The following is a 144,179-nucleotide window of genomic DNA, read 5'->3' on the forward strand; positions in this document are numbered from 1 at the left end:
ATATTATTCTCAGCAGTTGTTAAGTTTGCACTATATACATGAATATTGTATGGAAATGTGCCATGTGGCTCTAACTTTGAGCTGTTTTTTTTTTTAGATCACTTGAAAAAGTAGAAATTAAACATCAGTCAAGGAAAAAAAAAGCACTGAGATTTTGAGTGCTTGGTATGTCATATCTTATTTCTTTGTAACACAGTATAGCATAGACTATTTAATTTTCATATTAGCAAGAGATACAGCACAGAGTATGCTGTCTGATACAGTATATCATCAGTTTAAATGTAGTGAACTGTAGAAAATAAACATCAGTGAAGACAGAAAAATATATTTAAAGTGCTTTGAAACTCGATACACAGTACATTGACCGCTGTATAAAACATTAACACAAAGTTTTGTTGTCTGATGACTAGAGATCACACAACAAAAGAAAGAAACCTGCTTACATTTTAATATGTACACATTGACATTATTTTTTGCACTTTACATAGTGTCTTTGGAATATATTATAGTTGAAAGAGACATTCCTATCATAAAGAAGTACTTAATCTATTTGATGTATGTGAAGAGAATTTATTTTAATACTAATTGGAATGAAGTAAGCAGGGTATACATGTACATGTAAGTGTCATGACATTACAGAATATTTAAGGGCACTTACAAGTTACATGAAAAAGAATTCTGCATAGTTTTTAATACATGTACACATTAAACCTGTTTGCAGATTACATATTTATACAGTATCTTTGGAATTTGTTTTTGTTGAAAGGACATACAGGTCATACAGAATTACTTGATTCTTTATATATATATGTGAAGAGAATCTATATTAATACTTTTGAACGAAGTAAGCAGGGTATAAGTGTCATGACATTACAGAATAAATAAGGACACTTTAATAAAAAGAATCGTGCATACATTTCAATACATGTTGGTTAGTAAAGATTTAATTTAAGTATTGTTCTTGTGAATTGAAGAGAGTCTGAGATGAGTTTTGGTACGATGTTTGTGGTGATGATTGTTGTGCTGTAGCAGCTTGTGGAGTACGGTAGCTGTTGCAGTAGCAGATGGAACTGTGTCTTTGGGCATTGATGATTGTGGAGTAGCTGTTGTAGTAGCTGATGGACCTGTGTCTTTGGGCATTGATGATTGTGGAGTAGCTGTTGTAGTAGCTGATGGAACTGTGTCTTCGGGCATTGATGATTGTGGAGTAGCTATTGCAGTAGCTGATGGAACTGTGTCTTCGGGCATTGATGATTGTGGAGGAGCTGTTGTAGTAGCTGATGGACCTGTGTCTTTGGGCATTGATGATTGTGGAGTAGCTGTTGTAGTAGCTGATGGAACTGTGTCTTCGGGCATTGATGATTGTGGAGTAGCTGTTGCAGTAGCTGATGGACCTGTGTCTTCGGGCATTGATGATTGTGGAGGAGCTGTTGTAGTAGCTGATGGACCTGTGTCTTTGGGCATTGATGATTCTTCAGAAAATAATTCCTGGCTTCCGCACACAGAGCATAGTGATGAGGACTTCTTTGTAGCTTTAACTTTTTAAAGTTCTTTATAATAGTTAGCTTTGGTGCGATTGGATTTTTGCAGAGAAGTGTTGAGTCTTGCAATTGTTCCTTCCATTCTGTCTATGATATAAGCCATTTCTTCTATTATTCGGTTGATGTCTGCTGCTGTTTGTGGTGATACTTTGCACTCCTTTATTCACTCCATAGGTGGAGGGTGTATGATCTCTGTGTCCATTCTTATACGAAAACATGAAGTGATAGAACTCACACTACGTGGTTTCAGATTCCTTGAAAGTTTGTCAGTTCAAAGTATTTTCTAATCCTTTCTCTTTACATTCTTGGTTACTTTCTCTGTTAGTCTGTATTCTGGATCCTTTCTTTTTTTCTTTCACTTTTTTTAACTATATGTAACTGTCTCTCCTGAACTTTGAAGTCAGGATTGGACTTTTTGAGTGATTTCCTTGTTAAGTCTGACTGCCTTTCTTGATGTCTCATGTTAGGACATTACCTTTTTAGTGCTTTTCTTTGTTGGTCCCTATCCTGTTCTCAGCCTTATTACAGGATTAATTAATTGAACACTATTTTTGTCACCTTGTCTGACATCAGTGCTGAAATGTTTTGTACCTGAGTATTTTGTGCTGTAGGGATACAAACTGAAGACAAAAGTTCTTCAGGAAACTGCAATACCTGTTTTTGTGCCAGTCAAAATTCAGAATTATTTATCAACATCTGATAAGTACTGGTATTTAAGTGGCAAACTGTGGATTAACGCCTTGCCAAATGACGCAGGCAGTGGTGGGATTGGAACACACGACCCTCTGTTTACAAGGCGAGAGTCAGAACCACTACACCACGGCTCCTCCATCATTCATGGGCATCTACATCAGTAAAGTTACATCACCACATATACATATACGATCTTCCTTTCTTTAAAATGAACTGAATTGCATTTTACACTTTGTACAAAATGTACAATGATGATTTTTCAATCTCATTTCAGAGCTATATGATATCTTGCAGTACTGACATGAAAAGGAATCTAAGAATGTGACTGCAAAGTTTCTTTAAAAAAAACTCCTTCCCACAGTTGCAGCAAATATTATTATAATATGACTCGTTTGCATCTACATCAGTAAAGTTACATCACCACATACATGACCTTCCTTTCTTTGAAATGAACTGAATTGCATTTTACGCTTTGTACAAAATGTACAATGATGAGTTTTCAATCTCATTTCAGAGCTATACGTTGCAGTACTGACATGAAAAGGAATCTATACAAGAATGTTACTGCAAAGTTTCTTTTCGAAAAACTCCTTCCCACATTTGCAGCAAATATATGACTCGTTTGCATCTACATCAGTAAAGTTACGTCACCACATACATGACCTTCCTTTGTTTGAAATGAACTGCATTGCTTTTTACACTTTGTACAAAATGTACAGTGATGAGTTTTCATCTCATTTCAGCGATATATGATATCTTGCAGTACTGACATGAAAGGAATCTATACAAGAATGTGACTGCAATTTTTTGTTTTCGAGAACACACCTCCCGACATTTGCAGCAAATATAGCATGAATGTTTCTGGTTATTTGCTCTCAACTTAAATGATTTTCCACATCTGTTACATGTATATGCCATGTTGACTTAAAATAAATTGGCTCCTTTGTTGCCTAGAAGGATTTTTTTCTATTTATCCTCAATTGAGGTACTTTATTGACCATAATAATATCAAAATATACAATTTTTACATCAACAAATTCATATTGCATCACACAACAATATTTTACCTAAAAATACAGCAAATACAATAAAATATGCTACTTACACTACCAGTCTCAATTCCTCAGCCCGCTACCACTTGCCGAAAACCAGAGAAAAATAGATTCAGTAGACTAAATCCATTGTTTCTCCGACAGGCCAGCCAACAGGGAACCAAAGAAATGTGACTTGTAGTGTATTCACTCGAAGTAGTAATACATCTTCTGCAATTCTTAAACCTTTTCTTATTATACTTCAGACTTATGTAAAATCTTATTTCTGCTTTCAAATCCTTTGAACAATAGATAGTTTCCATGTAACACATGTTTCTTTTTATCATTGCATACTTTGACATAATTCTTATATACAGTAAATTGGGCATAAATAAGGATGAAATTGACAATTTTTGTTTTTTCGGTTACCTATGTCATATACCAAACAGCATAAAAGATAAGAGTCTTGCATGAAAACTTTAACGTTGACCTCAAGATGAACTTTGACCTTAGCATGTGACCTCTGACTGCACAATAACATGCAGGTAAATCTGCTATCCAAATTGGGTGAAAAGTGACTTACGGTTGCAGAGTTATGTGTCATAAGAGAGTCTTGCACGTAAACTTTAACGTTGACCTCAAAATGACCTTTGACCTTACCATGTGACCTCTGACTGCAGCATAACATGCAGTACCTTAAGTACATGGACAATCCAAGTTTGGGTGAAAAGTGACTTGTTGCAAAGTTGTCTGTTGTAATATTTGTGACGGACGTACGACATTTTGATCCCTTAGTCTCGTCTTCACCTCTAGTGGGCGAGACAAAAAGTAAATTCTAAAATGTTTAAAAACTCCAAACAGATGGATTCTAGCTGTCTATAATGTTAGGCCTAGCATAGGGGTTGATTCGGGATTTTCCGAAAGAGGGGGCACACATTTTCCTGAGGAAAATTTAACAAGAACAAGAAAAAGGTCCTCACTTGTGTATGAATGAAATATTCCCATAGAGCATGGGCAAAGCTTATCCTGAACTTTGTTTTTGTATTGTCCTTAACTTATTTGGTAAAATCAAAGTAGTTCAGCTGAATAATTCTTCCCATTTCCTTTCTCTTCAGGGTTTTATAATGCAGCAGACCATGTACAGAATTCGAAATCCTCGCAGGTCACTTAAATTCTATACAGAAGTTCTTGGAATGAGGTACACATTCACTTGAATATTTATCATTGAATAATTAGTTTTGAATTAAATAATGGCTTATATAGCAATGAATAAATATATACTCCTGTCCTATGGGCATCTCATAAAGATTTTTTGTTTGTTCAGATGTGTGTTTTCAATGACCTTTCCTTTTTATGCCCCGCAGACAAAGTCTGGAGGGGGCATTAAGCGTTGTCCCTGTCAGTCAGTCCGTCCGTCCGTCCCCCCCACTTGGTTTCCGCACAATAACTGAAAAAATATTTAATGGATTTTAAAACTTTTTGGTGTGTAGGTAGATGACACCAAAATACAGGCTAAGTTCGAATTCAGAGTCCGCAGGTCAAAGGTCACAGCTCATTAAATATGCGAGTTGGTTTCTGCACAATAACTCCAAAAATATTTAATGGATTTTAAAACGTTTTGGTGTGTAGGTAGATGACACCAAAATACAAGCTAAGTTTGAATTTGAAGTCGGTAGGTCAAAGGTCACAGCTCATTAAATATGCGACTTGGTTTCCGTACAATAACTCAAAAAATATATTATGGATTTTAAAACTTTTTGATGTGTTGGTAGATGACATCAAAATACAGGCTTAGGTCGAATTTGGAGTCCGCAGGTCAAAGGTGAAAGGTCACAGCTCATTAAATATGCAAATTGGTTTTTGCGCAATAACTCAAAAAAATATTTGATGGATTTTAAAAATTCTTGGAGTGTAGGTAGATGACACCAAAATACAGGCTAAGTTCAAATTCGGAGTCCGCAGGTCAGGTCAAAGGTAACAGCTCATTAAATATGCGAATGTGTTTACGTGCAATAACTCAAAAACTATTTAATGGATTTTAAGAAATTTTTGTGTGTAGGTAGATGACACCAAAATACAGGCGTAGTTTAATTTCGGAGTCCGCAGGTCAGAGGTCAAAGGTCACAGCACATTAAATATGCGAGTCGGTTTCCGCATGATAACTTATGAAATAATCAACAGATTTTAAAAAATCTGTGTGTGTAGGTAAATGACACCAAAATACAGGCTAAGTTCGAATTTCGGAGTCCGCAGGTCAGAGGTCAAAGGTCACTGCTCATTTTATATGCGAGTTGGTTCAAAGGTCTAAATTTGTTCATTATATATATATATGCATATTGGTTTCTGCACAATATTAAGTTCAATCATATTGAATGAATTTCTGATTGCGTTAAACATCTGTGTCCTTATTTGGACACGTCAAATTCCTAGTTTCTCTATTCATCTTAATTTTGAATGATCAAAATCAATTTTTTTTTTGTTAATTTCAAGGTGCAACCTTAAGAGGGGTTTGCAAGGACAATGCTAATTCAGCTCATAATAGCCTTTGATTGTTTTGTAAAGAAAAGCTTTGTGTGTACACAGTACAATGTGATGTACCATCACTATTGTGTATGTGTGTATGAACAATAGACTTAATAGCACTCTGTGTGTATTGTGAATAGAATGTGACTTGATTTGAACTTGGCAGCAGTGTTTCCACTCTTCCCAAAATTCAGGAAATTTTGACTTTTTCCAGGAAAGATTCAGGAAATTAAAAAAATTCCAGGAAATCCGAAAAAAATTACAATTAAATGTAGCAACTTTTAATATTCATGTTATATTTAAAGAATTATTCACCTCGATTTGTAGCTCAAAATTTTCTGCTTGTGCACGAATATTATAATTTTGTCCCTATTTTAAAAGAGGGCGTGAACAAAAATGTGCTAAATTCCTTGATTTGGGACACATGGACTAAATTTAGATCGCTGCATTATTGCCCGATTTTTTAAAAATCATACTTGAAAATTCCAGAAAATGTCTATAAATTTTGGGAAATTTGGGATTCAGTTTTTAGGAAATTTATTTTGGATCTGTGGAAACTCTGCTTGGCAGTCTGCTTTATGTGACTCTAGTCGAACAAAGCAGGCAAATAGTTCAATCTTTTGAAACACTTTTCATGAAATCAGTTGCTTCTTTTAATGTTTCTTTGTTTATTTTCTCAGGTTGTTGAAAAGGCTTGACTTCCCTTCAATGTCGTTTACCCTATTTTTTATGGGTTTTGCTGATGAAGCTGATATCCCTAAAGATGAGAAAGAAAGGATTAAATGGACATTCATGCAACCAGGAACCATAGAACTTACTTAGTAAGAACTTGCATTGTCATCTGTATTGGTGATGTAAATCCCTTTGAATAGATGATTCATTTGACAGTGGGAAAGTTATTTCATTGATGTTGGCTATCTAAATTTGAATGTTAATCCCTGCAGTAAATAAGACATTCTGATTATATGCAAATGGTCATTTTCAAACGTGAGTGACACGTCAATCGGAGAGGGTTAAGGGCTTATATCTTCAAACTTAAAGGTTATGAATCAATCATGACTTCTATATTATATACAATGTAGGACTGGCATGGGTCACTAGCAGTTTGATTTGAATTCTACCGCACGGTAGTTTGCTGTTCAGACCCTACATGTAGTTTATCACGAGTGGTATGAATGGTGGCCGTACAAAGAATGATTTTGAACTTGGCATGTCGCCGCTTCAAGCAATATCCAAAATGTTCTATCAAATCTCAGTACATTCTCACCAGGGGCCCGTTGCATAAAACTTTTTACCTGAGAAAACTCAGGTTGTTTTTACCGGAGTTTTTTCCCTGTGTTAAAGTCAATGGCAGAAATCAGACTAACCTTAGTTTTCAGTTTTTACCAGAGTTTTCTCAGGTAAAAAGTTTTATGCAACAGGCCCCTGAAATGTTCTTGCAAATTTTTTTATTTTATGTCTCGAATACAAGCTTTGTGGCAAAAAAGGTTGATTTTAATCAATCAGAACAAAAAGGAAAATATTTTCGTTTCTGATTTTGAAAAAATGTTTGGTGTTCACAGAGATCTATCTCATACACTACTCTACCTCTAAAATTTCTGCAAATCTTAGAATAAGATCCCTGACTTTTAAAAAAAAAAGTGAATTTTCTGCTCATTTCTGTAAATGGAGACAGAGAATGTTCAAGTCATACCTGTATGACTTGAACCATCACCAACTCTTTATGCACTGTAAATATGTCCATTACTTAGTATAGTGGTTTTTCTCTTGATACATTAATAATTTTGTGTTGATTGATATTAAATGTTGTTATATTCTTCATCTCAGTACATTCACCAAAATATGAATTAGGATCTGAGTCTTCACACCAATGGAAAGTTGTCAGGATTTTTGAAACCGTGGCGACCATGGGGAGGAGGGAAAATAGATGAACTCAATGTCAAATTCAATATTTCCATTAAAAGGAGTGAAGTTAGGAAAATGGAGAAAATTATTAGCCTAAAATAGGCCTAAACGATGTCAGGAATAACATTTTGACTGTATTCCTGAATTTATCAAGTAAAATGCTTCAAAAATTATTGGATGTCCTTTTTCATACACAATATGATACCGTGAGTGACACAACATTTCGTGAGTGACACGACATTGTGAGTGACATGACACAACTTTAACAGTTAATTTTAGCTCTACCTTAACACATTGGACCAAGTTACTTTATATACAATAAGGTACGGGAAAACTGTATTTGCTCCTGTACTGGGATAAATTAATTTTCAAAATACACAGCTCTAGTAAACTTTTTGTATTTAAAACGTGAGTGACACGACAACCAGTTTTGAAAACTTTGAAGCCCTATTTTTTCAGAGAAACACTTCAGATAATTTGTTTTTGCTATATAGGAGTTAAGATACAATACACAGCTTGTTTTTTGCAAACAAATGCACTTCTAATACAAATTTTATATAGTAATAGGCAATATGTGAATTTTAATGTAAAAATCAACATTTTGTAACATTAAATTTCCCTTGAACTAAATTCACTGTATCTCAAGACAATAAGACATAATGAATAATTTTATGTAACTGAAATGGAAAAAAATATACTTGAAGATGTCTAGTTTAAAAAAACTTTAAAGCCTAATGATATCTAGCAAGTTTTAATTTTCACCCCCATGTCCACTTTTGTTTGAAAATGAACAAATGAAAAAACTTATTTTAATGCAAAGAAATTGAGTATTTGGTGCATTGCACTTCAAATATAATACAACCAACTCAGCTCATATTCTGCAATTATTTTATTCATTTTAAATGCTTACTTCCGGTGTAACTTCAACTACCCAGAGCCTAGCACACAGTCTAAATCTGACATAACAGTAGCTTGCAAATTAAAATTATTAGTTTAGATGTCCCAAAAGTGGCAGGTAGCAAGGTTTCGTTGTGACTACGTGCAGTTGAGATTTGATCTAGTTTGTTTGTAATTTGATAAAACTTAAAATGACTGATCATTTACGATGTGTTATTTTGGTGTATCTACTTATCTTATATGTTTGAAGTTTTTTTTTACTTGTTTCAGTAACTATGGAACAGATTCTGATGATAGTTTTGAAGGGTACCATAATGGTAACAAGGAACCTAGAGGATTTGGTGAGTATTCTGTTTCATTTTTAAGTGATATAGAATGAAAATTATTATTATGGTGTTTATAAACTGAACTAAACTGAAACTCATTTATTAAAGAAAGCTTGGAAAACACAGGTTTGTAGGTAGCAACCACAGGATCTTAATATGCCACGTTAATTTGCATTGAAAAAATGGTAGATTTTCTTTTTAAGATTTGAGAATATGAAAAATTATTGCTCAATGTGAATGAGTAGAAATTAATCCACAGACACAATTGCATAATGTTGTTTTCCAAAGCCTGTATTGCTAATAAGAGAAAATGTATTATTATGACTGTATATATAATAAAGTTCATAAGTTCATTTTATTTGTCTTCCAACTTTGAGTTTGAATACATGACAAACATACAAGTGTGTATGAAACAATGAGCAGAGTACATGATAAAACATACAGGTATACAGAAAACATTGTTTTTAAATACATTATACAGCATTATACAGACAGAAAAGAATTAATTTTAAAGGAAGACGAGGAGACCTAAGTGAAGCAATGCTTGTAAATTAAGGTTCCTCATTATGAATTCAAAGAACATTGGATAAACAACACAGAAATGGCAATATGATATAATATGATAACTAAAGAGAGAGGCAGGGAGAGAAGAGGGACACACTTATGTACAAAAGGGACAAAAAAGGGGACATGAGGACAGAGACCAGCCAGGCCCGGGAAAGGGAGGGGGATGAAACGTATTGATAATTTAGCATTAAATGATAAATAACACACAAAAAATAGGCTTTACGATTCACTTCCATAGTTACTCAGTAAATAAGATTTCAATTTTCGTTTAAACACTGTAGAACTGACAGCATGTGTAATGTCAGGGTCAAGTGCATTCCAAAACCTGGGTCCAGTGCAAACTAGAGTGCCCAAAGTGAACATTGTTCTTGCACGAGATATATGGAGAGTGGAAGATTGTCTAGTATTGTAATTGTGTACTTGACTTTTTTTCTTAAATATCAGTGCCAGGGCTGAAGGGAGACTTCCTGTATCAAAATCATACATAAGAGATCCTAGCTGCATAAAGTAAATATCTTCCACTTTCAATAAGAAATTGTCATGAAATAAAACATTTGTATGGGCACGATAACTGACATTACATATACTTCTAATAGCTCTCTTCTGAACAATTAATAATTTTTGCAATTGCGTTTTAAGTGAGTTGCCCCAGGCAAGCACACGGTAGTTTAAGTAAGGAACAATTAATGAATATAATATAAATAAGATTTCTTTAGGGGAAAACTGATCTCAACTTGTATATAACACCAGTATTTTTTTACAACAGTTTGCAGAGATGATTTACATAAAGTTTCCAGTTCAATTTCTCATCAATAAATAACCCAAGAAATTTAGTTGAGGTTACTCTTTCAAGACAGACATTATTAAACATTACATTGCCAGGCAGCATTTTTAAGGAATTGCTAAAAAGCATATAATTTGTCTTTTGAAAATTAAGTGATAATTTATTGGCTTGAACCCACAAGATAACATTCTTCAATTCACAATTCACTGTTTCTATCAGGGTTAGAGGATTCCTATGTGAAAAAAATACACTAGAATCATCAGCAAAGAAAATAAAGGATAATTTGTTTGATGAATTTTGAAAATCATTTATATACAGTATGAATAAGAGAGGTCGTAGAAGAGACCCCTGAGGGACACCACATGTAACACTTTGCAAGCTGGAATTAATTTTATTCAAAGATACAAATTGTCTCCTGTCAGTGAGATAACTCCTAAACCACTCAAGGGCAACACCTCTCACTCCATAATGGGATAACTTATGTAGCAAAATTTTATGTTCAACTGTATCAAAAGTCTTGGAAAAATCCAAGAATATACCAATTGTGCTCAAGTAATTATCCAAGGCAGTGGCAACCTTATCAACAAAGTGCAAAATGGCATGTGTAGTTGTTTGCTTCTCGCGAAACCTAAATACAATAAATACAATTGCAAGAAACATGTCCGTTGCACAATAACGTTTTGAAATTTTTTCCAGTCTATAAGCATTTCACTCATTGAATAGTCCTACATTTTGTCATGTAGTCGAAACATGCAAGTATGAACAAAGCTGGAGAGTTCCCCTAACATGTTTCATTTGCTCTCTTGCAAAGAATATTTCTATCTTACATAGAGTAAATAGTCAATAACTAGACTGGCTCTTTGTCTACTATCTAAACCATTTCATTGGGCTGCCAGTTTCATACCTTTAAGTAATAACTTCAAGCAGTTGCTTATTGATAACAGTAATCTGAAGGGATTACTCAAACACATTCTTATTTAGAAATTGATGTGCTTTTTATGAGACTTAAATTTGATGTTGCAGATGTTCAACCTCTATTCATTAAGATTCAATGCTCAAGTATGTTGTTGACACGAAGGAAATCTTTTGTTGAGGGCTCTAAGATGAAATAAGGGAAAGTATGACTGGCGAAAATTTATACTGTCTGTAGCCCATAGTTTCTGAGAGTAAAGACATAAATTCATTTCATGTTGCTTTATGACAGGTCATATTGGATTGTCTGTACCTGATGTATATGCTGCCTGTGAAAGATTTGAGAAGCTAGGTGTGAAGTTTATCAAGAAGCCTGATGGTGGTGAGTGTGGTTTTGAAATCGGTAGTATAAAGTATTCCACAGTTTGTCATTTGTTATAAGCTACAAAAATCCTTGATCTGACAAGTTGAGAGTGATTTTTAAAAGGAAATTATTCAAAAAGAACCCATTTAGTATCTTGGTCTACAAGCAGATGGTCCAATTTGTCTCACACCATATTGGCTAAACCTAATAGTCTTTTATCATTTTGCCCTTTGGTCCAACTGTCACTTGGTTTGATACTCATGTGGTCTACAGTGTAAATATCATTTTGACTAATGCACAGAATGATGGTCACTTCTACTGATTATTTTGCGATCTTTCATTGACAATTTGGTTTATAAACAGTTCATGTTATTAGAGCTTTGAAGGTTTGCATGGTGGTAAGACTGCATGGAGAGTTTTGTGGTAACATCATGTACGTTAGTCCTGAAAAGGACTGTTGGTTAATCTTTTTGATAGTAGCTCTGAAAAGAACTGTTATTTTTCGATGTTTGCTCTTTGACAGAAAGATAAACCAACAGTCTTCTTCAGGACTAACCTACATGGTGTTACAGCAAAACTCTACATTCAGTTCATATTGTCATATACTAAGTGGATATGAGACAGAATGGGTATAGCCTAACTTGAAATTAGACAAGGTAGTAAATGGTCTAAGTGGCAATTAGATGAAAATAAATGGGCAACAGACAATAGATAGACCAGGATTAATGAGAAATATGTTGGATGAGACCAAACAGAAAGGAGTGGGTGTATAAGATGCTCCATGAAACGTTGACTTTACCCTATTAATTAGTTTGATTATTTATTGGGTAAAATGGAAAAAGCTCACAAGAGGAATACAGTGAGGAAGAAAACATTCAGAATTTGTTTATTGTAGACTATTTGTTTGTTGGTATGGACATTTCACCAGAATAGATAGGTTACATGTAAATCAATTTTGATTGTTACTCAAGACAAATATATATTTTTCCCTCTTTCTTCTTTCTCTCCCCTTTCCTCTTCTCTGTTATCTTTCACAGGTTCAATGAAAGGACTAGCTTTTATTCAAGATCCTGACGGATACTGGATTGAGATACTTAGTGCTAACAAGATAGACACAGCTCTCTCCATTTTCTAATATTTGTCAAATGATCGCTGAAATACCCTTCACTCAATCATAAAGGGCCCACTGGTAGAGCAGTTTTTGTCTCGCCCACCGGAGGTGAAGGCGAGACTTAGGGATCCAAATGTCGTCCGTCCGTCGTCCGTCCGTCGTTCGTCGTCCGTCCGTCACAAACTTAATGTCACATAACTCCACAACCGTAAGTCGATTTTCAACCAAACTTGGATGGTAGATGGACTTGGGGGACCTGCATGTTATGCTGCAGTCGGAGGTCACATGGTAAGGTCAAAGGTCATTTTCAGGTCAACGTTAAAGTTTACATGCAAGACTCTCTTATGACACCTAACTCTGCAACCGTAAGTCGCATTTTAACCAAACTTGGATGGTAGATGGACTTGGGGGACCTGCATGTTATGCTGCAGTCATAGGTCACATGGTAAGGTCAAAGGTCATTTTCAGGTCAACGTTAAAGTTTACATGCAAGACTCTCTTATGATACCTAACTCCGCAACCGTAAGTCGCATTTTAACCAAACTTGGATGGTAGATGGACTTGGGGGACCTGCATGTTATGCTGCAGTCAGAGGTCACATGGTAAGGTCAAAAGTCATTTTCAGGTCAACGTTAAAGTTTACATGCAAGACTCTCTTATGTCACCTAACTCCGCAACTGAAAGTCACCTTTCAACCAAACTTGGATGGTAGATGGACTTGGGGGACCTGCATGTTATGCTGCAGTCGGAGGTCACATGATAATGTCAAAGGTCATTTTCAGGTCAACGTTAAAGTTTACATGCAAGACTCTCTTATGACACCTAACTCTGCAACCGTAAGTCGCATTTTAACCAAACTTGGATGGTAGATGGACTTGGGGGACCTACATGTTATGCTGCAGTCGGAGGTCACATGGTAAGGTCAAAGGTCATTTTCAGGTCAACGTTAAAGTTTACATGCAAGACTCTCTTATGACACCTAACTACCCAACCATAAGTCACTTTTCAACCAAACTTGGATGGTAGATGGACTTGGGGGACCTGCATGTTATGCTGCAGTCAGAGGTCACATGGTAAGGTCAAAGGTCATTTTCAGGTCAACGTTATAGTTTACATGCAAGACTCTCTTATGACACCTAACTCCGCATCCGTAAGTCGCTTTTCAACCAAACTTGGATGGTAGATGGACTTGGGGGACCTACATGTTATGCTGCAGTCGGAGGTCACATGGTAAGGTCAAAGGTCATTTTCAGGTCAACGTTAAAGTTTACATGCAAGACTCTCTTATGACACCTAACTCCGCAACCGTAAGTCGCTTTTCAACGAAACTTGGATGGTAGATGGACTTGGGGGACCTGCATGTTATGCTGCAGTCATAGGTCACATGGTAAGGTCAAAGGTCATTTTCAGGTCAACGTTAAAGTTTACATGCAAGACTCTCTTATGATACCTAACTCCGCAACCGTAAGTCGCATTTTAACCAAACTTGGATGGTAGATGGACTTGGGGAACCTGCATGTTATGCTGCAGTCAGAGGTCACATGGTAAGGTCAAAGGTACTTTTTCAGGTCAACGTTAAAGTTTACATGCAAGACTCTCTTATGACACCTAACTCCGCAACCGAAAGTCACCTTTCAACCAAACTTGGATGGTAGATGGACTTGGGGGACCTGCATGTTATGCTGCAGTCAGAGGTCACATGGTAAGGTCAAAGGTAATTTTCAGGTCAACGTTATAGTTTACTTGCAAGACTCTCTTATGACACCTAACTCCGCATCCGTAAGTCGCTTTTCAACCAAACTTGGATGGTAGATGGACTTGGGGGACCTACATGTTATGCTGCAGTCGGAGGTCACATGGTAAGGTCAAAGGTCATTTTCAGGTCAACGTTAAAGTTTACATGCAAGACTGTCTTATGACACCTAACTACCCAACCATAAGTCACTTTTCAACCAAACTTGGATGGTAGATGGACTTGGGGGACCTGCACGTTATGCTGCAGTCAGAGGTCACATGGTAAGGTCAAAGGTCATTTTCAGGTCAACGTTATAGTTTACATGCAAGACTCTCTTATGACACCTAACTCCGCATCCGTAAGTCGCTTTTCAACCAAACTTGGATGGTAGATGGACTTGGGGGACCTGCATGTTATGCTGCAGTCGGAGGTCACATGGTAAGGTCATTTTCAGGTCAACATTAAAGTTTACGTGTAAGGCTCTTATGACAAGTGTTATTCCATCCCAGTCATTTCACAATGCAGTTTCGATATAATTCTCTTGCGTGCCCTCGCAAATCACGATATTTCTGGTCATTTTCATAAGTGGGCGAGACACAAAATTGCTTTTGCCTTGTTTAACTGAAGTGGCTACCCTGGGTAAATAAAACACTATTGTTTATTAAAGATATAATTTTGATTATATTTATCTAATTTTACAGGTGGTATATCATGGTAGATATGCATTGAGCTATTTAATCCAGGAATTAAACAGCTCTTATATCCCACCAGGGTTAAAATGAAAGGCTTGATATTTCTTGTGATAAACAAAAATCAAGGGATAAACAGCTGATTGACTGATTTTTGTTCCCTACCTTTTGGTTTGTGTATTACCTTTTGAAAATCACTACAAAACAACAAGGAAAATGCAAGGTTGTTCCCACATTTGTAATAGCACAGTGCATGGATACAATATAGCTAAAACAGCTTGTGTGTAAATTTTCAAGCGAATTTAGTTCCCTGAGATAGGAATTACAGATCTCATTCAACGATGAATTATGAATATTTTGATTAAGAATTTAAAATTATGCTTGTTGAAAAAAAAATTGTATGTGTATTTTCTTTCAAAGTCAGCACTGCTGATATATTTAATCGCGTAATGCTGATGAGACTGCCAGAGCTGTTCCACTTGCTTTTTTTTACATACTTTCTTATCAAGATTACAATGACACACAAGAGTGTAAAAATATGTTTCCTCACAATCCAAGTTGTGCATTTACTTGTCAAACAATCAAGAGATCTCCACACCTAAAATTGAGCAAAACAAATTATGTACTGTAGCTAAAAAGTTATAGTTATGCAATCAATTCTCCACAAGGCATGAATTGAATATTAGCATTGCTGTATCCAGGATTTTTTCAAAATTTGCAAGCATATGTTCAATGTGAAGTGCATGGATGAGGGGACACAAAGCAATCGAGTTGAAAATGAGGGATTTATCATTTTTGGAATTAGATATTAAAATCAAATGATCTGTTACATACTTTTCGTTGATTTAATGAAAATTTTTTGATAAAAAAAATAGTTACAGCTATGATGATCTCGTCCAAATTTCTAAACAATAAAACAGGTAATTTGACACTTTATTTTTGTATGTTTCAGATTAACGTATAATTGCTTCCAATGCCTTATAAGTACCGGTACACATAATTTGGTTTTCTTTCTTTTTGTTGAATCCTTCAGTATTAAATGGACACAGATTGGTATATTCATCTTCATATAATTAATTTCTATTATATGGATGAACTATTAAAAGAAATTAATATGTTTTAATGATAATGCATGCAAGGGATTAATACTGCAGGGTACCCATTTACCTCACCTGGGTCAAGTGCGGCATTGTGTGGATAAATTTCTTGCTGAAGGAAAACATGCCATGGCAAGGATTCGAACCCATGACCCTCTGTTTGAAAGGTGAAAGTCAGAACCACTAGACCATGACACACCCTCAAAGACATACTTCAGTAAATGAAATCTACATACTTAGGTTAACCAGAATAACTTTTCTGGTTGTATATGCCGTAAATATCTTTTCCACATATTTTATCACTTTTTTATGTAAGTATGATCTGATGTATACATGTATTTGTACTAATAAATCATCTACTATGATAAAAAAATCATTTGTTTCTTTTCATGGCTATTTGCAATTAATAGTATTTTGAAATAAAAGAAAAATATTGGATTAAAATATAACTGATTTATACCAAGAAATGGATATGATATGGGGTGAACTCATAATTAAATTCTTGTAAATAGAGATAGGGAGAGAGTGAAGAAAGAAGATGGAGAGAGACAGGAATGCATGGATGCATGAAAAGGTATACAGTATGTAGCAATTTTTGTGTGTGTTTATTTTTGTCTCACCTGCAAAGCGGAGTGAGACTATTGTAGGCGCCGCTTTTCCGACAACGGCAGCATCAACACCAAATCTTAACCGAAGCTTAAGTTTTTGAAATGAGAGCATAACTTAAAAAGCATATAGACCTAGTTCATGAAACTTGGCCATAAGGTCAATCAAGTATTTCTAAACATCCTGCCCGAGTTTCAGGTCACATGACCAGGGTCAAAAGTCATTTAGGGTCAATGAACTTAGACCATGTTGGGGGAATTAACATCAACATTTTAACCTAAGGTTAAGTTTTTGAAATGTCATAACTTAAAAGACATATTGACCTATTTCACAGAACTTGGATATAAGAGTTACTAGTATCAAGTATCACTGAACATCCTGTGCGAATTTCAGGTCACATGATGAAGGTCAAAGTTCATTTATGGTCAATGAACTTTGACCAAGTTGGGGGTATTTGTTGAATTACCATCATAACTTTGAACGTTTATTGGTCTAGTTCATACAACTTGGACATAAGAGGGATCAAGTATCACTGAACATCCTGTGTGAGTTTCAGGTCACATGACCTAAGGTCAATGGACTTTGGCCATTCTGGGGGTATATGTTGAATAACCATCATAACTCTGAAAGTGTATGGATCTAGTTCATAAAACTAGATCATAAGAGTAATCAAGTAATCACTGAACACATGACCGAAGTCAAAAGTCATTTAAGGGCATTGAACTTTGGCCATTTTGGTGGTAATTATTAGATTGTTGTCATAACTTTTAAGTTTATAGATATAGTTTATAAAATGTGGATATAGGGGTAATCAAGTTTCACTGACAATTCTTGGGTCACATGATCAAGGTCAAATGTCATTTATTGTCAATGAATGTAGTAATGTATCATTATATGAATGGTGTCTTTAGTGAATAATTATTTTATAGAAGTTTTCAAAGTCAGCACTGCTGCTATCGCGCGATGCAGGTGAGACTGCCAGAGGCGCTCCACTTGTTAAATACCAACCGACAATAATCTGACTTGAATATATAAGTGGTAATGTTACAGCATGTACATTACCACTTTACCAGTCCAGTTTAGAAACCAATTTAAGATTTTGTTACTAGTATATCAACGTTTCTATGGATTAGCTCCTTCATACTTCAATGAATTAGTCAGCCAAACACCATCTGCATTCACACAATAAGAATGTATTAATTGTTCCAGTAATATCAACAGAACATAATTCATTTACTCATGCTGCCCCAGTTTTATCTAGGAGGTTTCAAATGAGATGGAGTAACAGCAAATAAAATCTCTTTGAACAAGGTTGAAAACCGCCAGCAGAAAGTATGTCAGGCATGCACTTTGCTCAACATCTCTTGCAATAAGCCAGTTCGTAGTTCCACTCTGCGCATGATCAGAGGAAGGTCATTTGTACTAAAGTGACATGGTGGTTTAAAATTTAATGAGATAAGCACCAACTTCGATGTCTTGATTATTCATATATTCTTTTGAATTGTGTTTTTCATTCACATCCACAAAAAACAGCGTCCACGAACGACTGGTATTTTACAGTTTGCCAAGTATATTATGCATTCAAAGTAGAAATGCAACAAATACCTTCATAGAGCGTTCAATGGTGTGCTATTCTAGTCACCTGGTCTATTCAATTTCTTCACCCTGCTATGTAAGGCATGCTTACATAACATTGCATAATATCTTGCTTTGAAATCTGCTTATCTCAATGAAAGAAATGAAGGGTCATTTGACCAAATTCCCATTCTTTTTAAGTGAGATTTTAAGAAGCTGCTGAGTAGTAATTGTACTACTGATTAGCTTTGGTATTGTCCAGTAATCCTACATTAAGTAATATCTCTCCTTAATTTGATTTTACCTGCTTTACATTGACTCTGAACCCCCCCCCCCTCTCTCTCTCTCAGTCACCCCTCACAAACGATTAATTATCCCTCTTTATATCTGTCTAAAATTCAATCTCTCTTTGAAGTAGACCATTCACATTGATAAGATTCTGATCAAATTAAATGTCAGAATCTTAAACGGTAACTTATTGTTCCCTTGAAGTCTTGTATGGGAATTATATAAGGATATAAAATATTTTCTCCTCGTTCTTTGGGTCTCTGGCCGGGCTCTGCTCTATACCCTATACATACCCACTGCTGGTACTCCTGGCCCATCCCATGGCCGTAAACCAAGGAGTACTACAGCTTTCATTATAGTTATTCATACAACTCCAGTTGGTTATCTTCATCGATATTTTGTATTTGTACATCTGCAGTTCGTTAAATCTATCTAATAATGATCCGCGCGTCAATCTGGGCGTTTGCATAATGGTAAAGTGCAGAGCCTATAGACCCTGATATTAACATGACAATGGAACGCTATTCTTAAAACAAATATCACCATTATCATGATTTTTGCTCTAGATATCTGATTTGGATGATGATAAAAATATTGACTGGTTCTTCTTTCGGGGAACATCAAATATATTGCCCTCGTCTTAAGACTCTGGTCAATATGATTCTTTTGCTGGCAATATATTTGATGTTCCCCTCAAGGCCAGTCAATGTTATATAATTATACACTACCGTTGTTTATACATGAGTCTATTGTGTTTAGTTTACAGCATACCGAAATTCCATCTAAAAGTGCCAAAAATGAATCGAAAACGTTTCAAAACCGTCATTAGACTACCACAAAAAATAATTTGCTTTTCTTTGATTTATTCCAAACGAGCCCGTCATATGCTTAAAAGTATAGCGTACAACCATAATACAGACTTAAGGGGCATTTCAGGCTGAATGATGATGTAGACTCATCAATGACACAGCGAGCAAAGAAAAAGAGGATCACCTAAACGTTGCATTAGTCTTAGACATGTTAGATCACAATGTGCTTATAAGCACAAACCTACTAGCATATCGCAATTCGAAGATTATACGTATAAAACAACATGTTACCATAAAATATAAATTATGTCAAACGTACGTTAAAATGAAGCGATTTGAAGAGTAAAATCAGACAAAACACTGAAAATTTCATCAAAATCGGATTAGTATAAAGTTATAACATTAAAAATGTATTATTTTACATCATTCCACATTTACGAAATAACATTTACCTGATTTTTTGTCTCCAAATAATGTGAAAAATAGGTCTGATTGTTGATTTACTGTGTAAGATAATCATTGCTGGAGCTGGATGAAAAGTCGACGGTTTAATATAACAAAAATGATTGTGAGACCTGGCATCGTGCATGTAACTAATTTCACAAAATATTCCTAAACTTTGAATTTCAGTAACTTCCTTATTCGTTGTGATGAATTTTCAGCATTTTGTTCGTTGAATTTAATTATATCTACTAAGCTGTTATACTACCCCTTTACAGGGGGAAACACTAATTGTAGTTTTAAATGCACTTCACCATAAAACATCAAACATGTCGAAATAAACACATACGTCACTAAGTTACTTTGACATAATTATAATATGGTACATTATGAGACATTACCACCCATATCAGACATCTGAGCTAGTAATTTACAAACCGTATTACCAGTGGCGTACCTAGGATTTTCCACAGGGGGGGCAAAACCCTCCGCCAAAAAAATTTGACAAGCAAAAAAAAAAAAAAAAAAAAAAAAAAAAAAAAAAAAAAAAAAAAAGGTCTTCAAGCTCGTCAGGGGGCATTGAAGGTCTTAAAGCTCGTCAGGGGGGGGGGGCAAAAAAGGTTTTTCAAGCCTGTCAGGGGGGCAAAGATACGTTTTTGCATGGGTTGTGACTCGTCAGGGGGGCAGAGTGCCCCCCCCTGCCGCCCCCCCCTCCCCCCGCCCCCCCGTAGGTACGCTAGTGCGTATTACCCTAGATTTTCTGAATACCTGGAAGAGGTATAGGTATATATTGTTTGTATTTTGCTCGGTCTCTGTGCGCGTATTGACTTTGCATGCAGAAACGACCCAAAATATATTTTCCCTGGGGCCCGTTTCATAAAGGACTTTAACTGTTGTAACTTTGCCATAATGGTAACTACCATGGCAACAGGGCTTAGCAGCCAATCATAATCAAGGTTTTCAATGGTAGTTGCCATATAATGGCAAAGATACAACAGTTGCAAGTCCTTTATGAAACGGGCCCCAGTCTCACATCCAAGCTTTTGAGGATGCGTAGAAAGAGATACGTTTCATATACCGTGTTTACACTTAATCGGCATTTGAATCGGCTCGCGGTTCAGAACCGCGAGCCGATTCAGCATCGGCTTTTTCATAGCGTGTAAACGCGAGCAACTTGAATCGGCTCGCAGTTCAGAACCGGCAATTTGCACCATCAAAGTAGTAGGTTCTGAACCGCGAGCCGATGCAGAATCGGCTTTTTTACTACGTGTAAACAGAAAGCCGATTCTGCACCGGCAATTTGTGCGCATTTCAATTACTTTACCATTGTGACGTTATTGTAAGCGCACTGATCCAGCGTTGTCTTTATTGTGACGTATATTGTAGGTATGCGTATCATTTCAGGTTTTTGCATCGGCTCGCGGTTCTGAACCGCGAGCTGTAACAACGTGTAAACGCAATCCAAATGCCGATTCTGCATCGGCATTTGGTTCAGAACCAATTGCCGATTAAATGTAAACACGGTAATAATGATCTAATCCGCGAACACTGGAACAGGGCGCTAGATATGCGTCCCTAGCCCTAGGGATAGTCTGCAGGCACAGACCCTGATTGGAACTTTGATCAACAACTGTGCCTCCACGCAAAGACTAGCACATACAAAACTAGCGAGAGAGCCTTCAGTACACAAGGCATGAGTAGGCTGCACATTCAGACCCTTAACTCGAATGAAGGGTTTGCCCAGCTAACTACCCTAGGGACGCGGCCTTATAATTACAAGTGCGTCATCATGATGAAATACAGTAAACAAATATATCGGGCTTTGAGAAAGTATAGTGGAATTATTTATCCGAGGTTGGTCTGGCAATTACTATTTTTTCCCGAGGGGCGAAGCCCCGAGGGAAATATAGTAGTTTTGCCAGTCCAACCGAGGATTAATAATTCCCACTATGCTTTCGAATGAAACGCCTGATATATTTGCTTTATATCCTACTTTTAATAATTTATAACCAAAATCTATGCGCTGAGCATGCAAAGTCCTGTTGAATTACCTACTTTTCTCCGAGCCACCGCGCCCAGCGGAACGCAGATTAGTGTCTGCGCTGACGCATCGCGCTGGACTTGCGCGCCCGGGAGAGAGAGAGCGCGCAAGCCGGTGCGCCGAGATATCCAGTTTTGTGAAATAATGACGTCAGAATATTGGTATATCCAAAAATATATCGAGGTCTGACGTCACGCAACATCATAGTTGAAATATATTCGGTCACATGATGCTACTTGAACCAATTAATCACTATACAGGATTTACTCTATGTAGGATATAAAGCTTGATATAAACCAACGAACGTTGAGGCAGCAACCCACAATACTGCTAGCTGTCCTCTACATATACTTTCGTTGATATAAACATTACAAAGTACAACCATATCCTTGAAAGAAATATTTCCATTTTCATGATGTTTACTCTACATGTCTGATTTGTATCATATTAAAAATATTGGCTCTTCTTTCGGGGAACATCAAATATATTGCCCTCGTCTAAATGTGAAATTATCAAAATTAGAATGAGAATTTTAGCAAAATGAAATGTACAGTTAAGATAATATTCAATTCGAAATAAAAATCAGTACTAATTGAATATGTACTGAACTATAGATTACAGTCGTTTTATGATTTATTCAACGGTAAAATCAGTAAGATGGTAAATTTATACTTTAATATCTCGGGACTAATGTTAACATTATATTTGGAAAAAAAGCAGTAATTAATTCTCATATCAAACCTATGTACAATGGTAGTAAAATAATATATGTTAAAACATTATCAAGAACATGAATATGTTTCAAAATTAGTGCAGATTTAATTACCATATACCGTTGTCTAAACCAAGCACTATGTTTTATTTGATTACTGTACAAACCAGTAGAATGTTGTGTGAACAGCACGAGATTTAAAAATGATTTTTACTGAATCCAAACTGACATCTCATTTTTCCCCAATGAAATAATTCAGAAATCCAAATACATTTCTTAAATGATAAGTAACTCAAGTAACATGGAGCTAATTGAGAGTCGACCTAAGCAGCCTGTTGCATAAAACTTTTTACCTGAGAAAACTCCGGTAAAAACTGAAAACTAAGCTTAGTCTGATTTCTGCCATTGACTTTAACACAGGGCAAAAACTCAGGTAAAAAATACCTGAGTTTTCTCAGGAAAAAAGTTTTATGCAACAGGCCCCAGAAGTAACATGTTTCGATATAATTATATATATTTTTTTACTTTTGGGCGGGGTGGGGGTACATATAATATTCTTGCCGATTTATATATTTTTTATCAGTCCGTGAGTTGCGCGACTCGTCTATTAGTAGAAAATACTATTCAGTCACGGCGCGACAGGATCTACCAATGCCTCTTCCATTAGTTGGTTGGTTGGTGTTGGAGCTGTTGGCGCTCTTCAATCTATGTAAATTGTCTCCGCTAGGTCGTTTCCAACTTCCAAATTTATAAACGTTAATGGATTTGTATTGACTAGTCTGCCGTGTCAAATACCGAAGTGCAATAATTATGATTAGTTACCTCCTCCATTGCTGTGCATCTTTGAAATCATGAAATAAGCTTATTTTATACACCTCGATCCAGTAGACGTTTCTCACTCATGTGTAAAACTAGAGGGCGCTCTCCTCTTCATCAGGGGATGATGATTCTTTCAAAGGCTTCCTGTACATAAAGCTAAGTTCGTCATTCGTCGGGGAATAAACTACACCCGTTACGTGTCCTCCTTTTATCAACACTTTGATGACAGTGATCAGCAGTTTCACGACAGTTTTCAGCAGTTTCAGACCAGAATGTATGAGTTTAATCAAAATGATCAAATTATCTGACTGCACCAGGGTTTTAAGATCCTTGACATATGTGTATGTGACATACGTTGTAATGATCGTTTGTGGGGCACCTTCCAGAAGGGATTCCCATGTGCTTATGAATTTGGCCATGTCAGTTATCGACATTCTCCTGTATTCATGTAATGAGGTACGATGCTCAATAGTCACCATCTCTTTCGGGTTATCACCGCGACAGAATAAATACTTCATCCAAAGCACCCAGCTGTGACACGACAACACGAACACCAATATGGGCCCGATGAAGAAAAAAATAGAACAAACACAATCAATGAGGACCATGGCCAAGACTGCCATGGGATTGACGCCATCTGAGGGAGACGTGGGTTGATTCATGATGCGGGCTGCAAGAGTGCATCCTATCAGTGGAATGTACGACACAAGAGACTGGAGAACGGTGATTTTACCGAATAATCCTTCTTCTGAAGTTGTCCGGTCAAAATATAACGCCGCTATCCACATTGCCTGGAATCGGAACGATAGATACAGAACAGCTATCAGTATCCACGCAAAGTAATTCGGAATTGTGTCATCTCTGAAATATCGAACGATCAGTAGAATGTCAGTAACGATATCAATGACGGTTGACCATTGCGTATAAATCCTCATGAAATCAGTTATTGCCGTTATTATTGGTGAGATGCAATTGTAACAAGACTTGCAACACGATATAAAAGGCGAGCAACATTTTTTGCACGGGTTGCAACATTTCTGGCAACATTCGCAACATTTGCAACATCCTGCATCTTTCCCATCTTCACCTTTCGGAACCTTGGTAGATTTACCCTGGGCCATGGCGGTCATACAATCATGTACAACGGATTCCCTTCAAAACTTGACAAAGTTTTTAGGTATGGAAGTCGCTGAAGTGCACAAGATGATATAATGAATTCACCCTCTCCGCGGCTCTATTTTTGAATCTCTTCATGCAAATTTATAAGCGAAATGATACACAGATCAGATCTGCAGGAGCATGTATCACTAGTCTGGACAGCGTTATCTTTTCACTCAGCTTTTGGTTGGACCGGCTTTTACTGTGCCTTGGTTTTTATACCACGTGGAAGGAACTGAATACCATTCCGCATGCGCGAATTTACCAACCAATCGCGAAGAGCGTGTTAACTTTCTTAAATGCAAACTATCCAGTCAGTGATGCAGATCTGTGACTATTAAAACACGAAGGGAGTTGTCCTCACACATGGGCGATACAATCCGACGCAAGAATAATGAGCTCGCACTTTTGTCAAACTTACAATAGACATTTAGTGATTACATTTCCCGCCAAATTGGCCTGTGGTTTTTATGACAGCCATAGGCGGCGGAGCAGAGGATTATCTTTTGTTTTTGGGGGGACGCAACAATAGCCGTCCCCCCAAACACAAAAGATAATCCTCTGCTCCGCCGCCAATGGTGACAGCCCGAAAGTTTGGAAAGCACTCGTCTCGACTGATCACAATTTTCATTCGTGATTTTCGAGGGAATACAATAGTGAGGAGAAATTTACAGAGTTAATAGGGTGTATTCGCCCCGCAACGCAGAACGATTTCGAGAACATAATAGAAAATGCATTGGAAAATTACCGAATTCATTACACCGGGAAACTAACAAGTCTTTGTCGAAAACTGGTGAATCAAACCAACGGTTTCGTCCTGCATGGATTCTGGAAAACGACATATTTGCAATTTTTTATCAGCTCCAAAACGAAACTGCTGTTGCGGTTCAATAATTATTATAATAATTATTATTGACATAGACATCCCAGCAGTTCGTTTGCATTTTGAATTGTTGCTCAATCTCAGTCGGGTCTAATATTTTGATGAATTTGAACTTGAAATGTTAGTTGTCTCTCGACTCAGTAATTATCCCAGGTGGTATAATTTGAGGGCGTTAATTGCCGTTATATATTTATATTTTCCAGTGCATATTTTCAATCGACTAGTGTCTTTTGCAACCAGTACTGTGCACATAGAATGATAGAAAGAGCAGGGAGTTATGTTAATAGTTCTCTCTCTCTTTCGCTTATACACATTCTCTTTTTATCTCTCATTCTTTCTACCCTGCATGCTTATCCCTCTATTCTATTATTCATGCCGTGAAATATTTACTGAAAGCAGACTTAAGGTGTAATGAAATACTGTTATTTTTGTTTATTTGCTTATGTTTCACAAATCGTATATTTGTTTTGTACTACTTCGTATTTTTGTTTCAAACAAGAATATTTGCAAATGCCAATGGTATTTTAATAAATTAATTCATTCATTCACGTAATGGATTTTTTTCAATAGATTCACTTCAATTCGCTCTGCATCGCGTTGCGAACACTCCTTATTGCCCTCAATCACAAAATGCTGAAAAGAATCTCCCTTCAAAGAAACTGATGACAATGGTTACAATAAATGATTGCGTAATCGCTTTGAGCTGGAGGTTGCAGATCGATCGTAGAGACTATACGCACATCGTCACACAACAACATGGAGGTCCACGCTGTGAGCTTGACGTAAAACACTGAAAAGGGCCAGAGCCGGGAACTTGTTACATAACGCTTTTGCCATAAAAACACTAACAAATAATAATAAAGAAAAATCCTGGCAACCAAAATGCCTTTTTTCAGTGGCGTAACTACCTCCCCCCATTGCCTGCCCAAACAAAACAAAAAACGTAAAAGAGAGAGAAAAAAGAGAAACGTAGTGAGTGATTGAGAAGATATTATTGTATATTCTTATTACAGTAAGAATTATTTTTTCATAACTTTATGAAACATTATTTGTTTAGGGCCTATGCGTTCATCATTCCTGATGCTCGCATTAGGTGGTTTCAGACCGCCTCGAAGTTTGCCAATTCCAGGTATTCTATGATCGGGAAATTTACCCCGATCAGAAAATACCAGGTATTTTGTCGGTGTGAAAGCAAATTACGCGTAATATCCCCGAAAGAAAATACCCGATAAATAGTAGGTACTTGGCGAAATTACGAGAACTTTCGCGGGGATTTTTCCAAGGTCGTGGGTATTTTGGCGGTCTGAAAGCAAATTACGGGAACTTTTAGCCCAGCGTGTCGTTGGGTGCGGCGCCGTGCATGGGTTGCTGCTGGGCTAGTGATTTTGAATTTCGCGCCTTGCTGCTTATCAGACCATACTGCGCATGCTCGTAACTTCAGGAACTATGTTTCAGGGCGGTGTGAATGCAGGAATAATTAATGGGTATTTTTCAGCCTAAAAAAGTTCTCGTAATTTAACGGGGATTCTTGTGATCGAGGCGGTTTGAAACCACCTATCTGTTTACTGAGGTATATAATCCAGTTGTACCAAAATATCCAGTTTTCAAGTCAATGGTTGATTTCAAGTCTGGTGTTGGCCTTGGTGTTGGTGTTGAAATTTGGATTGCTTCCCCTCGCTCCAAAACTTATCCAGAGTTTGTAAAACTGATCCAGATCACATTATTGACATCTCAACAACTATAGTGAGTGACTTTTCGGGATCATCTTCATTTTATGTTTGGTGTTATAATCGTGTAAAAATTGACCTAACACCAACACCAAAAGGTCAACACTGAACTTGAAATCACCCATTATACACCAAATATATTTCCTCGTTACTCGAGTTATAATTGTTTTATGTAGTGACATATGCTTCTTTTTTATGACCACTTAAAGTGAATGCCCCCTTTAAGGTCTTAATACATGGGCGGAAATCCCAGGGGGGACAGGGGGGACGTGTCCCCCCTACTCAAAATAGTAGGGGGGACACAATATCAAATGTCCCCCCCTGCTATTTTTGGTCTTTTATGATGGTAAGAAATACATCATTCTAAATCGAAATAAAACATATATTTTGGGACGAGATGACCTTACTTTTGGGATGATAACCTTTTTTTTGCTTGTCAAATTTTCCCGCCCCTTGTCCCCGTAGGCGGACCAGGGGGCCGAGGGGCCCACCCCCCCCCCCCTCTTGGCGGAGCAAAAAAAAGAAAAAAATGGAAAGAAAGAAGGAATAGAGGGAATAGAGAGGAGAAAAAGAAGTGAAGGACGACGAGTGCATAAAATAAAATGAGAGGAAGACTTGGAAAATAGAAAGAATCTTTCGTGCCACTAAATAAAAGTTTCGCTCGCGCTCAGGCGCGCTCGCATTGCCTGTTAGATGACTTACATATCTCGCTCAATATAGAGCTCGAATGTCAAGTTTAGAAGTCAATATACAAAACATATTTCACCTCGGAAATCGAACTTTCATTATTTTGTGTGATTTACAAATTGATTTTTAAAAAGTGCTCTGTAAAAATGTCAGTTTTATGGTCTGAATATTAACATTTGCTGCTTGCGCTGCGATCTCGCAAATTTTGATTTATAAGGTACCTATTATTTTTCATAAAGTTGTCAAAATATCCCTTTTCAGGTCTGATTGTTAAGACGTATCAGCTAGCGCGCTGCACGCTTGCATTTTGATTGGCGAGTTATATATGTTTCAATATTGATTATACAACAAACTACTTAAAATCCCCTTTTCATGACAGTTTATCAAAAATTTTAGCTCCCGATTTGCGCTCGCATTAATGGTTAAAAATATATTAACTTATGCATCCTATTCATAATTACAGAAGTAAAATGTCCAGTTTTTATGCCATAATATCAGATTTCGCTCCCTCATTAGGCATTAATAAATATGATATTAATTTAATAATCAAATTGTCCCTTTTGTTTCATCTCGCTTAGCAAGAGGAATAGGAAGATAGTCATCATTTTTATATGATGACATGTCCCGGTCCTATGTCAAAGCTCAGAGTAATGATAATGAAAATATCAGCTCTTTTTTTAAGTGCGATCCATATCCACCTTACAATTTTTCTACAAAGTGCTTAAAATATAAAGCTGAAATTGACTCTTTTTTCAGATCGGAATATCAAAGTTTCATGATTTTCATGATTAAAGATGTATTTAGAATGCCTAGATTCTAGGTCTAAATATGAAACACGCGCGCGCATGTTTATTCAGATACTCAACTTGTTCTCTATTTAAATCATTATCCAGTTTCAGATCACAATATCAAAATTTTTCTGCTCGCGCTTTGTGCTCGCATTATTAATGTAGGAAGACCCCATATTACTCATCCTTTTCATGATTTACAAAACATGAACAGAGTGGCCCATTTTTAGGTCTAAATCTCGATTTTTTTTTTCTGCTCGCGCTTCCCGCTCTCATCAATTATTAAATTATATAGCTATCCTGTTCACGATTACAAAAACTGATTAAAATTTGCCATTCTTTCTTTAGAAAGTTCAAAAATTTTCAGCTCGCGTTTCGCCCTCGCATTTTTTTTAATTGTTGAAATATGTAACGCCTTCATGGCTAAGTGCAAGCAGTCCTTAACAGTTACCTTTTCAACAGGTAACAGTTCAAAACGTATATAAAAATTTTCTGCTCGCGCTTTGCGCTAGCATTATTAATACTCATCCTTTTCATGATTTACAAAACATGAATAGAGTGTCTCGTTTCAGTAAATATTATAGGACTAAATCTCGAAATTTTCCGCTTGCATCAATTGTTTACTACTATACCTATTCTGCTTGAGTTACAAAAAGTGCTTAGAATTTCCATTCTTTAGGTGAAAAAGTAAAAAAAAAATTGCTCGCGCTTCGCGCTCGCATTATTTGATAGTTAAATGCTACTTTAACATACTTTAACTTTAACTACTTTTCCATCAGTTCAATTGTGCTCGTGCTTTGCGTTCGTAGTAATAATTAAGTTGCGTACACATCTTTTTCAGGATAACAAACATTGCCCAGAATGTTCAAATTTTAGGAAAAATACATAAAATTTTCAAAAAAAAATTGCTCGCGCTTCGCGCTCGCATCATTTAAATAAGGATTATGATATTATATATTAATTTATAAGAATAAAGCTAAGAAGTGATTAATGAGGACTACCCCTTCAAAGAAAAAAAAATCATCTTCGAGCTGCCGATCGGGGAAATTATGGCTGAAACAACTTTCCACCGCCCCCCCCCCCCCCTATTGGCGAAGGCTGGATCCGCCCCTGTATCCCCCCTACCTTTTGGGAGAGATTTCCGCCCCTGTCTTAATATAAAACATTTCCAGTCCGTGCTTATTATCCAGGGGGGGGGGGCAAATGGGCCAGGCTCCCTGTTGGCGGAGCAAAAAAAAAGGGGGAGAAAGAAAAAAGAAAAAAGAAGGGAAAAGAGAGGGCAAAAGAAGAGGAAAAATAATAGGAAGACGAGTGAATAAGATCCAGCGACGCAGAACGCTTTCAAGAACATAATAGAAAGAGTATTGGCAAATTACCGAATTCATTACAGCGGGAAACTAAAAATTCTTTGTCGAAAATTGGTGAATTCAACCAGCAGTTTCGTCCTGCATGGACTCTGGCAAACCACATTTGCAATTTTTCATCAGCTCCGAAACTTAACTGAGACGAAACTGTTGTTGCGGTTCAATAATAATTTTAATAATTATTGTTGACATAGACATTCCAGCTGTTCATTTTCATTTAGAATTGTTGCTCAATCTTAGTCGGGTCTGGTATTTTGATGGATTTATTCAATTGAGAAAGCTAATATGAACTTGAAATGTTAGTTGTCTCTCGACTCAGGATTATCCCAGATGGTATGATTTTCGTGTGAATTTTCATACTTTTGCATTTCTGGCAGCGCATCAATAATTTGAGGGCGCTATAAATTGCTGTCCATATATTTATATTTTCCAGTGTATGTTTTCAATCGACAAGTGTCTTTTACAACCATTACAGTGTACATTGAATGACAGAAAGAGTGTTTGAAGTTCTTAACTCCTGGTTGCGGAGTTTAGTAATATTTCTTTGTAATGTTGAATCATGATTGACGATATTTTGTTTTCGTGTATATTCTTCATATCACTCTCTTCATCCTCCTTCGCAATTCTCTCTCTCTTACACACCTTCTCTTTTTATCTCTCATTCTTTCTACCCTGCATGCTTATCCCTCTATTCTATTATTCATGCCGTGAAATATTTACTGAAAGCAGACTTAAGGTGTAATGAAATACTGTTATTTTTGTTTATTTGCTTATGTTTCACAAATCGTATATTTGTTTTGTACTACTTCGTATTTTTGTTTCAAACAAGAATATTTGCAAATGCCAATGGTATTTTAATAAATTAATTCATTCATTCACGTAATGGATTTTTTTCAATAGATTCACTTCAATTCGCTCTGCATCGCGTTGCGAACACTCCTTATTGCCCTCAATCACAAAATGCTGAAAAGAATCTCCCTTCAAAGAAACTGATGACAATGGTTACAATAAATGATTGCGTAATCGCTTTGAGCTGGAGGTTGCAGATCGATCGTAGAGACTATACGCACATCGTCACACAACAACATGGAGGTCCACGCTGTGAGCTTGACGTAAAACACTGAAAAGGGCCAGAGCCGGGAACTTGTTACATAACGCTTTTGCCATAAAAACACTAACAAATAATAATAAAGAAAAATCCTGGCAACCAAAATGCCTTTATCAGTGACGTAACTACCTCCCCCCATCGCCCCCCCCCCCCCAAAAAAAGAAACATCTTTAGATGTAGAAGTAAAAGAAAGATTGAATTATAAAGAAATATTAAGCAAAATAAAGAAGTTGTTAAACTGGTGGAAGCAAAGAGATTTAACTTTGATGGGCAAAATACAATTATTAAAGCAATTTATCTTTTCAAAATTCATATATGTGGTATCTCTCACACTAATCCCAAGATGGGTTTATGTTGAACTTGATCAGTTGGCTTTTACGTTTTTGTGGGGTGGCAGAAATAAGATTAACAAAAGAACGATGCATTTAGATTACCATCAAGGCGGCTTGAAAATGATGAATTTTCAATGGTTAATAAAGGCACAGAGAGTTATGTGGATTAAAAGACTAAAAGAAAATAATGCAATGAAATGGAAACAATATTTCAATATGCCACAAAACATCTGGGAGGAAATTTTATATTTTCATGCGATTACTTGCTCGGATTGTTGGAGGTAGCATTGCCGCAATTTTATATAGATTTGTTAGAAGTATGGATAGAGACGAAATATTTTCGATTAAAATCTGAAACATTTAAAGGAAATGAGATATTTTTAACAATAAATTTGTACGAAATTAAGTGAAAGGAAATGCATATTTAACCAAAAAATATATGAAAAAAATATTTACAGATTGAAACATATTATGGATAATGATGGAAACTTAAGGTCATTTTTGTACTTCCAAAGACAGGGTTTAAACATAAATGATTTTCATTTGATAGAGTCAATTTATAAAACTTTTCCAGTCAGCTGGAAACAAATATGAAAATAGATAGCAAAGAGGCTTCTCTTAGGAAAGAAATATCATTTATATCTCGAAAAAGAATTGTGTCAATAGAGGAGTTAGTATCTAAAAACGTTTATGCAAATGTTATGAAATGTAACTTCGCAACACCTGATGTTTTCGAAAGGTTAAAAAACAAATATAGTTTTTCTTATGAAAAGATTGAACACATTTTTACGAGACCAAGACAATGTACTCTGAACAGTATATTAAGAGAGTTTCAGTTTAAAATGTTGCACGGCATTGCTTATACAAATCATCACTTGTTCCGTTTTAAAATCTCATAAAATAATCTTTGTTGTTATTGTAAAAAAGAGGAGGAAACATATCGCCATCTATTTTTGGAATGTGAATATGCTTGTCTGGTTTGGGATGATTGTAAGGAGATGTTTTTTATTTTTTATTTCTACGGGTAATTTAAGCTGGGAGGAAATTCTTGTAGGTGTAGAATTAAAGGACGAAGGAAAGGAACGTTTAGTCAATCATTTTTTAATCTTTGTTAAATTTTTAATCTTCAAAGGGAGGGAAAAGGGTGCACTTATAACCATGGATGAAATTAAAAGGAAATTTAAAGAAGAAGAATGGGAAGAAAGAAGGCTGGCGCATGGTAGAGGTAAGGTGTCTCTACATCTAAGGAAATGGGAAAATCTTAATTAAAAGAATATATAGGGAGAGTGAGGCAAAGATATATATACAACGAGAGACAAAACCACAAAAAAAAAAAAAAAAACATACAAAAATGAAAACAATGCGGAGAATTGTAGTCCCTTCCATGTAGAGTATAGGCACAAAAAGGGGAGGGTGCGCCTAACCTGGAGACTGCGGGGGGGGGGGGGGTGGGAGGTAGAATAACACTTTTTATCTTTTTTTTCTCTCTTATCATTTCATATATCTTGTTAATATTTCATTTTGTAATTGCTGAAACGCATTAGTATTAATTTCTAGTATCTTTGAAGTTTAATGTATAATTTGTATAATTATATTTGTTATGGATTTATTGTATGATTTATAATCATGTTTCAAATAGTTTGTACAACTTGCTTATGGAATGTGAATGTGTATTTTGATTTGAGAGAATACAATAAAACACCCTTAAAAAAATACGCACATCGTCACACATGGAGGTCCATGCTGTGAGCTTGACGTAAAACACTGAAAAGGGCCAGAGCCGGGAACTTGTTACATAACGCTTTTGCCATAAAAACACTAACAAATAAACAGCAAAAATTATGGCAACCAAATAATGCCTTTAGCAGTGGCGTAACCCCCTCCCCCATCAGCTGGCCAAACAAAAAATCGGAAAAGGAGAAAAAGAGGGAAAAAGAAAGAGAAACGTAGCGGGGGTTGAAAATAAATTATTATATATTATGTTATATTATAGTAAGAAATATATTTTCATAACTTTATGAAGTATTATTTGCTTAGGGCCTATATGTGTTCATCATTCCCGATGCTCGCATTGTCTGTTTACTGAGATATATAATTTTATACAACTCCCAAGAATGTTCAAATCAGATCACATGATTCAGCGAATTGCACTATTGCAAGTATCCTGCACTCCCGGGCCTGCACTCTGACGTGAGTTCTGGAATTATCTAGAATTTAGATCAAATAATAGCATTCGGGGCAACTCAGCAACATGGGTGGGGACTGGGGGTGTATAAATCAAACAATACACGCATTCTTGCGCGTAGAGGCCCTAAATAATGAACTCTGTGCTCGACTCGCCAAATGGATATAACGCACTCGGTCCTGCGGACCTCGGTGCGGTATATCCTTTGGGTCTTCTTCTCGCAGCACGCACGCGCTTACGTGCATTATTTTGTATACTGTTGTACTAAAACATCCCGTTTTCAAGTCAATATACACAAAATATATTTCCTCGCACTTGAGTTATTATTGTTTTATGTAGTGACATGTGCTTTTCTATGACCACTTAAAGTGAATGCCCCCTATAAGGTCTGAATATAAAACATTTCCAGTCTATGTTTACGTTCGCATTAGTGCACAGGCGGATCCAGGGGGGGGGGGGGGGCGAAGGCCCCAGGCCCCCTAATGGCGGAGCAAAAAAGGGGGAAATAAAGAAAAAAGAAGGGGAAAGAGATTGGGAAAGAAAAAAAATAAGAGGAAGACTAGTGAATAAGATAAGGGAAAGTCTGTCAGGTCACCACAAAGAAATTTCACTTGCGCTTCGCGCTCGAATTGCTTGTTCGATGAGAAACATATCTTGCTCAATGTGCTGATAAGTAGCTTAATAACCAAGTTTTGAAGCCATTATACATAACATATTTCAGGCCGGACATCGAACTTCATTATTTTTGTTTGATTTACAAATTGATTTTTTGCTCTGTAAAATGTCCGTTTTATGCCGGGTTTGAATATCATAATTTTCCGCTCGCGCTGCGCGCTCGCATTATTCGGTTTTTCAAGTAACTATTGTCTTCATGTATCCCATAAAGATATCAAAATATCCCTTTTCAGGTGTGATTGTCAAAACGTAGACCTATCAGCTAGCGCTGCGCGCTATATTCAGAACGCCCGCATTCTGAATCTAAACTACACACACACATGAATATTGAGATAGCAGCTTGTTCTTTATTTAGAACGTGTTTAAATTATCCAGTTTCAGATCATCTCACATCCAAAATTTTCTGCTCGCGCTCGCTTCATTGATACTGAGGAAGATACCCATCATATCCATGATTTACAAAACATGAATAGAGTGTTATGTCTAAATCTCAAATTTTTCGCTAGTACTTCGCGCTTGCATCAATTGTTTAGGTATATCCCCTTTGTGATTATAAAAAAGTGCTTAGAATGTCCATTTTAGGTCAAAATATAAAAATGTTCAGCTTGCGCTTCGCGCTCGCATTATTTAATTGTTGAAATATGTATCGTCTTCAAATCTGAATGCAAACAGTCATTTACAGGTTCCTTTCGATCAGGCCAGATCGTATATTACAAATTTCTGCTCGCGCTTCGCGCTCGCAGTAATTCCCTACCTTTCGTTGGAGAACGCGAACGCTTATTTGCGACGGTAGTTGAGTTTGGAAGAGACTTTTGGGCCCGTCGTCATGGTCGTAAAACTCTGTCCTGCAATGCAAATTGTGTGACATGAGATTTTTTTTCGTTTCGCATCTGGAACGGAAACATTCAATCTGCGTTTCGTGTGCAAAATTCTGGTTGCTACTATGGTAACAGCGATATATCCAATTTAGGACGACTTTCCAAAGCCACATTTGGTTCCTCCATGCAGAGCTCGAGAGGCCGCCCGGGGGGCCCAACATATTGAAGAGTGGATACCAGGCGCGCCCACGCGTAAAAAGGGAAAGAGTGGGCAAGTACGTTACGTATAGGCCTATGTAACGTTATAAGGGTGTCAAAAACGATGTTTAAAATACTGAAAAGGAGGATATGTTTTCAATACTTGTAGGGTTTCACAAGCTAAATACTTGTAAAGAGATGCATTTTCGTAATCTGGAAAAACCTTGGTTCCCTTGTTTAGGGTGCTTTTCGAAACCGCATGGTCGTGCCTGGTATCCACTCATCAATGGAAGTGCATGGTCCCCCCGGGAATTCGAATCTAATCCCCCATTTCGGGGGAAAGTAAAACATAATGCCCATTACATTGTGTGCTAGAGGCATATCGTTTGTGTAGGAGTAAACAAAAGAAAAAACCCAGCAATTAATTCGGCTGGTACGTGTTCAGACGTATACATGCTGTGTACATAATCAACGCATGCGAAATGGTTTCGGCTGAAGTGATTTGACCCATGGAATCAATTGCCAGAGATCCACCAATAATCCACATTAAACGCAATATCGATTCGATAGACTGTAATGATCTATATCTAAACCTTTATTCAGTAACTTTTTCCTCACTCAATACGTACTCGATTTGTTTGAAAAACCACTTTCTTATCCATGTCATAATCTATTATAGGTCCTGCATTTCGAATATCTCCAGCCATCAGTCGTAATGTACATGCATGTATGGTGCGGGTGTCGCGGGAAAGAATTTTGCACACGAAAAGCAGATCTGCAGGGCCTGTAACCTGTAACACAAAGCTTAGCATTGATTGTAGAGCAGTTTTCTGGGTTTGATTCTATTGACCAACGAACGTAGAGGGCAGCAATACACAAGCGTGTTGCTATAAGGAAGGTCCACTCGATACGCGCATACAAATGAAGTGCGCGAACAATTTGGTAGTCATGCCAACGAAACCATGATCCGATCCAATACACTCACGGAGTGACAGCAAAATAGAGGTAAACTAATAGATTATGACAATAGTAGATTAAAACAATGAAAACAAAAAATATATAAAAAATTGAATAATAATGTACCACATTCTTAAAATAATATATCACTAAATTATTGTCACATTTTTTTTGTACATCTTAAGTAAAACAGGATTTAATTCTGTCATAAATAAACCAGTCTGCTAACTTCACCCGGATTTAGCCAAGTCATTTTGTGACCACCAAAAACTTCTCAGAGCATTTTTTTTTGTAGATTGTAGAGTTGATTTATTTTCATTTCCTCTTTATCATTATATTTGCTTGAAATGTTTTTACATCAAATATCATGCTTAAAAATATGAAATACTTCATCATCATCATCCGTTAAAGTACAGTCCACCAGGTTGTTCCTGTATTTTTCATAAAATATTACATGGTGGTGACAACAGTTTTATGTCTTTGCATATCAATATGATAACAAGTATACGTGAGGTTGATACGTCTTCATCTAAATTTCGCTGCACCATAATGCGCCTACACAATCCAGCACCGCCTCTTGAGTATACAAGCGCCATGGCTGGCATGACCACGCCGGCGCCCCGGGCCGGTCGGTGCTGAGGTAGGGTACGGTGGGCTGCATGCATATGCTAAATAAGAACCTTGTCTATTGGTTGCTCTGGGCTATGAAGCTTCAGGTGCTATGGCAGCTAACAATGAACACGGTCCCTGTGAACATAAAAGAACAAACGTTTACACCAATGATGCAGTGTGCATAATACATAATCCTCTATCTCCCCCCAAGTCTTTGGTGTGTATTGGAGAGAAAATGTCAATATGGGAACGAAGACTGAAAAAATAAAAATACCACAGATGGTGCAACGTTGAAATGAGTCCATAAAGCTCCACGTATAAAATCAAGAACCGTGGGAATAACATAACACTAAGGATCGCGAAAACAATGTGCAAAGTCAACATCAGTGCGAATAACAGGAAACTCTTGAACGCAACGATAATGTCAGTTTAATTGGCGGAAATCTCATGGAATAGTCCGAGTGCCAGACAGGCTGTCTCGTACGATGGGTAGACCGCCGTGGTGCCGTAGTAGAGGTGCCAGGTGAAGAAGCAGTGATCGGTGCAGGAACCAGATCCAAGCCGGGGGCTGCTGGCGGTGTCTCACGGTAAAGGGGGGATGTGGTCGACGAGGGGCATCCTTGGCTGCCTGCGGAGGTGAAGAAGCATCAGAAGCAGGCCCAGGGGGGCGGTATGGGGCGTCTGCAGTGCCGGTATGTTGCAGGGAGAGTGGCACCCGTCCCACACAGCTATAGGGTGCGGGTGCTGGATGGCGATGTGCAGAGATGTCTTCCTCCATAGTCAGTGGGGGTGGGAGCTGTTGCACAGGCACATATTTCCGAAGAAATTTCCTGTTGCGGAGAGTGACTCTCCCAGAACCATCAACTCGGATGACGTATTGGTCATACTGTCGAACTTCGATCACAGTCCCAGTTCTGTCCCACTTGAGTGGGTGTGGTCCTGTCTGATTCTGGAGGCGGACGTGGTCTCCGACGGCAAGGGGCAAGAGCCGTTTAGTATGCTCTGACCAACGTTCTGCGTCCCTCATGTGGCGGGTACGAAGTGCTTCTTCCCGAGCTGCCATGGTCTCGCCCCATGTGTTGTGTGGTAAATATTTGCCTGGGGCAATGGGGATGTAGTCTTGGATCGGATGGCCAAAGACACACATAGCCGGGGAGAGCTTGGTGTCCCTGTCAGGAGTGTTTCGATACTGGAGCATAGCCCGTTGGAATGTATTAGTGTCAAGGGCACCTGCAGGGCTGGTGTTGGACATGATGAGACGTTTCATGGATTTGACAGCCACCTCAGCACGACAGTTGCTATGTGGGTAAGCAACGGATGAAAGTCTGTGATGAATGCCCCAGTCCTTGAGAAAGCGACGTGTGGCAGCCGCTGTAAATTCTGGGCCACCATCCGATGCTAGTTCATCCGGGATCCCGAAGGTGACGAATGTCCTCCGTAGGCAAGAAATCGAGTCCAGTTGCCCCTCGATTGGACCTCTCAACGATAGGCCAATTTGAGTTGCGGTCCACAATGACCAGATAGTTGCAGCCCTTGTAGTGAAAAAAAATAGGCACAGATGCATTGGAAAGGGTAGGCCGGAGACAGCAACGGGGTCGGGGGTGCACGCGGGTTGGAGGGTGCGATCCTGTTACATTGGTTGCACCGGGCACGGAGTGCTGTAATGGCTGGAGTGATGCCAGGCCAAAAGACAGAGGACTCCGCTCTGGCTGTCATAGAAGTTACTCCTTGGTGTGCAGCATGCAGATGAGCCAATACTTCCTCCCGGAGTGATGGTGGTATGACAATGCGGTCCTTGTAGAGGATGACACCATCACTTGTATACAGGTCGTTACGGAATGGGAAGTATTCACGGAGAGGTGAGGGGAGCTCATGACGAAACTCCGGCATGCCAGCTTCAATAGCATTGAGTAGTACTTGCATGTTGTCATCACTAACTGTGGCAGTACGGACCTGGTCCCATGTGACTGACCTCAAGTCAAGTGGAGGGACTCCAGGGTACACATAGCAGAAGAAAGCGTGCAAATCTCAACAGTGTCCTCTTGTAGGGCCATGGTTCGGAGACCTGCCATGAGCGTTATGGAGTGCACGAGCATAGCAGGGGTCAAAGAGATTGTAGCGATGTCATCAGGGAGGTGCAACCTCTCAGGCTCACCAGTCGGATGTCTCGAGAGACAATCTGTGGCACGGTACCTGACGCCAGGAATGTGGACCATACGGAACTTGTATCGCAGGGTTTTTTCCTTCAAATTCCTCAGGCGGGGATTTGGGATGTCTTGTAGGGCACGATCGGCAAAGATCTTGAGGAGGGGCTTGTGATCGACTGCTATGGTGAGGTCATCACATCCCAAGACAAAGTATATTGCCTTGTCCAGGGCATCAGCTATGGCAAGGGCTTCGCCTTCCACTGGAGCATAGCGTGCCACAGCGGCATGGGTGAATCTGCTCCCAACAAGGGTGATCTTCCAGCCCGCGTATTGCAGCAGAAGGGTTCAGTGTTTTTGCAGCTGCAGTGTTTTTGTAGGAGCCAGAATCCAATGCCATTCTTGGACCAGTCCGTTGCGAGGCAGGTGGGTCTGTCTGGATCAAAAATGTGCACGCCTTCTTCAATCTCGCTGGCAATGGTGGCTTTGGACTCATCGAAAGCTGTCTGGAGGGCTGTAGTCCATATGAAGGGTGTGTTCGGCTTCAAGAGGTCACGGAATGGGAGCATCTTCTCAGCCATACTGAAGGCGTAGGACACTTGATTGACAAGGCCATACCAGGAGCGCACGTCTGTGATGCCGGTGGGCGTTGGGAAGTCAAGGATAGCTTGTAAGTACTTCTCACATGGGCGAACGCTGTCAGGGGTGATCTCAAAGCCAGCGAATTCGACGATATCCGCACCGAACGTGAACTTCCTAGGATTGAGGGTAATACCGTTGTGGCCGCAGATGTCCAGCCATTCAACAGCCTGGAAGAAACTGTCTTCCATCGTGTCAGCCCACAGGAGGACGTCGTCGACGCATTTCGTCTTATTTTGGATGTCTGAGACGATTTCATCATACCGACTAGTGTATCCATCTCCTGAGGCAATGTATATAGCCCTGAGGGGCTTTCTTGTAATGATACCTGCCCCATGGGGTAATGAAAGTGGTCAGGTGTCGGTCCTCTGGGCATATGGGGACGCTGTGGTAACCATTCCATGCATCCAATACTGTCTTCTTCTTACCGTGGGGGAAAGAACGGGCCTGAATGAAGGGTGATGGTGTATGGTGCGTTTCACGTGTAGCATGGACGTTTAGGGCTTGAAAGTCGACTACTTGACGCGGTTTACCGTCCTTTTTAGCACACACCACCATCCTGTGCTACCATGTAACAGGCTCCCCAATGGGTACAGGTTCCAGCACGCCCAACTGCACATCATGATCCAAACCAGCCTTGACGGCATCATGCCAATGGAGTGGGACCAGCACAGGTGTGTGATGAGCGACGGGTTCCGCATCTGGGTCCACCATCAATTTCATCGGGGGGCTATCCATGAGTGGCAAGGGCTGATGCTCACAGGTGTTGAATGTGCTGGACTGGTAGTAATCTAAGAGATACTGTTGTAGCTTCTCACGGTTTGCGTCAGTCGCAGGAAATGGCAGTTTTGTAGGAGGCGGTGGGGGCAGTTGACGCCGAGGGCAGGGACAGGCGGTCCGCTCGGGAATCCCCTTGAGGGTGGCTGCTCTGTCTGGTTGGTGTCCCCCTTGTGTCATGCCAAGAGTAGGGAAGCTGTTTGAGATGATCCCCAAGTCAATGCAGGCCTCTTTGCTGAGGAAGAGCTTATCAGAACTGTCTGTGATGTAAGTGAGTTGCCGTGACTCGACCATGTGGCCAAGAGGATTTCGGCCAGAGAGGCGTAGGGGGACGGCTCCGAGGATAGTAATGCCGCCTTCAGTTGCGGTGTGCATCGCCATGGTGACAGGAATGAGGTCTTGCTGACGTAACCCAAGGCGGCGGAGGACCTTTAACCCGGCAAGGCAGCTCTGGCACCCAGTGTCCGCCATGGCTGGGACGGCGCTGGTTTGTGAGGGGGATGAAAGGTTAAGCCCGAGGGCTCGATAGTCCTCCGGAACAGCCCTTACAATCAATTTGAGGTATGGCTGAGGAGTTGATCTCTTCCTGTGCCATGCTTGGGAAATGTCATCATATACGTGGTGATCAATGGGGAGGCCATTTGGTTGTCCTAGGTCATGGAAAGTACAAAGGGTATCGAAGATGGCCCCCTCCTGCTCACCCGAGGAGGTCGATTGTGACGTTTTCGGCTTGCCCTTGGTGCGGCAGACGTCCTCCACATGGTGGAACTTGTTGCAGTGACCACATTTCTGTCCATAGGCCAGGCACTGCGTCCTGCGGACACGAGCTGGAGCACTCCGTCTATGCCCTTTCTTGCCACAGTAGGCACACAGTTCCTGTTTGTCCTTTGGCCCTGGGTGCGCCTGCTTAGCTTTCCTATAGGAGGAGCTGCTGGCCGTTTCCGTGTGTGAGTCGAGGAGAGAGGAGGCAGAGCGTTTACCAGCCTCTTTTGCTTCAATGAACTGGAAAACCTCTTCCAGGCCCATGTCTTGGTTTTTGTCCCCTAAAAGATCGAGCTGGATTTCAGAATCGGCAATCCCCCTGGTAAGCACATCCCGCATGATTGCGTCAGTGTAATTGACATCGGCATTGCAGGCAGGGCAAGCTATGATGAATTTGCATATATCTGCCTGTCCCCGCAGACGGGCGCCGAAGCTGCGAACTGTCTCGTCCCTGTCTTGACGCATGTTGTGGAGTGTCACACGGGCAACCATGGTGTTCTCCTCTCGTACGACGAGCTTCTTGATGGCTGTCAGCACCTCGTCCTCAGTTTTGTTGGCGAAGCTGCCACCAGCAGCTCGTGTGAGGTCCTTCCGTAGGGGCTCGTCACAACACTCAAGAAGCTGTACAACCTTGTCTTTCCCAGTGATCTTAGTGGCATCGACATAGTCGGACCACCGCGACTTGAAGTATGCCCATTCCTCGCTGGTGCCAGCAGCGACAATCGTTGGTCTCTTGACCTTCTCGACCTTGGCGGCTTGTCCAGAGGTGTGAATGGTACTGTGGGCAGTGAGAAGGGCAGCTACGATGGCAGCATCAAGGTCTGGTATGGCGTAGTCACAGCCGGATATTGGGCAGCTAACGATGGCCATGCAGAGATTCATCTTGTGTTGACTCGATCTCGATCAAACTCAACTGTCATGGGACCTTGTTCATAAATAAGAACCTTGTCTATTTGTTGCTCTGGGCTATGAAGCTTCAGGTGCTATGGCAGCTAACAATGAAGACGGTCCCTGCATGTGCACAGAAAAGAACAAACGTTTACACCAATGATGCGGTGTGCATAATACATAATCCTCTATATGCTAACACAAATTATGGAATGAAAATAGTAGATGTGACATAGACCTTTGCCCCTTGATAGTTCGTCTCAAGTCAAGACCCGTCGGAATACACATAGCTCGATACTGAACCAGATAATTTCTGTCTAATATTATGTCCAATGTTAGACTGGGACTTGGCTTTGCTGTTTAGTGGTTGTATTCGATCCTGCCTGATGGATTGCAAAATGTGGGTTGGATTTGTGGATATAGCATAATTATTTTAGATTTTCAGACTACAATCTACACTGTAAGTGTATATTTATCGTTGCTCATCCGCCATAGTGCCACATCAATGACAGACCAAGTCTAAATCTTTCAAGTCCATATCTAGCTAAGTCGAGTCGCGTCGAGATTATCATGCCAGTGCAGTGCAGTCAGCATTTACCGTGTTTACACTTAATCGGCATTTGAATCGGCTCGCGGTTCTGAACCGCGAGCCGATTCAGCATCGGCTTTTTTATAGCGTGTAAACGCGAGCAACTTGAATCGGCTCGCGGTTCAGAACCGGCAATTTGCACCACCAAAGTAGTAGGTTCTGAACCGTGAGCCGATGCAGAATCGGCTTTTTTACTACGTGTAAACAGAAAGCCGATTCTGCACCGGCAATTTGTGCGCATTTCAATTACTTTACCATTGTGACGTAATTGTAAGCGCACTGATCCAGCGTTGTCTTTATTATTACCGTGTTTACACTTAATCGGCATTTGAATTGGCTCGCGGTTCTGAACCGCGAGCCGATTCAGCATCGGCTTTTTCATAGCGTGTAAACGCGAGCAACTTGAATCGGCTCGCGATTCAGAATCGGCAATTTGCACCACCAAAGTAGTAGGTTCTGAACCGCGAGCCGATGCAGAATCGGCTTTTTTACTACGTGTAAACAGAAAGCCAATTCTGCACCGGCAATTTGTGCGCATTTCAATTACTTTACCATTGTGACGTAATTGTAAGCGCACTGATCCAGCGTTGTCTTTATTATGACGTATATTGTAGGTATGCGTATCATTTCAGGTTTTTGCATCGGCTCGCGGTTCTGAACCGCGAGCTGTAACAACGTGTAAACGCAATCCAAATGCCGATTCTGCATCGGCATTTTATTCAGAACCAAATGCCGATTAAGTGTAAACACGGTAATTATCATTCACGCAGCGCAGTGCGCGCACCGAGGTACAGGTGACCGGGGAAGTTTCGGCGCGGCCAGACCAGAACATCACGGTCTTGGCTCTGGCGTTAGCTTGTGTAGATTTGGTAGGGGCAGCGAAATTAAGCAGAAGAACGGTAACACAATTATCATCAGTCTATGTATTTTTATTGCTATGTAAACTACAAGAATCATGATTACCTTTTGTTTTACAGTTTTTGAAAAATACAAATATGCTAAAATAATATTATTTAACATATTTTCTGGGAGGTTTTATTATCAATAAAAAATAGTAAAATTGAACAAACGAAAAAAGATCAACTCTACAGTTTTCCAAAAAAGTGCTCTGGGCGAAAATGGTCACAAAATCTGAGCGAAGTGGACCTTCCTAAAAGCAACACTGCCATGTATTGCTGCCCTCTACGTTCGTTGCTATATTGACTATAATGTATGGTAGGGGGTCCTAAAGCTGCGCGGGTCCTAAAGCTACGCACCACTCATCGCGCATGAAGTTTTTATGGCAAATGCGCACTCTGTGTGTGGAACTGTGACTGCAGAGTGACGAACGGTTCCTATTCAATTTTTTCTACAGAGGCTGCAGTAAATCTCTAAATGCAGAGAAAACCAACAACTGTTTGGAATTTTTGAGTTATATTCGCTTTAATTTCATTTTATCCTATAATAATTTGAATATATTTTAGAAATCGAGGCACAGGAAATATTTCTTTTTTTCATGATAAATCGAGTGCGTAGCTTTAGGACCCCTTCTACATCGGGCGGCGAAATTAAGAGGTGTTTGGAAAACACGGCGGGATTTTCGTATTAGTGAGTTTTGCGATATTTTCAGCTTGGTTAACGATCTTTAGAATGTTTGCCACAAATTAGTGAAAGATGATTTGTTGAAATATTAAAATTGGGATAGTTTTTATTGTTTTAAAACAAAGTGCGTAGCTTTAGGTCCCCCAATCATACAATCAATCTTAAAAATCAAGTGTATGATTAAGCGTTAACTTTTGTGTTAGGGGACCCTATATAATATTATCACCCGTATCAGACATCTGAGCTGGTCATTTACAAAACCGTATTTCCCTGTATTTTATTATTTATATTATAATTAATAGTATATTGTTTGTATTTTCCTCGGTCTCAATGCGCGTATTGACTTTGCATGCAGAGACGACGCAAAATATACCTTTGTATTTTCCCTGGTCTCACATCCGGGCCTTTGAGGATGCGAATGAAGTGATACGCTTCATAATGTCCCGCGCACTAACGATCTACGTCATAATAAAGACAACGCTGGATCTGGGCGCTTGCAAGTACGTCATAATGGTAAAGTGCAGAGCCTAGACACTGATATTATCATGACACAACAGAACTCTATTCTTAAAAGATATCACTGATATCATGATTTTTGCTCTAGATATCTGATTTGGATGATAATAAAAATATTGACTGCCCTTCTTTCGGGGAACATCAAATATATTGCCCTTAAAAGACCCATATTGCCCTCGTCTAAAGACTCGGGCCAATATGATTCTTTTGCTGGCAATATATTTGATGTTCCCCTCAAGACCAGTCAATATTATATAATTATCACCCGTATCAGACATCTGAGCTGGTCATTCACAAAACCGTATTTCCCTGTATTTTATTATTATCAGGAAGGGATAGGTATATTGTTTGTATTTTCCTCGGTCTCAATGCGCAAATTGACTTTACATGCAGAGACGATGCGAAATATACCTTTGTATTTTCCCTGGGGTCTGTTGCAGAAAGAGTTGCGTTTAAACGCAAGTCAAAAAATCAATCGCAAGTCCCAAATGCGCGCTGTTGATTGGTTGAAAATCAAGTTGCGCATGATTTTTAGAGTTGCGATTGATTGCAACTCTTTCTGCAATGGGCCCCAGGCCTTTGAGGATGCGAATGAAGTGATACGCTTCATAATGTTCCGCGCACCAACGATCTACGTCATAATAAAGACAACGCTGGATCTGGGCGCTTGCAAGTACGTCATAATGGTAAAGTGCAGAGCCTAGACACTGATATTATCATGACACAACAGAACTCTATTCTTAAAAGATATCACTGTTATCATGATTTTTGCTCTAGATATCTGATTTGGATGATAATAAAAATATTGACTGCCCTTCTTTCGGGGAACATCAAATATATTGCCCTTAAAAGACCCATATTGCCCTCGTCTAAAGACTCGGGCTAATATGATTCTTTTGCTGGCATTATATTTGATGTTCCCCTCAAGACCAGTCAATATTATATAATTAGCGTCCGTGAGGATTGCGAAAGGTGGCTATTATCTAGTTACATATGCATCTTGTATGTATATTCCCTTCTTTCTAACGATGTGCGTAGTTTCGGAGGGGAGTTGAAATGTTATTTATTTAAACGATAGACCAGGCAATATCTGTTATATTATATAGTCTATGTGGATTCGCCATCAGAGATTACATTCATCATCTTGCTCCAACCCGAAATTCTTGCTACAGCTCTGATCCATCTATGTCATAATAAAGCAATATTGACTGGCTTCGGGGCGATACGACATATATCGCCCAAACTCTATTTATATCGCCCGAGTCGTAGACGAGGGTGATATCAATTTAGTGAGGGCGATATATGTCCTTTCGCCCCCAGGTCAGTCAATATTGCTATTATTAACCAAATCAGACATCTAGAGCAAAAATCGTTAAAATTCATAAATTTATTAGAGTTTAAGAATGGGAATCTATTTTGTCATGTTGAGCAGACTGGGCCTCTGAACTGTAGCATTGTGACGTAATTGAAATGACGCGTCCCTGGCCTGGGGACGCAGTATCCAACGTTGTCTCAACTTGATTAACATTGTGACGTAAACACTGCGCGGTTCAAGGACGCGTACAAAAACGCGTAGAACACCCGGATGTTAGCGCTGCCTTTTATTACCCGCTGCATTTCTACGCATTTTCTCATTGACTTTTCTGAGCGGGCAATAAATTGGGCCCGTAAATAAACAATTGTAAATTTGATCCCAGTCTTAAGCAGGCAACAATGTATTAAAGTTGCCCTGCTCAGATGTCTGATACGGTTAATTATAGAAAATATTTTGAAAATACATCAAGCGCATTCTTCATGCAATCGACGCGTTAACACTCGCGCGTACATCAAACTACCTGATTACGCAACTTGTAAGCAGCGAGTGACGTCACCTTAGTGAATATAACGCCGCAAATGACAATACAACGCAGTTATATCTACTGATGTGACGTCAAAACCCAGAATATAACAAATTTATGCGATCCTCGCAGCTATGGTCACGTGATGGCGTATTGACCTATCACTAATTCGAATCTACATAACCTATGTAATATTTATTTATAGTTTCGTTTATATCTGACTTCAACTATTATGTTCTATCATAATGTATGTATATTTTCTCATGTTAATTTTACCATGTTTACTGTGTATAATAAGATATATTGTGATTGTATTTTAATATGCAGGACCCCAAGGGAGAGCAATTTTTATGTTGATTGGGTATCCTGTTGAAATAATGTTAATAAATAAATAAATAAATCACAAAAAGTGCCTAGCATGTTCAATTTTCAGGACAAAATTTCCCAAAATAATCAGCTCGCGCTTCTTTCTCTCAATGATTGATTATAGAGCTTATAAGGTTATTACATATTTATGTTGTTTTATAAGAATAAAGGTAAGAAGTGACTGTTTTGACTACCCTTCAAAGAAACATATTAGCGAAAGCTGGATCCGCCCCGGTCGTTTTATAAATACCTTTTTCTGTTAATTTCAAATTTCTTTATTTTTATCTATTTTTTATCATTCCATGGTTTGTCAACATCCTTTTACCAACGTCCCTTTTCTAAAGCATTTTCTTTATGTCAATGAAAACATATAGGTAAAAGTGAGATAACATTGAAAATCTGAATTATGTTCGTCCATTGCCTGGTAAATCTGAATTTTAATATTAAACAATCGTTGGATTTTAGCCCCGCAAATTAAAATTTCCATTTTCACTTAATGCGTTTGGCATTTATTCATGTAACACGATCTGATACAACTTTCTCATAGGCGGATCCGAGTCCCCCCCCCCCCCTTTATTGGCGGAGAAAAAAAGGAAAAGGGGGGGGAGGAAAACAAATTCACGCCCCCCCCCCCCCCTCATTGGCGAAAGCTGGATCCGCCCCTGCTTTCTGTCTTTATATTGGGCATATTTTTTTTTACTCATATGCCTACCCCTTTTATGACGCAGTGGCATGCACGGGTGAATTTATTTTGAGTTTCACATTATTTTATGAACAAAAAGGCACAATGGATAGAGCTTGAAATGGCATTGGAGGTCTGAGTCAACAACAGTGTGTATATGCATTGATCCATGAAATTTAACTTAGCGCAATAGAAGAATTGAAGAATTTAGCCTTTAAAAGTGGCTCGATAGTCGATACAATATACCACTGTGTGAACTATCCAAGGAATATAAATATCATCTAAATATATAGTGGAGACATGGCAAAACCAGTGAATACCTTGCCAGAAGACCAGGTGGGTCGGTATTGTGCAACGCCTGATCCAGCTACAAAGGTACATGTATATAAAACATTACATATTCAAATTCCATAGAATGCAATTATGACACTAATTGCTGTTAATGTATGTAATTTGATTAACGGAAATGAAATTCTTGCTCAGTGTAGTTCGCATGCTGTATTATTTCATGAAAAAGGTGGATCCAACGCCAGTGTTTTGTTATCATGTTCTAACTTGTAGATATGCGGTTGTGTACAAACCGTCGTCGGCGTTCATCCAAACCGTCGTATCAGTCAATTTTGGTCCCAAAAAAAATAGATTTAGAGATTTTTAGAGAATATGAAAGTACAAGACCTATTCTATTCAAAACTTAACTTCTAGGAAGCAATTAATTTTAGTTTCTGAGATATGAGGGGATTTCGTGGCGATGCCATACACATTTTTAATAAAATTCGAAAATCCAATTGGAAAGGTGTACTGTAGCAGAGCGATACGACGTTTTGACTGACCGCGATGTCAATGCGCGCGGTCAGCCAAACCAGCCAAACTGTGGCGTTTTTGTACAGGGGAAATTTAAACCACTCAAACCGAAATTGCAAGCATGGAGCTCTTTTGCGATATTTTCTCCTATCCTTGGTTTTGTGTAAAAGTAAGTATACCAATGTCAAGCAATTGTCTTGGTCTTTCCAATCATGTATTTTTCTAGCAATGAATATGTTGTAAGACTCGGGAACTGTGAAAGTGTGAAAATTTATATATATATATATATATTTCAATTTTCTAAGTTTATTTTCTTTAATGATATTTTATGACTGAGCCACCTATAATGAAATCATTTTCATTTTTAAATGATATTGACGAATGTTATTTCATAACATTCGTCATTACCATCATCATTACCAATTAATTATCTTTGTTATTTCATATTGTTTTAGTGTTGTTATTGTGGTTTGATTTGATCTTTAGTTTATAAATTTGAATATATGCAATATATATTATTATACGTGTAGGGTTTCATCATGCAACAGACTATGTTTCGCATCAAAGATCCTCGTAAATCCCTGGATTTCTACACTCGAGTGCTGGGTATGAGGTATGTAGGCCTATAGTGAAAATATAAAAGAACCGTATCTACTGTAGTACAAGCTCAAATTTGCATGATTGAAAATTGTGTATCATTTTGAATTCCTTTCTGATAAATGTTTTTTTAACCCCCACCCTCCTTTATCATTTCTACTTTGCTTTATGTTTTTTTTCTTATATATTGTGGTAAGTGAATGTTTGGGCAGCGCCAGGGTTTTTAAATAGGGGGCAGCAAGAGTGTATATTTTTTTCTAAATTTAATTACGGGGGTAATTGAGCTACACGATCTGAACCTCCCTTTTTTAATTATCTCCTTTCTTCCCCTTTCCCCCTCCACCTCTTTTCGCTACTTGAACGATCATTAGGGGCATTGACCCCTGCCCCCACCCCCTGTGACGCAGCGCCTTTCATGTATGTATCTTTGTTTCTTCAGATTATTCACTAGACTAGATTTCCCTGATAGGAAGTTTTCTTTATTCTTCCTTGGTTACGCCGAAGAGTCTGCTATCCCACAAGACGAGACAAAAAGAATTAGATGGACCTTTATGCAACCGGCCACCATAGAACTCAGATAGTAAGAGATTCCAGAGATTTTTGTATTTCCTCAGTGGTGGTGGTGTTGATTATATGATGATGAAGATGATTATGATAATGACTATGATTGTGATGACGAAGATGACTGATGGTGATAATGATGACTGAGATGATGGTGATGATAATGGTGGTGATGATGATGATGATGATGATGATGGTGGTGGTGGTAGTAGCGTATATCGGCTGGTTTTAGCATGGGGAGGTGCACATCTTGGGGAGCTGGAACTAAAGTGGTATGGGGGTGCACATCTTGGGGCGGTGGAACTACATGCAGTTTGGAAAATCAGCCGTCAAGAGCAGAAGTAGGGGTACAAATTTAGTTTTGGTTGCCAGTGTCGGAACTCCTCTGCCTCAGCGGGAGGATGCACGTGCACCCCAAGTATACACCCTTGCGATGGTGGTGGTGGTAGGCTAATGACAAAAAGACGATTATGATTATGATACCACTAACTACTAGGCCTCCTACTTCTACTACATACTATACATATGTCCATTGATTGTTTGTGCATGTTAGATGATGTCGATTGGGAAAGGGAGAACTATTAAGAATACAACAATGTGTGTACACGCACACATACACACCCACACATCATATATATAAATTATATATATACTTATATGTATATTTATTTATATCATATTTTGTAGCATCTATGGCACTGATACAGACGAAAAGTTTACCGGTTACCATCATGGAAATACGGAGCCTCTTGGATTTGGTAAATATTGTTATCATCGTCATCGTTACTATATTATCATTATTGTTGTTGATATCATTATTATTATTTTAATATCATTATTATAGTTATTATCATCATCATTATAATCATCACCAACATTTTTATTTATATTGTTGATGATGTTAGTAGTAGTAGTAGTAGCAGCAGTAGTGATAATATAAAGAAAGGAGAAGAAGAAGAAGAGAAAGAAGAAGAAGAAAAGGAAGAAGAAAGAAAGAAAGAAAGAAAGAAAGGAAGGAGGGAGGGAGGGAGGGAGGGAGGGAGGGAGGGAGGGAGGGAGGGAGGGAGGAAGAAAGAAAGAAAGAAAGAAAGAAAGAAAGAAAGAAAGAAAGAAAGAAAGAAAGAAAGAAAGAAAGAAAGAAAGAAAGAAAGAAAGAAAGAAAGAAAGAAAGAAAGAAAGAAAGAAAGGAGGGAGGAAGAAAGAAAGAAAGAAAGGAAGGAGGGAGGAAGGAAAGAAGGGGGATGGAGGTAGGGAGGAAGGAAGGAAGGAAGGGAGAGGGAGGAAGAAACCATAAACAATTTGGAAATTTGGAATTCAATTTTAAACTTTTAACATAATGAACAGTGACCCCCCCCCCTTTCTGCAGATGATACTGATTGTTTATAATGACATTTTTTTCTTCAAAAAGTGACATTGAAAATGGACGACTTGATTGGTTATTTACAAATTGGTTGACATCAGGTGTTTTGTTGTCCTTGCATAGGTCACATAGGATTGTCTGTACCAGATGTTTATATTGCTTGTGAACGATTCCAAAAATTAGGAGTAACGTTTGTCATGAAGCCAGATGAAGGTAATTCTTGTATTCACTTTCACCTTTATTGCTTTCATAATTTTGCTTTTTCAAACTAGATAGTGGATTCATTTTTGTACTTTTTTTTACTCACGCCATATTTTATTTCGTTCTATAAACATTGAATATGGTTCCGGTTCAACTTTTACCCGGAACTGAATGTGACAACGATATTGACCCGGTTCACGAGTCATTCTGGGTCAATCCGTGTCATTCTGGAAACCGGATTATTTCTAGTGTGTAAAGGGTCGGTTGCAATTATGAGTATCTTATTCTCACCATCCCCTTCATATCTTTATATATTCATCTACTTATTTATTATTTTATTCTTTATCCCTGTATTGCTTCTTTTCAGGTCCAATGAAAGGCCTGGCTTTTATCCGGGATCCAGACGGGTATTGGATAGAGTTACTATCCGCGGATAATATGGCTAAATCCTGTGGTAAACCGGTATCAACTCATGTCTACTATTGACGACACTAAATTTGCCGCCATGGCGATAAAACAAGGCTATGAAACCTTTCCCATAATATTAGTTGTTATAGAGAGATCATGGAGCTATGAGAGTGGGGGGGGGGGGGGGTGAGAAAGGGGAGGAGAATAATTTAAACTCAAAATTCCCTTTTATACACATTAGGCAATATATCTGAAGAATTGCACTGTTATAACAAAAGTAATATTCTCAAAATATAAAGCTGAATTTAATCGTGGAATAAACGATGATATATTTCAGTCGAAGTATTCATGCAAAAAAACATTCTGATAAATCAAAGGCATTTGCAGAATAGCAGCCGATGTTCATTCCGCTTTTTTATAAGTGAAAATATAGGATATACATGAATATCATAGGTGCTGAATAGTTCAAAATAAATGAAGCATGTCACGTGATGAAAATCCAAACCATTAACGTATTTATCATTATGGTATAGGATTTACTGCGTGATCTTTCCACTGAAACATTGTTTGCCATGTGTCTTCAATAAGTTCATATAGTTTCTGTAGTTAACTCTCCATTTTGTATCTAGAGTTGTATCTTAATTATTTTAAGTCTCGTAATCATTTTTGTCTCGCCTGCATAGCAGAGCGAGACTATATAGACGCCGCTTTTCTGACGGCGACGGCGGCGTCGTCAACATTGAAATCTTAAGCAAGGTTAAGTTTTAGAAATGTTATAGTATTCATGAACTTGGACATAAGAGTAATCAAGTATTACTGAGCATCCTACCTGAGTTTCAGGTCACATGACCAAGGTTAAAGGTCATTTATGGTCAATGAACTTAGACCATGTTGGAGGACTCGATATCGAAATTTTAACCAAGGTTAAGTTTTTTGAAATGTCATCATATTAACTTAAAAATTATATGGACCTAGTTCATAAAACCCAGACATAAGGGCAATAGTGTGTCACTAAAGACCCTGGCTGTGTTTCAGGTCACATGATTAAGGTCAACGAACTTTGGCCATGTTGGGTTTATTTTAGGAATTGTCTTCATAACCTAAAAAGATTATGGATCTAGTTCATAAAACTTGGACATAGAAGCAACAATGTATCTCTAAATTTCATGTGCGAGTTTCAAGTTACATGACCAAGGTCAAAGGTCACTTAGGGTCAACGAACTTTGGCCATGTTTGGGGTTTTTGAGGAATTGTCATCATACATGTAACTTTAAAAGTTTATGGATCTAGTTCATGAAACGTAAACATGAGAGCAATAAAGTATCATTGAACATCCTGTACGAATTTCAGGTCACATGATCAAGGTCAAAGGTCATTTAGAGTCAACGAACTTTGGTAATGTTGGGGGTATTTGTGGAATTGTTATCATACATGTAACTTTAAAAGTTTATGGATCTAGTCCATGAAACGTGAACATAAGAGCAGCAATCTATCCCTGAAGCGCGTTTCAAGAACATAACCAAGATCAAAGGTCATTTAACGGTCAATGAACTCTAGCCGTGTTGGGAGTATGTGATGAATTGGCATCATACCTTAGAAAGTTTATGAATCTAGCTCATGAAACATCGATATAAGGGTTATCAATTATGAATGATTGTTTTGCACATGTCTTAGGTCACATGATCATATGTCATTTTTTGGTCAATGGACCTAATATTTTATTATCATATTAGTGTTTTCTTCTGTGAATACTTATTCATTAGCGGTTTTCAAAGGCAGCACTGCTGATATCGAATTGCAAATGCAGGCGAGACTGTACGAGGCGTTCCACTTGTTAAATTTAGCAATTTTTATCACTATTTCTTCCTAGGTTAGTTGTATTCCAATGACAAGATGGATTTTTCAAGATTTTACGATTTGACTCTTAATACGATTCTATAAGTTTGAATAGCAATTACAAATTGTTTCTGATGTTAGATATTTTGTATCTTGTATTTTTGATGTTGTTTGTTGTTGTTGTTGTTGTTCATAGTTATCTTGACATGTATTTTAAACTGCAGGGCGCCTTTGTAAAGCAGTTTTAAGAACTGAACAGGCCTACCCTGCAGTATAAAATAAATAAAACAAAATAAATAAATAAATAAATAAACAATACATTTATTTTATGCTTCATCTCGATCAAATCGAATTCCCGGTAAGAAACCATAAAGGTGAATAAAACACTACCTCTGTGTAACAAAACTCTTTTGGATAAGAGTGTGTCTTTAAGTTTCAAAAGAAATGTTCTTAATGTTCTAACATTTTACATCTTTGTAATCAATTTTACTCTGGCAAAGTAATATCGTAAATGATAATATGACAGTGATCTGGGCAGCAGTGGGGAAAATGAAATTAGAATCGTTATATAAACTGCAAAAGAAAGCTCTTAGAATATGTACAAATTCTCATTTTCAAGCTCGCTCTCGTCCTTTATTTTTATTTTTTGGTAACGAACACTTACGATTTATGATATATATACATTTCAAATTGCCATTATGATGTTTAATGTTTGAATGTTACTAAGAGTACTGCACCTAACATAATTTGTCAAATGTTTACTCTTAATAAATCTATCCATTCCCATAATACCCGCTCATGTATAACATACCATTACCCAAAGGTTTCATCTCAGTCCTTACTCAACTCTTTTAACGGTCTCCGTATTTGGAACAATTTACCTAATAATTTTATGTCATGCACTACTTTGTCATCTTTTAAGGTCTTATTGAAGAGACAGATCTTCTCTTCATATTCCTGTTGCTCTTAAGTACCTATGTATCATGCGTGTCATGGTGTGTGAGTGTGTGTGCGTGCGTGTGTGAGTGTGTGTGTGTGTGCATGTTTGTATTATATTGTAATGTGTTTCACCATGTGTTTCTTTTCCCTATTTTGGGGAACTATGCCTTACAAGTTTTTTTAACTTTCATATCAGTCTCCAATTTCATTCATTAGATTAAATCTCGATTGTTTCATGTTACTTTGTATGTTTCATGTTACTTTGTATATATATATATATATATATATATATATTATGATTTTATGATTGAAATAAATTGAATTGAACTTGAAAATCTCCGTTTCGTATGCCTACTGTTATCATGTTAAAGGATAGAATGTTTAAAATCAAAGTCATCTAGACTCTTTGTTTCTAGTACAAATTATTGTTTATAATCTTCACATTTTGAAACGCAGTTATATATCAAAATATTATTTTAGAATGACGAAGACGGGTCGATAACATTAAATATGGCAATAGTTAACAAATTTTTATCATTTTTTTGCGTGAAGGGGCTGATCTAGTGTATCACGAATGGAGGGGCACAGAAAGTTGTGATATTTTTGTAACATTTGAAAATAATTTCCTGACAGGCAAAAGCAAAGTTTCTCACTAGGCAAAAAGACAATTGAATATCCCATAAATATGACAAGTAAATATATGTGATCATAATATACATCATTATCAGCTCTTAAATGGGAAAATTGTCAGACCCCTCGAATATCGTGAGTTTAATCGAAAGGGATGTGCTCTTTGTAACCTCACTGAATCAGCATGTGGTGTTCATCTCTGGTAATTTTGACCACTGATAACCAATATATATATGTATATATATACTTTTGCTATACAAGGATCTTATCGATTAATTTCTATTCTTATATATAGGAAATCAAGTCAGACTGTCTGATTTAATAGGCCTCTACAAAAAAAATGTTGTCACTTGCCCGACAGGGCAAGTGATGAAAAAAATTGCTTGCCTGATAGAAAAAACTGCTTGCCCAATTTGTTTTATTTTTTTTTTTATTATGACGGCACTATTCTTATTTTTAAAGGTCATACAAAATAACAACAATTGATAATCATGTACAGTACAGAAGAACACCCATTTAAAGGTTGTTTTCAGCAACGAAGGCCTGAGTCATTACGTTTATTTTGAAAAAAACTTTTCGCTATTTATAAATGGGCGTTTAAGGTAAAAAAAAAAACCTTCACCAAAAGTTGCCAAAATTTCCTATTTTGCACTTTTAATTCTACGAAATGGTTATCTGTTTGCCATATTTCCTTAGAATTGTTTTGATTTAGTTGGAAAGTGTAAAGAAAGTAAGTGAAAAATATTCTGCTCTTTATTGACTCTGAAAAAGATCGTTTTGTGATGAAAAAAAAATCATCAAAAGTGGAGTGGCTAAAATTTCACATTTTGCACCTTTAAATCCATGAAATGGTCATTTATTTTCCATATTTCCTTGATATTTCTTTTTTAATTGGGAACTATCAAGAAAATTATTAATATTCACCCCTCTCTTGTCTTTTCTTCATCATTTTATGATGTTACACTCGGTCAATATTTTTTTTAATTGTAGTCCCGCATGTAGACTTTCATGGGTTAAAAAAAAACACCATGAAAGTCTACATGTGGGACCACAATAATAAAAAAACATTTACCGAGTGTAACATCATCATAAATCAGAGTCAAGAAAGAGAGTCAAGAAAAAGCTGAATATTCTTCATTTTTCGGTAGTTTCCAACTAAATCAAAACAATTTCAAGGTAATAAGGAAAATAGATGGCAATTTCATGGATTTTTGCAAAATGTGAAACTTTAGCTACTTTTGGTGGGTTTTTTTTCGGTTTGCATCGGCAAATTGCGCAAGATAGTAGCGCATGCGCAGTCATTGCACACATAGAACGTAAGATGCGATGGCACGGTTTTTCGAACGAGGTACCTGGCGATAAATTATTGGTAATTGGCGCTGATTTTACATCAGTTTCCACTGTTTTTGTTTTACTGGTTTGACATAATTATGAGAGATAGTTGTGATTATCCAAAAGATATTGAAATTTAGAGGGTCTACTGATATTTTATTATTTTATTTCCAAAACAACCACTTGCCCGATCGGGCAATTGACTTTGAGAAAATTAATGCTTGCCCGCACGTCATTTTCACTTGACCCGGGCAAGCAGGTTATATCTAATATAATATTTTATGGAACATGGTTTGTTAAAAATCCATCTTTCCTCCGAATCTCAACTCAGTTTGCTGTGAAAATGTAAATTGAGTCGGTATGATGTGCATAATAATACAAGAGGTAATGATATAAAAAACTCAAACGCAAGAATAGGGAAAATGTACTAGTTAATGGGACAGTGGATCCCTTGTTACTACTGTTGTTGTAAAGAGACTTTAATTAATACTATATTTTTTAGACCTATACTTTTATTTTTAAAGGACCCTAACTTTGAATCTTTACAATAAGAGTACAAAAAGAACAATAAAGAACGCAAAAGTAGACACGGGGGTAGATTATTGCTGGTCGGGGAAATGGGGGAGGGGGGGGGGGATAACTAAGCCTTCACCCAGTTGAATTTATCATCTGGTTTAAAGTTTTGAGTGTGTCTGTTATGAAAGACTAGATCCCATCTCTGCATCCATGGTCCCGTAATCGTCGTATCGAAGTCGATGTCGTCACTCTCAATCTCCAAATCAGGATTCTTGTTTTGACTGAAGACCTCCTATGAAAAAAAACAATTAGCAGGAATTATGAGGGATTCACTGTGATACATGACTCAGTCGGTAGACCTACGCCTCAAGCAGGAGCCTTGCAACGGAGGGGAGGGAACACCTTATATCAGTAACTGCACAAAAGCGTAAAAAATCAACACCGTATTGTGATTTGATGCATTTTGGCCGCCCCTCTCGCCACACTTTCAAAATCGTTCCGCGGTCCGTGTCACGAACAGAATTCAGCCAAGAATTCGTGTTCTCTGGCTGAGTATTAATACGAAACATTTTTTTAGGACACAGACAAAAATAGCAACATATATGATTTTTGGACCAGGTAATTATACAAAGAGCGATTCACTCATTTACATAACACCAACAGAATATAAGATATCACTAACAGATGAAAATAATGAAGGACTCCGGAGAGCATTGTCGATGGACAAGTTGTCAGATCTAGCCCAGGATGGCCATTTTATAAAAGTTGTCAGTACTGAATAACTTGTCAGCACTGGCAATTTCAGTGTAATCCTTGGTTTTGATTGGCTTAGAAGCTCTGGCCTATAATTGTTACTATGGTAACTGTCAGACAAAGAAAACTTTTCAGTGCTGACAACTTTCACGAAACGGTCCCCACCATGACAGGTACTATATACCATGGTAACTATGGAATGAAACAGACTTTGTCGGATGTTTTGACAGTTTCTTTCAGGAAATCCTTGAATTTTCCTTGTAGAAGAGGCAAATGGAAAATGTTAATTGTCCACTGAAAAAAAAACAATGCTCCGACCACATCACCAGGTAGGGCCCGCAGAAGTGAATTGTATGCCCCGAACCGTCGCCCCGTCGCGACGCGTCGCCCTTAACATGGTATTATTATTGAAAATTAATTTTCACTATAATTTACAATCTAATTTTCTTCTATATATATATTTCTTGAAGATCTTCATTTTAAAACCAACCTTAGCAATAGTATGACGATCTGAAGATTCATATTCGGCCCAAATCGGTTTGTAGTTCGGATCGTCTTCTTTTCTCATCATGACACAATCCTTGATCCCATAGAAACCGTTTGGTTTATCCGGTCGTTGCCAGCGGAGATCCAGACTCCATCGGATATTGTGTGATAGGTTTGTGAGACTGGATAGTCAAAGTATTTTAAAGAATTGGTCAATGATGTCAGTTTGGTAGAATTGCAATTCCTCCCTTGCTCAGTATAAATCAGAAGTCAAATACTGTAAAATGCCCCCAATCAAAATTTGATTTATAAAACCCTAATTTATTTGTATTATTAACAGGCACCCGGGTATCTAGGTAAATTGATTTATGCAGTAGATTTCTTTATGAATGTGAAATAGTATTTTCAAGATTAAGCTCTCTTTCTAATTTCATATATTGATTACATAAATGAATATGTTTGTAAACAGAATGATTCAAGCTAGGTTACATAATCATTGTAAAAAATGGCTTACAAAAATTAAAGCAGGAAAAACTTAAGGTATCTAAACAACCGAATATCTTAAAAAGAATATCAAAGTTATAATAGGAGAAACTAATAAAATACATGCATGATCAAATTCTGACATACCTGCGATGTGGAACGCAGTTGTTCATTAATAGGACGCCCCCATACGACATATCACAGGTCACCAAATCTTTGTCCATATCTACACCCAGTGCCTCTATCATATCTTCTTCAAGTACCTCAACGTACCATGTCCCACCCACACAGCATCGGTGTTTGGCTGTTACCCCTTTCCGATGACCTTTGCGAGCAACCTGAAATTATTTCAAAAAGATACAATGTACTATTATTTCTTTAGCTGGTATGTTTTTTTCTGGCATACTTCGAAATACACATCGAATTAAAATGAAATGAAATAATATAATGTAAAACCAAAATAGAAATAAGATTAAAAAGAAATCACACAAATAGAAAATTTATGTATACCTCCATCATTTTTTTTTCAAAATAACATTTTAAAGTCCCGCCAAAAATTGCGCTTCAGGCTTTAACATAACTGAATTTTAGTGAAAGTATTTCCAGCCTAACATTGCTTTTCTGATAATTATGTTAAAAATTCTGATAAGTTAGGAATGCCTAATAGACCTCCATCTCAATAAATAATCGATTTGATATTCAAGAATCATTTAAATTATCAGATCGACAGACAGACCTGATGTTCGCGCCTTGTGGATCATCATCACCACCTCACTTGGAAGTGTATATAGAGGGACGTGCATAAACACTGTGAAGCTGTAAGCATTGCTATGCAATTATTATCATAGGCAATGATATAAAAGTGAATCTAATTATTATACCTGCATGCATCCATTCTTCGCATTAACATCTAGTAAAGGAATCCACGCAGTGACTTGGAGAACGTTCAAAGCATTGGGATCAAGGTAGGCATTATCTGGGTAAAAATAAATGAATCATAATCGTCATTATGCTAAACGGCAGTGTGATGACACTGTGTATTGTTACGAAATCCATATTAATATACCTATATTTCAAAGTGAAGAAGTTATGCGTATTTACTTCGAATCATAAAACGATCGACAGAATACAAGAGAGAAATACGTTAGGAACCGAACTGGGAAGCAAAAGAGTCAACAATAAAATAAATAACGTGGAGATGTAGGCCTATTGACCTTTCAGCCAATAATTCTATTTTCAGACGATTCTTGTCCGTTCTATTTAGAATACAAATATATAATTCAATCTATCGGGGTTTTATTTCTTCTGAAAAGTAAAATTAGATTGATATTACCTTGATGCCAAGGGACTACTGCTTCTTCATTTTGTGGTGTCTGTTGATGAATACAGAATAGCGAAATAGCCTTTGTAACCGAAATGAGGAAAATACCATAACTCATAGTGTCGATAATGTAAGTTATATAAAACTAAAGGAGATTTCTTATAATGCTATATGAGACATTGATACAGATATCAAATCTTGTGAAAGATAGATGAGGACGAGATCGACGGTATTCCTTATTGTCTTTTTTTTTTTTTTTCAAGAATACCAGGCTCAGTGGTCTGTCAAAGATGTTGTGCTTTTCAGCTTATGCAGGTAGATTGCAAAAGGTCGTGCATTTCATGTCCAGTGATCCACCCCTGAATACTTTCATTTCATCTCAAGCAATATTCCTTATTAAAATCAATTATGTAAGATTACATTTGGCCATTACCTTGACGCGAAGATTCCAGACCGGATGTCCCGCAATATTTGGTCCAATCAGTTGTTCCATTACGTTGAGTAACCTAGCATCTGACCAAAGATCTTTAAAACTCTGTCAAGATGGTAAAGCATAATATAGCAAACCCATTCGGAAAAACTTATTGTTGAATTCATTCCCAGCCCAAATTATTTTTATTTTGCGTTTTCCAAACTATCATTAGAGTGCCAATAAATAATTAAGAAATTTCGGAGTGTATTCTTCCAGTGACATTGCTAGAGGTGCTAATTTGAAATTTTTGCTACATAGTGGGTCAGATGCATGAAAAGTAGCAATTGCTAGGCTTTTGTTAGATTCCGAATACATAACAATGAGCGAGCAAATGCTTTTGATAGTAAGTACAAGCAATCGCTGACTGTTAGCACCTCCTTGACGATTAAGCTATTGCTAAAAAGCGTATGTATAAAGCGAACATTTTACTTGTGCGTTTTAAGCACTTGCTTGGGTTTTTTTTTTCAAGCTCCGTCAGAGCCGCTTGAGCCTTAGCCTCTTGTCGAGGCCCTGGCGGCTGCTTCCCGAGCGAAGCGAGGGATTCCCTAATTCGCGAAGCGAATTAGGCCTGGCGCGAGCCAGGGCCTCTTGACATCTGAACTGAATTATATATTCATGAGGAACGTCTTCCTAATTAATATACATGAGTCATGATATTACTGGTCACCGAGTAAACCAATGAAATGTCAGAGCTGTTTCGTTTTGGGTTCGGAATACTATATAGTATAGTAGTCCATTATTCTGCAGGGGATTCATTTAATTGCGGGACACTAAAGGGGATATAACCTGCAAAATGCTACAAGTAGTGGTACTACTACTACTACTACTACTGGCCGTAACAGACCCATCACCGCCCCGAAACTTCCCGGGAGATACTGCTCAGCCGCTGGTCAGACTCGAGTCAACTCCCAGCAACTCCACTGCACTGCACAGCGGAGATCGATAATCGACGCCCCTGTTCGACCGGTGGAATCGCATGAAAGATAACATTTTTTTCCATATCCTGTGGGTAGATTTACAAAATCATCTCGTCCTTTCAGTGCAGAGTTAATTTTATGGACTTGCAAATCCTTAAATCGGTCAATATTCAGCATTTTAGAGGCATATTCAATGCTCTTTGATATTTCGTCGTCATTCTTCGCCAAGAATCCACGGGTCGCCATTCAAGATGAGCTCATGAATATTCAATATGACGTCATAGCAGCCCGCGCTCTCATTGGATGATTTTCACCGACCAGTTTTTGGTCGGTGAATTGGTAAAAACAATAAAAAACAAAAGAAAGTCGCTGAAATTCGGGTCAGATGTCCAGAGGCCCTGTCTCGCGGCGCTCTGCTTCGCTCTCTCCCTTGCTTTGCCATGTTCGCTCGGAAAGCAGCCGACAGGGCCTCGACAAGAGGCTACTTGAGCCTTTGTTTGTTCACGTTTTTTAATCATGTTTATGCACCTGAGAGAGAACCCCAAGGTGTACAGTAGCCTATATTTTTTTGTCCTAGTAAGTGCACACCAAGTGCCAAATATATAAACTTATTGAAAAGAAACAAGTTAGTTTGACACCACAACTAGCATGCAGTCAGACTGCAGGTCCCAAGAAAGTGGCTTCTTTCATCCAAGTGATATTCATGACTTGAGATGTTTTGCATATTTAATGAGCTTGATGCGGACCAAAACACCTCTTTTCATTCGGTCATTGCTGCTCTAATTGTGCATCGAATTTCATGAATTTGGTACCATTGTAAAGAAGAAGAATCATTCTTTCAGGTCATGTGTTTAGATTTATTCAAAGATTTTGTAATATAGGTTAAAATTTTGATCTAAAATATGCTACAAAATAAATATTTTCACCTGACAAAAGCTGCTATTTTCACACTTTATTTTTGTTTGAGCCCAAATGATTTTTATATCATGATAAAGCTGAATATGTATGCTTTGAAATGATATAGGTTTCAAAATAAGAATTGGTTTAATCGGGTCAAGATCACACTTTTCATTTGCCAAGTACATAAAGCAGCTTGAAAACAAGAATACTGCACTCTGATTGGTCAAAGAGACCGCACACTGGCAAATTCCAACGGTTCCAGTGCCTGGGTTCGTGGGAAGGTCACACTTCCCATGTGGTAATCTCCTCAAATACCCCGCGCCTGTTGTTCTGTGAATCTTATCCAGCCAATCAGAACTCTGGATTTCATGCAAGTACAAAATTTCAGAAATCTCGTCTTGTACCTTGGTGGGAAAAGTGTGATCTTGACCCGATTAAAAGGTGCTGCATATCAAGAGCGGCATTGTGAGAAAGTACAGAAGTTCAGCTTTATGTTGATATAAATATCATTGAGGCTCAAAATAAAAAGTTTTGCACAATTTGCAAAAGAAAACAGAGGAAGAAAATTCAGTTTTGAGGCACATTTTCAGGCCAGAAATTTACTTGTTTAACAAAATATTGTATACAAAATAAATGACCAATATGAAAGAGTAACTTTTACTCTATCTGATGGTGCAATAATATTTCATTTAACTTGAGGTTAAAACAGGTAAATTCTTAGAGAAAGAAAATCTCACGAATCACGAGATTTTGCAAGGAGGAGGATTCAGCCACGAGATGATTTGGATGAATCTGGCCTTTTTGCTCATTAGCATAGGGACCTGCGGTCTGACTGCATGTCTGGGAAAAAGATGTTATAATGAAAGAAGTGGTAATTTGCACTGCCACAGTAGCCTACTATACCTTCGCTTTCAAGTCCTGCCTTTTCTGTGAGTGGTGTTCGCACCAGCGCGCTGCAGCGTGACGTCGCTGTTGTTCAAACCGCTAGCAGAACTTGCTTTCTGAAGGCAGGGACATAATGCATATGAAATAAAGCAATTGCTGAAGCATGATGTTTTTCTTGGCTAGCATTTGTTGTGCTTGAAGCAATTGCTACTTTTTATACATCTGACCCCATATCTTAAACACTGTTATTATTACTACCCTTATTGACAGAATGCGAGTTACTGCATTATAGGGGAACTGAGCTTCTCATCCAATCAAAACAAAGAGTTTCTCCAATATTGACGTTGACGATAACAATATTGTGCAGCGGATGTCCTAGTTGAGTAATAGTTGATATAACTTAGAATTTACCTTGAAATTTTGATACAGTGATTTTTTTATACAAAGCCCATCCACGGGAGACAGGAAAATTTGACTTAATGAGCAGATGGTATTTTTCTTCTTGTTTCAGTGGGGGTAAACTATTAAAGGGAAACCGGACTTGTGGTGTTGTCAGGTGAACCTTCTATACGGGTGGTTGCTAAAAGCAGGTCTAATTGACTTGGTGACTAACCTGTGGAAGCCTACCAGCTTTGTGAAGTAGCACGGCGGCACCAGGAAACTCTTTCTCCACGCATGTCATCCTTTGAAACAAGTCGACATTCTCGTATTTGTCTGATAAGTTTTTTACGAAGCGGAATAGGAAGTAAAGAGGAATTATGTTATTTAAAAAAAAAGAATGGGAAAAGGAGGAGATCAGTAGGTTCTATATCATTTTCCTGGTTTTATGGATATTTTCACATCTGAATTCGTTGATATTATGAAGCCTTACTCCTTTGGCGGATCCAGGAGGATGAGGGGTGGCGGGGGACCAGAAAACATGGAGGACTATTTCTTTTGGAAGGGTCACTATATCTGCCTTGTTTTATTTTTTCTAATAACCTCTATAAAACTCAAACAAGTTAGTTTCCTTATCATTAGTGTCAATGATACACCCACTACCTAATAGCAAGGTAAACATAATATTATTCGACTTAAGTCAGTGATGACAGTGGTAATGGTTTTGGCAATTGATCTCTGACTTCAAAGTAAACTGTTATGATTAACATTATATTGAGTATATAATCTGAATACAACAACGTTGTAATACAACGAACGGCTTTCATTATTTTGTTTATCCACCTCCACAACTGACACTGTTTAGTATATATGCGTTATATGATTGAAGCTTCTTAAGGATAAAGTCTATTATCACCCGTATCAGACATCTGAGCTGGTCATTTACAAAACCGTATTTCCCTGTATTTTATTATTATCAGGAAGGGATAGGTATATTGTTTGTATTTTCCTCGGTCTCAATGCGCGTATTGACTTTGCATGCAGAGAGGACGCAAAATATCCTGGTCTCACATCCGGGCCTTTGAGGATGCGAATGAAGTGATACGCTTCATAATGTTCCGCGCACCAACGATCTACGTCATAATAAAGACAACGCTGGATCTTGGCGCTTGCAAGTACGTCATAATGGTAAAGTGCAGAGCCTAGACACTGATATTATCATGACACAACAGAACTCTATTCTTAAAAGATATCACTGTTATCATGATTTTTGCTCTAGATATCTGATTTGGATGGTAATAAAAATATTGACTGCCCTTCTTTCGGGGAACATCAAATATATTGCCCTTAAAAGACCCATATTGCCCTCGTCTAAAGACTCGGGCCAATATGATTCTTTTGCTGGCAATATATTTGATGTTCCCCTCAAGACCAGTCAATATTATATAATTATTGACTGTATCCGATGAGTGTTGAATACAGTCAGTCAGAAATAACTCTAAACAAATAAATTGGTGACATAAATTCTGACAATAATGGCTGAATAAATAAAGTAAAAATCAACCGGCAATATGCTGGAAATTTTCTTCACAATCGGATAAAAAGATAGTTACTGAATTATAAATTTCATTAATAATTTGTGAAAAGAAGTAAATGCACGCCGACGTGAATATGTAATTGCTATAAGCTGATGACGACGTATCCACACTTTCCTCATCTTTTATCGTACATGTGTGTAGAACATGCAACAATAGCAATAACGATAATAATCAAAATGATAATAATAATAACAATAGCGTATTTTTTTTTTATTTTCAAATAAAAGTTTTCACTCGCTACCTTTGATTTTGCCTGCATTATACAGCTGGTTTATAATCCTATCTACTTCGGATTTCACCCCTTCACGAACTGGCTCAAGTTCTTCCGGTTTGAAGAAATCCGGTACTATGACATAGCCCTGAGTGAAAGATAAAAACTGATAAATATAACTGAATCCTCATTATTGAAAACGAATTATAAGATAAATGACGGAAGTTGGAAACCATGCCATTGAAATCATTCAAAAGATAAACTACTTTTATCATGGAACGTGATGAACATCATTAGAAAACACTATAGGATCTACGCCTAACATGCCTGAGCGTCTATAGGCCTATCAATTCAACATTTATATTCTTTATAATGTGATAATACTGATTCATCAATGCGTTTAACAGACAATGGTCATTTAATTGAATCAGACTTAGCGCACACAATATAGGCCTTATGAGGCGTATACACTATCCACTCTTTGGTGAGTATTTTTACAAGTTGCAGTGTTGGTCGCTCATTCAGAGCTTTATTTTTTGGTACATCTTAAAATATACATAATTGGCATCTTGGTTGAGACTATGTAGATTAAATATTGCCGAAGGACGCCATCGAGAAGCTGACACTCGGACCTCGAGCCTCGAAATTCACTGAACCAATTGATAAAAGACACCTCTGATATAGTTATATTTCCAATGCACCCTCGTGATCATAAACTATACAGTGAAAAGAACATAATTCATCAAGAAGTTGCAACATCCATGAGCCCGTCTACGAGAACATCAACCTAAAATAGTTCAGCAATAATAATAATACTCAATATTTATAATATTTCCCATATAGCCCAAAGCGCTCACAATTTCAGTTAACATATATTTATACAAACAAAATCAGAATGACATATCAAATGAGAAGGTTGCCTAGAACAAAAGAGTTTTAAGGGACTTCTTAAAGGACTCGTTTGTTGGGATCGTCTTATTGTGAGAGGGAGTTTGTTCTATTCCATTGAGGATGCAACGGTGAATGTTCTATCTCAATGCTATTACACATAGTACCAAATCTTATAAGCTTACAAGTGATGGAAAATATATGCCTATATTATGGTAAGGCTTTTCATGCTTAATATTGATATACTACAAACCTCTTCAAAATACTGTTGAATCTGTGCATGATTCAGTTGACCAGGCTTCTTCTCTTCTTTCTGGGGAGGGATCTTCATGTAAACATCAGGGTTTACATCCTGGATAGGAGCCATTCTTGACTACGTCTACAAAGATGTCAGAAAGAGATGATTAATCCGGACGTCACTCTGAGGCAGATTATACAGAGTGAGGAATAAATTAAGAGTATATGCATTTACGATCCATAACGATCCATTCACATGTGTAGAAACCTACATTGCGTATTATCACAAAACTTATGAACTTTGGAATTGCATCCCAAGGCTGATTGACTGTTGTTCATAAACAATAACACATAAGGCCTAGCCCTATTGCTTTATTAGTATGGTACGGTTTATTTTGCACTCGGTCTAGTCATGTGACCCCAATCTTCTGGGCTATTATGGTAAACGTAAATGATAACGAACTTTGGAATTACATCTCTGACCTGATATATTGTTGTTGTTATAAGTAATAACGCTGTAAAAGATCCAAAGCTTTATTGGTATAGTACGTTTTATTCTGCACGTAATGTCTAGTCATGTGACTACAATATTCGGCTATTATGTCAAACTAAATACTTAATAGGCCAGCTATTATAATCAACCCAACAAGTTACAAAGGAAAATCATCTGTTTTTTTTTAATATGGCCCCGTCCATACAGTTGCAGCCTTCTTATAAAACTCTATGTAATGGTTCAACCACCCCTCCCACCCATTCCCTTTCTTACACCCCAACTCTCTGCCTTTTTATACTTCACAATTCTTCACACCTCGCAATTTGGTACACGCTGCAATTTTACCTTACATTAAGATTTGTTTATAGGGAGGGTATCAAATGTTTTAAAGCACAAAATTGTTCGGGGTAAAATGTTTGAATATATTGCAGTATCAGCGGGAAAAGTTTCGGAACATTACATGAAATCTACTTCGCTCCGCCCACTTTATAAAACCAAAAGGCTTGTTTCACGGTCGGTCTTAGCTTGCATATTGATTCATTCTGCTGAGTTCACCTTGTTTCTCCAGAATAAGGTGTGTTAAACATGTTTTACTATACTCCCATCGCAATATGCAGCGTTAACACATTTCCATTGTTGAAGAATCCCCCAAAGCTATAATAAAGAATGAACAAATGGGTAAGGAGCACTGGCGAGGGAAGGGTGTGGGTAATGCATGGAAGTGTATTGATTTGACTGATTTCATTTGCCAATTGACTAAAAACATAATGAATTTATACATAAGAGAGTAAAAACAGTAGGCTTGATCAGGAGAAGACTCGATGTCTCGAAAGCTAGTTATTGTTATGAGTCAATAATATAATCAAATAGGGCCTACAGCTGTTTTTTATATTGTATAAGATTGAATGCTATTAAAACACATAATAAAAAATAATCAATAATATTACTATTCATCTACTCTGAATCATTTGCCACATCGCACAACCCGCACACACCCCCTCTCACCCACTTACACATAACCTACCATATGCAGGCGCGGTTCACCCCCCCCCAAAAAAAAAAAATCGTTCAAGCCCCCCCCCCCCGTCCCCAGATCCTATTTGCGTATGTACATGTATGTATTGAATAATGCAGTAGGCCTATTCCATTTAAGGTACTTGACTTGACTTGGTACATCTTTGCTCCTGTTTGGAAGTTCACACTTAAATGCTAAGAAGTTATAGAATCATATAGCAGCAGCACCAGTTTTGCTTGATAAGCTTCTTGACTAATTGTTGAGAGCGACACATCCGAAAATAAGATAAGAGATCGGAATTCATGACATGGCATAACAATAAATTTATTTGAAACTTCACCGACATGCTAATAGAAATTCAGCATTCGATATCAATAAATACAAAATAAATGGTAAACATGGTAAAAGCAGATAAATGAAATATTATTAAAAGGTGACATTATGGTAGAACGAAAGAAACGTGGTTTTGACATGGATTATAATACAGTGCGTCCCAGAAAAAAGGAAACCAAGATTCCGATGTTTTTTTTTTCTTCAAATGCAAATGATCGTTTAATGGTGAGCCGTGATTGACTGTCAAGGTAAACAATTTAGGCTTAGTACTAGCCGTAAATTGAAGGGAACAACTTTAATAACGCAAGGGTTCTTACGAACTCCTTCTAGCGTTTTAGTAAATCATGCGATTTTACTCCCATGAGTGCATTTTGAAAAGCTTCAATATGTCCGTTTTTAAGGCTATTTTACGATTTTGCGGTACTAAACACTTATTTAAAGGCAAATTAATTATGGTATTTCATTTACATAATCATATAATTCAATAATTCCTCCTTAATTTAATACATGATATGAAACGAACACTTTCACATTAATGAGCAAGACTAGTTTGAAATTTTATTGTCAAAATCAAGTTGCGCAGAAAATTTGGACATGATTGGTTCGTGATATTACGAACTGGCTGGCTCATTAGCATTTATTTTATATTATTTGTCTAGATTCTCTCACTGATCCCTGAAATTAGAAAGGATTCAGATTCACACGTGGTTTTCTGCGCAAATCGTTTCTGATATGCCTTAATATTTATTGTTCTAATCTGCCATGCGTGGATGATTTGCTAAGCTTTTGGTTTCAAATTAGAGATGAGATTCCACTCTTGCAATGAGCATCACATTTATAGTAAAAACATATTCAATAATTGTGAAATCTAACTCTGAAAACGAGTTTCCTTTTTTTGTGGGACGCACTGTATAGTAACATTGAGTCGCATGAACCATGTAAACGCAACTGAAAATATCTTATTTATAAACTATTGGTATACTGGTACATAAAACCACACATTGAGTCTCTAAACAACAATTTGCATGGAATACATGGCAAACAATATTGATCAATTCCAAGTTGATTATGAGAAGAAAAAACAATTAGTACCAGAGCTCCGTGCATGATCATAATCAGTTGTTAAACGCCATTAAGGAGGAGTGTACATATTCATGTCATTTATGTGTGTCTGTGGCCAATTTGCATGTTACTCCTTATATTTTGGAAATCTTTCCATCAGTATTTATGTATCGACAATGATACATTATCCAACAGCCGATCAAAATTGTGTATCATAGCAACATCATGGCCTTGAATTATATTGTTTATATACATATTGACCATGTTGAGCCAAGTCAATACTATACACTTGAAATTAATACTGAACTAAAACATGAAATATGAAAATGAAAACATTTATATATGACGCAATTGAACGATTTATTTTGACAGAAGTAAACGAAGACTGTCACAAACTATGTTAATATTTATCATTATCATGAAGTATCCAAATATGCATAACACATTTCTGCTATAATGGTAGCCTTAATCGTATTTTTGCTGCACTCTGTTTTATTTATAAATGATAATGATACATATATTTTATTCGGATATATAACGGTCACAGAAGAAATTCAAATTGTAAACTGAAGCGACAGACAGACTAAACAAAAATACTGCAAAGTGAAATGGTAGACACCATTGATATATTAAGCATATTCCATGCATTATAAAACTATATACAACTTTTGTTTTTCCAATGTACAATTTATACATTTTATACAAGTTATGTCTTATTTGCAAGTCATTGATACTTTTCAATAATATCCACATTGGATTTTTTCTTCTTGCGTCTAACAGTATCACAAAACTTCCTGATAACATACAAAGTACATTGGTTAATACGAGGCAATGACTATTTATTCACCAACATGTATTTATACAATTAACCTGCTAGTTCAGACTCGGTGGTAACATAATTTTGGAAGTGAACATACGTATTTCTCTGTAGGTTAACGCAGATGTGTGTTTCATTCGGCCAGAAACGCCACTGACATCAAGGGGGGGGGGGGGGTCGTATTTTCAATTCCCCAATATCTCCATTGGTAAAAGTGTATATGCTGTAAAGATCGGTTTATTTTAATTTTTGTCAGGAAAAAAAACTGCGTTGGAATGAAATCAGAGTCGAACTGATTCCATACTGCTTTCATGAAAACGTATAAAATACCTTCAGTTTATGTTTACATACACTTTAATATCAACGTCAAACCGTATGTGGAGCGGGGATCAGGAGAACTACCCCCCGGACAAACCCCCCGGACAACTACCCCCGGACAATTACCCCCGAGGACAATTGTCCCCCGGACAACTACCCCCCGGACAATTACCCCCGGACAACTACCCCCGGACAATTACCCCCCGGACAACTACCCCCGGACAATTACCCCCAGACAACTACCCCCGGACAATTACTCCCCGGACAACTGCCCCCCGAGGACAATTACCCCCTGAACAATTACCCCCGAGGACCCCCCGGACAATTACCCCGAGGACAATTACCCCCTGGACAATTACCCCCTGGACAATTACCCCCGAGGACAATTACCCCCCCCCCCCCAGAGGACGATAACCCCCTAGACAAAGGGAGTGCACAGAGTACGTCGGCCGTACGTTTGACGTAAGAAGTACTCAAGGCATTCTCGAGTATCTTGGAATCAAACGAGCGCCGTAAGAAAGCTGTAAAAGTGAGCTCCATCCATAGGCGGATCCAGGGCGGAGCAAAAAAAAAGGGGGAAAGAAAGAAAAAAGAAAAAGAAGGGGAAAGAAAGGAGGAAACAGAAGAGGTAAAATAAGAGGAGGGAGACGAGTGAAAAAAAAAGATCAGGTGAAGACTTGGAAAATGATTAAAAAATATATTTCATGTCACTATATTACATTTTTCGCTCGCGCTTCGCGCTCGCATAGCCTCTTCGATGAGATACATATCTTTCTAAATAGGCTGATATGTAGCTTAAAATATCAAGTTTTGAAGTCGATATACAAACCTTATTTCAGCTCGGACATTATTCATTATTTTGTTTGATTTACAAACTTATTTTTTAAGTGCTCTGTTTAATGTCCGTTTTATGGTGTGAATATAACTTGCAGCTTGCGCTATGCGCTCGCATTATTTAATTTGCCAAAATATATAACAAACTACTTAAAACCCCCCTTTTATGACAGTTTACCAAAATTTTCGTCTCACGATTTTCGCTCGCATTTTTGTTAAAAGTATTTCAACTCACAAATCCTATTCATGATTACAAAAATGCTTAAAATATCCAGTTTTCAGGCCTCAGTGTCAGCACATTTCACTCACTCATTAGGCTTATTACATTAATAAATATGATAATAAAATTTTCATGAATTCTTAATGACTAAATTGTCCCTTTTCAGAAAAGAATATCGACAATATCACAGTTTCATATGTTTCATATCGCGCTTAGGAAGAGGAATAAGAAAGTTGTTATCATTTTCATATGATGACAAAATGTCCTTAGACCTAGAATGTCCAGGTCCTAGGTCAAAATAATAATGAAGATATCAGCTCGCGCTTCACACTCGCATCATTTAATAAGTGCATTCCATTTCCACTTCACAATTTCCCTACACAATGCTTTAGATAGAGCTCAAATTCACCATTTTCATACCGGAATATCAAGTATTTCCGCTCGCGCTCGCATTATTGATTTTCGTGATGAAAATATCAGAATGCCCAGATTCTGTCTAACTCTAAAACACGCGCACAACATTGAGATACGCAGATTCATCTTTATTCAAAACGTGCTAAAATTTCTAGTTTCAGATCAGATCGCGCTTTGCGCTCGCATAAATAATGTAGGAAGAAACCAAATTACCCATCCTTTTTCATGATTTACAAAACATGATTAGAGTGTCCCATTTTTAGATCTGAAATCTCAATTTTTTTCCGCTCGCGCTCGCATCAATTGTTTGGTTTTATCCCTATACCGTTAATGATTACAAAAAGTGCTAAGAATGTCATTTTTTTAGGTCAGAATGTCAAAAGAAATTCAGTTCGCGCTTCGCGCTCGCATTATTTAATAACTGAAATATGTATCGTTTAAATGGCTAACTGCAAAACCTCCTTAACAGGTCCCTTTTCGATCAAGCCAGAAACCATATTAAAAATTTCTGCTCTCGCTTCGCGCTGGCAGTAATTATCTAGTTACATACGCATCTTGTTCAGGTTCACAAACATTGCCCAGAATAGTCAATTTTTACGTTAAAATATATACATGCAATTCCAAAAATTTTCAGCTCGCGCTTCGCGCTCGCACTATCTAGATAGGGCTTATAAGATAATTACACTTTTTATGTTGTTTTATAAGAAAAAAGCGTAAAAATGACTGTTAGAACATCGGCGTTTTGCCCCCCTTATTTTTCACGACCAAGAAAAAAAGAGAAAAGGAAAGGGATAAGGGTAAAATATAGGCCTATTATTTTCGAAAAAAGTTATGTCAAAATCTATCAAAAACTTTGATTTTTGTAATAAAAATGTTGAAATTTTGCTCGTTCGATTCGCTCGCTCGCATCTGGGTAAATATCTGTGAAAAAAAATTCGGGCCCCCCCCCCCTATTGGCAAGAGCTGGATCCGCCCCTGCTATCTGCAAATCTTTACGAAACCAAGAATTCGATCCTAATTTGTATGTCACCGTAGCATAAGATCATTCGTTTTGGCAATCTTCGCAGTGGCGTAGTATACGGGGGGTCAAGGGGCACGTGCCCCTCCCTGAGATTTGGTTTGCCCCCCCCCCTGAAAAAATTGACGGAGCAAAAAAAAGGGGGAGAAAGAAAGAAAGAAATGTTTACAAACCGTCCTTAAAATGCACCTTAAACGAATTGTATACTATCATGATTGCCAATTTGTATAGAAAAAACACTGTATTTGCTTATGTCATATTGTTTACAATTTAGTAATTTTGGTACTTAATTTCCTTCTTTAATGTTTAATTGCTTTCACCCAAGAATAATACACACAAAAACACCTTGTAATTTTACCATCTAGGGCCTAAATGGTAAAATTACAAGGTGTTCTTGTGTGTATTATCTTTGAATACATTTTTTAGCTTCCTGTATTAAGTTATAAAGCCACATCTTAATCTGGAATGTGCATCAATTGTTTCATAATTCTTAGCTTCTTGTTAGTTGAATTGTTTTAAAATAACAGGTTTATAGGTCCTACTTGACAGTGTTAGTGTTGATAGTTGCGTTATCGACTTTCAATATTTCTACCTATGAAGGTGTCTTTTTTACGTTTTATCTATTTGCCTGATTTCTTTCCTGAAATTAAACCCAAAATAAATATTTAAAAAAATCAGATCAGTTGGAATCAGAGATATTCAGCAATTGTGATTATTATGACTAATCGTGTTCAATTGTTCTATGAAAACTTAGTATGAGGGCCAGTTTACACATTTTTTTATGTATATAATTATGCATAGCCAAACGGGAGGTTTCGGGTGCGAGCCCCCCCCCCATTTTTCATGATGCAGAAGGCGCCGCTAAACAAACAAAAAAGGAAAAAAGAAGAAAGTGAGAGAACAGGAGAAAGAGCAATATAAAAGAGAAAGAAAAAGTTATTAACGTAAGATAAAGTAGAACATATTTCGAAAACCTGTGCCACCGACCAAAACTTACAATGGGTCCCGCTTAATTCTAACATTAATGCTGGAGAGAAGGGGGGATTTTCTGGGGGTAATTGTCCAGGGGGTAATTGTCCTCGGGGGTAATTGTCCGGGGGGTTATTGTCCGGGGGGTAGTTGTCCGGGGGTAATTGTACAGGGGGTAACTGTCCGGGGTGTAATTGTCCGGGGGTGATTGTCCTCGGGGGGTAATTGTCCGGGGGTAGTTGTCCGGGGGGTAATTGTCCTCAGGGGGTAATTGTCCGGGGGTAGTTGTACAGGGGGTAACTGTCCGGGGAGTAATTGTCCGGGGGGTAATTGTCCTCGGGGGTAATTGACGTAGAACCTGTAGAGCGTTGTAGCCCATGCAGTAAATTAGTCTTTTCACTTTGAAACAGAGGTCGTGGGTTCAAATTCTAGCCATGGCGTCATTTCCTTCAGCAAGGAATTCATCCACATTGTGCTGCACTCAACCCAGGTGAGATGAATGGGTACCTGTCAGGAATTTATTCCCTGAAATGCCACCGCGCTGTGAAAGGCTGCGGGGCTAAAGCCAGGGTAATAATATCCAAGTCCTTTGGAAGCGCATAGGGACGTTATGACAATGTGATATGCGCTATACAAGAACTGTGTTATTATTATTATTATTCATACATGTATTTCATGAATTTCACGAATTTTTCAGATTATCTCATCTAAGATTAACATAAAAAAACTCAACTGTGATAATGACAATATTTACTTTTATTCATTCTTGTTCATGTATATACTGCTGAAAATGAATCTGAATCGGTTTGAATATTTATTCTGCTAGAAATATTGCTGCTATTTCATAAAGCTCTCAATGAAAGATTCTCTGACAAGTTTTTTTTAAAGCTAATGAAAAGACAGTATCTCCTTAGCTTATATAACCGTCGCTTGTAACTTGTAATTGATAACAAGATCATGCATGCCAGTGTATCGTTATTTGAAGCGTTGACACAGGACACCGTTATGCTTCGCTTTGATGTTACTTTAGGACTTATTAATTCATGATGCATTATCTTTATACACGTGTTTATTTCCGATAATCATGTCTTAAGATTCTTTCGTGAAATTCGGAGTAAGTAATAAATCTTCATGCATTTACATGCATATAAACTTGTCCACATGTAGTATCATTATCGATACAGATCAGAATGCAGGATCATTACACAATCAAACGGTAAGAACAAAATCTTATTAAGAAGTTATCAATAGATCTATTAATCATGACATGGAAATTCTAAACAACATTGGGAGGCAAAATTCGATGTATTTTGGTGAAATATTCAACATTCATGTATCTAGGTCATTGGAGTTAGTTACAAAACAAAAACATATAAGAGGTTATAACATGTTAACATTGATATGTTCAGTCTATACATCTTTTTTTTAAACAACAAATACAAATTATGTAAACATTCTCCTTGCCCATTAATCAGCTGTAATTGAAAAGGAAATATTGAAAAGTTTAGTAAATATTGAACAAAATATAGATATGTCACGATATCATTACACGAATGCAAACATGGAATCGACAAATCACACACAGCTATTTGTTTTTCAATTCAAATAATATTTGTATTAGATTAACTATATGAAGGATCTTGTCACACGTTTATTTAAAGTAAATCAATAGAGATTGTGTAATTTTGGTTCATTCCCCTATGTTTCATGGTTTAATCCGATCGGGATCAGTCTATCGCAAACCAATGGTATTGCAGGTGGACCGTGTGTACTGGGCTTTTGGATGCTCGTTTTCAATATTTGGAGTTGCGAAAAATAAAAATTCAGAGATTATTTTTAGAATCACAGCTAGACTGCAGGGCCCTATGCTAATTAGCAAATAAGCAAGATTTATTCTAGCCCTCTAATGGCTGAATTCACATCCCTGCAAAATTTCGTGAATTATGAGACTTTCTTTCTCAAAGAATTTCACCACTTTATCTTCAAGTATAAAAGTGAAATGAGTAAATGTTACGCTTTTATAATAGTCATTAGATTTGGATGAAATATTTGATAAATAAGCTCATTTCAGGCCTGAAAAGATGTCTCTAAAAAGATGTTTTCTTCTTCTGTTTCTCTTGCAAATTGAGCAAAACTTTTTATTTTGAGCCCAAATAATATCTATATCATCGTAAAGCTCATTCTTTGTACTTTCTCACAATGTCACTCTTGATGTGTGGCACCTTGGAAATAGGTCAGGATCCAGATATTCCAATCAAGATACAAAACAAGATTTCTGAAATTTCTGAGTAACATGAAATCCAGAGCTCTGATTGGCTGGATAATGTTTCAAAAAATGCCCGGGTAATTTGAAGAGATTGCCACATGTTGAGTGTGACCTTGGACAGGCCACAGTGTGAAAACCGTTTGAATTTGGATGGGTGTCTGGTCTCATTGATCAATAAGAGTGCAGTATTCTTGCTTTCAAGCTGCAAAATGTACTTGGCCTATTAATAGGTGGATTCTGACCCATTTACAACATCTCTTCTTATACAACATATTTCATATCAAAGCTTAGATCTTCAGCTTTATCATGATTAAAAAGTCATTGGGGCTCAAACAGAAATAAAGTGTAAAAATAACTTTTGTTAGGTGAAAATAATTGTTTTGTAGCATCAAAAGTTTCACCAACATCACAAAATTTTTAAATAAATTCAAACACATTACCTGAAAGAATTATTCTTCTTCTTTACAATGATACCAAACTCTAAAATTTTATATATTTAGAGCAGCTATGATAGAATTATTTGGTCCGCACCCAGCTCAATAAACATGCAAAACCTTTCTAGTCATGAATATCTCTGGGATAAATGAAGCTACTTTTTGAGGACCTGCCGACTGACTAATTTAACTAGCACGATTGTTGCACTCGTCTATGATTTGTGCAATATTTTGTGAACTTGGTGCATTGGACCTGATACTGTATAGCACTCAAAGGCAGTCAGAATATTAGAATTTGTTTATCAACTAGATCGATTTGACGGGTTCAACCAATGACGGGAGATAGTAGTTGCTTTCTGCTGGCTTTATCTACCATTATTTCATTAGCTATTACAGACATTCATTTTGGTTGACTGATATCGAGTAGAAAATGTATGGGCCAATGAAAAGATATCTAAGGACTAACGTGTCATCCAACCTTCTTATTTTAGTCAATAATATATTTTCGAACGATATAAACAATATTTCGAATATGACAAAAACTAATTTTTGTGCGATTTCTTTTTTGTACTTGGCTCTTCGAATGACTATATGCCGGAATAAGATTGCTATTCTCATCTGACAAAGCATTGACCTACATGTATATAATTACAATGAATAATGTAAAAAAAAATACATAAAAGTCTATATCACCAAACACTCCAAAAAGAGTTTTGGGCTAAAGGAGACACATTCCACCTCCAAACAAAGAAAATGTTTTCGCTGCGTCCTGCGCAAGTTCGTATGAACAAAAGTAATTAACAAAGAGTTTACAATAAAAATGTTCTGCATAATCGCAAAACATGCAGTTTGTCAGTTTGACATATTCTTTTCTTTCTTTTTTCACGATGAAATAGCCTCAAAAGAAAAAAAAATCAATGACGCATTTGGGAGGGAGTGATGGAGTGACATGCTGTGAAGGGGTTGTTTTATAACACCCCCACACGCAAATAATAATCAGATTGCATTTTGTGAACATTTGAGAGCAATGAAAATAAAAAGAATTCTCAAATTTTGATGAAAAAATTATATTATCTTTAAAAAATTCTCACTACGCGATATTTTTTTTCAGAAACTAGATTTTTTAAAGATGCAACAAAAACACCAAAGTGAATTCATTGACGTGATGATGATGTATCACGTCTTCATCCCTACCCCTGCTTTAAGCGACATAACTAATTTAGGGGTGCCTTACACCACATATTAATTGGTTATTATACAATAGGGATGATCAAATAATTTTGGCTGGAGCACAAAGAAAATATGCTATCGATGGCTACAGTAGTGGATGGCTAGCCAGTCAAAGTGAAAAAGCGCCATCTACAATAATAAAACATCCAATTTCCATAAAACGCAATGAGCTCTCGCAATTGAATAGTTTGGGTAAGTTTTTTTTTTCGAATGAAGTCTCTACTCAGTCTTTCGACAAATACATATTTCATGATCCTTAATTCTGCAATCATGCAATGGACCTTCATCCTCAATCTATTGGCACGTTTACCGTCTGCTAAACTTGTATCGATCGACCCGCGTAGTCGTCATCATGCCATCGTCGTCGTTATCCTATAGTTTCAGTCGTCCATGGTATTGTTTTTAACGAGGTTCGGCATAGCGATGAAGATGATCATGACATAGAGACATTCACCGATGATGATCATTGCTACAAAGATACCCAATCCCTTGTCGAGAGCGAGGGCGAACTCCCTCCACAACATTGCATTCAGTTCCTTACTTTTACTGTCTCGTCGATGGAAGCGTGATTTCATCTGTAGCTTGTGGTCGATGAGTTGGGGTTCATACAGCTGGCTGTTCTCGTTGTCGTGCATCTCCTCGCTACCGCTGTCGTTGCCGTGATTGTGACCATGGGTGTGACCATGGTTATGATGGTTATGACCGTGTGAATGAGAGTGAGTCTGCCGCATGACGAGGGGTCCTTTCCCATTTGGATTGTCCAAGTTTATTGAATTGTAAGACCTGTGTATGTTAAACATGATAAATGAGAAAATAGTGGATTTTATTCAATATCACGAAAGTATCTTGATCAACTCACAATGCCATCATTGTCTGCATTGATATCAAACAGGTTTATCCATTTCTAAAGTCGTATGTTCGCATATTGCAGTGCCGGGGAACAATTTCGAAAATGTTGGCTGAACATGCTTACAATGCCAAATTGGTGGTCATAATCATATGTACACCGTCTCTGAAAAAAGTGGGGACTAAATTCCTCTAGCCTATTAACTCATTCAGCGGCCCCTGCATTTTCCACGTAATTAATTTGACAGATAATATCAGAAGATGAGGAAATGTTATGGTGAAAAGATTTCTTTCTAGTTAATGCCATTAAAAAGAATTGAAGAAACTTCTCTTCAAAAATTGATAATTTAAATATAAGGGGAAATCTGATGCGATAGGATTATTAGAGGAATTACTCCCCAATCATGTCAAATCTTACTTTGATTCCCTGGGTTGTTTTTCTGCGACTGTTACTACTTCCGGTAGACTATGTCTTTTCTTGCGCATGCGTTGTAATCGTTTTATGATGATATATCTTAGCCATGTAGGCATATGTCGTTCACCTCCGCTGTGGTAGATACGTAATACGATGACGGCACACACCACAGCTCCACATCCAAGTGCAATCATTATGAAGAAAAATGTAACTGTAAAAAAAATAACAAATTTTAATTATTGATTCATGTCAATTATTTCTTTACGTGTGCAATTCAACCTAACGACATGACACATAATAACAAAAATCCATTAGCCCTTTAAAAATCCATCTAAAGTCCTGTAGCATTATGTAATCATAAGGAAATAGAAAATTGTTGATATCTAGATACATAAAGTAAGAAGAAAGAGATTATTAATTGTGCAAAATGCACTCAACGTGTGATCGGTCTCGCAATGTGATCTGTCTTGCAATGATTAAAGGACAATTCCACTCCAACAAAAGTTAATTTGAATAAAAAGAGAAAAATTGAACAAGCATAAAGCTGAAAATTTCATCAAAATCGAATGTAATATAAGAAAGTTATGATATTTTAGTGTTTCGCTTAATTTCACGAAACAGTTCTATTCACATCCTGGTCGGTATGCAAATGAAAAGACTGATGACGTCATCCACTCACTATTTGTTTTGTAGTTTATTACATGAAATATGAAATATTCTAATTTCCCCTCCTTGCCAAGTGAAACAGCGATTAATTCCTCCCTGAACATGTGGAATTAGCATTGTTTATACTACTATAGTCAAGTTAGTCCTTATTGTCAAATCTGTAAAAAATGAAATATTGTATAATTCAAACAATAAAAAACAAACGAAATAGTGAGTGAAGGACACCAGCATCGTCTGTCTCATTTGCATGTCACTGAGTTGTGCATATCACTGTTTTGTGAAAATAAAAAAACTTTAAAATGTCATAGCTTACTTATTTTACATCCGATTTTGATGAAATTTCAGCATTAAGCTAGTTTGATTTTTCTCTATTTATTCAAATCAACATTTTTCTGGGATGGACTTGACCTTCAAGAGGGATGGGGTAGTGGAGGCAGTGGCGTAGCTATTTTTTTTTCTTGGGGGGGGGGGGCACTGGGGTCCTTGCTTTTTCGGGGGGGGGGAACATTTTTTTTTCTGTGTGTGTGTATGTGTCATAAGGGCGAATCCGACTTTCGCCAATAGGGGACGGGGCCTCAAATTATCTTCACCTATACTGTCCCCGATCAGTCACTTCTTAGCTTTATTCTTATAAAACAACATAAATATGAAATAATCTCATAAGCCCTATAAACAAAAAAAAGTGCGAGCGCGAAGCGCGAGCGAATTTTTTTTAACTTTCATGTATTTTGTCCTGAAACAATATTCCGGGCAATGTAATTTGTGATCCTGAACAAGATGCGTATTTAACTAGATAATTACTGCGAGCGCGAGCAGATTTTTTTAATAACTGTTCTTGCATGATCGAAAAGGGACCTGTTAAGGACTTTTTTTTTTTTTTTGACGAAGCGCGAGCTAAAATTTTTTGACATTCCGACCTAAGAAATGTTCATTCTAAGCACTTTTTGTAATCATAAATGGGATAGGTATGTAACTAAACAATTGATGCCAGCGCGAAGCGCGAGAGGAAGAAAATTGAGATTTTAGACTTAAAAGCGGGATACTTTATTCATATTTTGTAAATCATGAATAGGATATGGATAATTAGGTATCATTAATAATGCGATCGTGAAGCGTGAGCAGACAATTATTGATATTCTGATCTGAAACTGGATAATTCAAGCACATTTTAAATAAAGAACATGCAGGCTATCGCGCATGTTTTAGATTTCATTTAGACCTAGAATTTGGGCATTCTGAATGCATTTGTTTAATCATGAAGATCAATAATGCAAGCACGAACTGAAAACATTTGATATTCCGATTTGAAAAGGGTCAATTTAAACACTATTTTAAGCACTGTGTAGGAAAATTGTGAAATGGATGTGGATCACACTTAATGAATGATGCGAGCGCGAAGCGCGAGCTGATATTTTTGGTTATTATTTTAACAAAGGACCGGTACATTTTAAGGAAATTTTGTCATCATATGAAAATGATGACTTATTTTTTACATATATTTATATAAAAAAATAAATTTTGTTCAAAAGTGGATTTAGCCCCTTTTGGAATCAAGCTCTTTCGAGATATTTTCGAACTCCTCACTTAACAAGGTAGCGATAAAACATGATATAATCATTGTGTGGCGGGAATGGAGTATCAAACTCTAATCAAACTCAGTAGTCATTCACCGACTAGCCCATTACAGTTCGCCATTGGCGCCTTCTTGTACCGACATTCAATTAAATACCAAGCGACAGTGGTTCTTAAGTTACGACATAATGTGACCGTAACTGTATTGCCGTTGACAAGCCGCCTGATGTGGGTATTTTGATTTAATTAAAGACCATGCTATACATATTAAACATATCTCAATCACTGGTGAAAGATGCAGATGCAAGTATTATAAGGGCATCCCTCTTATCATTCCATTATCTTGCACCCATGTCTCCATTCATCCTACTCCCTTCGTCATATATTGCATGTAAGTTTCTGCGCTATCTCGTCTTTACTCAAGCATATATGTACTTTTACATTAGCTAGCAATTATATATGATTAATGTTATTCAAAATATTTCAGCATTTATTTTACATATATTTTTTGTTTAATGGTTTTATCGCTTTTCGTTACATTAAAGTAGTGTTTGTACAATTTGAACGCCGCTCGTTAATCGGCATTCTGGTAACCATTTATCCAGCCACGTCATGCGAATTAAATAACATCCGATGATGCGATCGAAAATGTTCTTATAGAATCTCTTTATTATTAAAAGGCACAAACGCATTGTTTGTCCATATAGAACATCATAGTTTTAAGATGCTGCTCCATTAGTGACTAGGGATCATTTACACCTTCGTGTTATGACGTAACATTCTTATTCTTCAATACTCAAATCTTTGCTTCAATATTCTGAGATTCTAAGAAAATGACATAAACTTACGATCATTAAAATACAATGACGTCGCTTCTGATTATAAGAAAATGTAGTTATGGATTTGTCATTGTGACGTTATCAATAGAATACTATGATTAATCAAAGAATAGTTTAAAACTTATGTAATTATCAGCAACAAATTATTCTGAATAATTATAGTTTAAATAGATTCTATCAACAGAGGTAAGAAAATATGAGCTTTTAACCAAGTTTACCAAAAATATAATGCGGGCGTCACAAAAGCATTTTAGGACGCAATTAGTTGTCTCTTTTGGTCGGGTTTGGGAGGTGGTTGGACGCTTCTAATAACTACTACGTTTAAAATTTGTTTATGCAACCAAACCATACATACATGTACATGTAAATCTACCGACCAACAAGTCGGTGGGAAAAGGAATGTTGAAGATCTTGAGAACACAACTCGTAAAGGTCTAGGCTGGTATCATAGATTGGAAACCTAGATTTGAATATTGGATTTCTATTTTTATCGTCTCTCGTTTTTTCATGAGTAACCTTGCCATTTCTAATCGGTTTTCAACTCCCTTTACATTGATGGACTGATTCACCATGCACCAATAGCTTCTATACACAACTATACAGCTATAGCCCTGTCAATGCCTGCAGTTTTATATCTCATAATTGTTTCTCCTTTTCACTTTTAATTGTTCAAATGAATGTTAAAATGATAATCGTCTAAGAACGGAGTTGGCGCTTCAGATGGGTGCATGAGCGACCGCTCCTATGGTTTATTAAGTTTTGAAGAAAAAAAAAGAAGTAAGAAGGCTCCTTCTTTCATTCTTTCTCTTTCTTTCCCTTAAATGATATATGTCTGTCTTCTCTCTCATCATTAATTCCAATTCACCTTTTTCTAATTAATCTTATACTTTCATAGAAACGCATTCGTCCCAATCTATACATTTCTGATTCTACATTGTTTTCTTCCCATGTTAAGAATGATAACAGAATACCAATTTCTCATCTATTTATAGAATTAGAGCGTACTCTATCCAAATATTAAGTTATTTTATAATTTTGTTTTTACATTCGGACACTGCCTATTTCAAAGAAATATCTCCCTCTGCGTTACGTGCGCTCATCTTTCTTTTGTGACCCCCTCCCATAATTCCCACTTCACCTTCCTCCCCCACCATCTCACTCTATCATCTTCTCCTTTCGTCTCTCTTCCAGTTTTTAAAAGACACAGTCCACTGACGAGATGAAAACACTGGATGTTTTCTCTGACAATAATCCTCGAAATATTTCTTATGTCTATTGCTTGCGGCATCTCCAATATTTACAACTCTTGCCCGGCGGTCGCGTTCCATGATGCAACCCCCATCACTGCAATTTCATTCTCCAACGCCATAACTTATCTACGTCCTTAACATATATTTTGCATATGTACTTGCAATGGTGCAATGTGAGGCCGGCTGTGTCATGATAAGCAGACAAACTAAATGCAATTTTAACCCAATTTCACGGCACAGATTACATCTAATGATGGAATCTAATCGTGTTATTTGTTTAGTTTTCTCATGAAAATAAGTCGGCCACGAATGCAACGCAACACGAAGGCTCGGTCGTTATGGTTCCCTCGTTAATGAAAAAGCTATTTGTTGGGCTAAACTGGTTTACCAAGCACACTTAAGTGCTCAAGTCATTCCTTCTCAAGACTGGAACAATTTTACGGAAACACAACAGAATATTCAGCGATTGATTCCCTGAAAGAGCTGTGCATTAAATGGATAATAGACAGCATTTCTGAGTTCAAGTTACTAGTCAGTATATCAGTGAATCTGTTGAGAAAGAAGGGACGAGGCGTGGGAGGGAGAGAGAGAGAGGGGGGAGTGGTTGAGATGTTTCGGTGCAGGGGCTTTAGATAAATGAGGTGTAGAATATATTAGATACATACTGTGAACGAGGGAGAGAGGGAGCGGGGTAAAGTGAAGAGAGAGATACAGGGATAAATGGTTATGGGAGAGACTGATAGTAAATCTCAGATTCTTGTCAGGTATCCCATTTACCCTTTACTAAAAACTGGCCACTTTATTTATCTCTCCATAGCCTGGCGTAAATCATCAGAGACACTGGCGTAAATCCGTGTTGATGGGTGGAGGGGATGACTGAAATATTTTGGGTTTTTTTTTGCAATCATGTTTTTAGATATGCAAGGAATTGTCATTGATATGTCCACAGTGGCGTACCGTGGGTCACGGCATTGGGGAGGGGGGCACCAGCAAAATGTTTGAATCACTGAGTGAGCGCACTCAGTTGCCAGTTATACTGACCTAATAGAGACATTTTCTGGACTATGTCATTAAACGGATATGCATCTCACTGATCAAATAATGCGAGCGCGAAGCGCGAGCTGAATTTTTTTATATTCACACCTAAAAAGAGACATTATAATCAAATTTGTGTAATCATGATAGGTACCGTCTCGCTAAACAATACGAGCGCGAAGCGCGAGCTGAAGTTTTCGTATATTTTGACCCCAAACAGCGAGATTTTGAGGAATATATTTTAGGAATCCATTAAGAGTATGCATATCTCACCATAGTCATCTAATGCGAGTGCCAAGTGCTTGCTGGTTTATAAGAATTACATCTGAACACATGAAGCACTTTTTGTAGTCATTGCAATCATGATTATCATACGCATCTCACTAATCAAATATTGCGAGCGCGAAGCGCGAGCTGAAAATTTAGATAATTCAGACCTGAAGTGGGGCATTCTAAGGTTTCTTTGTAGGAATTAACTAGGACCATACGTATTTTAATATTCAAATGATGCGAGCGCGAAGCGCGAGCTGAAAATGTTGATATTCAGATCAGAAGAAGGGACATTTTAAGTACTGATTTTAGGAATTCATGAAGAGCAGACATATCTCACCAATCCACTAATGCGAACGTAATCACAGACAAAAAAATGTTTCATATATATACGAAGACCTTAACATGGGGCAATCACTTTTTGAGTCATGAAAAAGAAGCATATGTCACTTCATAAAACAATGATAACTCAAGTGCTAGGAAATATATTTGGTTTATATTGACTTGAAAACGGGATGTTTCAGTACAACAGGACTATATATCTCGTTAACAGACAATGCAAGCACCAGGCCCTTGGCAAATTATGTTTCAAGAAGTTATGATAAAAATGTTTCTTATGTAATGTAACATAACATAATTATAATATAACATTATAATGAATAATATTTTCTTCTTTCCCACTATACGCTTCTCTTCCTTTCTCCCTCTTTTCTCCTTTCCCCCGTTTTTTTTTTGTCAGCCGATTGGGGGGGGGGGGCACGTGCCCCCATGCCCCCCCCCCATAGTTACGCCACTGTATGTCCATATGGCAAATACCCCTCCAATATTATTATCTTTTTTACCCCATGATGGTTTAATGGTTTTATTAGAGATTATATTAAAAACGAATTGACATTCCATCTTAATCCCTTGCCAAAGACCCCAACATTGATGAATTGGAAGAAACGGGAGTTTCTCTTCAATGTTATGATAAGGACATAAGTATTTCGTTTGGAAATGGTGAACTGGCTCTTTATTTGCATTTTATGATTCAATAATATTGTTTTATATGTTAAGCGGTATTTCAGGAAGAATTTTCACCAATAAAACAATTATCTCTTGTGATTTTTTTTTCATTTCTTTCGTAAAAAGTGGGGGGGATGTTTGTACAGGCCATCCCCCCTCCTCGAAAAGTGGGGGGGGGGATATATCCCCCCATCCCCCCGGGATTTACGCCAGTGATCAGAGATGGGATAGCGCCATCATCACTAAAACAAAATAACCAACCAACCGACCATCCAACCAAACACAATCTCCTTTATTCCAAGATAAAAACTTATATTCAAATCAACATTCTGGAAGGGGAATATTTTTGTTGTTATCATTTACTATCTAATTAAGATATGAACTAAGGTTCCATTAAATTGCTGCTTCCTTTCCTGTACCAACGCATATGCCTGTCGCCGCCATATTAAAATGCTGTAAAAATGTTCACTAATCATTTAGTGCATTTTCTTCATCATGAAAGCATCTAGGGACATGAAGGAAGGAGGGGCTTATTATCCCCATGACCTGCTTCGGATCTGCATCCAGAAAAAAAGTGTCGAGAACTTTCCTTATTTCTGACACATGGTATCGTCTATGTCGCCACTTTTAGAGTTGCCTTTCCCTCAAAAATCATACCATTTATGGTATTTCTTTAAGAATAGATTACGCCATTTTAGGTACATTTCCGACGTGATCAGACATGGGTGGGTAGTACTTGTGTACGATACCCCCCCCAAAAAAAAAAAAATAATGAAATAAAATATGTTAATAATCAGCTTATAAAATACACCATTTCGATAAGTTGAAAGTCGTTATTGCCGATAGCTCTAGATATCATTATTAATTCAGGGGTCCCGGACTATTTTACCTCTAGGCTCGAAAAGTTATATTTCATCGTGATTACTCGGATATTGTATGCCAAGAATATGTACTTTTGCAATTTACTATGTGCGAGAGATTCAATAGCGTCCCTCCTCCTTACTCCGCCTCTCACACACACACACACACCCTCACTCACACACACAAGAAAATATGATATGAATGGACAAACAAACACACATGCAATAATTTTCTAGGTTGTCGATATGTACCCAAGTAGAGAGGTCGGTTGTGACAAGAAGGATGTTTAACGCTCCAAAGAAAAAAAACACACGCCAAATAATTGCAGACATGATATAGATCTTATCTTCGAGCCTTGATCTGTATGATGAAATCGACATTATGTTATCAGACTGATTAGGCAGTATTTAATAACTTTAATCAATAGGATAAACTTATTTCTATCCAAGATGCCAAGACAAATTGCGATGACACTTTAGGCTACGGGCGCGTAGAGAACTCCTGTCTGTTGGCGGCATATCATTGTTGATTATGTCTTCATTCTAACTAACTCCCTGAGGTAAATATTGTCGTGGCTGCAAGCTGACAGGACAGTTTTAGGTCTCCGAGGGTGGTCACGTGGTCATAATAACATTTCTCGTAATATGATATTTCATATTTCTAAGCTCACGGCAACGTTCTATGTATATTGCCGATATCCCAAAGCGCCCCCATATATTGTCCCTCAACTTTCGATTTCTTCTACAGAAAGCTACTCCAAGGAATGAAACTAATGATTCATGTTATCAAAATAATATCCAAGGGATTTCTTTTATTTTGCTCTAGGTTTGACACATAATTTAAGAGTTATATCTTTAGCACGGTCACTGACTGATAAGAAGGATTCCAACCATCATTTCTAATTTCAGCAGATCGACACACGGTGTCTAATATTGATACCCGTAATTGAAGTGAAGTGAAGGGGTGCAATCAATCCTTCCTAGTAGCAAAAGAGAAAATGAAATTAAGGGATTGCCCAAGAATGTTATCGAGACATTTCTCAACACAGTTACCAAGGCGCATTCGTTGAGAAAACTGAGAAATGGGGTGGATGTATCGCGTGACTGCTCTAAACATGAATTTGCTAAACACTGTTCTTAATTGGATACTATGTCCTAGAGTGTTTTGGACGAGAGACTGGAATTTGTTTCATTCTGATTGAATATTTCCCTCTGTAAATATCGTTTAGGGGAAGATCAGAGAGGGACTGAAAGACTTACAGCTCCTCGAGCTGGATAAATAAAGCCGCCGTTCGTCAGCCAACCAGAGACTCGAGGTTTAAACTCCTGTGACATTTTCACCGTGTTTTCAAACGCCGCCAGGGTTGGACGAATGGCAGACGTTTACGACGGATGGTAGAGGAGGATATGGGAGGGAAAAATGAAGTAGAGAGAAGGTATAGGGGGAGAGATAGAGAGAGGCTTGGGGTGATGGGGGAAATAAGGTAATAGAGAATGTGGGTCACAGTGATAATGAACGATTCATAAAAATCGGATTAATGAAAGAGCATTGCCCGACAATATATTGGAATAGCAAGTTGAAGAAACTACGCAAATGAGACAAACGTGAGGAAATATAAAGATTGGAAGCTGGAAAGCAATATGACTCAGGGTAAATAGTGAAAGAAAACTATCGTTTAGGATTAGTTTTAAGAGCATATATTTCTGAATAGTTTGATATGATTAATTTGGGGTCTGTTTATGTTTAAACTTAATACATTAATTAACAAAGAGATTATGAAAAGGATTGGCGACGGATTCGATGCTTAATACATGTATAATAGTAACCAAAAAAATCCACTAAACGACAATATTTATTTCAATTTCGAGAAAATGCATACAAATGAAGTAATTTACAGTCACAAATCTATACATTCGAATAGCTAAATACATTCTTTTGTATGAAGATAATTTTGTGATGACTATTTGATCCATATGTCTTGTTTTCAAAACAATTTAAATTATTTCAATCTGAGAAGAATAATAGAGAACACAAGTGAAGAAACCCTCTCTCTGCAATGTGATCAATGCATACAATATTGCCTCAAGTATTCAAACAAGCCTCATGATATGAAATGAATCGGATCTACTTCTGCTAATCAATAATTGTCTTTCTACGGGGTACTCCGATATTTTTTGTCATTACGTTCCTCTGCAAGAGAGCCTGTCATTGGAGAAGACGAGAAAAATATTCCATTAAAAATCTTTGCTCTCGTGTCGAGGAATATCTAGAGGCTGAAAGAAACGCCTGAAGGGACACAGAGTCGATTCGGTTTGATTGAATTTTTGGCGGTAAATGTATTCCTAAAATCCGAAATCATCGATATTCTTCGATCACATTTTGATGCAAGATTAGACTCGCGTGTGCGTTATTCGATATCGATAAAAACGAATGATTAAACGCAGAAAAACGTGTCCGAGAGGAAAGCTTTATGTCGTGTTTAAAACACATACAAAACTGAACATATGTGATCCATTCAGTCAATTGGATTGCTAGTACCTTGATTAAAGCCATTTATTTCTAATATTTTAAACGTACTCATGATAATTCATGAAACTCTTTCTTCAATTACTTGAACCATTGTCTTAACTTTGATGTGCAGAAACAAGTCAACTATACGTTTGTCTTCACCAAGAAGCATTTGCCCCTATCTCTCTCATTCTCTCCCTTTCTCCCCGTCTCTCCCTCCACAGTAAAATATTTTTCTTTGTAATTTTTTACTTCTCCATCTCAAAATTACAATCCAGATACTCATCTTCCACTGCTCCAATATAGAAATACCGAAAGGATTATGAATTATTTGTTTCAGTATTTTATTAATCAAATATAAACATCAAAAGCCCAATGGTATCGCCCCCATAAAAAGATGGAAGGGAAATCGCAACTTTTATGTGGTATGACCATGTTGTCTTGTGTTTTTATTTACGGAATAATTTATTTAATGAACCTCTTTCCTCTAAACGATTACTGCTTATTTTTAAGGAGGGAAATGAAATTGAAAAACGGTTGTCTTTAACTGTAATTTAAATAAACCAATTGATGCAATAGATACACAGCTTTTTCACATTTCAGTCCGTTTGTAAGGTTCAACTTCTTTATGTAACTAATATGCACCTTTGCATCTTTCTTCTTCTTACGTCACGAGAGTTTTCTTCAAATAAATTCAAGATCGAAAGTAAGTATTTTTTTTTTTGAATTGAATTGAATTTATTTCCGTTAAAAAAACAGATAACAATACATATAAAATTATACATATGAATTGGTAAATAGAAAACGGGAGGATGGCCCTACTCAGCAGCATCAATCATGGTGCTGCTGGTCTACCGAGGGGTCCTCATATAGCATAAAACAAAATTACACATATTAATATAAATTATACATAATATAAGAATAACATGCAAGAATGGCGTTGGTTTACATGCAAGAATGGCGTTGGTTTACCACAAAAGGTAAGCGTGTCAACATTTGTCAACATTTGACGGATATGTCGTTTTACCGGATCTCGAGCAAGTGATTCGCGTGTTAGACGATTGAAGGTAGATAAATAAAGAGTACAATCCAGCTGAAATATCGGATTCATTTGTTAAGCCCAGTGATCTTAAAAGTGCGTCAGTATGGCCTGTTACATTCAATTTGTCTGCAGTTATTACCGTCTGATTACGTCTACTCGATACAGACCGTCTCAAAAGCTATTCAACAACAAACCAAGAACTTCTAGAGATAAGCGCTCTTTAGAATGGTTACAATGCATTTACATTACATTTTTACTATAAAAACCCAAGAACTATCTTCTATTCAACTTATAGAACATCCTCAATAAATGATATTTACGAATATTATCTTGTAAACATTAGAGTGATGTTTTTGTCAAACAAACTTACTTCTTGAATTTGAATAACAACGATGCCCGTGACTTACTGAAGTAACGAGGTTTCACACATTATTATTGCACTATTACCATACTCCAACAAATCGAATGGAAACCCTTAACATTTGAAATCATAATAAACTCAACACTTCCTACATATATCCTGATTTAATCAAAATTATTATAGATGAATGACTAGAAAGTACTTCAAATGTTTTTAATACATTTGTACGTTTCGTTTCTGTAGACATCTCTAGACATGTTGACATTTTCAGTTATTTTGGGGTCTAACCTCCGTAAATCCTTACTGTCTCTTTTTTCTTGAACGGGGTGAAGTAGAAAAGTACTTTTACTCTTGGTTATTTTCACTAGTCAGTAAACAACCCATTTTGTACTCACTCGGGGACGTGCTGGTCTTTTTAATATAATGTCATAACGTTTCTTGGAATCAGAACACAGAGAAAGAATAATTGTTTTTATATGACAATATTCCCCAATAGAATATTAAATTATTTGAAATTTACGTTATAAGACTTTTTGCTAATGAATAAAGATGCTAAATTCATGCAAAGGCATGTATAATTTAAAAAAATTGACAGTAAGTATTAAACTTTCGACTAAAAATTTTTCAAATTAATCAGGGAGTCCTATAAGTGTTTAAGCAAATACTATAATGCATTACATAACAAAACATGGTTATTATGACGTGTTTGTATACGTCAGTTTTTCGTAATATAATACTTAAAGATAGAAGGATGGAGATAGAAATATACATTAATATACAGAAAGAAAGGGGGAGATGAGTATGCTGAGAGAGAGGAGCAGGTCGAGGTTCAATCGTGTCTTCTTCCTATTGGCATATTCAAACCAAGCTTTGTTTATTCGTTCAAGCATTTGATTGTGTACATTGATTGATGAATGGCATGCCAATAGTCATAACATATATCCTACGAATGTCAAACTAATCATATGTTGATAGCTGTAGCTAGAAATATGTAAACGTAATTCCTCTCAAAGACTTAAGACCATTCTGCCTTTAACATGAGTTTCACAAAAGATTGGTTTATAATAATTCGCTCACTGCATTAGATCCATTATACCAATGTGTGTCCTGATCAATTGCTTTCAATACGGTTTTAGACAAAATTGAGAGACTTCATGCACCGATACAATGATGTATATCGTGGGGATTGTAAAGATGATAATCTAAAAAAAACATTGTGCATAGAGAAGGAAAATTTATGAAGCTGTTGCTTCTCAACTAAAACAAAATACATCCTTATCCGACAAGTTAAGATTATAGATGCGGGTTGATCATAATATATTTAGCGCAAAATGCATGAAATTCAAGATGTCAATATCATTCTCTCCTATTTCCTTTATAAGTCTTTTATTTTTCTTGTATAATATGAGCATGTCTCCTTAGCATCAGTGTAGCTTATTATATACAACGGATTTCACTGACATTATAAGAGTGTAATCTGTGGATGCCCGGGCTGGGGATGAATTTGTTTTAAGGGCTGGAGAATACTTGAAAAAAAGGTTTTTGACTGTAGTCTGATTACAATGCAATAGTTTGTCAGAATAACAGAAACGTATAGCCAGTGAACTATTCTGCTTATCGTTGATAACTCTTTCAATCTTCTGTTACCAGTAATGCGATAACTTTGTATAAATTTCCGAGTCGATATATTGAGGATAATGTAACTGAATGGTGGATCTGATGGGTATATAATTTTACATTACTTCAACGGTAATTATTCATCGAGACTTTAATTGCACGTAAAGATTTCCAAATTATCTTACATAACAGGTAAACGATAGTTTGATGAGACCAAGCTATATGTTACTAAGAGTAACATATTCCTAGTTACACCAAACGTGTTGCATTTTAAATTCGATAGGACTTGTTGTTCTCATTGTTGCATGGAGATAGCGATGGGAAGAGGGTATCACGAACAAAGACAAAGTTAAACTGATGATTTAAATCTCCAAAAGCAGTACATGTTATTGAAATATAGACCATCGATCATTATGAAGTTAGAAAAAATAACTATAAAAAAGAGAACCCCCGGCAGACATAAAAAGAATATAAATAGTTTAAAGTAAACATTAAACGAGGGTAAAACATGTGTATGGAAATGTTATTAGAGAAATTGCGAATTTGGTAGAAGTAAGGCAGAATAAAAAGTTCTGAGAGCCGGTCAATGGAACATTTCAAAGAAGAAAGGGGAAATGAAATAAGGAATAGTGAAAGGTTGGAGGAAAACGATATGAATAAAAAAAAAAGAGACAAAAGGAAAGAGTAGGCCCCAAGGGAGGGGATTGTGAGAGAGAGAGAGAGGGAGAGAGAGGGGGTGAGAGGACATGGAAAGTAGGTTTTATGCATAATGAATAAAGTAGCACTGAAACGAGGATATGTTTGAGAGAACTGAATAGATTGATAGTAATCAATAAGAAGCAATATGAATTCTAGAACAAGGTAACAGGTTCATCATCGATAATGGTAAATTCTGGACGAGTATGCGTGTTCGCAAAAATCAATCCAACCTTTCCTTTTTAAGGCATGAAATCACCAGACCAGAACGATTGAATCGATGAAATAGCTTTTTTCTTGCACGTGAATAAGTTGATAACACTTTGGAATGAATTAATTTCAAAGAATGCGCGGCCATCAAAAGATGAACATAATAGTGCAAATTCAGAACAACATCTTGTGGAAAAATACACAATACTTCTACACGTAGGGCTATACTTTAAAAAAAATGTCTGCAAGGATCAATAAAATGAATTTGTCTTCAGGATTCAAACCTTTGCTTTATTTCATATCAGATGGTGAAATGCATATCTAACAAAATGTGTTAGTAGATGAAAATTCCCTGACCATTGAATATCAGTCCCCCGTCGCCCATTGAAAAAAATAAACCCCCAAAACACAGTTTACGCCATGGCAATGACCTGTCGTCTGCTCAACTCGACCCATGACATGTTATCGCACAAATCACGCTCCATGCATACTCACCGAGCACCGACGTGGTATCCCCAATGGGCGGCATGCTATCGGCGACGAGTTGCTGGAAGAGTATCATGGCGAGGAGGTTGCTAATTGCCAAGGTCACCTTCTCACCCGAGTCTGGATGAGACCAGAATGTAAGAGCCATCAGCATAGTTAGAAGAACCGATGGAACAACCACAACCTTGGTGAAGAATGCAGACTCTCCTGAAAAATACAAGAATCAGATTATGAAATGCTAACTACGGATTGCAAGATACCTTTAGGCAATAACTTCCGGTATTCTCAGTTTTTTAAATAATGATAAAACATACGTTCCACGAAACCACAAAATGTGCAGAGATAAACGACAAATGCATAAAAAGGAAAAAGGGCATATGGATAGTGTTTGGCTGAAAGAAAAACAAAACACCTGTATAGGAAAGAGGACAATAAATTTTACATGTTTATGCACGTGAGAGGAAGTTTGTGGTCATGTGGTAGGTTCACATCTAATCAAGATCTGTGGTGGCTTTAGCGTATTTCGTTAGGAGGCAAGGCTAAATAAAGGTGAATGTAGGTCTATTTTCCATTCTCTCATTGTCTTTTTTATTCTTTCTATTCCTATTTACCCATTTTCTTGCATTTTTGAAATTTCCTTTATCTGTTGAATGATCATAGGGGGCAATCGAATCGTTCCACCTTCAGCATTGCTTAAGCTTGAGATAGAGATTTGAATTCAAACCAAATCAGCAAATTAACGAAGCACAAAAAGATCACATAAGAATAACAATGTATTCAAAATTAATAATACCATGTCCTTATGGTTCATTTTAATACTTCACTTATCTTGTAATAGAAATTCTTAATTCCATGAAAGCCTGTTTCAATGACCCCTATGATCAATTAGTCACAAGTTTTTTTTCTATCGGCTTGATGACGTCCTACACGATCCTTGAGGGAATATAACTCGAGTACGAAAGTTTAGATAAATATCACCAAAGGAGGAACACTTCGCTGGGGGAAAGGGAAAGCATGTTTGAAAATAATAGATCAATATCTTACTTAAATAGCTTGCATCAATTACAATTGCGCAAAGGGATCCAAACACAGAGTCTGTTTTTCATATTTTTGTAAGTGCATAACCATATACTATATTGAGGAGAAAAGGAATGTATTGTGAATTGAATATGATCGGGGACCATAACTCAAGTAATTGTAAGAATCACAAAAGAAATCAGGGAAATATTGAAAACTATGAATAAATATGAATTTATATAACGCACATAAAACTTAGTTGCTCAAATCTTTAGATGAACAATAGGTCATTTATAACAACTTAAGATGAACACTATTTTGGATGTTGCCTCATTTATGAAAAATGCTCATTCAGATATGACTTTCATCATCAAAGATGTTAAAATTTCGTCCATTTTACTTTATCAAAATGAGATGTTAGCTGAAATGGTTTAATTCCTCATATGCCAACCATGTACGTGATATCATTGTATTTCTTCATATCAGTGACACACGCAATAACCATACTTGTCCTTTACCATAACGCGAGGAAGAAAACGAACAATATTCCAAAAGATTTGTGTTTGCATTTTATTCTACTTGACGACTTACTTCTGAGTCGGAGCGTGTATTTAATTTCCGTGAAGTTGTGCGGGCAGCAGACGTAGAACGGGCGAAGGTTTTTAGCGACGAACGATTCAAGCGTCCAAACTCCGTTTTTGGCAAATATATCGTCTGAGGTGTCGTCGGGTACTTCAAAGGTATGTAATTCAACCTATACGACAACAGTAGAGAAGAGTCAATTGAATTTGAGTGGAAGAGGGGTAGGGGTGATAGAGAGAAAGATCTGGCAGTGAACATTTTGCAAATAAACCGAGAAAAAAAAACGAAATGTGATGAATGAGAGTTTTCGTGAATCGCGAGGAATAGGACTTTATTGGATGTAATCTATCGGGCTTATACCGAGAACAACATGAGTATGTTGTACTCTTGAAAAAAAAAAGAGAGAACTGCAGCTGCAGAGATTTTCTTATTTAATCTTTTCTATCAGTTTTGCTAAGATGGACAAAATAAATAGGGATTTAACTAAAGTAAAAAAAAACCCACACCGATATTAAAAGCTCACTTCACTTGTAGGTCAATACAATCACCGTTAGGAAGCAATGAAAGACGGAAAGAGAGAGGAAAAACAACAACCCAGTAATTGTGTAATTGAAAGTAAAGTATGAATGCACGTTTTCATGTTTGCATCTGCCAAAGATAACAGTAATATATTGAGAAATAGATGGCTACGTTCCAGTTCTTAGGCATTTAAATTCCCTTATCTTGCCACCATGTTCATTGATAACAGTTTCATAAGACAAAGTGTAAATGTCATTGTCATGAAATGGAGCTGAAATGACCAAAATACAATGTTTTCTTTTATGTCTTGGATCACCGCTTTCTTCCTGTTTTCGTCAAGAAACATTGAGAGAAGACTCAACTCCATCACCAACCCATATCCATCTGGTCTGTCTTTCTCAACGAGTTTTTCTGTCTCCTCCCCTCCCACTTGTTGTATCTCCCTAATTCCCGATCTCTTCCCCCTCTCCTCACATTATTCACTCTCTTTCTCAATATCTCCTGGATCTCTAAACTCTCCTTAAAGGGAAATCCAGCCTTGGCCTTAAATGGTTGTGTTGGGAAGGAGAAAAAAAAATTAAACAGAATGGCGAAAGTTGGAAAGAAATCGGACAAGCAATAAGAAAGTTATAGCTGCTTTAAAATTGAGATCACTTATAGTATGTAGATTTCATATTGGCAACTGGGTAAGTAAATTATGACAAGGGGCAAGGACAACTTTCCCATAGGCCATGTACTTTATTATCAGGGATTTGTGGTTTTCTCCTAAGTACCAATTCCCCTGGGGCAGTAATCTAAATATAATCCAGGTAGTATTGTTTTATGTCCTCATAAAAGAAAAATATAATTTGAAATAAAACTTTTGGGGAAAATGACATTTTAGCCATAATATGTATTGGAGTACATGGAAGAGTAGTCCTTGCCTTACATCACTATGACATTCCATATGCGGCCAATCTGAAGTCTCCACGGGAATAGTGATTACCAATATTTACAACTTTTAAAAATTCATAACTTTCTTGTTAATTGTCCAATATTGTTCAAACTTTCACTTATCAACTTGTCTGATTTTTCTTTTTCATATAAAAACAAGTTTTTATTTGGGTTGGATTCCCCTTTAAGAATGTCTAATGAAATCCTGCCAACCAGTCCCCCTCTTCAAATCAGAGAGATCGTCACCCATCACCCCTAGTCAATATACGGTCAGTAGAGCCTTAAAGGAGACACTAAGAGCACCATGACCTGACTCCCAGACTACCCCAATACACAACCCATTACATTAATGCTTTCAAGTTATGCTCAGACGCGAACCTTTCATGGCTACAACACTCGAGCGAAGCTTCGGATTACATCACGGTTTCAACGTTTGAATCATTCATGTAGGGGTACTATCTTAACTCTATATCCTACCACCCTCTTCACAGTCTAACCCGTTTGTACATTTAGGGTCATATTCTTTGGTCTTTGACTAAGTTTCACTCTACCCCTTCATTTAGTTCCTTCTTATTCCGATACTCTTCACAAGCTTTAGGACCTTACTGTTAATAACGAAACCCAATCAACGATGAAGCTGCAGAATAATGGAGTAGAGTTTCGTCAAGATGCAAACCGATGCTGGAAATTTTCTTCATTTTTTTCCTAGCACCCAAATTGCTCAAGTGTTAAATACTTAAAAGCTTTTGGATACTATTTCCGGTAATAAAATCTTTAGTTAAGACATGGAATTGAACTTGGCAACATTTCAAAATCAATCTAATCATGAAGGCGTGGGGGCCATCTTAAAGTTGAGTTTATTTCAATGAGAGAATATCTTTTCAAAGTGAAGACGGGATGAAAATAAAATTGATCTCATACAAGGTATAAGATAGAACAGTCATGAAGTTTGCTCTCAAGAAAAAGGGAGGGGTGGTATAATATAGGCTGGTGCAGATTGCCCGTCTCAGTCCATTTTATCGTTTTTTTTACAGGTGGGGTCGTAAATCTAATCTTGATAAGTCAAAACCCATATATTGGCCTGGAAAATGATTATGCTATAACGATCTCTGAAATGAAGAGAATACATGATTTAACAACTTTCAAATATTATCTTTCGTTATAAATGAGTGATGTCACTATATTATCAGACCAGATCACCGAAGTATCAAGTAAATACCCAATCCTATTCGAAGGGTCAGAAATACTAAGTAGAACTGTGTGACTGACCAAGGAAACATAAAGTAGAAATATGTATATGTAATACTTTATTCGCCTCCGTTTAAAACTTACCATTGTGACGTCAGCACTCCATGGTCCGAAGGTAAGATCACAAAGTTGTATATCAAATGGAAAATAACGAACATCTACTTTACAGGTACTGGTCATGATGGCGGGAAAATGCCAATCACATGTTCCATTGTACAGACAGATGACATACGTCTCTTGGTAACTGATAAACTCTTTGCTACAACTGTAAGTATATAATGATTAATACAAAAATAAAGAAATATCATGACTTGGGGATCACATATGTATCTTAAATAGTATTTTGTCAGCGATTCTACATTGAATAATTTTAATTAGCTTTAGTTTCAAAACGCTCTTTAAAAATAAGCGGTATATTTTTGCCTGTTATCATCTATGGTGGCATATTTCAGATGTACCTAACAACTATGGGATATTTTTTTTTTTTTTTGGGGGGGGGAATGCTATTTATCTTAAATAAGACAGAAATTTACACCAGTCTGTCAATATGTTCAAAAATAATAAAGTGAGACAACAAATTGTTTATCAAAACGAGTGATGTATTGCTGAAGAATAAGTTGTCCAACCCACTTTACTGAAATCTAGGTTAAACCCACTCAATTTTCACTTAACGAGAAGTAACAAATCATAGGAATAGAGCCTATTTCTGTCCAATGGGAGAAAATTACCATCTTTTGTTTGGGAAGCAAACATAATAAGGTGTTTCATTTCTCGACAGGCAATTTGGAATGTTGAAGATTTGTGTGGTGTGAGCGTAAAAGGCGGGTAGCGACAACATTGCAGGTACCTTAACACGAACGTATATGTATATATATATACATTGTTGATAGACATCTCAAAGTGAAAAATAGAAACTGGTAACTTTTAACGTATGAGTTGTCATAAAATGCATGTTTTGGAGCTACGTTTGACAGCGCTTGAGCGATTTGCTCTTAATAAGAAGTGCTCCAAGCGTTCGGCAGTATTAAGTGAAGGTTCGACATATTGCTCGAAAACGACTGTTGAGTTGAGCCATGTTTCATATAATTCATTAAATGGTCATGTAAAGGACGATGATGGATTGAACCCTCAATAGAAATGACAGGAATGCTATAGGTTCAATGACATATATTTATTTTGGGAGAAGAAAATGTTCTACCGCAGGAACAAGGTATCACGTGAGTCGGCTTTATGTTGTAATGATCTCAGCTCCGCGCGCTAGGTTCCAGGTAACTTTACCAGAAATTTTGGGGGGTTCACTGGCGGCTTCGATAATGTTCTTAACCTCTTAATGACATGAATATATAAGTCTGCATCATTTAGTACTTTAAAATTTGTGTGGATATAAAATAATCTGGAATTAAAAAAAAATCTTCTTTAATATTAAACTAGCATCGCTAATCGTGTATGTCAGTAGCCCGCTTCATTGTAATACTGGTGATAATAATAGCAGGGCCCGCTGGGAGAACAGTTTTCGGAACTGAAGTGGCTACCCTTGGTAAATATGCCTTTATCATTATTATTATTGTTTACATTAATTTACTTCAATCTCAAGAAATACAACGAATCAACGTACAATGCCATAAATTTTAAACGTACACTCTAAATGATATTGGGTAAAAATGCTTCATGAGGGTAATTATGTGTCCAACCAACATTGGACATTTTTATTTATCCAGTGTGATGAAAATTTTGCAAATTCTAAAGTAATTGCTGCTTATTTTTTAACCTCACTGGACAATATGCTTCCCGAATTGGGTAATATACTGCCCCAAATAGGTTGGATACATAATTACACTCGAGGTGGTAAACATTTTACCCAATATTTTTTTACAGTGTATTTAATACTGATCTGCTGATGTCATTTATGGTGTTTCGTTCGACATTATTATATCTCTTTATGCAGAATTAGAGTAAAAGAAATGACAAACTTAATAATTATCATTATTATTCGACATATATATTTTTACTACAGGGTCTGCAAAGAATGATGGTACGACTATGACCTTTCATTCAAAGCTGTATGTGGGTCGGAGAGAGTAAAAAAATAGTGATAATGATGCTACTAACATTACTACTTCTACTACTACTACTACGACTACTATACTACTGCTGCGGCTGCTGATTCTACTACTACTACTACTACTACTACAACTACTACTACTACTACTACTACAATTACTACTACTACTACTCAGTGGTGCAACTACGGGGGGGGGCACGTGCCCCCCCCCCCCATCGGCTGTCAAAAAACGGGAGAAAAGGGGAAAAAGAGGAGAAAGAAAGAGAAACGCAGTGGGGGAAAAGAAAGTATTGTATATTATATTGTGATATATTACATTAAATATATTGTATTATATTAGATAAGAAATCTTTTTTCATAACTTTTTGAAACATAATTTGCTTAGGGCCTATGTGTTCATCATTCCTGGTGCTCGCATTGCCTGTTTAATGAGATATATAATCCCGTTATACCAAGACATCCCGTTTTCAAGTCAAATTACTCCAAATATATTTACTCGCACTTATTGTTTTATGTAGTGACATATGCTCCTTTTTCATGACTACTTAAGGTGATTTCCCCCTTTTAAGGTCTGAATATAAAACATTTCAACTCCGTTCTTACGTTTGCATTAGTGGATTGGTGAGATATGTCTGCTCTTCATGAAAGCAGTCCTTGAAATGTCCCATTTTTTGGTCTGAATATAAAAAAAATTCAGCTCGCTCTTCGCGCTTGCATCATTTGGTTAGTGAAATACGAATAGTCTTGGTGAATTCCTACAAACAAGCTTTAGAATGTCCCTAATTAAGTCTGATTCTTATTTTCTTAGCTCGCGCTTCGTATTTTCAATATTTGATTAGTGAGATACGTATCATGTTTATCATTACAATGACTACAAAAAGTGCGTCATGTGTTTAGGTGTAATTCTAACAAACTCAGCTACCGCTTGGCGCTCGCATTAGATCTGAATATAAAACATTTCCACATCTGTGCTTACATTCGCATTAGAGGATTGGTCTTCATGTGTGCTATTCATGAATTCCTTAAAAATAGTCCTTAAAATGTCCCCGTTTGGGGTCACTAAACATACAAAAATTTAAGCATGCGCTTCGCGCTCGCATTGATTGTTTAGTGAGACAGGTACGTGTCATGATTACAAAAATTGCTTATAATGCCCCCTTTTTTAGGTCTGAATATAACAAATTTTCAGCTCACGCTTCGCGCTCGCATTATTCGATCAGTGAGATACATACCCATTTAATGACACAGTCCTTAAGATATCTCTATTAGGTCAGTATACCTGGCAATTGAGTGCGCTTCGCGCGCAAACTAAGTGACTTAAAATTTTTGCTGGTGCCCCCATGCCGTGACCCACGGTACACCACTGCTACTACTATTATTACTACAACTACTACTACTACTAATAGTAATAATAACATTAACAATATTAACAATAATAATGAGAATAATAATAATAATAATAACATTAATGATAGGAAGAAGAAGAGGAAGAAGAAGAATTAAAATGATAATGATACCAACGATAAGAGTAACGTTTCCTCTTAAAAAGAAGAAAAAGATATTGGTAAAGTAAAATAGAGAAAACAAAGACTAGGTTTGTGGCTTAAATTATTTTTGATAAAATGAATTGAAACGGTCACTAACCACCCTTCACACGGTCAAAAATCGTAATTTGAATGAAGATTCCAGTGAAAAAATAAGGCTAATGACGAATATTTAGCACGTGTGAAACCGAACTAGAAATGATTTGAATCACGAACGCTAATCACAGTAACGATTACAATAGCAATCATCATTACAATGATGATTCAAGATTCACGAGTGAAAAGGCCCTAAATTTTAGTGGATGTTATCTCGGGGAATGTTAGCGGGATATTGAAAGAAGGGAGATGAAAACAGGAGTATAATACAGCTGGAAAGTCAAGGAAGCTACGAATACAAGAAGAAAAATAAAAGTAATACACAGAAGCCTTACATTCCACAAGATATATATATATATATATATATATTAGTATCGGTGACGCCTTTCTATCATATTCAAATTGGACATGCTTACTTTTCCTCCTTTCACTATATCTTCCAGTAATGCGAACGGCTAAATGTATCACAACACGATATTGAATATCAAACCCCAGGACTTGTGTGGAACGAATTGTCACCCCGGGAATCTTCTTGTTTTTTTGTCTATACTTGGAATAAAAGAATAGTCTGATTTTCCTCCTTTTCATCTTAGGGTCTCGATGGATCAGTTAACAGGATTTGGTCAACTTGAAAGAAGGATGCCGTAATCTATTCCATACAGGTAGAAAGAGGGGATAAAATGATGTTGATGCAGGACTGGGATCAAGCGATGGTGATGATGAATAGATCAGAGGGAGAGAGGGGGAGAGGGAGAGGGGATAAGACCTCATCGAGATACAATCCTATAAATCGTAAAGACTTGCTATATAAAATCTTTACTTTTACATGCACAACTATATATATATATATTGTTTTAATATCGTTTTAAAATGCTTGCATGATCTATTTCAATACTCATTGTATTCAGTGGCGTACAGATGGGGAGCTCCTGACACTGCCCCCCCCCAATAGAAAAAAATCTTCACCAATATAAAAAGAGAAAATGAAAGAAAAAAATATTGTTTTTTTAATATTATGGCAAAATCTATCACAAAATTTGATTTTTTAAAAATAAAAATGTCGTTTTTAATATAAATTCTGCCCAATACGCCATATCGAGCCCCCTCAAAATTTCTGGCTCATTATGCCACTGATCGTATGAATGAGCCTTTTATTTTTTTGCTCACTTTACTTTTTTTCCTAATGTAATTCGTGTTGACACATATTCATATTTTGGTGTACTCATCTAAAAATTATAAGTTTATGATTTAAAAAAAAAATATTTTTGTTCTTTTAATTAAGTGATAGCCTGATATTATAATTTGAATGCTAATTATTCCCTGGAGCCCGATGGTGGTACGACATTCAAAGTCAACATGTTATAATATTGATATAATAATTCATATGAATGGTTTATAAATGTTAGGGAATCAGATTTTCTAGTTAAATTGCTCAAAGTAGAACATTTATTTCTGGACTGTGTTTATTTAATAGAACATAGAATTAGAAATGGGGTCATGAACGACAGATACGTTGAACAATATATATATATATTTGTCAGACTTTAATAAGATATGAAGAGAAGAGCAATCTAAGGCCGATTTTAAGATACTCCGATGATGACCTTAATAAAGTCAGGTTCATAAACTTGGAATTGTCCTGTTTGCTTCTTTAAGACATGATTATTCCGCCGATCGAGATTCGATATATGAAATCTGTTTAACTGATTGGATTCATTGAGTAGCCCCGAGTGAACTTTTGAACGATGATATACAGTCTCTCAAGAAATAATATTTAAAAAATAGTTAATCATGATTAGGTAATAAAAACACGAGAAATTGGTTCATTAATGACTTATAACTATGCATGGGCGGCCATTCCGGGAGGGGGGAGGCGGAGACGGGGGAGGGGTGTTCCCTCCTTGATTTTTTGTTATATATATAAATAGCAGCCTATGGATGGAAGTTGTCTCGTCCCCCTTCCCTAAATTGACAAAATCTCACGGATTCGACGAATATGCATGATTACAACTAAATCATTGAGCCTTTGGTGATGATAAACACACAGAGTCAAAAATTTTCTGGGTATTTGAATATTTTTTTCCCTTTCGAATTATTTACATATCAGTCAGATACATGACAACAATCCTACAAGGACGGTGGATGAAGTTGAATGGCAAAAGGCATGAATAATATGGTCTGGAACAAGTCAACAGATGCTAAAAAAGCAGTTTGGAATATTAATAAAAAGATAAAGTCGCAACACTCCAACAATCCAAGTTTCAAAATTTTTCGGCATACATATTGATTTTATTGTGAAGAAGTCGTTTCATAAACCTAACTGGTTTTAAATTCACATCTACACCCAAAATGCTCATTTCTTCTAGGACACTCTATACAGTGCACTGCATTAGTATAATCCGCAAGCAATGTCAATCGAAACGAAATATGTTTTAATCCTATTCACAAGCTTCTGTCATTGTGCCTGTGGCGTTCCTTCTCGTCACCGATAATGCCAAAGGTTACTCCTCAAAGGGGCTCACTCATATTGGTATAGCAAATGCATTTCATCTAATGAGGAACTACTAGCCCATCATGGTTGGGTAGCAGGTGATAAAAAGTGGGCTACTAGAGGGGTAAGAAGGTCGACGTATCTCATTTATTTCCATAATCAGTTAAAGTTAACACGCATTGTCTGCATGTGGTTGTCCTTACTTTATCAATTTATTCCTTTCAAAGAAATTTCAAGATAGTGTCACAATTTGTACTGTTGCTCAAGAATCGACTTGAGAGGGTATATTATTCCAAAGTTTACCACCTTGATATATGAACCTATCTTGGTCCATGTGTATGATGGAATTTTGTTTTTATTTGATGCTTTTATTTGATTTTAACGTACAATTATTAGTTGTATAAATGATTAAATACCAAGTATTGAGAATTGTGTTTTGTTGAACACCTCAACAATTCTCCATGAAATATATTTAGTTATTTTGCATGGTATACTTTCTGTAATGTAGAAGGGGGATCAAAGCTCCTTTGAAGGATGATGAATATGAGACAGCTTTAGAAGTTACATTTTAGTTAGGCGCAATGTAAGAAATTGTAGAAAGTGTCAAGGCGATGAAATATTCCATGTGAAACAACACCGCCATGACTCGAGTGTATAGCTAGGAGCAAGAGCTTACCTTTGGTAAAGTGCAATGTCGGGTAACCACAGATCGGATGGGCGGAGACTAAGAAGCTCAATACCAGCATAGTCATCCGGATTCCAGGTGATAAACTCATCTCTCCAGCTCTAAGAAAGTTGGATGGAAGGGGGGGGGGGGAATATACACAGAAGTAAGATGGTTGTCTAAGATATGAAGATGTTCGTGTTTGGATCATATAACTTAAGACATGAAGAGAATGATAATACATTTGGCATGATTGGAGATGGAGACCCTTAAGGCGCTGAACGATATAGGGGCACAGTATGATAATGTATAGGGTGTGGGGAAAAACAGTGTAAATGAAAAGAAGGTGAAATAAGTATAATGCAAATGAATAATTTTTAGAGAATATGCTGGAAAAACTGACCTGTGGTCTTCACACCTTGAAATGTTATATAGAAGATAATGAGATGCATGAAAGAAAATAACCAACATGACCAAGGAATACAAAGTCAACTGACAAAATAAAAATAACAATAAGAGAATAATGTAAATTAATATCGGGACCAATAAGATTAACAATTTTGTTACAAACTTGTACCAGTACCTTAATCTTATTAAAAATGCACACAACATTGTTGAATGATAACTTAATTTATTGGGACGGAGAGTGGATGTGGATAAACTCTCTTTAAAAATTGCTGTTGACTGCTAACCCTCTGTAAGATATCACATATCACACATTTCGCCTTTCTGAATAGTTCATTTCGAATGTTAGACTACTCAGAATTCGCGAATGTACTTTACCGAAGCGACGTAACGATGTACCCTTGTAAACACGAAGAGAGTACAACATGGGAATAAACATAGGGATACCATGAAAGGTTGCAATGAAGAAAAAGTTTTGCAAGGGTTGGTTAGTAGCATTCGGGTTAAAGGAATAAATCTAATGAATAAGAAATTGATACTTTACTCTAAATACCGCCAATAGTGTGATAATGTGCATCACGTGATGCAAATAACAAACTTGGCATGATTACATGCAGCTCATTGGAATATACAATGTGGAAAAGGTGCCAGCATTACGCGAATTAGAAGGCAATGAATATCATGGTGTTTTTAACCATACAATTGAAAAATCTTATGTACTTTGAGATATGATGCACTATACCATATTTGATGATACAATTTTTTTTTTAATAATCAAAATAACGAATAAATGATTGGCATTACAGGAATAACTTTTTATCTTTATTTTCAGATATATATGCTTGAGAGTATTAAATACTAAATCATAATCAAACTCACATTACCTGCATTAGGCATTAATATATACAGACAAAGATTCCGCTCCTCCTTTAACACATATAAATCAAGTTACTCATAACACACATGCTACATAATGTGACACAGAATATGTGTTGCACCCAGGACATAGCCCAAATATCTCTCACGCTCCCGAAAGGAAAGTTTAATTGCTGTATTTTGGCAGTAGGTTAACTCATATTGGTGATTCATACCAAAGACACTCGTAAAAGTGATGACTATATCATAGTCCTATATTACTCCACATGAATAAGTTTCACAAACATGCCGAAATTCTTATAGATATATTAAATTTTGATCGAACAAAATCAAATTCCAAGCAGAGAAGGATTTCCTTTGAGGGATGCTGACAAACATTCCTGATGTAGTTTATATTCATTATTTTATAATGACGAAAATAATGATCTTATAGAAGGCTAAAGACGAAAGGACCCTAAATATATCGATACATACGATAGACTAGCTTATTATATTCAAGCTTATGATCCTTTATAAATATCTTTGATATTTTACATGCATAATGCCCCTGATGGACATTATGTAAGTCGGGCCTATAGATTAAACACTACATAGTTCATATCTAATGGAGATTAGAATGACAAAAAAGTAAGGCACAACGCTTATTCTGAATTTCATTTTCGACATGAAACTTCCTAGATTAAAAAAATATATGTTTCAATGAGCAAGACAAGGGAAATGGCGAAATCAATTTGGCTCTTTCTTTCTATAAATTCTATAAAACCAAATACGTGTTTTGATGCTGGTGTATCTGGGTATGTTCAGTCCCAGTTGTGTGAGAATGTTTTTGTTATGGCGGGAAGCAATTAAGTGAAGGACGAATAGATTAAAGAAGATATACAAGTACTTAAACACACCGCCTCACTTCCTTCTTTTCTCGCATTATCTCTTCCCTTTCACCCCTCCTTATCCCCATCTCTCTTCTCTTTTCCCATTCCAATAATATGTCTCTTTATACCCCCTTAGCCTTTATGGATTAATGTTTTCTTCTTCGGTCAAACTTTTGTCTTTATTTGTACCATGGTAACAAGTTCGCACTCCAACCCGGAACAAAGAAAATAACTTTAAAAGGGAAAGACTCATTATAGTCAAGATATAAAACAATCCATCATTTTCCACTCCTCAATCTTGGTATGCCCCCCCCCCCTTTATTGACAGAGGCCGATGATGTGCAAACCATGCCAACGTATTGGTCATTCTAGATCCCCAGTGAGTGTATTCCTACTAAAACCGTATAGTCAGTGCCTACAATCAACTCACACCCTACATCTAATCTGCCATCGAGTGGGCTAAAAGTGTTTGCTATTGTGTTCCTTGCGGGCTCAATGCATACAGTCATTACGTGACATACCTGGTAGAGATCGTCTTTACCTTACGTTAATCGCTACGCGTGGGACCATTATTAGACATCGGAAAGTATAGTACAGAGTATAATGTGGAACTATTTTATGCAGTAAAATTAGAGATATTGATGAATTTCAAACTAAATAATTGTAGGCATTCGTATTATCATTATGATTCAGAAACACATCAAAACACAGTTTAGTAATTGATAGATAGGAAGAATAGTTTTAAGTCTTTTATTCCCTGATTCTTTTTTTTTTAGACTTGAAATGAGTTCAAAATATTCAAAATGAACGAACAATAAATTGTGCGCTTGCTTTATAAATTCTATTTGAATTTGCAAAACGGATGACATGATACAAATTTCGTCTCATTTACATGAACCCCAAACAGACAAATAATAATCAAATTGGGGAAATCTCTATCTTATTTTAAAATGTAATAATCAGAATTTTTAGATAACTAGGATCTGCAAAGGATTTCTTCGGAATCCAACTCAAAATCATCCTCTTTAATTACAAGTAATAATTTGAGCATTCGCCATAATTATGTTTTCACAATCTTCTTGATAGAGCGTCTCTCGGCTGGTTTTCTTTACAATTCATGCGATCATAAAATTCATGTTATTTCCAATAATAAAAGATGTAAACATTTTCGTTATCCTAGCCTATGAATTCTCATCTCACTCGTTTTGAGGGTATCTGTACTTGAGTCTAAGAAATCGTTGTTTGTTTTCATCGGATTTGTGTATATCTTTCTCAAACAGTAATCGAGATTTAGATGATGATGGATGTATATCTATGAGTAATCATAATCTAAGCTCAGATTGAAATACAAGACTCTCCTGGCTTACAGAAGTGTCTTTAGTGTCTTTTACAGCACATGGAACTGTTGAGTGTTTGGTGCATGCAGGTATTCAGTAATGGAACCGTTCTTGTACCATTTTATTAAACAACGCTATACAGTCTTGAATGTTAGATACGCGAAAATGATTGAAAAGGAGCATTAATGACGCTTGTGTTAGAAATCATGAACTAAGAAAGGAGGGGGAGGGAAATGACAAATATAATGAACAAAGGAAATAGCTATAAAAAATTGATTGAGGGAAAAGTAGAAATCTGTGGTATGACTAAAAACAGGAGAAGTTTAGATAATAGGTTTAAAGAGACATTATAGTGCAATATATCAAATATAGTCGAAGTAAAGTTGTGGAGGCAGTGTAAAAAGGGAACATGCACAGACTAGGAGAGACAAAGAGAAATAAAGAATGTATGAGATTTGAGATTGTGGTCGTATTGACCGGTGACCAAAATACACCAGAAGTACTGCATTAAACCGCCTTGCTGACGTCACATATAAGGACTTAAGACGAGTCTCCATTTATATCTTGTGAGGATTGTTTTCAGACCTGCTTTTCTTATATTCCAGTCACATCAAATAACCGACAAAAAGCATTAAAACCATGGTCTCTTGAAATCGAAGTGTATTCGATACGGTAGTGTGACTGGGTCGATACATCTTGAACATATTGTATTGAGGACTGTCGTTTCCCCATCTTTGATGAGAATATGGGATTGAGAAATGATCGATAAACCTTGCACGAGAATGTGTAGACAAGATCAAACTGATTTATCTTTTCTACAACCATACTTTTGATTTTTAATAGCAGAATCAACAAATTTGTTCTCGTTTGCATTTTATTACCGTGTCGAAACAACCAGCAGTCAAGTTCGAGTTTCGAGACCGACTGAAATCCTATTTTAACATTCTCTCCAAAATAGATCGGATATTTATTTCTTCATCTCCAAGAAATTGATTCAAATTGTAAATCAAAACCCGTTAGAAGCTGTTCCTATAATGTTATCAAACTGGACTTTGGTTTAATAAAATAATTACGTTCTTTTTGGTTTGAAAGTATTTTATTCGTCTTGTTCGTCTAATATTATGTTGGTTGTTTTTTTTAACTTTCCATTTATTTATTAGCTCTTTATTGTCATTTGCATTGATCTATTTATTATTATCTTTATCAAATAATTCATCTATTTTATTTATTCATTCATTCCATTGTTTATAACTGTCTCTATGTATCGGTAGTATGATGTGACATTTACAAATGATATGCAAGAAGGATATTTTTTAACAAGTTCATACCTAGTTACCAATTATGCATAAAGCATTTCCATTTATTTAAAAGCAGGGATCGAACCCCGGACTTTTTCATGTATAGCCAGGCGCCTTAGACCACTCGGCCACTGCACCTCATTACATTTTTAGATGTACGTTTTAGATGAGTTTGTTTCAAAGGTATCGACTACAAGAGTCCAGCTAACCATTATATTATTCCCTGCATCAAGTAGAATATGTTAGTGACCTGAGAATTCAATAGGGCAATAAATACCTAAGTGTGAGATTCAGCTCCATTGTGAGAAAAAGAACCTAGACCCCCCTCGCCCTTAGTCTGATTGAATTCATGTGGTAAAACTTCGACCCATGGCGATAATAAGAGTGCTTTTTCATGCTATGTTTTAATGCTGTTGTCTTTAGTGGCGAGACGATCGATTTTCTGTCTTGCCTTCATCAACGAAATACTAAGGGAGATATCAACGCACGGTAAAAGGGGGAAAACAAGTGGTAACAACATTCCTCTAATGCCTTGATCTTAGGTATCATTGTATGAATGTATCGAAGTAATTCTGTATAAACTCTCTCTAGAAAGGGAATACATGGTACCTATTATGGTTTAGTTGTTGAAATAGAAAAAAAAACGAAAATTGATATTAAGTTAAACCGGGGAACAGCTGTTTTAATATTATAAAACTACACTTGATGTTACGTTTACATCTTTACCACATACCAACTGTTTCAGTTTTCAATAGAAACAAAAACTCGAAATATACAACGAATTAGAAGAGCAAACATTTGAGTTCTTTGAGTATGTTTGTTTGCCTACCTGACAGCTTGTTAACGAGCGTCAGCGGACTTCATGCGTGTAATGTATGAAATGAAAATTGTCATTACATAGAAAATCTTTTCAAGGCCAGCACTGCATGTTTTATACATTATCAAAATGCTCACTCTTAAACTACTCTTGTCCGTGCTTTACATCATAAATACTACATGGATATCAATACGATGTTGTTGATGGTACATGCCATTACAAGTAGTTGGAAAACTTTTATTTCCGATGCGATTTAAATGTAGCTTTCTTTCATTATATACAAACAGTAGGAGTGGTAGGCGACAGTATCCGGATACATGCATTCAATAAAGTGATAATTCCGACAGGTTATGTCCTTCGATTATACAGTTCAGTATTGAACTTAAATAACATTGTGTTTTAGAGAAGAACAGAGGCAAAGTGGATAATAACGCTTGATAAGTTGCTGTGTTATAATAGTTTTTAGAATCATTATTAGTCATTATTTTTATCATTATCATAGAATATAAAACGTTGAATAGCTATAGCCAAAGAGATTTTGCCCATTTCATTTATTTTTTGGTTCAAGTAACGGAATAGTTTGCTACCTCATTATTAAGATGACTTTCAATATCGTATGTTATCATCCCTTAAAAAAGTTCTTGAAGTGTTAAAAAATAGACAACCAAAGGTCAATCGAGCAGCATTGCTCTTTATGCCGAAATTGATTGACCTTTGTTATTAGTTAACTAGTTAATTTTAATGCTACGCAGCATGTTTTGATATGAATTAGAAAGGATGGAAACGTTAATGTAAAATGAAGATTGGCCATAGTGACAGCTCTGCATTCAGTAATAGTGACAGCAGTCGACTGCTAAATTCCACCAATCCACTTCAATTATTTCTCGCATCCATCTAAATGAAAGTCAATTTGTGAAATCACCGCGTCACGAATTTTGACAATCTCAAGCATTGTAACCTAAATTAGTAAGAGTAATATTTGATGAGTTCCGTTCAATCATTCTGGTCGATCAAGATGATTATTTTACCCTTTAGACAATGAATGTAAAGGAACTAATCCTTAGGAGGGAAATAGAGCAATAGTTGGGTTAATGTGATTTCTTTGTCTTGAAGTTTACATACAAACATATACCTTATGAAGAACGTTTTTGTATCATTTTGTAATTCAGATAATATTGAATATGAGTTCCATTGTTTTATGATTTGTCCTGCCTATGAAATTAACAGATTGTCATTACTCAATACTATTTCACATATTTACCCCGATTTCAGTGATCAAACCACTTACCAACAATTTCTCTTCATTATGTCTTCTGATACACTCTGCTGCATAGCCAGACATGCAAATGAAATTCTCACTCTACGTCAAGAAATAATATACTCAAGAAATATTTGACCTCCATCTTTTTTTTTACCTTTACACAAATGTGCTATTTATAATGTTAGATTTTCTTTGTATATACCTGGCGTAATTTCCTTCGGCAAGAAACTGATCCACAATGTGCTGCACTCAACCCAGGTGAGGTAAATGGGTACCGGTAGGAAGTAATTCCTTAAAAAGCTGTGTGCGCTATGAACGCCTATAGCTTAGCCGGGTAATATAGGAGCGCCTTGAGCACCTAACAAGGTGGATATGTGCGCAATATAAATACCCTATATTATTATTATTTATGTTTGTTGTAATTGTATGTGATTTTTCTATGTAACTTTTTAATGTTATCACTCAATGGCCTTATAGGCCGGCCGTCGGCTGACGGGTGTGATTTTTAATAAAGAATAAACTACTACTATTACTATCAGCTGATCTGAATTACATGTCTTCTAAAATAATGAAAGAAGTTATATAATTAGTGCCTTTGAGAAAACCATAGTAATAATAGTCCATATCAAAGGACAGTCCAATTTGCAAGGTTTTGTGTGTTGCGTATTTAGATAACTCCCTTTTTAGTTTTAACCTTGAAGGTACTGTCAGAATCAGTTGAGACAACCAACATAACACGATTACTGATAAAATTATTTTTTTTCTATCTAATATCGTACTAGGAAACATATTTAACAGAAAGGTTTGGTTTATCAGGCTTAAACTCATATTTTGAAATAAAACGGGCTTTAACAATTTTTGTTGTCTATAACAGTTGAATAATGAAAATAAAACTACCGCAATCTGATAGATAACATGAAACAGCTTGCTACTTCAATCATCATGTGTACTTTATAAGTATGTTTATAATGATAGTACAACATGCAGTTGTACCGGTTCCAAGCTGTCCTCGTCCTCCCCTCCTATTCAACTCCGCAACCATTGAATTACCATCCCAAAGTATTGCAGCAGGATGAACGGCCTAGCCCACCTGATTTAACCTTTCTATTCATGACAACAAAGTACAGTAACCAGCTTTGATACGGATGTTGAAAAGAGAAAGCTGAGGGCATAATATGAAGGGGATTTTGTTCCTATGAAACTATTTTGTATATATATTTTACTGGTATAAGCCCCTACTGTTACTGTGCGCTGAGTTACTCCGTTATCAGATTATATCTTGAAATACTAGAAATATGGTAACACTCACATGTCACTTATAAATGTCATTTGGTTGGTTTCCAAAGACGTTGTAACAATTTTTATATCATCTCGATTATTTTTGGAAGTTATTATCATTTTTGTCGTAATGTTTACAGTCTATGCTAGATATTACTTAAAACACAAAATGTTAACAAATATTTACTATGCGTGATGCATGTATGTTCAAGTATACTGAGTTACGGCATGATTCTGAAACAATCGCAATTTTGTAGTATGCATATATCAATTAACGGCATTAACGTTACCCCGTTTAAAGTACATTAGTTCATAATCGAATTATAAAATACAATCATTCCAATCGTCATCATCTCCGCCATCGTCATCTCCTATACTCATCCGTTTTATCGACACGCCGAATGCATCTCCGATCTGGACACGTTGATTGCGATAACAAGACAAGATGAAGCACGCACAGGGTTGCCAACATATCCACGATCGATAGATATCGGGCCTCCAGCGATATGTAGCAGGTGAAATGAGAGATTGCCAACGAAATAATACCCTGCACAGTATCGATTTGAGACAAAGATACCGACATTCGATATCGTCACAAACCGGGGGTTAACGTTCGCCTCAAATGAACCAATTACTCTGAAGTTGTATCTAGAAGAAAAATAAATACCCCATTGTAATTACTTTCTCGCTACAATTTCTCTATCAAATACAAAAGACGTGTTATGAAATTGAATATGACTGAGCCCACCGTCTATGTATCAAGGGTCAACTTCTTTCAACTTCGGACGTACGCCTATAGCAGCACTAAATATACTGGTATCTTTGATGAACGGTTGGAACTAAGTGGCCGGTCACTACATCGAGATACTCTTTGCCCTTGGGGTGTTATAAGAGGTTTCAACTCTGAAATGTACACTTTCAACAAAGTTTTAAGTGACGAAAGACCAGTGTGATATATAAATAGATAGATAGATAAATAGATAGATAAAGGGTTGGAAGCGATTAAAAAGATGGAGGACGGGGATGGGGAGAAGGAATCTCATAAAAATGGAAGCGAGAGTATCGAAGCCATTACAGGTAGACAGAGAGTGAAAAAAAAAGGATTAAATGAGAGAAACTGAAGAGAGAGATAGATAGATAAAAACTAAGAGAGAAAAATAAAGAAAAAAAAAACATTTCAAATTTACTACCGAGACATTGCCGCTATTATCGAATGGTTTTAAACTCCAAAGTAATTTATGAAAGACAGAATAATGGTAGGATAGGAGAAGAGGCTGGAAGAGACAGAGACAGCCAGAGAGAGAGAGAGAGAGAGAGGGGGGGGAGAATGGGGAATGGGGGGGGGGGGAGAGAAACATAATCTATTCTTTGGAATGACTAGTTTTATATTTATAGATAAAGAAAATTGATGAACGCAAAGCTCATGATAAAATATCATTGCTCTCAGCATTCTTATCCGATTTGTCATCAATTTTGAAAGCACCCCTGGAGGACAATACAAAATATAATGTAGCAAGAAGACAGACAATTATTGTTATTGCTTCCCTGAAGCAAGATGCGTTGGAATTAAATATGTTACCAATATGTAGTTTAAATGAAATGAAACAACATTTTGTCTCTTTTTGCTCACAACTCAGAGGAAGTGTAAGTCACATTGTCAACAAGTATCGTTAAGCCCCTTGATAAGTAGGTCAAGAAACCCGTCAGGTTTATACGGTAAGCTTTCACTTTTATCTCATGTTCGTAGATGATGTTAACATCTTAGTCAGATTGACATGCAATGGGTCCTTAACACGAGGGGGTATTCGAGTCTCCTATAAAGCCCGGTGGCTCTGGGTCAAGTGGAGTTTAGAAGGGGCATTCAAATAGAGCAGTGTGTTTTGTTTAAGGCATGACGTAATCAGACGAATCCATTTGAGTCGTTGTTATTCGCAACCTTGTGAAGTATGTTGGCAAAGGCAAAGTGTTGGAAGCAATGTTAAGTATCATGAAAAAAATCTCGAATGTGAAACCCTTGTCCCCCATCCCAATCCACTTTATTTGCTCTACTTCTTCAGTAATTTAATTGAATTAAATGAATTATGCGTGTTTACATGCAAGCGTTCCTTGTATACAGCGACAAAGTAGAAAATAACTATATTATTAAAAGGGAGTGACGAAATATTTTTGCACAAAACAATTGAGAAAAGTATTCAAACTAGACAAATGAAGATCACATTACACTTTTACACTGTAATTATGTGTCCAATCAATTCGGGGCAGCATTTTACCATATGCGGGAAGCATATTATCCAGTAAGGTACTAAAATATAAAGCAGCAATTACTTTAGAATGGGCAAAATTTTCATCACACTGGATAAATAAAAATTCCCCAAAGAAATGCCCAATGTTGGTTGGACACATAATTACCCTCATGGAGCACTTTTACCCAATATTTTTGTACGGATGTCGGTGGTTGGAATAAAAACAAATTCAGAGCCAGCATGTTCAAATCCTGCTGATGTAAGTAATGATAAGGATTGTAACTTTGGACATTGCATCTGAAGATGTCAAGAGCAAACGCCAGAGAGACGTAACTCAGGAATGGAATCAGAAGTCGGTCCAGGGGAGAATCCTTGCACCTTATACTATCCGTCATAGTGGACTTCAATTATCACTGGTTGTTGAAAGTGGATCACGAAAGTTAATGTAACTCTTAATCCACTTCGTCTTTTTCAATTACTTTAACGAGAATACATCGGACCGAGAGATGGTCGCGTGAAACTCAATTACTCTTCAGCTGTCGTAATATGGGTCGTAAGTCCCCACCAGTGTTGTGCTTTCATCCCGGCTATAACATTCCTTTTTATGTCGACTTAAAACGGATTCATATGGGTAACCTGCTCATCGTTCAGATTTCTTAATAGTGACTTTAATTAAAGTCTATGTAGATCAGCTTATATTTATGAAGATATGTAACGGAATCCTTTACAGATGGCTCTGGTAAAGATTACAGTGGATTTCAATTCGACTGAAAGGTGCGAAAGGGTCAAGGGTAAAAAAAACTCAATCGAAGTAGATATCATAAAAATGAACCATAGAAAATAAATATTGTCTTGATTAACATGGTTAGGCGCATTTGATACTACGAAATCGGTATTTGAGGCTATTTTACGATTTTGCAGTACCAATTTAAAATCCGATTTAATTGCCAACTCATCCTCCGAATTCAGATTGATTTTTTAAAGAAACAGATAAATGGCATTAAGATTTTGATGAAAGAATACAAAGAGTTAATTTATTCATACAACAATTTTTGCATGGGGTTTGAAATCATGATAACCTGTATTTTTGCATAATATAAGATATAAGCAATTTCAGTATATGTAATTTTGGTAATATAGATAAGCCCCCTTTTTTTTATTTCATGATTTGAAATTTAGATTCAATCAGATCATTTTATTGAAGGAAATGTTTCAAATATTATATAATTGATATACGATAAATAAACATTGTCATCAGCCCAAGTAGGCCTACAAACATGACAAATCGTGTATACCTTCATGAATATTCGTTCATGCAACAATGCACATCTTCACATCAGTGGCTTTCAAATTTTGAATCCGATTTTGATGAATTTTTTTAATTTTTAATTTTTTAATTTTTAATTCCGTGATCGTTGGGTTGATTTAATTGCAATTAATCTATCAAAATAGTGAATGAATATTTGCATTACTTTATATGATTGTTTGATCAATATTGATGTATAAAATATTCATTTTTCAGTTCTTTATTATGTAACCATTTATTTTGTTTGTACTTTGTTCTCCTTTGACTGAATTGAATAAATTCAATTCAATTCAATTCATTTAAAATAAACAGAAAAAAGAGAGAGAGAGTGAAGTGGCAGGATAGGGAGGCGATATGTAAGAAAAGATAAATGATGTAGAATTATTGAGACGATATAATATCAACGAAATTAATCAAAATAATTCATAAGTACTCTTCTTGAAGTTGTTAAACATTGTGAGAAAAGTATAAATGCCACATAACATAAATCAAGTAGAATGGTGATACTGAGAGAGATGCAACGCTTGTGGCTCTAACTATAGTTAAATGTCGCACGTAAAACAGACTAGGGGGCAGCGCTTCTAATTCAATTGTATTTTGACATGAGTGGTCACATTGCATTTTTTTTTCAACGTGCAGAGAAATTTCCCCAACCTCCTAAATGCCAAGCATTTTGCCGAAATAAGAAAAAAAAAATACCATCATGCAGTTTGTCTTTACGGAAAGCAATGAGAACAACGAACTTCATGACTGCCCATTGAAAAGCGGGTGTATAAAGACACACGTAAACAATTAAAGTTCAAAATATGAAAGGAACTAAGAAACGAAACACGTCACGCCAATTAACAAATCTATTTTAGATTGAAATCATAAAAACAAAACACTGCACAAAATCGAACTTTGGGCAATCGTTTTATCATGATTATTTAAGGTAAAACGCTTGTTTTTCATTTAATCCTTGAGTAGCATACCAACGTTTGTCCACAGATGTTTCTACCCACCTGGCCCAGCCCAATATTAACCCCTCTCTTATACCAATATTTGTTTTCGTACCTTTCTGATTATTTGACACAATTTCCTTGTGGTCCAATCCGTGACATTCGAAAGTCTGTACCACTCACCTACTCCTAATTTTCAGCAAGTGACGTAAATAAATTATTCAGGAAGAGGTGGAGGTGTACGCCGCAGAACAAATACCAGTGGCTCTCGATGTTAATACCCCCTGCATCCCACTACCACTCCTACTTCTTACCCTCCTCATGTACCTCCGCTCCTATGTGTCAGTTGGCTTAAGGCTTGTTTCACACTGCTGCCATGGGTTTCATAAACGCTGATCAAAATATTTTAAATTAATTTTATGAAAATGCCAGGCCATCTTTACTTGATATATTGATTTTAACACAACCTAATATTCAAATAATCGATCACCATGTATAGAGAAGACATTTCAATTACATTAATCACTTAAGGCAGTGTTAACAAATCCTGAGGCATGACATCACTTTTGTTGTTTGCATAGATGCGCTAGCATGTGACTTTGGCTTATCGTAGCGCTCAAACCGCTAGTCATGTCGATAAGCTGTAAGTGACGAGGAATCTAAAGTCGTAATTTCGTGTACCATTGATTTTTGCTAATGTCTTTTAGTATTGATGTACCGAAATCGTGTCTTGTCAGTTCGCTATCGTATTAATGAACAGGCCTGCGTTGCTTTTTCGTGTTTTAAACATAAAATAATAAAAGACCCAAATCGTAACGTTCTAACGCGATGTGACATATGCACATTTATCGAAACGCTGATACCGAGATATCATTGATTTATTTAATTTTATACTTGCTGAATTGTTATTATTTTTTTTTGGGGGGGGATAATAATGACAATTTTTTCTGTGTCGTTTTCTTCGAATCAGGATTTTCATATTGCACCATTGGTACTTATAATTATATTACAGATGTTATCCAATAAGAACCATCGCAATCTATTATTTTATATCCAATATGAAAATAGGGGAAAAAACTTATTAGTACGATTGTTGAATTTAATTGTATGAATGTGCAAAATTGCAACCTCAGCGCTATGTTCATACATGTCAGAATTACATTGCAAACATACAACGTGAAAAAGTAAGTGACAGAAATTGTTTCATCAGAAGTAATAACAAAATATTTTTCCAAAGCTTGTTTTCCTAATATTCCAAGAACCAATTATGTCTTTCCTCCCTAATCGAACTCTGAAAAGAGCAATGTTAAGCATTTGCTAAATAAATTTTGGATAACCATAAAATACAAACGTATCATAGAAATGCATTCTTTCTTCAAGATGTGGATTAAAGGACAAGTCCACCCCCAAAAAAATTTGTTTTTGAATATATAGAGAAAAATCAAAATAGCAGAATGCTGAAAATTTCATCAAAATCGGATGTAAAATAAGAAAGATATGACATTTAAAGTTTCGCTTATTTTTTCACAAAACAGTGATATGCACAACTCAGTGACATGCAAATGAGACAGACGATGATGTCCATCACTCACTATTTCTTCTGTTTTTAATGTTTTGAATTATACAATATTTCAGTTTTTTACAGATTTGACAATAAGGACCAAGTTGACTGAACCTTATAGTATTAAACAATGCTAATTCCACATGTACAGGGAAAAATTAATCGTTATTTCACTTGGCAATGAGGAGAACATTAGAATATTTCACATTTCATATAATAAGATACAAAAGAAATAGTGAATGGATGACATCATCAGTCTCCTCATTTGCATATCTACCAGGATGTGCATATAACTGTTAAAAATGTCATAACTTTCTTATTTTACATCCGATTTTGATGAAATTTTAAGTGTTGTGCTTGTTGGATTTTTTCTCTTTATTCAAATCAACTTTTTGTTGGTGTAGATTTGTCCTTTAATGATGGTAAATATAAACGGTTATCTTAATCTAATTCATCATTTTAAGTAGATGGACTCGAAAAGATTTATTGATTTCTTCTCCCCTTTGAGTTAAGGCTTTGGCATTACCGTCAGTGTATCTTCTTTTGATTATCATTATGCTAGATCAATATACTGTCTTCATCGTCCAACCTTCATACCATGTTAATCATATTTCATCCTCAATCGAATGCACTATCTTTACAATCATCATACATGGTATGGCCTGAGGATATTGAGGGCGGAGATGATATCCTTGGGAGGTCTTTTTTTAAAGAGAACCAAAAATAACATTAATATCCAAGACATGAACACCAACAATGACATAGTCATGTTGACAAGGCATACAAGGCTCGTGTTGTGATGTTTCTTTGACAGGGTAGACGTGAAATGTCAAAATGCCAATATGTGTTACCTAGGGCAAGTTCATGCCCAAAGTACGAAGAAACTGGGGACAATAAGTGACGATAAACTCATATATGAAAAAACCTTGTCATATTAAACGAACTGTAAATACTTTGGAAGAATAAGTCATCCTTAGTGTGTCTCTGATGGAGCAGATGCTGACCAAGTGAGCCATCGAATTCAAAGACACGGAACTCAATTCGTAGGGGAATACAACGAACCGACAGGAAAAATGTTCAAGGATTATTCATCAGTGTTTAATTAAAAAAACCACACCATCATGTATAAGACAGAATGTGTCATTCTGATCTAGATTAGACAAGATCACATTTTCCAGGACACAATGAGATTTCTACATGATGGATGGCGGGTAATCGTTATACACGTAACAAAATATGCTTGATATTAAAAGATTTCCATCTTATCACGGCTTCTAATCTGATTTGTCAGCTAGAACTTTCATTTTCGTTTGATCGAGATGAGAATATAGGTCTAGAGTCTAGACCATGTATGGGGAGTTGTGGTTCAAGCAAGTGACATGGTGGTTTATATAAAGCATCAATATACATGTGAAGCTTCTATTCAGCATTAGCAAGTATCACATTGACATTTCAGTAGCCATAGTAATGAGTTCAGTAAAACTCATCTATGGAAAAAAAATCGAAATAATTTCATTGTTCGAAACAGAGATCAGAAACAGAAATCCTCCGAAAATTTGTTTTGCCAAAATAACCATGGGCCCGGCAGCTACTGTGCTGCGCTATCCACTAGTGTAATATTTTTTTCTACAGCAAATTTGCAAAGTGTCCTTTGTAAACAAAGAGAAGCAAAATGAATTTTCAAGAAAACAATGAAGGCATGAATATACATCATAGTTAGAAAATATTTTGAACAAACATGCATAGTGGATGTTGACGTTGCTGGCCGTCCATAGTTCCTGTTGCAGAAAGAGTTGTATTTAAAAGCAAGTCAAAATATCAAGCGCAAGTCCCGAATACGGGTGCTTCATTGGCTGAAAATCAAGTTGCGCAAGATTTTTTTAGTTGCGTTTGATCGCAACTCTTTCTGCAACGGGCCCCAGCAGATCAATCGCAACTCGTTGTAAGACAGGACCTAGATCGAACTGGGTAACAGCAACTCCCATTCTCTTAACGTCTTTTGGTCTGACGTTTTAGCATTAGCGTAAAGTCAGGTACACATGCCATTTTTTATTGTTGGAAATGATAGTTGGGAGAAGCTGATTCGAAATCAGGTTGATGCCACTTTGGTACCTTGAGTTTAAAAAATATCACTTTTAAGCCACGCCCACTTTTGAAGCTAATTATTACATGGAGAAACGTACATTTGCAGTAACGTTCTACTGGACTAAATATTGGTAAATCTATAAAGGAATAGCATGAATATTTTCATGGACTTGTGGTGTGCATCTGAAATCCTTCTGCGTGTGAAAGTGACAAACTAAATGAAAGATCTGTGGAGGCCCTGGATCATCGTCGTTTGGAGGGTGGTGTAAGGTTCAAGACGGCATCATAGGCGTCTGAAGAAAGAAACACATGACGCACACTCACACACAAATACGCTATCGATATATTCATTCTGAACATGTTTTATACTAATAACCAGTAACGGCACAAAACGATGTCCTGTACTGTTACCCTAAGAAGATAAAGAAGAACAACTGATGTTGGAATATTGAAATCAGAAACCTATCGGGAACACTATAAAGTGCAGCATGTTAATATTATACAGAACAAAAAAGAAAAGTAAGTTAACATGGGAATGGGAAATTCTCGGAAATAACAGTTTATATAGCTAGGATGATTCGTAAAAACCCCTATTTATGCATGACCAAGGATTCTCCCATGACGTGACTTAACGAAAATACCGTTTAGGCTAAAATGATTCCGATAAAGTGGAGGTGGGATGGAAGAGGCGGATGGAATTGGCCGACGAACGAAAGATGCGTCGTGTCGACCGAATGAACAGAATTTCTGACTGAAAGACATGTTGAGCTGCGTATTGGAAACATGTCAAGCGCTTTTCAGGAATCAACAGCAGCTGCTAGAATAAGAACCTTTAGGATCATCCAGAAGAAAGAACTGTGTGTCTCCAATGAATGAGTTCATGATAAGTTTGATTTCATTTCCAGCGGAACACTTGCAGTGAATTCGACTGAAATCCAAAATACAAATATGTATGAAAAGATCTGTTTGACTTGAATTACACACAAGGAAGTGCTTTACGAAACTAAGTTATAATAGTTTTGCAATTCTCATTCACAAAATTTGTAATCGAATAATCATTTTCAAAACAATTCATTATTTTCTGAGGCTAATGCCATTATGCAATCTATATCCAGAGTCAAGATTGATTTGGAATTGCATATGGAAATAAATCGACTTAATATTTGTCGCAACACCTCTTGCATGCCTGGTTATCAGTAACGTGTAATCAGAATCAAACTAATAAAAGCATAATGCGAAATAAAGAAAATACCATTTATAGTAAAATCATAGTTGGTTTATTAATTAATTTGTTAATTTCCTTATAAATGTGATGCGTTTCTTTTAAGTTTGATTTGATAATTTTTTTTTTATTGCCACAGAAAATTGTGTTTTTTACATCCATCAACACTATTGTTCAACACAAAACCTGATATCAGTGTGTAACAATATTAGCTTACAATTTAGAATTTACGTTTACTAAAATTCTCATCGGAAATGCCTGTATTTATTACGTAATTTCTTGACCTTTGCTAAATATAAGGACATAAACAGAAGATGACCTGACGATTGTCAACAAGAGTAATGTGTTTATATACAGTGCGATCAAACATTAGTATAAGCATGGATAGCTCCATGGTATAAGAGTATAAGGGGCGTGGATTTTATACCGTCACCTAAAACAATGCCATGGTGAATGCGGTTGACGAATTGATCTGTTTGGAGGAGAAAATCTTAAAGGGAAATAGACTTGGATAATAATAGAGTAGTGGATGCCTTCATTGGCTTGTAATATAAATATTTTATATGCATTTTATAAAAGAATGTATTTTAGGAAAAGGTGATTTGGTTGTAATATTTTGAAACATTTTGTGAGAACTCATTCAATTAGAATTCGCAAAGGATTTTGCAATACTGACATTAGTCTGTAGAAACAGACCCTTTGTTTTCGCAATTCGCAAAGTGCATGGTATAGAGTCTGAAGAAGTGAGACTTTATTCACTATGTTCTGTGGCTAACTCTACTGACACAGACAGAGCCTTTGGTGTCTAGTCTCTAGACACGGTATGATAATTGGTTAAAGTGTCAAATATGAGTGCTTGCAGATTAGATTGAGATCGATTGATGGTCAAGATGAAAGTAAGAGGAAATACTTTGACTGTTAAGATATATCATTCAATTTCAAAGCCCCCCCCTAAAAAATAGATACCTAGATAAATAAATTAAAACCTGGAACAAGGAAACAGAGCTCTCAACGTAAGAGCATACTATTTATTCGACCCATGCACATAGGTGGTATTTATGGAGATCATCAGATTAATTACCTTTTAATATGATGTATTTTCACTCCAAATTGAAATATCAACGCACATTTTTGTATTTTAATATAAAACTAATAATTAGTTAACCCTTTGTGCGCTGATGTTGCAATCTTGCACATTTGTCGTACAATTAACTTCAACAATCGCAGTAATTAGTTTTTTCTCCTAGCTTTAAATTAGATAAGCTAATAAAAGGCAATAGTTCTTGGATAACATCTATTTAATAATAAGTATCAATGGTGCAATATTGAAAACTTGAAATGAAGAAGATTACATGGAAACAATTTTCATTATTATCCCGCCAAAAAAATGTATTCAGCATGCAACAAGTTAAAGAATTGACCCTACCTTTAATCACCACCTTTAACTTTTTAACATCACCGATGTCATCTATTATACTAACACACCTCGCATTATGTATTCGTGTCGCGTACAATGTTATACACTTCCTGTCTTTTACTAGGGTATTGGATGTCATATATTGCAGTGTTTGTATGCTATATAACTAGACCAAGTAGATGGATGCAGAAACTTTCAGACTTTTCCTTTTCATGTCAGTTGTCCAATAGAATGATAATTATCTTCTGATATACGGCAGAGTAATTTAATGGTCATGGACCTGGGAAGCGGGGGTGCAGGGGGTGCTGAAGCACCCCCAATATTTTCCCAGGGGGCACTGCGTGTATTATTTTCCATAGGCAGCACCCCCTGGAATTCTGGTTAGTGTGTCATAAAAGAGAAATATATGGAAAATTACCAACATCTTGTGTTGAAACCCCTTTTTTTGGCTTATCAAATTTCTTGGCACCAAAACGACCTTCATTTTATAGTGAAACCTTGTTTTGCTTGTCAAAATTTACATAGGCGGATCCAGGGGGTCCAAGGGGTCCGGGACTCCCTATTGGCGAAGCAAAAAAAAAAAAGGGGGGGGGAGGCATTAAAAAAAAAAAAGAAGGGAAAAGAGAGAAGAAAATAAGAGGATGAAGAAGAGTGAATAAAATGAGGTGAGGGGACGACTTGGAAAATAAAATAAAAAACCTTTCATGTCACTATAATAAGTTTTCGCTCGCGCTTCGCGTTTGCATTGCATGTTTGATGATATAGGCCTACATGAGATTCTTCCTCAATAGACTGATATGGAGCTTAAAATATCAAGTTTTGAAGTCAATATATAAACCCAAAAGATATTTCAGCTCCGACATCGAGTTTTAATTATTTTGTGTGATTTATCAATTGATTTTTTTAAAAAGTGCTCTGTAAAATGTCCGTTTTATTGTCTCAGTATCAACATTTTCAGCTCGCGCTGCGCGCTCGCGTTATTTGATTTGTCAGGTACCTATTTTCTTCGTGTATTCCATAAAATTCTCAAAATATCCCTTAATTTTCCAGCCAGCGCTGAGCGCTCTAATTTTGATTGGTGAGTAATGTAAACCTCAATAATTTCCTCAATAATAATAAGCAATTCTAAAACAAACTACTTAAAATCCCCTTTTCATAACATCGCGATGTGCGCTTTCATTAATTTGTTAAAAATGTATTAACCCATGCATCCTATTCATAATTACAAAAGTGCTTAAAATATCCAGTTTTCAGGAATTAATATCAACAAATTTCGAACTGTCAGTAGGCTTATTAGATTAATGAATACAAAAATAACATTTTCATGAATTCATAATAATTAAATTGTCCTTTTTATCAGAATGGAATATCCCGCGCTTAGGAATAGGAATAGAAGAAAGCCATCATTTTCATATGATGACAAAATGTCCTTAGAATGTCCAGGCCCTAGGTCAAAATAAAAATAATAAAAATATCAGCTTGCGCTTTGCGCTAACATTATTGATTTTCATGATAAAAGATATATTAAGAATGCCAAGATACTAAGTATAAATCTTAAATACACGCACGCATGTTTATTGAGATACATCCAGTTTCAGACTAAAATTTACATGAATAGAGTGACCCGTTTTTATGTCTAAATCTCTTTTTTCCGCTCACGTTTCGCGCTCGCATTGTTTAGTCATATCCCTATGTCCTGCCCATGATTACAAAATATGCTTTTTTTTTCTTTTTTTTTAGGTTGGAATGTCAAAAATTTCAGCTTGCGCTTCGCGCTCGCTTTATTTGATTATCATTGAATATGTATCGTTTTATGGCTAACTACAAACAGTCCTCAACAGGTCCCTTTTCGATCAGTTATATACGAATTTTGTTCAGGATCACAAACATTGCTCAGAATGTTCGATTTTCAGGACAAGTTACATAAAATTTCCACCAAAAAAAATAGCTCGCGCTTCACGCTCGCAATATTTAGATATGCCTTATGAGATTACTATTTTAAAAAGAATTAAGCAAAGAAGTGACTGTTACGAAGAAACAAACAAAAATCATCTTTGAATTGCCAATCGTGGAAAATATGGGTGATTTTTTCGCCCCCCCCCCTTATTGGCGAAAGCTGGATCCGCCCCTGAATTTAGGCCTACTTCAGCACCCCAGCCAAAAAATCGCTCCCAGGGCCCTGGTAATGGTACTTAAAAACACAACACGATAAATATTCTGAAGAGAGCTGAACATTTAAGGTTGACAATGTTTCCCCGGTTTAGTTTTGAAGCTCCCAAAAGGAAATTTGAGGAATTCAAGTTCCACTGAGTTGGCTTTCATTTCCTCCTTCTTCTACTGCTTTTGTTTTTCTCCTACTCTTCTGTATCCAATTCTTTCTTCTTGTCCTTCTTTTGCGTTACATTTCTTTCCTTATTCATTTTCTTTTGTCTTTTTTTCTTCAATATAATCCTTAAAGCGGAGGTTATTAATGCAAATTTACTTAACTCATCGATAGATGAAACTTTCACTAACGGGTGCATTCGCTCAAAATAAACTGGTGTGGTTTTAGTTCGGACGGTTATGGGTTCTACTCAATATATGATGATCAATAGCATATGATGCAAGAAATGTATTCTTTTATTATTCGAATTATTACAAATCTTAAAAACACATATACAGGTTTTTGATTAAATAGTGTACTGTATAAGCAAGTTCACAGAGTTATCACATTGTAACGCATAAAACAATGTGTGTAATTCAATCGAATGGCCGACATTGGGCACTCTGGTAGTAAAATCTAAGTGGTCTTAAAAGTATTGATCCGAGGAACGGTGAATCATTTTGCATATTTTAAAGACAAACCTGATACAGATTGGTAAGGACGGAGTTCCGGTCAACCACCAAATTTCTTGAGAAACGAAGTGTAGAAAGGAAATTAAGCGGCGTGATGTGTTAGTTGCCACAGGACTCGTCGATTTGGACATTATATTTTCTCACTTCCCACGTGTATACAAAATAGGGAAGGCTTTATCCTGTAAGGGACGCCTTTCGAAATATATCTCCCCATATTTTTTTCGAGGGCTGAGATCCGCCCTTGCATTGGAAGTGAAAGGGAAAGCAATGCGATCAAATAAGATTGATTTACGACGTAAAATAATGTATTCATCCATTTGTTTGAAAATTGTGTATGTTATTCCAAACTATACAAAGCAACCCCCCCAAAAAAAAAGAAAGAAAAAAAAGAATGGAAGTCTAAATTTTGCGGAAGACAGCTTCTTTCTTTCTTTATTTCTTTTTTTAGAGGAAATCTGTTTGATCTTTTTTCCAGTACAGCAATCGGGGTTGATCATGGTCAAAATCACTCTTCGTATTAAAAGCCCAGTCACATCGCAATCCATTAACTCCGAAACCGATCGATATTTGGCCTTTGGGAATATTACTGAGCTGTTGCTTTGGTCTGCTATCGGTCTTGTATCGGCTTAGTAATGTAACTGGATGCAGTGGATGTAAAGAAGCAAAGATGAGACAATGTTTCCATGTTCTGAGTGAATTTACAATTTGACAAACTCAACTTTTCAGAAGGTTGAATCGTCAATCTCCTCACGTCATCTTCCATGTTGTTTCATTTTATTGCAAATCGCAGGAAATCTTGAATGATCACGAACATGACAAGAAAAACAGTAAAATGTCCTTAACATCTATGCTCTGTTTGACAACTGAACATTGTATTACACAAAGTCAAATGTATAAATTGGGTACTCAGCAGGCTCCTCTTCATCTAAATAGATAATAGAACAAATTTGATGAGTGATAAAGAATGGCATATGATGATGATACTAGGGAAAGGGAGAGAAAATAAGAAAATACTATTATGATTTCAAATGAAAATTACATTATTATCTCCAACAAAACCTTACCATGCACCGCGTCAATGCAAATCAGGTGTTATAAGCAAATATTGTAGACATGAAGAGTCCAACTTAATTACAAAAACCAATAAATCGAATGCAATCAGAGAAAGACGTCCTATCATGGTGTCTTACATTTCTAATGTCAAGAATATGTATGTAAATGTCAAGGTTTTATTCTCACCTCCTCATCAAACAATCTCAAATGTCACAGAATAGTCAGGATTGTATAGATGCACTATGTAAAGACATACACTTAAGAGTAAATAATTAATGTCAATATCGAATTAACATGATATCTTGTTGCCGTGGAATTTATATCTGGTGATTACTGTGTATGTAAATTGCTGTAGTACTTGTATGTTATAAATGGAATAGGGATGTGTTAATTCCAATTTAAGCCTATGTGTGTGATTTCTTCTCACGTATGATTACAAATGCATTGCACAAATATACTAATGATATATGTAACAATTTCGTAAAGAAGTTATGAATTGTATTGTACAATACAAAATGATCTTAGTTACTATTTTGTAACTGTAAGTTGTATATTTGTAAACTGTAAAAGTACATTTCGCATGGTATAGAAACAAAATGAAATATTAGCCGGAAAATACTTTTAAGATATTAAAGTTTAGATTGCTGTGTGAGAGCCAATAAAATAGTTTTGCCTGCTCGATAGGCCCATTTGAAAATTTGGCTAAAAACCGGCGCGATGGGACTTTTTTAAGGAGTCGAGGTGTCGCTCCACTTCTGTCTCTGAATATTCATCAAGCAACAGGCGAACGACTCAAATCCTTTTTGGGATTAAATCGAATGCTTGATCACGTGATTTACATTGAATGTACAAGATAACAAGGTTTGATTGTCAAGGGTCGGTGGTTGTCAATGATTGGCATGGTCTACGGTCATTTCAATTTAATATATATACGTTTAATGCATTTTACGTTAATTTGTAATTCAACACACATTTATGCAATAATTTAACAGTAAAAACAAAATTGGGACAATTATGAACATATCGTTTTCATTAGCTAGCTGCTTTATATATAAGTAATTTTTATGACGCATCTAATAATCTAACAGATTGAAGATTACGTACTAAAAGTAAAATTTAACAAACAAACTGAGGAACGCATTTTTTTATTCGGAAGCTTTGCAAGTCGTTCACGGGAGTTGCTTCTCATTCTTGAATATCGTAGACCATACACGTGAAGATCAAGATACTCACTGGAAAGAGAATTTAGATATTACTCCTATGATGGATGAGAGCCAAATGATATAAGCATAGGTAAATCACATAATATGTTTAATTTATCTTGTTGTGTCACATAACACCCTAGTATGTGACTGGCCTACGTAATATATGACTGACATAAGAATTTTGTCTCGTCATGTGTGCTATCTGACCCAATAGTGTAGCAGTCGATATTCATGAATTTTTACAGGGGTTCGTCTCTAGGACCAGTTAATAGGGGGCCATTTGAACCACATAAATTTTGTGCAAAATTTTATTTCCCTTCAATTGTTGTCCGTTCAATTCGTCTTAAAAAATCAATGATTTATCATCGTTATAATCAATAAATGCAAATAAGTCCATGCAACTCCACTTTTTACATAAAACCACAAAGTTTCCCATTGGATATGTTTTTTTAATAAACAGAGATAATGTTTTTTTTTTTTATATCACTGTTATAGAAATAGAATCCTGCAAAATTAGTTTTTGCTTTAAACCTTTGAAATTATCAGAAAATAACTCTGGAGAAGACTCCAGCTTCTTTGCCATTTGAAACATTCTCCCTCCCCGAAGCAAAAACAAACAGATATATAAAGAGGGAAAGGTGAACGTAAAATATAGAACAAATTACGCGCCACGATGATGCCCTCCAGACCATTATCTGCTATATTCCCCGGACATTCTCCCGTAATAGGCAGCACAAGAAACAATGATGACGTCATTCTCCATATTGCCTATTGCTGGATGATACCCCAAGACGTGTATTTCTGTCTTTATATTTAAGGTTTTCCATTATCCACAAATTTACCGCCACACAACAATATATCATCTAAAAATAATCTGATAATGCAATGACTTAAAGGGGGGGGGGAGGGTGAAAGCTAGGTAGATAGAGATTTACAGATGGTCAGCATGCTCTTGAATTACAAAGCAGGTATACTGATGACAAATGCTTAGAAATGATTGATGATGAGAGAGAAAGAGATATAGAGTAAAAGATAGACAGAGACAGAAAAAACAAACACACATATATCCACACACCCCCACACACACACACCCTCACACCCACACCCACACACCCCCACACATATCCACACACCCTCACACCCACACACCATCATACAGACTGAAATACGTAGCTAGGAGAAAAAGAGATCGAGAAAAGATGAAGGGGATGGGTATAGAGATAATAACAAATGGGTTACAAAGACGAAAACAAGATGAAATGAAATGCTGTAAAGGGGGCGTGAAAGTCTTTTTTTAAGGGACGTTTTTACAACTGACAAAGGAAGATTTTGTGAATGTCGCTTTTATTTGATTAAATATCCTCACCCTCATGCACTTTACTGGCTTATTGATATCGTCTTTTTATTTTCCCATGCCGTTCTTGCGAGAAAACGAATTCCAATATATGTCCCTCGTCACAAAACAGACAGGACAGTGAAAGCTTCATTAATCAGGTTTATCGTGGCTCCTTTTTGCCTCGGACCCATCTACAAAAGTGCATTATGATGTAAGAGAGGTGGATTCATCCTAGGTAATGCTGGCGTATAATATCCCCCTCTCTTTTCCCCTATACCGCTATCTTCTCAGGGGCATATCAGTGATTCACTTATCTTCAAAATACCCTTCACGACATATCATTCGACGATAAAAACAAATACATCTTACCCAGTGTGTTTACTTTGGTCGTATTATGCTATTCTGAAAAAACCCTAATAAAATGAGTCGAGAGGATTGCTGTTTTTGTTATTCATAACCATCTAGACGACATAGCCCGCCGCAAATCCCCCCTCTAATTTCACAGAAGGCGCAAGCTAAACAGTTACATGGAATATTTTGTATCCGAAGTTAATAGTAAGTTTATAAACATAGGCGTATATTATGATAATCATGTTTGCAATTATTATTATAATTTTTTGTGGAGGGTATGACGGCAAAGCCCCCCCCCCCCTCCCAACTGTACTCCAGGACTATTACAGATACAACTAAATAAAACTGTCTGCTTTATTCCTTCAGTCAATATTACCCTAAACAAAATCCATATACTCATTTCATTAGTTAATATAAAATAGGAATGCATTTAGATAAAGTTCCACTATAACGGCAAGTCTCATTTTGTCGAATAGGTTTGAATGCTTAAAATAGTTAGAAATTAAGATACCACTGACATTTGAAAGATATCAAAAGTGACATTTTGAAGATAGACTCACCATCCTCATGTAAGACATGATGGTCAACTGCTGCTGTGTTTCATCCTGTAAAGGAGAAGAGGGGAAAAATACAGAGAAGGGCATATTAGGATGCGGAACAAGATATTAGATTACAAATTAATCACGTCTTATTTCCACAATTGGTTTCAAGCTGGTGAAGAGTATATCACCCTCAAACTAGGCTAAAATATGATTCAAGCGGCACATCGAGGGCAAACCTGATTATGTTTTCTCTCTTAATATAAGCTTTGCTTTATCCATCTTTCTAGATTATTTCTGATTCAATTTCATCGTCATAATCTTCCCTCCCATCTTTTGGTGAACATATGCCGCCTCTAGCATGTAATTTCCTCCTCGTATACCGTGCAAAAGGTCACGTTTGTCCACACGTAGTGTGAATGCGTGCCTTCCTTTTCAACAATTCGCTTAACTTTGTTTTTGAAATACAATATTTCAAGTTCTCTCTACCTAATTAACTTTTATAAAAGGCGTTTTTCAATATCTTTGTCAGTTTTGAATAAGTTGTTAAAAACTAATTAGCAATTATCTATATTAAACTTGGTTAATGTTTCAAGTGGAGTATCTCGAATGGAAGCTTCAAGTAGATCTTAGATTAATTGACAAATTCATCCTTCATTTAAGATTCGTTTAAGATAGGAGTGGGAAAATAATTAAATCGAAATGCAATCCTATACATTACATGTATATTAAAATAAAGTCATTCTCTACATTAATATACATATTTTCTATGTACACCCCTGCCGTTGGACCGTTAATATTATAATGCTGCATGATGAGTTCCTTTTTGCGGTCGACATTGATTCTGGATTATGTTATCCTTCACTGTTGTACTACTACTACTAGTCCAAATATGTACTCAATTCACAAGTTTGTTGTTACAACTGCGCCGCGGCTAAAAACAGGCATTGCGCTTCAATAGGAAGTCCCCCAATAGAGAAAGTGGGAGAGACTCCTTGTTATGAGGTCACAATACATCACAATGTTAGAAATTATAATGTTTACGATCATGTCAAATAGGAATACGGACAAACAGTAAAAAACGCACATTTCATGTGTTTTAATGCATTAACCGATAGGGACAACCATAAACGTAAGTTGTTCAATTATTTTTAATTATCATTTTAATAACATTCCTCATTTTTTTTGAATTCTATAATACGTTTGATTTTTAACCCGACGTTGATTCCAATGTTCCGGAATAAATGAATTAAAGAAAGTAAACACATGTTTCAATTATTAAGCTTGATCGATGAAAATTGCTATATGATTTTCTTACAAGCAATTACAGTGATGTAATAATCGTAAAAATATAGAGAGATATAAAGGTTCAACAGACAGATAAAAAGATAGGAAGCGAATAACAAAAATAGATAACAAGGATTGACTTTACCAATGGCAAAAAGTCATTAGAAAAGAAGAAGGTATTGTAATGATGTACGACTGAGTTTATGACTCCAGAATGAGGCAGTCATTTAGATTGAATTGCCTCCTATGACGCAGGACTAACATGTGGACTTGAATGGGAACAGATATCTTCACAGGTTTTCTTCTACCAGACAACATTGCACCTCACTCTTTACTGATGAGATCACTCTTATTCATGTTATAACTTTGTCTACAAAATATGGCCCTTCTTAATCGGGCATGGACAGAGGGAGGGGGGCGTTTACATTTATTTATCCTCCCATAGGTCTATGATCCTCCAAACTATAATTTCCTTACAATGTTGATTTGAGAAAAGGTGCCTCTATTTTTTCACTTTGCTTCTTGCTTTTTTTTGTCTGATGTGATTAAATGACGATTTACCATGTCGATTACCAAGGAAAGTATTATTACTAATGTCTAAGCATGAAGACGTGCATAGAATCATGTAGGTTTTCCAGATTGTAAGTAAGAGGATTTGAAATGGGGTTCTCTTATTACGACGAACATGAAACAAGTATTGACCAAAATAGGCCCACTGCTTCATTAAATTATTTTCGGTCAAATATAGAAGAGTCATTGTTCCATCCCATATAGCTAGCTATTGATCTTGGGCCGAATTCTACGATAGATTATTCCAACAACCAATACAATCAATTTATTGTAAGTTTTGTGTTACAGTACTCAGTTTTTTTCCATTATATTTTGATGGGTAGGAATATGACATTTCCAATCAAAATGGAAATGATATGGAAGCCCACATAATAGAACAAAATAACTTTTCAAATTTCATGCATTACAATCATGGGAGATATTTGATTTTGATCATGTAATATTCGAGGCATTATAGATTTAAAATATTGGGATAATGAACGTGATTAAGAGGAAACCTTAAAGGTGAAATGTAATGGTATGTTTTTCACGGTCAGGATTTACTTAGTCTGGATATTTTGGCAAGAGAAAAAATACACAATTTCATTTATCTATTTATTCATTTTTTTGGGGGGAAAGGTGAAAAACGATAATGCAATTTTAATATAAAAGCGCTTGCATCTTTTTGGCACTCTATCATGAGCTCAGCATAGCCCAGTCGCCGTCCTAGCGAGCATGCCTTTCAAGGAATTATTCCTGTCAGCGAATACCATTTACTACACAATCAGGCAAAGGCGTGAATTTTTGCTGAAGGGAATAACGCCTTGGTAACAAATAACGAGCATGAAAACACCTTAATAGTTTATTCTTCGTGAAGTTTGTGTGACATAATTTCATTTGGACTGTGTTAATGTATATTCCTCGTGTGACGGATTTCAAAATGATTGGCTAAGAGCTGGTATTCCTAAGCCAAGGGTTCATAAACAGACAAATACGTGTAACTATTATTTGTCTTATTAATATTTCGTGACCTATAAAGAATTCAGCGCTCTATTCATTAATAAATTAAGATGGAGATCAGTGATATGATCAAATTTAGCATCTAGAAAGACTCACGTCATCTAAAAGCGGCTCTTTTATGGTATAAAAGTATAATATGATAACAGTATAATACATTTATCATGAAAATATACATGCTGATGACAAATTCAGAATATAAAATTTAATCATATGATTAATATGATCGTATCTGATTTAACATAAATCATATTTGACATTGAGGTTCTGAAAAAAAAAGAAATGCCAGATTACAAATTTGAATATCAAAATATCTATAAATGCACCCAAATCAACCCTAAACCGATCGATCAGTCAATGGTTTGGTTACTATATGAATTCAGTCTCCAATTTGTCTCCTGTCAAACCAACGTGTTAGATACTGTGTACATTACTTCAAAACTCGCGAGCGAATGTTGCGACTGAAAGAAAAAAATCTATATAATCAAAAGAGTACTTGATTTGCTATATAGTTTTCGCAGGTAATAAGATTTCATTTCATTTTTTTGAGAATATGATAGACTAGTTGAACAAAAGATTATCTATGGGGATATCCAGTCCTTCAACTGGCTCCAGTATGTTGGTTATTACTGTACTTACAAATTTGATGATCTGTGATGGTAGAAATCTAAAGGAAACCCAGACAGGTCTGGAAGCATCAAGCACAGGTCTGGCAGCCTTGTGCCCGTATTCATTCATTAGTTTATTCACCAAATCCTTCTCACCTCTTCCATTATACTGACTGTACACTGAAAGACAAAGGAAAAACAGCTCGTAATATTTCAAAACAATAAATTCAATACATGAATAACAACTATATACTAGATATGGAAATATGTGTCGTATTCATACTTTCCATTGGAATACTCGCTGTCGTAATGAAAGTTTGTCTTAATAATTCACTTAAAAAATAATCACATTTGTGGATGGAACTGGGGGGGAGTATATTTATCTCAACATGTCACTAACACAAAAAATCAAAATGATAAGAGGGTATACAACCATGCATTTGAGATATACTCTCGACTGATAGTCAGTGTATATCAGTGTATCGTGTGTATTTTCATCTCTGTTAAATTTCAAATACTGCAGTGTGGTTGAAATCCCTTGAATTTTATCTGATAAATATCTTTGTATATCTTTTATGGATATTTGGCCATTAGGTGTTCTATTCTTTTAACATTTTGGACGGACAAACACATTGAAATATAACTTGAGACAGATTTCTACGATGTTGAGCGATGGCATATCTATCGGAAATGTAGCTTAATGGTTGCATGAAGCGACCGTTCATGTCAGATTGAGTTTATCAGTGAATATATCTTTGGTCCGTCCTAAGTACTGTATCTGCTTCCAGATGGGGTTCAAGATTGCAGGCAGAAGATATCAAAGAAACTCCAAGAGAGATCAAAGTTTTCTGTCTCCTATTTATTTCGCATATAGCATTAGTTATATTCCAGAATCCATTCCCTATTGGTCATACAAATAATTTCCTTCAATAAAATTTACTCCGTTACTTTAATTTTTGTGATTAGAATTGTTGGCTGTTATACACTGAAATGTTCAAAATACCCCAATCAAACCACAGTAAAGTAAAAAAAAATATCAATTGCACTAATTTTCTCTTTAATAAGAAGCATATTTGTACAAATGTTGTTGGAGATATTGTCGTTTTCGTTATTGTTATTAATGTTATCTAGTTATACCTCTCATACATTTACATTATGGTTAATTACGTCATATTAGTATTCAAGCGAAAGTTCCACATGATTTGTTTATAACCAAAGTAATGAAATTGTCAAAACAGATATGAATTATTGGAAGTATTTCTCCTAAAAACGTTGTAGTTTTGACCTTTCTTTGAGAAAGGATTTATGGAATTTGGCATTTATATTGAAAACCTCAGTGAAAGAGGTTCGAAAAATCAGAGTTCATATGACTGGCGTCAAGGAGTGTAACCATTGTTGAATTGTGCCTATTATTGGGACCTTCAACAAGGCCAAGCAATCTATACACCAGTACAATTGCTTGATTATCAATCTAGGGCTGTTTTACAGACGAGAACCCATGATAAATTATGAGCATTCTGGGCTACAAAAAGAAGCGCGCCTATTTTGACCGATTTAGAACTACGCACTCATCAGTCACATAGACATTTGCGCCGGAGATTTCCATTAATTTTGCCCAATCAGTGCACTGTCCCTGCGAAGTGCAATCGACGAAATTGAACCTTGGTTTAAATCAGCGCAGTCAAGAATTGCCCTTTCCAAACCATTTGTATTCCTTCTCTTCCTTTTCTTCAATCGATTCAAGCTAAACGTAGAACAAACTATTTTTCTTATTTTCAAAATTAATGATAAATATGAGCCGCAGAACAAACCGTTTTTTTTGCAATCTAAGATAGCAAAAATTGCTGCAAGATTTTGTCTTGTAGCAGTACTAACAAATCCAAAACCCTCTCTTCTATGATACCTTTAAACTTGGATGAAACACGTAGAAGCGTGAATTTAAGTCGATTCGAAAACTTTAAAATAATTTCAAACTACGGAATTGAACTCCTCCCTTTCGATTCGTTTTTAAAAGACAGAGGGTTTTAGTTTTTTTAAATAAAAATAAAAAATAAATTGGATCTTTAGTAGATATGAAACAACTTTTTTCCATCGAGCCGAATGTGATTATCAAAACATATCAAATATTGCTTAAGGTTTATACATTCTACTCAAAATATTTAACGGGTGCCTAAGAAGTGTAATAATGTATACTAAATGCAGAAGTTAATATTCAACTTTGGGGTGAATAAATTATTTCAAACATTGATCAATACTTCCTTCAAAGAAAATCGAAAAAATCTATGTATTCATTTTATTCACTTTTTCCCTTATTGTTTTGATTATGTAAAATAATAATGTTTTATTGACAAGAAATTCTAGTTGGAAGATAAAGAAACAAAGAGGTATGAACATGCGATCGACTTCTCCTGTGTTGACCCAAGTCAAGTGAAGCACAATGATGTCTGCTTCACCAAAAGAATAATCTACAGCTTTCAAACAACGGAACAGCTATACATGTACCCTCGATGCGTGAGAAAGGTAAAGAGACGGGGAATTAAAGGACCTCCATTGCATATTTAGCACTTTAGCCCCTTCTCATTCTGTCTCTGTATATATCTTCATCGCTTTCTGTTGTTTCTGTCATTCCTTTCCTCTTTCTATCTCTCTCTCCCTCAGTTTCTCTCCCCTCCATCTCTTTCTTCATGTTTCTCTGTATCTGTGTATAGACCCCCTTTGTCTCTTCCCTTCCTACCTCCGTCATTCCTTTCCCTCTTCAATCCCTTGCCCATTTTCCTTTCATATTCTCCATCTTCTCACCGTCTTATCGCTATCATGTGGAAATAGAGATGAAGATGTCGGTATCTTCATACGGGTTCGGAGGATGAGGGGACAATACGCGGTGTAGTGCAAGAAGTCGGATGCTACAAAGAGGGCAGGTGGGATGAAATAAGAGAGGAAGGGGGTGATGGATGCTGTTGTTAGGTCAAGATGATTACGTCATACTTATCAAACAAACAAAACACCCGTTAATAAATCAAATGATGAGAGGAAGAAAATAAGCTAGACATACAAAAGATACTCTGTAATAAGCACCGAAGAACATCAAAATGCAGTTTTCAGCAAATGCAGCATTAAAGATGGCTAACATGATTGTGGACAACACAAGAAAAGAAAAAAAATGATGTTTTGAAGCAACATGATAACCAGTGAGTGGACACCAAAGGAAAAGATGAAGCCAATAAAAAATATTCTTAACAGCAGCCTGACGAAAGCTTCATATCTATGTAAAGTTATTTATGTATGACAACTTTAATAGTTAAGTTTACTTTAAAACGTCCGCAACTTCACCCCCCCCCCAAAAAAAAAGAAGACATAGCTGACCATAATTGTCACTACAGTTAATATCCTAGATTGATATGCTTTGATATGACATAATAACGTATTCCAGTGAATTTATTTTGTGACTTTACATGTTTCTGACCAAATCAATATCTGTGTTAGAAAATTTTAATGGAATTGTATGAACAATCCAGGATGTAACTTTTACATCGTACGGTAGATTTCTATATAGGGTCTTTTTAGATCATTCAAACAAAACATCACAGAGAGGTGATACTAGAATATCATTAAAATTTAATGTAAAGGCTCGGTCCCATTGCACTTTAGGCCTGGTCCCTCTGGCCAACGGATACAAAAGGTATTCACAAAGGACAGAGCGGACGAGCAAAATTTCGCGGGTGGCTCCATCGTTTTCATCCGCTCCAGAAATGGACAAAATTGGCGAAAAATTTGCGAAAACATAACGGAAAAAACGGACGTGGGTAGTTTGTAGCGCGGATGTTAAACGGTTGTTCTTCGGAAACCTTGCGGATGAAAACGGATGGAAGTGGATGACAGCTCCGAAGGGGTTACCGGGGGTTTCGAATATTTTATTTACGAGTTGCATATACGCTTACATCCTTTCTATTTCCGTGCTACTGACGATGTATATACGTTTCATGTACATTACCTTTCCTCCTTCTTTCAGTTTTCAGCTTCAGTGGATTTTGAGTTGAGAGGATGCCCAGACGATGCATCGAGGATACAGCGGACGTACATGGAACGTTTGTTGCTCGTATACGTCGGATTTACATCGTACCAGCGGATGAAATCACAGTGGACAGGTGCTCGATGGAGCGTATAGAGCGTATGTAACACGTATGAAATGTGTACACAACGGATACATAGCGTTTTCCAACGGATGGCAATATTTTTTTTACGTTTTACATCCGCTTTGCATCCGTAAGTGCAGTGGGACCGGGCCTTGTCACTTTTGTGAATAAATATCACTGTTATTGTTTTTAATTGACGGAACATAAATACAATACAATACAATACAATATAAAATGAGTAAAACAAAGCGAACGGAATGTAGTTCTGAACAGTATGACGGGTGATGACCGTAATTCTATATCATTTGCTAAAAAGTCAGTTATGGGCTCCCATCTTCACATTTTGATAATAATCTTAAATATCATCGCCCTTTTTTCAATCATGAATAAGATAGGCATGATATGATGTGCTGATATTGACGAAAGTTAAAGTCACATTTTTTAATAAAATGTATTGCAAACAATCACCCTGTATTTTTACAGAAACTACGGAAACTGTCTAACGTGAATAAAACACATACAACTATTCACAATAGTTGACCGTCATTGTTTTGGAGGAAAGCTTGCATCGTAAATTTTGATATATATATTTTAATATAAGACATTGTGCATAGATATACGTCTGTTAATGTGACGCTATCCTCTGTTCATAATTATTAATGTTTTTCCAAATGACTCTAGTCTGAGTAACAGCTGTATAATTCATTGCAACACTCGAGCATCGAGCTTGACAGACAGTACGTCGATCTAATTGACTTTGGTTTGCTTTTGCCATCGTAAGAAGAGAAGGAGCTTGATTAGAAAAAAATATATAAAATTAAGTTTTGAGATTCTACAATAAAATGGATAAAGAATTATAGGTCAATGATTAACCTTCAATGTTCTATGAATCGATAATGTTTTGTAAGTAAATCCTTGTAAGTATATATTATAGTAAGTTTTCTTTTATCAAATATATATGGATAGTAATGAGAAGTAGAACATGAATAAAGACCGTGGACATCACCCTCTAAAATCCGGTAGCCCCTAGGTTAAGCACTAAAAGTCGAATCAATCGATATGATAAGGAGTCTCCAAAAATGATACAGACAGCCAATGCACTTAATCGCCAGACGACTGCCCTAATATAAGAGGAATACATATTGATTAAGTATTCAATAAAAAAATCGAGGGTAATTTATTTATGAGTCATAATTGGGAGATAGAAATGGTTTTACATGTCATTGCGACCATGGATACTGATAATCAAGAAATATTTCTTCGAGAATGAGGCACGGCTGGTTAAAATAAAACATGATATATAGCTGGCGTCAGATAAAATCTTATTCTTATATGCCTTTGATTCGACAGTGGATATGCTAGTGTGATTGACATTAATGTGTATCCGTTTACATCATTATTCCCAAGCAGATTTAATAAAGGACAAATAAAAATGAATACGAGAATGGGTTTAATGTCAAGTTTATAAATCAAATCAGTGACGCTTCGAGAAAATGGGGTTCAATTCATTGGTTCTTTTAATTTTCATATTCTAACGCTACTCTTATTTATGAAGGTCAAAATGATCAAAATGACTGATGTCAGTGAAAGTGACGTATTAGATTTGGTGGGTCCGAATATACTGTAAATGTTATGCAGTACACTCTAAAAATATTGGGTAAAAATTCTCCATGAGGGTAATTATGTGTCCAACCAACATTCATCATTTCTTCTGGGCATTCTAATTTATCCAGTGTGATGAAAATTTTGCCCATTCTAAAGTAATTGCTGCTTATTTTTTAACCTTCCTGGACAATATACTTCCCTCATTGGGTAAAATACTGCCTCCAATTGGTTGGACACATAATTACCCCAGTGCTGGGTAAAATTTTACCAATATTTTGTTTACAGTGTACCCAATCCCGACAGTATTTTAGTTAATTATAATATTCTTTGTTTAAATATCACAGGAGTCGAGAACGATGGTGACTTTCCAGACAGTGGAAATGTCGCTATCCTCCCCTCCAAAGCTTACAATGAATACTACAAGTAAGGTTACCAGGGCTGCGAATATAATGATTCAATGCTAGAAATTGAAAATGAAAACAAAATGTTACAATGCAAGCGTATATGTCACATTCTTGACAATAACTTAGGCCACCAAAATGCACAGCCTTTATTTACACACATTATACTGGCCATGATGACATAGAAGTGACCTTGTAGAAAGAGAAGAAAGTGCATCCATCATAATAGCATCATACAGAACAATCTCATAGTCACTGTCCAACCCATCATGATCAAGATAGGTAATAATCCACCTTCTTGTTAAAGCGATATAACTAGGATATGTGAATATTGCCATTCATTTTGACTTCGAGAGCATCGCTGCCAGGGATTTGTGCAATAATCTACTGAATTTGACATTGTTACTGGGATATGGTGTTTTTATTATTTATCATGGTTAATATGCTTCCGAGATATTTTACATTTATATTTATCAATTATTCATCTTAGAAATACAAGTATGCATGTTTCAGTATCAGTCTAAAACGTTGGTAATGAGATGGATTCATGTAGAACAGATTAATGTTAAGATAAGGGCTATCATCAATTACAAAATCCCAAAATATACTGAAATAAATTTATCAAAGTGTTTATGTGTTGGTTTTAAGATAATAATGAATAAATGCGATCGAATTTGGAGCATGGATTGAACAAAAAAAGAGACAGTCTTGCTTCACTATAAAAATAAGGAGTGACTATCCGGCGATTGCTATTAGGAGGGTTATATTAATTTGTTTAATGGATGGCAACTGGAAGTATTTTTCCATTTCCTGTTTATTGAACCGAATTATATCCAAAATAATTTATCAGTCTATATTGATATAGTAGTTCACTCTGCTATAAGAATCCCTTGTAAATGATCAACAAGATGTTCTAAAGAGTTACTGAAGCTAGTTTCTATTCCCTGACTGCTGACTGCGTTGCTTATCCGTTATTCGCAATAATTTCAAAAGTTCATTGAAAAGGCAATTAATATCACGTATGGTGTATTTCTCGGAAGCTTTGCCATTCTTGTTTTACATTACGTTTACTGTCAATCTCATGATTTTTAGCTCCTGCGACATTACTTATTAGTTATCGAGCTTAGCAATGTCCTTAATACTTTCTGAAAGCAACATTAGATACAGTTGTCACTAAACGGATTGCAACTCCAGCTACCTTATTTTTGTACGAAATGCTAGTTAGCTTTGTAAAAAAGTTTGCCACGGTAGAGAAAACGGTTTGGTTCACCCGCTTCTTGTATTGATGATAATGATATTCCACAGATTCAAGTTAAAAAGCAATCTTTTGTTTGAAATTCTTAACTATACTGTTAGGTATGGAACGTTTTCTTCGCCCCTAATTACTTCCCATTGTTTCAATAGTTTCAAAACTGCAAGGTATTACAATATACTTTCCACAGAGCACAACATAGAATAAATCTATCCTTAATTTTGATAACTTAATAATAATCTTATACGTATTTATACTAGTAGCCTATTGTAAATCTCTTAATTTCAAATTTGTATTGATTTAAAAAAGAAGTGCAGACATTTTTGTTCATATACGTAGAACGTATATAGGGATGACTATGCCTATATCTATAGATTTCAAACTATTAAACGAGAAGGAAAGCCGACGATTCTGATAAAGACAGCGGGCCTGAAAACCTATATATAGCCCTCTAGCGAAGCAGAAAAACCTTCGTAATCCTATAGCGTATATATATCGTTATACTCCGTCTCAGTCCCATTTTTACGTTAATCTCTTAAACTACATTAGAAGTATATCACTAATACCTTTGATTTCCAAACAATGCAATTTCATTCACATCTCAAACGAGTTATCTCATGCAGCCAATCTTGTAATACATGTGTAAAATACGGATGATAGGATTTTACGGACAGTATTCATTATTGTATCTACCACGCGTTCGAAGCTTTTTGAAAGAGTAATATATTCATCCGTATCCACTTGTAACTCTAATTGTGTTTTGTAAAGTGCATTACTTGTGAAATAATTACTCGCCATGCTCTCACATTATTTGATAATCTGTAGGCTTTTATAACTTACCTGGTTGACCATGCAAAACCAGTATCATCACCAGGAAGACAAAGCTAAGGATCTCTTCGTACATTCTGTGTGCCATGATCCTCCAAAATGTGAAAGTCGTCTTACCAAACTTCCTTTCTCACACAATTGAGATAAAAAGGAGGCGAAAGAAAAAGAAGAAATAGCACCGATCGCGGAAAACAGGGAAAACAAGTTGCTATATCCGTCACTATGTTAGCGTATTCCAAGTTTTGACTATATATTTTTTTCTTTTCAAGTGAGATATTATTCCGAGGAGATATCCGAAATTAAAATCTCAGTTGTTTGCGCTGGGGTTCCAATACTTAACACTGACGTAGAAAATAGCGAGAGAGTGAGAGAGAAAACGGAAATCTCGTTCACCTATCGTCTCAAGATTGACTTGATGTACTGCAGCTATAGGAGTACAACCGCAATTATAATAGTCTTTCAACCAGTCGCAATGTTTAGATGACACCATCACCCTCAGTTGTGCTATTTATTTAAGTGATTAGAGTTGATTTTTATGTGACTTCAATTATCTCTTTCATATATCATGTATATGGAATAGAATGTGGTTACTAAATCGTCATAAGTTTATGATTAAGAACTATGTTGAACTATGCGGCGGGGGATGGAGGGGGGGGGGGGGGGGCTGGCTGTGGGGCATGTTCCCAGGAACTCCAAGTAAAATTATAGCCCCTTTATAGCCCAAGCAATACCTTCCACGTCTTTATTGGATTGTATTATTTTATCGTTGTTTGTATTCGTGATTATTATTATTTTTTTATTAAAAAGAATACAAATAGAACGTAGTCGGTATTTTTTATTTCAACCACTAATGGAACTGTTATAACCACCTAAATAACTAAGCTAATTAGCTAATTAGCTAATAAGCTAATTAATCCATATGATTTATAAAACCTTACGTAATTTAATACTGTGGTTAAGCAAGGGGGCGATTACTCCCCTTCCCATCGGCAGGTCAAAAAATAGGATTATAAGGAAACTAAATATAGTGGGGAGAAATGTAAAAGAAAAAACTAAGTGAGGAAAGCGAAAGCACTAATGAGTTTGAAACTGATCAATGACACGCTTTCTTTCTCTAAACGGTTCCTTGTTTTTAAAAGTCAACTATAGCTAAAGCGTATTATTCATTCTTTAATGCAATGGCCGCAGAACCAGGGAGTCTATACAGTGCGTATCAAAAAAAAGTTTACACTTTGAAAAAGCCCTGGAAATTCAAAAATATACAACATGTGGGTAATATTTTCACATCTAATCTTGGGTTTGGGTCCCATCTATCCAATGAAAGTAAAAGTTTTGACAGAATTTTACACTTGAGTGATCACTGTCCATTTTTGTAAAGCTCGCAGAAATCTGTTTGCGCAGAAATGCTCGTTTTTACGGGCCAAATCAAACTTACCCTGCGAAACATTTATCACACATTTCCCTTGCACGTTTAGTCAATTGAAATAAAACGGATACATTCAAGCATTTTGTAACAATTTTGCCACCCAAATTGAAATTTCAACATTTAGTAGGCACAA

General features: G+C 36.5%; 4 protein-coding genes across 7 annotated transcripts; 2 read left to right on the top strand and 2 right to left on the bottom strand.

Moving 5' to 3' along the window:
- Positions 1–4,365: 4,365 nt before the first annotated feature.
- LOC129265585 (lactoylglutathione lyase-like) lies at positions 4,366–16,553 on the top strand. Of its 2 annotated transcripts, XR_010294046.1 has the most exons (6): positions 4,366–4,463; positions 6,469–6,609; positions 8,861–8,931; positions 11,472–11,561; positions 12,581–13,248; positions 14,034–16,553. XR_010294046.1 is itself a non-coding variant. In XM_054903565.2 (5 exons), the coding sequence occupies exons 1-5, from the start codon at positions 4,390–4,392 to the stop codon at positions 12,676–12,678; spliced, it is 474 nt and encodes a 157-aa protein (XP_054759540.2). In that variant the 5' UTR covers positions 4,366–4,389; the 3' UTR covers positions 12,679–16,553. The 2 variants fall into 2 exon arrangements, 1 of the variants encoding a protein (XP_054759540.2); XM_054903565.2 differs by having other exon boundaries at positions 12,581–16,553.
- Positions 16,554–47,952: 31,399 nt separating this feature from the next.
- On the top strand, positions 47,953–54,081 carry LOC129264044 (lactoylglutathione lyase-like). Of its 2 annotated transcripts, none has more exons than XM_054901919.2 (6): positions 47,953–48,115; positions 49,072–49,154; positions 49,578–49,718; positions 50,387–50,457; positions 51,183–51,272; positions 51,628–54,081. In XM_054901919.2, exons 1-6 carry the CDS (start codon positions 48,041–48,043, stop codon positions 51,744–51,746), a joined length of 579 nt encoding a protein of 192 aa, XP_054757894.1. In that variant the 5' UTR covers positions 47,953–48,040; the 3' UTR covers positions 51,747–54,081. The 2 variants fall into 2 exon arrangements, with proteins under 2 accessions (XP_054757894.1, XP_063957811.1); XM_064101741.1 differs by lacking the exon at positions 47,953–48,115 and adding an exon at positions 48,607–48,710 and having other exon boundaries at positions 51,628–53,906.
- Positions 54,082–54,855: 774 nt separating this feature from the next.
- Positions 54,856–66,837, bottom strand: LOC129264043 (uncharacterized). 2 transcript variants are annotated; one of them, XM_054901918.2, is made up of 9 exons: positions 66,467–66,837; positions 65,356–65,473; positions 63,752–63,852; positions 60,398–60,499; positions 59,977–60,016; positions 59,525–59,619; positions 58,791–58,981; positions 58,165–58,342; positions 54,856–57,213 (listed from the first exon to the last, which is right to left on the bottom strand). In XM_054901918.2, exons 1-9 carry the CDS (start codon positions 66,578–66,580, stop codon positions 57,046–57,048), a joined length of 1,107 nt encoding a protein of 368 aa, XP_054757893.2. In that variant the 5' UTR covers positions 66,581–66,837; the 3' UTR covers positions 54,856–57,045. The 2 variants fall into 2 exon arrangements, with proteins under 2 accessions (XP_054757893.2, XP_063957809.1); XM_064101739.1 differs by having other exon boundaries at positions 54,862–57,213; positions 59,977–60,046; positions 66,467–66,759.
- Positions 66,838–75,179: 8,342 nt separating this feature from the next.
- On the bottom strand, positions 75,180–79,340 carry LOC129264042 (uncharacterized). Its single transcript, XM_054901917.2, has 2 exons — positions 79,138–79,340; positions 75,180–78,656 (listed from the first exon to the last, which is right to left on the bottom strand). The coding sequence occupies exons 1-2, from the start codon at positions 79,326–79,328 to the stop codon at positions 78,254–78,256; spliced, it is 594 nt and encodes a 197-aa protein (XP_054757892.1). The 5' UTR covers positions 79,329–79,340; the 3' UTR covers positions 75,180–78,253.
- Between the last annotated feature and the right edge of the window lie 64,839 nt (positions 79,341–144,179).

Source organism: Lytechinus pictus, chromosome 7 (assembly GCF_037042905.1).
Source record: "Lytechinus pictus isolate F3 Inbred chromosome 7, Lp3.0, whole genome shotgun sequence".
Lineage (NCBI taxonomy): Eukaryota > Metazoa > Echinodermata > Echinoidea > Temnopleuroida > Toxopneustidae > Lytechinus > Lytechinus pictus.

What these genes read in the sequence shown, in the direction of transcription:
- LOC129265585 (XM_054903565.2), top strand. Translation starts at nt 4,390, where the DNA reads ATGCAGCAGACCATGTACAGAATTCGAAATCCTCGCAGGTCACTTAAA. An exon ending in ACAGAAGTTCTTGGAATGAG is followed by an intron (nt 4,464 to 6,468) that starts GTACACATTCAC and finishes TTATTTTCTCAG; the next exon opens with GTTGTTGAAAAGGCTTGACT. An exon ending in GGAACCATAGAACTTACTTA is followed by an intron (nt 6,610 to 8,860) that starts GTAAGAACTTGC and finishes TACTTGTTTCAG; the next exon opens with TAACTATGGAACAGATTCTG.
- LOC129264044 (XM_054901919.2), top strand. Translation starts at nt 48,041, where the DNA reads ATGGCAAAACCAGTGAATACCTTGCCAGAAGACCAGGTGGGTCGGTAT. An exon ending in CGCCTGATCCAGCTACAAAG is followed by an intron (nt 48,116 to 49,071) that starts GTACATGTATAT and finishes TTATACGTGTAG; the next exon opens with GGTTTCATCATGCAACAGAC. An exon ending in ACTCGAGTGCTGGGTATGAG is followed by an intron (nt 49,155 to 49,577) that starts GTATGTAGGCCT and finishes TTGTTTCTTCAG; the next exon opens with ATTATTCACTAGACTAGATT.
- LOC129264043 (XM_064101739.1), bottom strand. Translation starts at nt 66,580, where the DNA reads ATGGCTCCTATCCAGGATGTAAACCCTGATGTTTACATGAAGATCCCT. An exon ending in AGTAGTCCCTTGGCATCAAG is followed by an intron (nt 59,620 to 59,976) that starts GTAATATCAATC and finishes ATTTTTACCCAG; the next exon opens with ATAATGCCTACCTTGATCCC. An exon ending in ATCGTCATACTATTGCTAAG is followed by an intron (nt 57,214 to 58,164) that starts GTTGGTTTTAAA and finishes TTTTTTTCATAG; the next exon opens with GAGGTCTTCAGTCAAAACAA.
- LOC129264042 (XM_054901917.2), bottom strand. Translation starts at nt 79,328, where the DNA reads ATGATTGCACTTGGATGTGGAGCTGTGGTGTGTGCCGTCATCGTATTA. An exon ending in AAACAACCCAGGGAATCAAA is followed by an intron (nt 78,657 to 79,137) that starts GTAAGATTTGAC and finishes TAACATACACAG; the next exon opens with GTCTTACAATTCAATAAACT.